This window comes from Pseudophryne corroboree, assembly GCF_028390025.1.
Source record: "Pseudophryne corroboree isolate aPseCor3 chromosome 3 unlocalized genomic scaffold, aPseCor3.hap2 SUPER_3_unloc_35, whole genome shotgun sequence".
Taxonomy (NCBI): Eukaryota; Metazoa; Chordata; class Amphibia; order Anura; family Myobatrachidae; genus Pseudophryne; species Pseudophryne corroboree.
The window spans coordinates 382,435-504,330 of NW_026967525.1; the positions used below are offsets into that span (position 1 = coordinate 382,435).

The 121,896-nt window shown below is 46.1% G+C and overlaps 2 protein-coding genes across 3 annotated transcripts; one reads left to right on the forward strand and one right to left on the reverse strand.

Moving 5' to 3' along the window:
- Nucleotides 1-34,333: 34,333 nt before the first annotated feature.
- Nucleotides 34,334-77,923, reverse strand: LOC134984094 (oocyte zinc finger protein XlCOF29-like). Of its 2 annotated transcripts, none has more exons than XM_063949727.1 (7): nt 77,854-77,923; nt 48,821-48,962; nt 48,208-48,404; nt 47,149-47,227; nt 46,933-47,030; nt 46,109-46,649; nt 34,334-35,351 (listed from the first exon to the last, which is right to left on the reverse strand). In XM_063949727.1, exons 3-7 carry the CDS (start codon nt 48,361-48,363, stop codon nt 34,744-34,746), a joined length of 1,482 nt encoding a protein of 493 aa, XP_063805797.1. In that variant the 5' UTR covers nt 48,364-48,404; nt 48,821-48,962; nt 77,854-77,923; the 3' UTR covers nt 34,334-34,743. The 2 variants fall into 2 exon arrangements, with proteins under 2 accessions (XP_063805797.1, XP_063805796.1); XM_063949726.1 differs by having other exon boundaries at nt 34,334-35,354.
- A 626-nt stretch (nt 77,924-78,549) lies between these two features.
- Nucleotides 78,550-120,540, forward strand: LOC134984091 (oocyte zinc finger protein XlCOF6-like). The gene is made up of 7 exons (XM_063949723.1): nt 78,550-78,640; nt 92,708-92,856; nt 93,402-93,593; nt 95,104-95,182; nt 95,288-95,385; nt 95,646-96,126; nt 117,878-120,540. The coding sequence occupies exons 2-7, from the start codon at nt 92,779-92,781 to the stop codon at nt 119,374-119,376; spliced, it is 2,427 nt and encodes an 808-aa protein (XP_063805793.1). The 5' UTR covers nt 78,550-78,640; nt 92,708-92,778; the 3' UTR covers nt 119,377-120,540.
- The last annotated feature ends 1,356 nt before the right edge of the window (nt 120,541-121,896 follow it).

Consider the following 121,896-nt stretch of genomic DNA (forward strand, 5'->3'; position numbering starts at 1 on the left):
TTACGGTGTGTAATGTGTAATGGGTATTACGGTGTGTAATAATGTGTAATGGGCATTACGGTGTGTAATGTGCATTACAGTGTGTAATAATGTGTAATGGGCATTACAGTGTGTAATAATGTGTAATGGGTATTACAGTGTGTAATAATGTGTAATGGGCATTACGCTGTTTAATAATGTGTAATGGAAATAACGCTGTGTAATAATGTGTAATGGGCATTACGCTGTGTAATAATGTGTAATGGGTATAACGGTGTGTAATAATGTGTAATGGGCATAATGCTGTGTAATAATGTGTAATGGGTATAACGCTGTGTAATAATGTGTAATGGGTATAATGGTGTGTAATAATGTGTAATGGGCATAATGCTGTGTAATAATGTGTAATGGGTATAACGGTGTGTAATAATGTGTATTGGGTATTACGGTGTGTAATAATGTGTAATGGGTATAACGGTGTGTAATAATGTGTAATGGGCATTACGGTGTGTAATAATGTGTAATGGGCATTACAGTGTGTAATAATGTGTAATGGGCATTACAGTGTGTAATAATGTGTAATGGGTATAACGCTGTGTAATAATGTGTAATGGGCATTACAGTGTGTAATAATGTGTAATGGGCATTACAGTGTGTAATAATGTGTAATGGGCATTACAGTGTGTAATAATGTGTAATGGGCATTACAGTGTGTAATAATGTGTAATGGGCATTACAGTGTGTAATAATGTGTAATGGGCATTACAGTGTGTAATAATGTGTAATGGGTATAACGCTGTGTAATAATGTGTAATGGGCATTACAGTGTGTAATAATGTGTAATGGGTATAGCGCTGTGTAATAATGTGTAATGGGCATAATGCTGTGTAATAATGTGTAATGGGTATAACGCTGTGTAATAATGTGTAATGGGTATAACGGTGTGTAATAATGTGTAATCGGTATTATGGTGTGTAATAATGTGTAATGGGCATTACGGTGTGTAATGATGTGTAATGGGCATTACGGTGTGTAATAATGTGTATTGGGTATTACGGTGTGTAATAATGTGTAATGGGTATAACGATGTGTAATAATGTGTAATGGGCATTACGGTGTGTAATAATGTGTAATGGGCATTACGGTGTGTAATAATGTGCATTGGGTATTGCAGTGTGTAATAATGTGTAATGGGTATTACGGTGTGTAATAATGTGTAATGGGCATTACGGTGTGTAATAATGTGTAATGGGCATTACAGTGTGTAATAATGTGTAATGGGTATAACGCTGTGAAATAATGTGTAATGGGCATTACAGTGTGTAATAATGTGTAATGGGCATTACGGTGTGTAATAATGTGTAATGGGTATAACGGTGTGTAATAATGTGCAATGGGCATTACGGTGTGTAATAATGTGTAATGGGTATAACGGTGTGTAATAATGTGTAATGGGCATTACAGTGTGTAATAATGTGTAATGGGTATAACGCTGTGTAATAATGTGTAATGGGCATTACAGTGTGTAATAATGTGTAATGGGTATTACGGCGTGTAATAATGTGTAATGGGCATTACAGTGTGTAATAATGTGTAATGGGCATTACGGTTTGTAAAGTGTAATAATGTGTAATGGGTATTATGGTGTGTAATATTGTGTAATGGGTATTACGGTGTGTAATAATGTGTAATGGGCATTACGGTGTGTAATGGGCATTACAGTGTGTAATAATGTGTAATGGGCATTACGGTGTGTAATAATGTGCAATGGGCATTACGGTGTGTAATAATGTGTAATGTGTATTACGGTGTGTAATAATGTGTAATGGGCATTACGGTGTATAATAATGTGTAATGGGCATTACGGTGTGTAATGTGTAATGGGTATTACGGTGTGTAATAATGTGTAATGGGCATTACGGTGTGTAATGTGCATTACAGTGTGTAATAATGTGTAATGGGCATTACAGTGTGTAATAATGTGTAATGGGTATTACAGTGTGTAATAATGTGTAATGGGCATTACGCTGTGTAATAATGTGTAATGGATATAACGCTGTGTAATAATGTGTAATGGGCATTACGCTGTGTAATAATGTGTAATGGGTATAACGCTGTGTAATAATGTGTAATGGGTATAATGGTGTGTAATAATGTGTAATGGGCATAATGCTGTGTAATAATGTGTAATGGGTATAACGGTGTGTAATAATGTGTATTGGGTATTACGGTGTGTAATAATGTGTAATGGGTATAACGGTGTGTAATAATGTGTAATGGGCATTACGGTGTGCAATAATGTGTAATGGGCATTACAGTGTGTAATAATGTGTAATGGGCATTACAGTGTGTAATAATGTGTAATGGGCATTACAGTGTGTAATAATGTGTAATGGGTATAACGCTGTGTAATAATGTGTAATGGGCATTACAGTGTGTAATAATGTGTAATGGGTATTACGGTGTGTAATAATGTGTAATGGGTATTACGGTGTGTAATAATGTGTAATGGGCATTACGCTGTGTAATAATGTGTAATGGGTATAACGCTGTGTAATAATGTGTAATGAGCATTACGGTGTGTAATGGGCATTACAGTGTTTAATAATGTGTAATGGGCATTACGCTGTGTAATAATGTATAATGGGTATAACGGTGTGAAATAATGTGTAATGGGCATTACGCTGTGTAATAATGTATAATGGGTATAACGGTGTGTAATAATGTGTAATGGGCATAATGCTGTGTAATAATGTGTAATGGGTATAACGCTGTGTAATGGGTATAACGGTGTGTAATAATGTGTAATGGGCATAATGCTGTGTAATAATGTGTAATGGGTATAACGCTGTGTAATAATGTGTAATGGGTATTACGGTGTGTAATAATGTGTAATCGGTATTACGGTGTGTAATAATGTGTAATGGGCATTATGCTGTGTAATAATGTGTATTGGGTATTACGGTGTGTAATAATGTGTAATGGGTATAACAGTGTGTAATAATGTGTAATGGGTATAACGGTGAGTAATAATGTGTAATGGGTATTACAGTGTGTAATAATGTGTAATGGGCATTACGCTGTGTAATAATGTGTAATGGGTATAACGCTGTGTAATAATGTGTAATGGGCATTACGCTGTGTAATAATGTGTAATGGGTATAACGGTGTGTAATAATGTGTAATGGGCATAATGCTGTGTAATAATGTGTAATTGGGTATTGCAGTGTGTAATAATGTGTAATGGGTATTACGGTGTGTAATAATGTGTAATGGGCATTACGGTGTGTAATAATGTGTAATGGGCATTACAGTGTGTAATAATGTGTAATGGGTATAACGCTGTGAAATAATGTGTAATGGGCATTACAGTGTGTAATAATGTGTAATGGGCATTACGGTGTGTAATAATGTGTAATGGGTATAACGGTGTGTAATAATGTGCAATGGGCATTACGGTGTGTAATAATGTGTAATGGGTATAATGGTGTGTAATAATGTGTAATGGGCATTACAGTGTGTAATAATGTGTAATGGGTATAACGCTGTGTAATAATGTATAATGGGCATTACAGTGTGTAATAATGTGTAATGGGTATTACGGTGTGTAATAATGTGTAATGGGCATTACAGTGTGTAATAATGTGTAATGGGCATTACGGTTTGTAAAGTGTAATAATGTGTAATGGGTATTATGGTGTGTAATATTGTGTAATGGGTATTACGGTGTGTAATAATGTGTAATGGGCATTACGGTGTGTAATGGGCATTACAGTGTGTAATAATGTGTAATGGGCATTACGGTGTGTAATAATGTGCAATGGGCATTACGGTGTGTAATAATGTGTAATGTGTATTACGGTGTGTAATAATGTGTAATGGGCATTACGGTGTATAATAATGTGTAATGGGCATTACGGTGTGTAATGTGTAATGGGTATTACGGTGTGTAATAATCATTACAGTGTGTAATAATGTGTAATGGGTATAACGCTGTGTAATAATGTGTAATGGGCATTACAGTGTGTAATAATGTGTAATGGGTATTACGGTGTGTAATAATGTGTAATGGGTATTACGGTGTGTAATAATGTGTAATCGGTATTATGGTGTGTAATAATGTGTAATGGGCATTACGGTGTGTAATAATGTGTAATGGGCATTACGGTGTGTAATAATGTGTATTGGGTATTACGGTGTGTAATAATGTGTAATGGGCATAACGATGTGTAATAATGTGTAATGGGCATTACGGTGTGTAATAACGTGTAATGGGCATTACGGTGTGTAATAACGTGTAATGGGCATTACGGTGTGTAATAATGTGTATTGGGTATTACGGTATGTAATAATGTGTAATGGGCATTACGGTGTGTAATAATGTGTAATGGGCATTACGGTGTGTAATAACGTGTAATGGGCATTACGGTGTGTAATAACGTGTAATGGGCATTACGGTGTGTAATAATGTGTAATGGGCATTACAGTGTGTAGTAATGGGTATAACGCTGTGAAATAATGTGTAATGGACATTACAGTGTGTAATAATGTGTAATGGGCATTACGGTGTGTAATAATGTGTAATGGGTATAACGGTGTGTAATAATGTGCATTGGGCATTACGGTGTGTAATAATGTGTAATGGGTATAACGGTGTGTAATAATGTGTAATGGGCATTACAGTGTGTAATAATGTGTAATGGGTATAACGCTGTGTAATAATGTGTAATGGGCATTACAGTGTGTAATAATGTGTAATGGGTATTACGGTGTGTAATAATGTGTAATGGGCATTACAGTGTGTAATAATGTGTAATGGGCATTACGGTTTGTAAAGTGTAATAATGTGTAATGGGTATTATGGTGTGTAATATTGTGTAATGGGTATTACGGTGTGTAATAATGTGTAATGGGCATTACGGTGTGTAATGGGCATTACAGTGTGTAATAATGTGTAATGGGCATTACGGTGTGTAATAATGTGCAATGGGCATTACGGTGTGTAATAATGTGTAATGGGCATTACGGTGTGTAATAATGTGCAATGGGCATTACGGTGTGTAATGTGTAATGGGTATTACGGTGTATAATAATGTGTAATGGGCATTTCGGTGTGTAATGTGCATTACAGTGTGTAATAATGTGTAATGGGCATTTCAGTGTGTAATAATGTGTAATGGGTATTACGGTGTGTAATAATGTGTAATGGGTATTACAGTGTGTAATAATGTGTAATGGGTATTACGGTGTGTAATAATGTGTAATGGGTATAACGGTGCGTAATGGGCATTACGCTGTGTAATAATGTGTAATGGGTATAATGCTGTGTAATAATGTGTAATGGGTATAACGCTGTGTAATAATGTGTAATGGGCATTACGGTGTGTAATGGGCATTACAGTGTGTAATAATGTGTAATGGGCATTACGCTGTGTAATAATGTATAATGGGTATAACGGTGTGTAATAATGTGTAATGGGCATAATGCTGTGTAATAATGTATAATGGGTATAACGGTGTGTAATAATGTGTAATGGGCATAATGCTGTGTAATAATGTGTAATGGGTATAACGCTGTGTAATGATGTGTAATGGGTATAACGGTGTGTAATAATGTGTAATGGGCATAATGCTGTGTAATAATGTGTAATGGGTATAACTTATGGGCATAATGCTGTGTAATAATGTGTAATGGGTATAACGCTGTGTAATAATGTGTAATGGGTATAATGGTGTGTAATAATGTGTAATGGGCATAATGCTGTGTAATAATGTGTAATGGGTATAACGGTGTGTAATAATGTGTATTGGGTATTACGGTGTGTAATAATGTGTAATGGGTATAACGGTGTGTAATAATGTGTAATGGGCATTACGGTGTGTAATAATGTGTAATGGGCATTACAGTGTGTAATAATGTGTAATGGGCATTACAGTATGTAATAATGTGTAATGGGTATAACGCTGTGTAATAATGTGTAATGGGCATTACAGTGTGTAATAATGTGTAATGGGTATAACGCTGTGTAATAATGTGTAATGGGCATAATGCTGTGTAATAATGTGTAATGGGTATAACGCTGTGTAATAATGTGTAATGGGTATAACGGTGTGTAATAATGTGTAATGGGTATTACGGTGTGTAATAATGTGTAATCGGTATTATGGTGTGTAATAATGTGTAATGGGCATTACGGTGTGTAATAATGTGTAATGGGCATTACGGTGTGTAATAATGTGTAATGGGTATAACGCTGTGAAATAATGTGTAATGGGCATTACAGTGTGTAATAATGTGTAATGGGCATTATGGTGTGTAATAATGTGTAATGGGTATAATGGTGTGTAATAATGTGCAATGGGCATTACGGTGTGTAATAATGTTTAATGGGTATAACGGTGTGTAATGGGCATTACAGTGTGTAATAATGTGTAATGGGTATAACGCTGTGTAATAATGTGTAATGGGCATTACAGTGTGTAATAATGTGTAATGGGTATAACGCTGTGTAATAATGTGTAATGGGCATTACAGTGTGTAATAATGTGTAATGGGTATAACGCTGTGAAATAATGTGTAATGGGCATTACAGTGTGTAATAATGTGTAATGGGCATTACGGTGTGTAATAATGTGTAATGGGTATAACGGTGTGTAATAATGTGCAATGGGCATTACGGTGTGTAATAATGTGTAATGGGTATAACGGTGTGTAATGGGCATTACAGTGTGTAATAATGTGTAATGGGTATAACGCTGTGTAATAATGTGTAATGGGCATTACAGTGTGTAATAATGTGTAATGGGTATTACGGTGTGTAATAATGTGTAATGGGCATTACGGTTTGTAAAGTGTAATAATGTGTAATGGGTATTATGGTGTGTAATATTGTGTAATGGGTATTACGGTGTGTAATAATGTGTAATGGGCATTACGGTGTGTAATGGGCATTACAGTGTGTAATAATGTGTAATGGGCATTACGGTGTGTAATAATGTGCAATGGGCATTACGGTGTGTAATAATGTGCAATGGGCATTACGGTGTGTAATAATGTGTAATGTGTATTACGGTGTGTAATAATGTGTAATGGGCATTACGGTGTGTAATAATGTGCAATGGGCATTACGGTGTGTAATGGGTATTACGGTGTATAATAATGTGTAATGGGCATTATGGTGTGTAATGTGTAATGGGTATTACGGTGTGTAATAATGTGTAATGGGCATTACGGTGTGTAATGTGCATTACAGTGTGTAATAATGTGTAATGGGTATTACGGTGTGTAATAATGTGTAATGGGTATTACAGTGTGTAATAATGTGTAATGGGTATTACGGTGTGTAATAATGTGTAATGGGTATAACGGTGCGTAATAATGTGTAATGGGTATTACGGTGTGTAATAATGTGTAATGGGCATTACGCTGTGTAATAATGTGTAATGGGTATAACGCTGTGTAATAATGTGTAATGGGCATTACGGTGTGTAATGGGCATTACAGTGTTTAATAATGTGTAATGGGCATTACGCTGTGTAATAATGTATAATGGTTATAACGGTGTGTAATAATGTGTAATGGGCATTACGCTGTGTAATAATGTATAATGGGTATAACGGTGTGTAATAATGTGTAATGGGCATAATGCTGTGTAATAATGTGTAATGGGTATAACGCTGTGTAATGGGTATAACGGTGAGTAATAATGTGTAATGGGCATAATGCTGTGTAATAATGTGTAATGGGTATAACGCTGTGTAATAATGTGTAATGGGTATTACGGTGTGTAATAATGTGTAATCGGTATTACGGTGTGTAATAATGTGTAATGGGCATTACGCTGTGTAATAATGTGTATTGGGTATAACGGTGAGTAATAATGTGTAATGGGTATTACAGTGTGTAATAATGTGTAATGGGCATTACGCTGTGTAATAATGTGTAATGGGTATAACGCTGTGTAATAATGTGTAATGGGCATTACGCTGTGTAATAATGTGTAATGGGTATAACGGTGTGTAATTATGTGTAATGGGCATAATGCTGTGTAATAATGTGTAATGGGTATTATGGTGTGTAATATTGTGTAATGGGTATTATGGTGTGTAATAATGTGCAATGGGCATTACGGTGTGTAATAATGTGTAATGTGTATTACGGTGTGTAATAATGTGTAATGGGCATTACGGTGTATAATAATGTGTAATGGGCATTACGGTGTGTAATGTGTAATGGGTATTACGGTGTGTAATAATGTGTAATGGGCATTACGGTGTGTAATGTGCATTACAGTGTGTAATAATGTGTAATGGGCATTACAGTGTGTAATAATGTGTAATGGGTATTACAGTGTGTAATAATGTGTAATGGGCATTACGCTGTGTAATAATGTGTAATGGATATAACGCTGTGTAATAATGTGTAATGGGCATTACGCTGTGTAATAATGTGTAATGGGTATAACGGTGTGTAATAATGTGTAATGGGCATAATGCTGTGTAATAATGTGTAATGGGTATAACGCTGTGTAATAATGTGTAATGGGTATAATGGTGTGTAATAATGTGTAATGGGCATAATGCTGTGTAATAATGTGTAATGGGTATAACGGTGTGTAATAATGTGTATTGGGTATTACGGTGTGTAATAATGTGTAATGGGTATAACGGTGTGTAATAATGTGTAATGGGCATTACGGTGTGTAATAATGTGTAATGGGCATTACAGTGTGTAATAATGTGTAATGGGCATTACAGTGTGTAATAATGTGTAATGGGCATTACAGTGTGTAATAATGTGTAATGGGCATTACAGTGTGTAATAATGTGTAATGGGCATTACAGTGTGTAATAATGTGTAATGGGTATAACGCTGTGTAATAATGTGTAATGGGCATTACAGTGTGTAATAATGTGTAATGGGTATAGCGCTGTGTAATAATGTGTAATGGGCATAATGCTGTGTAATAATGTGTAATGGGTATAACGCTGTGTAATAATGTGTAATGGGTATAACGGTGTGTAATAATGTGTAATGGGTATTATGGTGTGTAATAATGTGTAATCGGTATTATGGTGTGTAATAATGTGTAATGGGCATTACGGTGTGTAATGATGTGTAATGGGCATTACGGTGTGTAATAATGTGTATTGGGTATTACGGTGTGTAATAATGTGTAATGGGTATAACGATGTGTAATAATGTGTAATGGGCATTACGGTGTGTAATAATGTGTAATGGGCATTACGGTGTGTAATAATGTGCATTGGGTATTGCAGTGTGTAATAATGTGTAATGGGTATTACGGTGTGTAATAATGTGTAATGGGCATTACGGTGTGTAATAATGTGTAATGGGCATTACAGTGTGTAATAATGTGTAATGGGTATAACGCTGTGAAATAATGTGTAATGGGCATTACAGTGTGTAATAATGTGCAATGGGCATTACGGTGTGTAATAATGTGTAATGGGTATAACGCTGTGTAATAATGTGTAATGGGCATTACAGTGTGTAATAATGTGTAATGGGTATTACGGCGTGTAATAATGTGTAATGGGCATTACAGTGTGTAATAATGTGTAATGGGCATTACGGTTTGTAAAGTGTAATAATGTGTAATGGGTATTATGGTGTGTAATATTGTGTAATGGGTATTACGGTGTGTAATAATGTGTAATAGGCATTACGGTGTGTAATGGACATTACAGTGTGTAATAATGTGTAATGGGCATTACGGTGTGTAATAATGTGCAATGGGCATTACGGTGTGTAATAATGTGTATTACGGTGTGTAATAATGTGTAATGGGCATTACGGTGTATAATAATGTGTAATGGGCATTACGGTGTGTAATGTGTAATGGGTATTACGGTGTGTAATAATGTGTAATGGGCATTACGGTGTGTAATGTGCATTACAGTGTGTAATAATGTGTAATGGGCATTACAGTGTGTAATAATGTGTAATGGGTATTACAGTGTGTAATAATGTGTAATGGGCATTACGCTGTGTAATAATGTGTAATGGATATAACGCTGTGTAATAATGTGTAATGGGCATTACGCTGTGTAATAATGTGTAATGGGTATAACGGTGTGTAATAATGTGTAATGGGCATAATGCTGTGTAATAATGTGTAATGGGTATAACGCTGTGTAATAATGTGTAATGGGTATAATGGTGTGTAATAATGTGTAATGGGCATAATGCTGTGTAATAATGTGTAATGGGTATAACGGTGTGTAATAATGTGTATTGGGTATTACGGTGTGTAATAATGTGTAATGGGTATAACGGTGTGTAATAATGTGTAATGGGCATTACGGTGTGCAATAATGTGTAATGGGCATTACAGTGTGTAATAATGTGTAATGGGCATTACAGTGTGTAATAATGTGTAATGGGTATAACGCTGTGTAATAATGTGTAATGGGCATTACAGTGTGTAATAATGTGTAATGGGTATTACGGTGTGTAATAATGTGTAATGGGTATTACGGTGTGTAATAATGTGTAATGGGCATTACGCTGTGTAATAATGTGTAATGGGTATAACGCTGTGTAATAATGTGTAATGAGCATTACGGTGTGTAATGGGCATTACAGTGTTTAATAATGTGTAATGGGCATTACGCTGTGTAATAATGTATAATGGGTATAACGGTGTGTAATAATGTGTAATGGGCATTACGCTGTGTAATAATGTATAATGGGTATAACGGTGTGTAATAATGTGTAATGGGCATAATGCTGTGTAATAATGTGTGATGGGTATAACGCTGTGTAATGGGTATAACGGTGTGTAATAATGTGTAATGGGCATAATGCTGTGTAATAATGTGTAATGGGTATAACGCTGTGTAATAATGTGTAATGGGTATTACGGTGTGTAATAATGTGTAATCGGTATTACGGTGTGTAATAATGTGTAATGGGCATTATGCTGTGTAATAATGTGTATTGGGTATTACGGGGTGTAATAATGTGTAATGGGTATAACAGTGTGTAATAATGTGTAATGGGTATAACGGTGAGTAATAATGTGTAATGGGTATTACAGTGTGTAATAATGTGTAATGGGCATTACGCTGTGTAATAATGTGTAATGGGTATAACGCTGTGTAATAATGTGTAATGGGCATTACGCTGTGTAATAATGTGTAATGGGCATAATGCTGTGTAATAATGTGTAATGGGTATAACGCTGTGTAATAATGTGTAATGGGTATAATGGTGTGTAATAATGTGTAATGGGCATAATGCTGTGTAATAATGTGTAATGGGTATAACGGTGTGTAATAATGTGTATTGGGTATTACGGTGTGTAATAATGTGTAATGGGTATAACGGTGTGTAATAATGAGTAATGGGCATTACGGTGTGTAATAATGTGTAATGGGCATTACAGTGTGTAATAATGTGTAATGGGCATTACAGTGTGTAATAATGTGTAATGGGCATTACAGTGTGTAATAATGTGTAATGGGTATAACGCTGTGTAATAATGTGTAATGGGCATTACAGTGTGTAATAATGTGTAATGGGCATAATGCTGTGTAATAATGTGTAATGGGCATTACGCTGTGTAATAATGTGTAATGGGTATAACGGTGTGTAATAATGTGTAATGGGCATAATGCTGTGTAATAATGTGTAATGGGTATAACGCTGTGTAATAATGTGTAATGGGTATAATGGTGTGTAATAATGTGTAATGGGCATAATGCTGTGTAATAATGTGTAATGGGTATAACGGTGTGTAATAATGTGTATTGGGTATTACGGTGTGTAATAATGTGTAATGGGTATAACGGTGTGTAATAATGTGTAATGGGCATTACGGTGTGTAATAATGTGTAATGGGCATAATGCTGTGTAATAATGTGTAATGGGTATAACGCTGTGTAATAATGTGTAATGGGTATAACGGTGTGTAATAATGTGTAATGGGTATTATGGTGTGTAATAATGTGTAATCGGTATTATAGTGTGTAATAATGTGTAATGGGCATTACGGTGTGTAATGATGTGTAATGGGCATTACGGTGTGTAATAATGTGTATTGGGTATTACGGTGTGTAATAATGTGTAATGGGTATAACGATGTGTAATAATGTGTAATGGGCATTACGGTGTGTAATAATGTGTAATGGGCATTACGGTGTGTAATAATGTGCATTGGGTATTGCAGTGTGTAATAATGTGTAATGGGTATTACGGTGTGTAATAATGTGTAATGGGTATAACGGTGTGTAATGGGCATTACGGTGTGTAATAATGTGTAATGGGCATTACAGTGTGTAATAATGTGTAATGGGCATTACAGTGTGTAATAATGTGTAATGGGTATAACGCTGTGTAATAATGTGTAATGGGCATTACAGTGTGTAATAATGTGTAATGGGCATTACAGTGTGTAATAATGTGTAATGGGTATAACGCTGTGAAATAATGTGTAATGGGCATTACAGTGTGTAATAATGTGTAATGGGCATTACGGTGTGTAATAATGTGTAATGGGTATAATGGTGTGTAATAATGTGTAATGGGCATTACAGTGTGTAATAATGTGTAATGGGTATAACGCTGTGTAATAATGTATAATGGGCATTACAGTGTGTAATAATGTGTAATGGGTATTACGGTGTGTAATAATGTGTAATGGGCCTTACAGTGTGTAATAATGTGTAATGGGCATTACGGTTTGTAAAGTGTAATAATGTGTAATGGGTATTATGGTGTGTAATATTGTGTAATGGGTATTACGGTGTGTAATAATGTGTAATGGGCATTACGGTGTGTAATGGGCATTACAGTGTGTAATAATGTGTAATGGGCATTACGGTGTGTAATAATGTGCAATGGGCATTACGGTGTGTAATAATGTGTAATGTGTATTACGGTGTGTAATAATGTGTAATGGGCATTACGGTGTATAATAATGTGTAATGGGCATTACGGTGTGTAATGTGTAATGGGTATTACGGTGTGTAATAATGTGTAATGGGCATTACGGTGTGTAATGTGCATTACAGTGTGTAATAATGTGTAATGGGCATTACAGTGTGTAATAATGTGTAATGGGTATTACAGTGTGTAATAATGTGTAATGGGCATTACGCTGTGTAATAATGTGTAATGGATATAACGCTGTGTAATAATGTGTAATGGGCATTACGCTGTGTAATAATGTGTAATGGGTATAACGGTGTGTAATAATGTGTAATGGGCATAATGCTGTGTAATAATGTGTAATGGGTATAACGCTGTGTAATAATGTGTAATGGGTATAATGGTGTGTAATAATGTGTAATGGGCATAATGCTGTGTAATAATGTGTAATGGGTATAACGGTGTGTAATAATGTGTATTGGGTATTACGGTGTGTAATAATGTGTAATGGGTATAACGGTGTGTAATGGGCATTACGGTGTGTAATAATGTGTAATGGGCATTACAGTGTGTAATAATGTGTAATGGGCATTACAGTGTGTAATAATGTGTAATGGGTATAACGCTGTGTAATAATGTGTAATGGGCATTACAGTGTGTAATAATGTGTAATGGGTATTACGGTGTGTAATAATGTGTAATGGGCATTACGGTGTGTAATAATGTGTAATGGGCATTACGGTGTGTAATAATGTGTATTGGGTATTATGGTGTGTAATAATGTGTAATGGGTATAACGCTGTGTAATAATGTGTAATGGGCATTACGGTGTGTAATAATGTGTAATGGGCATTACAGTGTGTAATAATGTGTAATGGACATTACAGTGTGTAATAATGTGTAATGGGTATTACGGTGTGTAATAATGTGTAAAGGGCATTACAGTGTGTAATAATGTGTAATGGGTATAACGGTGTGTAATAATGTGCAATGGGCATTACGGTGTGTAATAATGTGTAATGGGTATAACGCTGTGTAATAATGTGTAATGGGTATAACGCTGTGTAATAATGTGTAATGGGCATTACGGATGTGTAATAATGTGTAATGGGTATTACAGATGTGTAATGGACATAACGGTGTGTAATGACGCTGGAGATAGGTTTCAATTTTCAGCTGGGTGCTCATAAATGAAGTTGCTGTTTGTGTTATACTATACAGGTTGTATGACATAGGTATGTACATTATACTTGTACTTTGTAGTTAAATTGTGTTTAATATTTTTCCACACGTGTCAGCAGAGGCAAATTGCAAATTCTGGTCTGGATTCATTGAATTGTATCACGAGAATGAGTGCCTGTGGCATGTAAAAAGCGCGGACTATGCCAACAGGACACAGAGTTATCAGGTATAAGAACAGATTATCGGATACAGTAGAGCCAGGAACTATTTAAAAAAAACAATATTAAAAGTTACGTTTTAAAATAATAATCATATCAATTTGAACATATTTATTCAAATTTAAAAGAGTGCTCCAAAAAGGCAATCCCTGTCTTTTCCCGGCCACTGTCGGCTTGTGTATGTTTATCAGAGCCAGGAACAGTGCTGCAGATCTAAATTGGGTAAAGAAGAGGATCGCAAATTTCCAAACAGTGTTTTTGTAGGAGCACAAGAAGTACATGAAATCGCAACGTTCTGGAGCTGGGATGGATGAGGTTTACAAGCCAACACTGTGGTATTATGACCTCATGAAATTCACTTTGGAGCAAGAGCCAAGGATAAGGTCATGCTGTAATCTGGTTGTGTATTGTCCCACTCTTGTGGAAGAGGAGGCATCGGAGAGTCTGGATCTGGTAAGTACACACACATTTGTATTGTATTGTACACACACATTTTTACATGGAGATCAGTTTTGTTTTATATTGCAGGATATTACACTGGACCAGGATGTGGAGCCTTCCATGAGCGAGGCAACTGAAGTGGACGACCCAATTCCACAGCCACAACCCCCGAAACAGCGAAGGTCGTCCAGAAACCCACTTCTGCCCCGTCCAGCTCACAAAAGTTTTTTTACTCCCGCCGAGGAGGTTCTTAATAGGCCCCTGGACTTGGCACAAACTTTTGGCAATTACATTGTGGCGGAGATGTGACTGATGAAGGATGATCAAAAGAATATCTACAAGTGTCTGGTTCCTAATGCTACCTCATGCACAAAAACAAATCTCTTGTCAAGGCATGTGAGATAACACCACCTGCCAGAAGCTGTCTCCCAAATGTGCCCCCACCCACATAACCAGCCCATGCAGTATGCGCCGGGAAACCCTCCTCAACAATCGAGTTTTCTGCCAGGACCCATACAGCCCACCCCCTCCTCCCATTCCAGTGTCTCCTCCAGTGGTGTGTACTGTCAAAGTCGAAAAAATCTCATAATTCTCATGCCTTGTACTAACCCCAATGCTCATGCCTGCTGCTCGTGCACCCACTCCCCCGTGCGTACGCATCCCGCAGGTTGCGTAAGGGACGCTCCAATGTCTCGTGCGCATGGAGATGTGTATTTACGGCGGAGTTTGTGAGCGTCTAGCGAGCGACTCGATCGCAACATATTTGACCCATATAGTGTTTTATAGTCAATATTCCCCTAGACAATGTCCGCAAGTATGTTTAGTTTAAACGGTTCCTGTACAGAGAGATTCCTCTTTGCATGATAGGAAGGGTCAGATAAAGGTTGAAAGGTGGTATCTAGTATCCAGCTGTAGAGTATTTTAATGATAACATTTCGGTGTTGGTTAGGAAAAGATCGCTCGCTCCTGCGTATAGTTATGTACAAAAGTAGTTTATGGACATTTACTGTATCTGCTGTTTATTACACATGCGGCTGGAATCCTGAGGATACCTCCCACCTGAGAAGTTGGAGAAAGACACAGCCTACCTGTTCAAATCCACCTATGACCTTTTGTTATAATGCAGAGACACATTCCTGTGTCCAATGAACAATGAGATTATAGGGACCATTGTATTGTGAATGTATGCTGTGTATATAAGGACCACCATTGCTGGGCCAGTCACTCACTCTCTCTCAAAAGGCTTTCTCTTTGAATGCTAAGGGCTGGATCCAGCATGCGCTTGCGAATCATCCCCACGTATGTATTATTCTCTGTAGCCATTTTGTTATCCATTGTGTTTGCCATTTATGTTCTCATTTGTTCGCTCTTGTTTACAATTGTCTGCCATTGTTCATCTTATTCTTCCGTTAGTGTGTTAGATTTTGATGTTAGTTTGTAGTGTATAATCTGTACTGTTTTCCCCTTTTTACTCTAAATCATCCACAAAGGTGTTAGAGCCGGAGTGGTTTTTAAATCCAAACCAGGTCTTGCGTTTTCACTAGTTACTACAAAGGGCTTTTCTTAGCGTCTCAATCGCTCAAACAGCTTACACATTATCAAGGTTAATAAGCATTACATCATTGTAGTATTACATTACTAAGGTTTAGAGTATAAGCATATCCTTACTGTATCTTGTTAATAAGGTTTACTGTGTATCATTCTGTGAGCGTCTGCGCCGCTCGTGTCTCACTCTCACGGCGCAGCGTCCGCTACGCCAATAGCGTAGCATTACGGTACTCGGAACGCCTATAGCGTGCTCGATACGAAGCGTGAGTCCGTGAGCGTACAGGTCGCTCGTGCGTCGCGCCCACGGCCTAGCGTCTGCTACGCTATGTGCGTACCCTTACGGTACTCAGTGCGCCAATAGCGTACTTAGTCCGTAATAGTATATAGCTTATGTTTAAAGGTAATATTTGACATTATCAGTACTTAGACATGCTGAGTACATAGTCCTCTGTACTGGACCATCCTCATTTTTGAAATTTATTCATTTTTTGAAATAGTTTTTTTTTTTTGGTTGTGTTTAAAATATTGTTGTTGCCCTTACCCTAGTCTCTTGCTCCAAGTGACCTGTATTGAGGTCCTTCATACCACAGCGTTGGTTTCTTGACCTCATTGTCCTGGACTTCTGATCATTGTGATCTATGCACTTCTTGTGTTCCTTCTAAAAGCACTGTTCAGAAATCTGCACTTTATCTTCTCTCCCCAATGTATGGTGGCAGCACTGATATTCTGTGAGATACGCCTGATTCCTCTACTGGTTACTGGTGGCATAATCCTTGCTAAAAAGGCTCTCGTGATAGAGTCAATGGGGTAAATTATCTAAGATGGGAGTTCTGTTTAAGCTGGGAAGTTGCCCATAGCAACCAATCAGATTTCAGGCATTATCTTCTAGAAGGGTCTAGATAAATGAGAAGTAGAATCTGATTGGTTGCTATGGGCAACATCCCATCTTAAATAGAACTCCCATCTTAGTAAATTTACCCCAATGAGTCCAGACCAGAATTGGCGATTTTCTTCTGTTTTCTTTCCATAAAGTTTTTTGGAAAAAAAAAATGTGTTGTGTTTTTCTTGTTTAATTAATGGTTGTTAATGCAAATGTCATTTTGTGTAACATATGTTTTGTAAAAATCAGAGGGTCAGCGAGATGTTCTGGAGCCAATGTATCTTTTAATATTTGCTGCTAATTTCCCCCAAACAACAGTACCTCCCAAATGTAAGTAGAGGGGACTGCAGCAGGTATCTCCCATACCTTCATACATGTACATCTCCAGGCAAGGGTCAGGTAAGTTTTTTTTTTTTTTTTAAATACAACCCTAATTCACCTACAAGTAAAAAAAAAAAACAGAACCTTTGAACAGACATAACTTATTTAAAACAAATAAAAAATAATAATATATACACACACACACACACACACACACACACACACACACAGAATATGGAAATCAGAGGAAATCACATGATGTAATTGCAGCTTCCTGACAGGCCACTGCTCCCACTCCGCATAAATGCACTGATATAAAATGTCTGCCACTATTTATTTACACAGATAAAAAAATCACAAGTACATATAGTCATTATTGGTGGTTCTAGGCTCCGGCCAGTTCAAGGGAAATCGCACAGTCACAATGGCAGCGTGTGTACCCACCTTTACACACCAGATGGGATATTTATACACAGCAACACTGATATTATGTGGACACAAAACTAACAATACAATGACACATTAACAGGAAATTGTTTCTGTCACCATAGCGACAATTATCTGATAATAAGATAATACAGACAAATAAAAAGACTCAACGGAAATCTTTTGGTTTTAAACGACTTCATTTCATATCTTTAATATACACATTTTTGTCCATCTACATTTTAAACTTAAAAAATACTTTACTCTGCACAACATGGATAAAATAGCCTTTAAAGCACAGAAACAATTCAAGTTATGTATTAGTATTGCAGGTAAGTAAAACAGATACATATCAGAAGAGCCAAAAGCCTATGGGGGTCATTCAGACCCAGCTGCAATAGCGGCCCGCAGCAATTTGCTGGTGGTGGCAAAATGCACATGCGCCGCAGCCACGCAAACACATTGTGGTCGCATCCCTGAGGGGTGTACGCGGGCGGGCCGGGACTATTTTCCGGGGGCTGCATGATGTCACATCTGCATTCATCTCTGATTAACCCCCTATAAGCTTCCAGAGTGCACCTCATATCTAATCTTTTCCAAGTTACTACAAATGATATGAGATCGGTAGCAGCACTACTTTCAGGATTATTACACAGGACACACATAAAGGCTGACACAGCAAATAACAATAAATTATCACATACAAGGGATTAATGAGAAATAAGGAAGCATAATTATCATTAAGTCTAATTATCAATTGGTTCTGTGCGGGACCCATACACCTCTTTACTGCCTCCAGCAGCCCCTGGTACTGCACTGTGGACAACCGCCCTGTCTCCCCCTCTAGCACCTCAGCACTGCTTGGGGACATTACCCACTTTCACACTACCTCAAGCAGCCCCCACTACTGTCACTCGTCCTGTCTGCCACCTCAGCACTGCTTGGGGACATTACCCACTTACACACTGCCTCCAGCAGGCCCCACTACTGCCACTCGTCCTGTCTGCCACCTCAGCGCTGATTGGGGACAATATTACCCACTTACACACTACCTCCAGCAGGCCCCACTACTGCCACTCGCCCTGTCTGTCACCTCAGCGCTGATTGGGGACAATATTACCCACTTACACACTGCCTCCAGCAGCCCCCACTACTGCCACTCGTCCTGTCTGCCACCTCAGCGCTGATAGGGGACAATATTACCCACTTACACACTGCCTCCAGCAGCCCCCACTACTGCCACTCGTCCTGTCTGCCACCTCAGCGCTGATTGGGGACAATATTACCCACTTACACACTGCCTCCAGCAGCCCCCACTACTGCCACTCGTCCTGTCTGCCACCTCAGCGCTGATTGGGGACAATATTACCCACTTACACACTGCCTCCAGCAGCCCCGCTACTGCCACTCGTCCTGTCTGCCACCTCAGCGCTGATTGGGGACAATATTACCCACTTACACACTGCCTCCAGCAGCCCCCACTACTGCCACTCGTCCTGTCTGCCACCTCAGCGCTGATTGGGGACATTACCCACTTACACACTGCCTCCAGCAGCCCCCACTACTGCCACTCGTCCTGTCTGCCACCTCAACGCTGATTGGGGACAATATTACCCACTTACACACTACCTCCAGCAGCCCCCACTACTGCCACTCGTCCTGTCTGCCACCTCAGCGCTGATTGGGGACAATATTACCCACTTATACACTGCCTCCAGCAGCCCCCACTACTGCCACTCGTCCTGTCTGCCACCTCAGCGCTGATTGGGGACAATATTACCCACTTACACACTGCCTCCAGCAGCACCCACTACTGCCACTCGTCCTGTCTGCCACCTCAGCGCTGATTGGGGACAATATTACCCACTTACACACTGCCTCCAGCAGCCCCCACTAGTGCCACTCGTCCTGTCTGCCACCTCAGCGCTGATTGGGGACAATATTACCCACTTACACACTGCCTCCAGCAGCCCCCACTACGGTCACTCATCCTGTCTGCCACCTCAGCGCTGATTGGGGACAATATTACCCACTTACACACTACCTCCAGCAGGCCCCACTACTGCCACTCGCCCTGTCTGCCACCTCAGCGCTGATTGGGGACAATATTACCCACTTACACACTGCCTCCAGCAGCCCCCACTACTGCCACTCGTCCTGTCTGCCACCTCAGCGCTGATTGGGGACATTACCCACTTACACACCGCCTCCAGCAGCCCCCACTACTGCCACTCGTCCTGTCTGCCACCTCAGCGCTCATTGGGGACAATATTACCCACTTACACACTGCCTCCAGCAGCCCCCACTACTGTCACTCGCCCTGTCTGCCACCTCAGCACTGATTGGGGACAACATTACCCACTTACACACTGCCTCCAGCAGCCCCCACTACTGCCACTCGTCCTGTCTGCCACCTCAGCGCTGATTGGGGACAATATTACCCATTTACACACTGCCTCCAGCAGCCCCGCTACTGCACTACTGCTACCCACCCTGTCTCCCCCTGACATCTAAGCACTGCTTGGGCATTTATTGTACTGCTAACAGTCCTTCATCAACAGATGGATGTAACCAGGGCAGTAAGGAGGCAGAAGCTGCTTCTGGTACCATGGACCCTGGTCATGTAGGGCTCGGAGAGTCAGTAAGATTCTGTAATAGAGTGCTGCTAATTAGCAGCGTTTGCAATCCTTTTCCTAGCATGCTGACTGCCGCCTCCCCCCTTGATGAAGCAGAAATTGCAATCGCCTCACAATTTCTGCTTCATCATAGAAATTAGTGAAGCCTCCTGCTGGCTCAGCTTAGCTGCGACCGCAGGAGGCACGTCATGTTCTTCTCGATCGTGGCAGCTACATGATGTCACGCAGGCGCCATGATCATGCCCCCATTTGTCCTACAATGCCCGTCTACTCCCTGGTAATGGAGCGTTGTCCGACCCCCGGCGACTGCCTCTGCCTGATTGACAAGTAGAGGCAATCGCATTTTCTGTGCCCCCCCCCATAGAAAATGAGGATGCATGCGCAGGACGGGTGATGGGCATGCGCCCGAAACGTTTTCTTAATAATTCTGGTTGGATCGCACACTACGAACCAACCTGAATTAGGCCCAGAGTCACCATCTTACAGGCAGCCGCTGAGGGAGCAGAGAATGGGCTGGTTAGGTAACAGTCTGGCTGCTGCATTCTGTACAAGCTACAAGTGGTGCAATTCTTGTGCTGGGAGACCCAGGTAGAGGATATTACAGTGTTCTGTGTGTGATGATACAAATACATGTATGACTGTCTGTCTGGCTATGTTCCTCAGATGAGGATCTGATTGTGGCTGATACCTGATGTCTAAGTGTCACTCCACCATCCAGGACACCAAGATTCCACACAGGATAAGCATTTTGTAACTCTGAACCCCCAAGTGTAAGTCTGGTTGGTAGGCAAAGCGGAGCTGTAGCCCTGCCCTTTGTTGGTGACCTTCTATCATAAGGACCTGTTTCACCAGCACTGAGTCACAGCCAACTGGCATCACCCACACCTGGAGCTCAGCTAGACATTTAGGATTGGTATTGGGTTCTCAGTAACGGAGCAAAAGACAGGTCATTGGCATAGCAATGGTAAACGAGGACATGACGTCTGACTGTTTCACTTAGTGGTAGCACGTGTATTGCAAGAAGCATGGGAGATAGGATAAGAACCTTGAAGAACCTTACATGGCAATGATAAGTATACTCCAGAAGAAAAGAATGGTTCCTCACCTGAGTGATATCTATTGTGTGCAACAAGAGCCGGTTTATTTCTCAGAACATGGAAATGGCCTCACACCTGTGTGACTTCTCTGATGTGTAACAAGTTGTGATTTCTGGGTAAAACATTTCCCACACTCAGAGCAAGAAAATGGATTCTCACCTGTGTGAATTATCTGATGTCTAACAAGAGCTGATTTGTATGCAAAACATTTCCCACACTCAGAACATAGAAATGGATTCTCACCTGTGTGAATTATCTGATGTGTAACAAGAGCTGATTTGAATGCAAAACATTTCCCACACTCAGAACATGGAAATGGATACTCACCTGTGTGAATTCTCTGATGTGTAACAAGAGCTGATTTGTATGCAAAACATTTCCCACACTCAGAACATGGAAATGGCTTCTCACCTGTGTGACTTCTCTGATGTTTAACAAGATCTGATTTGTATGGAAAACATTTCCCACACTCATAGCAAGAAAATGGATTCTCACCTGTGTGACTTCTCTGATGTGTAACTGTCAAAGTCAGAAAAATGTCTCAATGCACGTTGCCATATTTGCACCGCACACTGGTCCGCGCTGCGCGTGCGTGCGCTCTCCCGTGGATGCGCATACCCGCAATAACGTGCACTCGCAGGCGCGGTATGCGTATTTACGGTAGAGTTTATGTAGTCGTAGCGTGCGACTCATTCGTTACAAATGTTCACAATTAATGTAGTTTATAGATCATGGTCCCTTTGATAGATTCTGAAAGTTTGGTTAAAATACAATGTCCCAGAGCTGAGGAATCCCTCTTTATATCGTACGAAGGGTCTAACAGGAATCATACAGCAGTGTTTGGTACCCATCGGAAGAGTATTTAATTAGCAATATTCCGGTGTTGGTTTGGAGCGTATTAATCGCTCGTGCGAATAGTTATGGACATAAGAAGTTTATGTCCATTTCTATTAATTACACATACTCAGGTATGCGGCGGGAAACCCAGTTTCCCACCCACCTGAGCTGTTGGAAATCGTCACAGCCCACCTGTATGAATCACCCTATGACCTTTTATTATGATACAGGGCCGAATTCCTTCGGCCAATGGACAATGGGATTGTAGGACCAGGAGATTGCATTGTGTGTGGGGCATAAATAGGCAGGCCGACCACATCCAGCTCTCACTCTCTCATCAACGGTTATCTGCTGATAGCCGGGAGCTGGATATCGAGGCGCAGGCGATCATACCCTTTGTGCGTAAGTTTCTCTCCGTTATCATTGTCTCTCTGTGAGCCAATTTCTCTCATCTCATCTCTCTCTCTCTCTCTCTCTCTGTTCTGTTCTCTCATATCTCCCCTAGACTAGGCTAGTATTGTATTGTATTAGATAGTATTGTATTGTATTGCATTTAGGTCAGTGTAGTATTGTCTTTTTGTATTTATTATTTAGTTCTGTGGTTAGGAAGTCTCTGTTATATTGTAGTGTATCATATGTACTGTTATCCCCTTTTACAAGTATATTAGACATAATACAGTTAATAGGCCTTGGAACCTAAACCAGTATCTGTGTATTTTCTATAGTGATAAGTGTTCACTTGAGCGTCGGTGACGCTCAAGCAGCTTTGTAGATAGTCAGGTTACACAAGGTTGCACTTACACCCTGTACTCACATTAAGGTATTCAGTGTATTTCATTGGTATAAGGTTTTAACATAAAGGTATAGTGTTGTGAGCGTCTGCATCGCTGGTGACCTCCTCGTGGTCTCGAGCGTACGCTACGCTACAGCGAATCATTCCCCTAGACATAGCCAATAACGTGTTCTGTGATCACTGGGCCGTGAGCGAACGTGACGCTTGAGCGTCTCGCCTACGGCTGAGCGATCGCTACGCCAATAGCGTACCATTACGGTACTTCTTAAGTAAACAGCGTACAGTGTTCTTAGCTTCATACAGGGTTGTTTATACGACAAGGAATTTAGCATTGTCAATTGGGGGCTCATCCTATACTTCTCACATCTGCACTAGGTAGATCAGCAGACATTATCCCCCAGCAAAGGGTGGGAGATTGTCTCATAGTGCTGGCGGGATAAGCGTCTGCTTCGCTTAGACAAAGAGTGCTGAAGGAACCCGGTAACCGGAAGTAAGAACAAAACACTTGTGTCTTTTAAAACTGTTTATTTTTCTTTTGTCTTGCGTACGCATACATTTATCTGCATTTCTTTTTCAAATTTCGTATATCACTATTCCTGTTTGCCAATTTTTATAGTTGATAGAAAGTGCTAAAAAGAGATTTGCTGTTATTGCATAGTAGAGGTAATAGTTAAAGTATAGAACAAACACACGGTTTGTCTGAGATACAAGGCAGTCAGTGTGGATTGCGGTAGATGATCAGGGATCATTTACATTGATAAAAGTATATATATTGTGTTACGGTGGATCTTTGCATTTCGTACACGTGTCGCTAACAAAGACTAGCGTACGCAATCCAAAGGCAGACGCACGCAGCGTACATTACGCAACGTAGCGTCTGGTTACGCCCACGTAGCTCGTCACGAAAAGTTGAATTAGCGCAAAGCGATAATTAACGCAAAGGCGATAAGTAACGCACAGCGGTAGATAACGCGAAGCGGAAAATAACGCAAATCTATTTTTGGAAAAATCTGAAATTTAGTTTAACAGATCCTGCTCCTAATTGGTAACACTTTTGGCCTAAAGACAATTTCTGTGCAGAAATAGATATAGAAACAAAGTGTACATGTGTTGAGTGAGTGTGTTTTGTATACAAAAGTTTATATAACTTTAAGGTGGAACCAAAAGGAAAGCCGGGTACTCGTCAAGGGACATACGTGTAAGTGACATATACGGTGGCCAGGGAGGCATCCCTGGTTAAATAATATTTGAGCATTAGAGTATAGCGGACCATAAGGTAACAAGACCAGGAGGTCATAAGGAACAAGACCAGGAGGTCATAAGGAACAAGACCAGGAGGTCGTAAGGTAAAAGGTCCGCTATAAAAGTCCAGTGGCACAACGCCTGGGGTGTTGGTGCAGAACCCATATAGGCCATAAGCTCTTGCTGAAGGAATCGCGGCCGGAAACATCGATTCCATTGGTCTTTCAGTACATGACAAGTAGTGCTCGTGTACTGAACGATTGGACCGCACGTAATTGTGTGCAGTAGTTAGTGATCTGACCTAATACCATTAGAGTAAAGTGGTCACAAACGCTATTTGTACATTCTGACGTGATTTGTGTAATTTTTTATTTTTGGAAGGGAAGTTCGCTGGTCACTCAGGAACTATCTAACAACCCCACCTTTACTGGAAAGAGTAAGTGTCCTGCGGGTAACCCTCATATGTTCCAGTAAACTGAAGGTTCCATAGGGGCCCTGTATCGAGTACGCCAGCACCACGTCGGTGTGATCAGGTCGTATTGGTCGAGGTGGGCGAGTGAGTGGGGTACTCGGTAAACCGCCACCGCCGGCCTACTGTGGAGTAATTTGGTTGTCTGAAAAGGCTTGCTGAAAACCTTGATACAGAGATCCAAGGAGGACTAAGCAACACCTGCAGACTATGGGGGCCAGTTGCTCAGGTAGGGGGCGATCAACCCTGGTTCAGGTTGATTCTGTGAACCGACCAGTTGGGTCGGCACGATATGTAATGTGTGAAAAATATGGAATTCACACCGAATCTTTATGTGATGAATGGGAGAGAATGACTGTACAAGACAGGGACAAATTCCCAAGAATAGGTAGCTTTAGTCCAGAAGTGTTACAAAATTTAAGGAGGAGGATATGTCTCGTAAAATCAGCAAAGAGACGAATTCAGCATCATGATTATTTACAGTTATGGCACCAGGAAGGTGAGATACAGAGAGGTTTGGCTCTGGCGGCAGGATCTGGGGCAGTCAGGAAGTTGATTGCCACAGCTCCTCCTCCACCATACATTGCAGGAGAGAAGTTGATTGCGGAGAGAAACGCACTGGGTTGTAAAACACAAACTCTTAGTAACACTGTAAATGTTAATGATGTTAACCAAATAACTCATGCAAGTATTAACCCGTGCAAGATGTACCCTGTTTTGAACCTTCCTCAGGAGTGTGATCAAGAAGACGATTCAGCAACAATTTCAGCTCTCTCTCTTGCAGCCACCATAGCAGAGACCACAGTAGGCACAGCGACACCCACGAGATTAGTGAAAGCCCCTAGCGGAGGGATAGGTGAGGTCGTGTCAACGGGTAAGTACGGCACCATGCACTACACTGAAACAATTGTACCACAACAAGCAGTAGAATCTACACAGGAAGAGGCTGTTAGAATTGCTCCTGTAAGGGTAATAGCAGTTCCCAATGGAAAAACAGATGTGTCTGGAGCCACTCCCATAAGGAACATTGCCATGTACACTCCATTTTCCAGAATGGAATTAAGAACAATAGTGTCCGAATTTCCTGACCCCAGGAAGGATTTAGTTGCTAGCCAAAAATACATCAGGGATTTAGGTAACACGGTAGAACCCAACAACAAGGATTGGCAGATACTGCTAAGAGCTTGTTTACCTTCCAATGTTGATGCAACTCAGTTTTTAGCTGATTGTGCATTGGATAAAGATGTACCGCTTACAGACGTGTACAACAAGGATAATGTAAAAAGGATAAATTTACAGCTAAAAGAGTATTTCCCTGCCGTTGTTAAATGGAATAAAATATTTTCCATTAAGCAAAAGGAGTCCGAAACGGCAACAGAATATTTTCACCGGGCACTATTAGAAATGGCAAAGTACACTGGTATAGAAGACATTAAGACCAACCCAAACCATCGAGAAGTAGCAGTATCTGTACTGATGGATGGTTTGAAAGAAACATTAAAAGCTAGGGTACAGACCACGCAGCCATGTTGGCGAGGTCTGTCAGTGTCCACCTTGAGAGAGGCTGCTATTGATCACGACAGAAATATCACTAGGCACAGGGAGTCGCAAAGTGATAAGTTGATGTCCGTAAGTATACAGGCGCTGACCACAAGGCAGCCTGCGTATGTACCACCGAATCCTGTGGGTAAGGCAAGTGTAATAACATGTTTTTCTTGTAACAGACCGGGACACTTTGCACGAGAATGTAGAACAAAGAATGTACAAAGATCTTTTCAACCCCCTAGACAACAACACAACACACGACATTGGGAGCAGGGTCCACAGAGGCGGAGTTTTGAGCCACATACAGGGGAAACAAAAAGATATCCCCCGAACAGAGATTGGCATGCCTCTGGTAGTTCCCAGCTAACTCCCTCACAAGTAGTTGCTGCCAGCGGGATTCAGGGAGGTCAGCATACCCAATAGGGGTGTGGCCATACCTGTAATCTGCAGCCAGTTAAGTTGATTGCCAGTCTTGGAAGCGAACCAGAGATTGCAATCAATGTAGCTGGTAAAACTTTAAACTTTCTTGTAGACACAGGGGCGGCCAAGTCAGTGATAAATTCGACAGTGGGCATGAGAACCACTGGTAGGACAATTCCAGCCATGGGAGTAACAGGAGTAGTCCAGCACTACCCTGTTAGCAAACCAGCCGAGATTACAATAGGGCCTTTGCATACCAAGCATTCCTTTTTGCTGGCTGCATCTGCACCAACTAATCTCCTGGGTAGAGACTTACTATGTAAAATGGGTTGCGTCATTTATTGTACTCCTGAAGGTGTATTCTTGGACATCCCTGAGAATCACGCTCAGGAAGTACGAGACATGTTAGACTCCCCATCAAAATTAATGTCACATTCCATTATGACAAATAGGAATCCATCCCAAGTAGAAGAGATGACATCTCAGATACCAGAGTCGCTTTGGACAAAAGATGGACAGGACACTGGATTAATGGCAAATGTAGCTCCAGTAGTTGTGCAAGTAAAAGATGGTAGGATAGCTCCAAAAATCCCACAGTATCCTCTGAAGCCAGAGGTGGAGTTAGGAGTTTTTCCCGTAATAGAGCGCTTGCTACAACAGGGCATTCTAGTAAGAACGTCCAGCACAGCAAATAGTCCCATCTTCCCTGTTAAAAAGAGTGGGGGGAGGGGTTACAGGCTAGTGCAGGATCTAAGGGGGATTAACAAAATAGTTGAGAGTCAGTTCCCCGTAGTGCCTAATCCAGCTGTCATCCTAATGCAAATTCCTCCCACTGCCAAATTTTTCACTGTTATTGACCTCTGCTCCGCTTTCTTTTCGGTACCTCTGCACCCTGACAGCCAATATTTGTTTGCATTCACATACAGAGGAGTCCAATACACGTGGACTCGGTTACCCCAAGGTTTCATAGATAGTCCAAGTATATTTTCTCAGGCTTTGCATGATTGTTTACAGTCTTTCCAACCGGAAAGTGGATCAGTGTTGATACAGTACGTGGATGATCTACTACTGTGTTCTGATTCATTGGAGGCATCCCTGAAGGATACGAAACAGCTCCTGTTTCATCTTTCAGACACAGGTCACAAGGTCTCCAAAGACAAGTTGCAATTATGCCAAGCTAAGGTAAAATACTTGGGACACTGTCTAACACAAGGACTGAGACACCTGACCGCTGATAGAATCCAAGCCATTAGAGACATGACACTGCCACAAACCCAGCAACAGATCAGGACGTTTTTAGGAATGTGTGGGTATTGCCGTAATTGGATCCCAGGGTTTTCCATATTGGCGCTACCTTTGCAGGAAATGGTCTCTTCAAACAAACCTGATCGGATTTCGCATACAGACGAATCCGAAACAGCATTTGAGAGACTCAAACAGTGCCTAACGCAGGCACCAGCACTAGGTATGCCAGACTATGGGAAACCCTTTGAACTATACGGAACAGAAAGTGCTGGGTGCGCAGCAGGTGTACTAACACAAAAACACGGTGATGCCAGCAGGCCAATTGCATACTACAGCGCTCAGCTAGACACGGTAGCGCGATCCCTCCCCACATGCTTGCGTAGCGTTGCGGCGATAGCATTGCTAGTGACAAAAAGCGAAGATGTCGTGCTAGGCCACAACCTCACAATCCATACACCGCATGCGGTATCTGCCTTATTGAATTCTGCCCAAACCAGACACGTCTCATCAGCAAGGTTTACAAGATGGGAATTGGCATTAATGGCCCCCGTAAACATCACCATAAGGAGATGCAGTGCATTAAACCCTGCAACATTTCTCCCAGGTGTGCCTGGTCAGACACAAAGGGTGGGAGGTGAGAGTGATGGGGAAGGAGGATTTAATGCAAAGGAAGATGCACATGATTGTATGGAATATTTGACCCAAAATTTTACCGCAAGGCCTGACATCAGTGACAATCCACTAGAAAATGCAGAACTCACGTTCTACACGGACGGTAGTTGTCACAGACAGTCAGACTCGGGAGACTTGTGTACTGGATACGCAGTCGTAGATGACCAAGACACCATAGAAGCGGAACCGCTAGGCCCACCTCACTCAGCCCAGGTTGCTGAACTGGTCGCCCTAACCAGAGCATGTGAATTGGCTAAGGGCAAGTCTGCCAATATCTACACCGATTCTAGATACGCGTTCGGGGTAGTACATGATTTCGGAGCGCTATGGCGTCTCAGAAATTTAATGACGGCAGCTGGTACACCGATAGCGCATGCAGCTCACATAAAAAGGCTTCTAACAGCGATACAGGAACCCGACAGAGTGGCTGTTATCAAATGTAAAGCACATACATATAGCCAAGACCCAGTATCCCTTGGTAACAGCCGAGCAGACGAAGCCGCAAAGCTTGCAGCTGCTACCCCCACACGGACAGACACCACACAGTTGATGGTATTTAATACCATCAACACACAGAAGTTGTGTGAGATGCAGAATCTGTGTTCCACACAGGAAAGAGCAGTCTGGAAGGCAAAGGGATATGGCCAGGAGTCCTCAGGGCTCTGGACGGATGGACATGGTAAACCAGTGGCCCCCAGGGCATACCTTCCATGTCTGGCTGAAGCAGCTCACGGGCTGACTCATCTAGGCAGGGAGGGGATGTGCAAATTGGTAAGAGCATACTGGTGCGCCCCAGGATTCTCCTCTCATGCGAGTAAAAGAGCAATGTCATGCCTTACCTGTCTGAGAAAGAATATTGGAAAAGCAATACCTACAGAACCATCCCATATCCCACCTGCCGGCGGCCCTTTCCAAGTAATACAAATTGACTTCATTCAATTACCCCCATGTCGAAATTTGAAATATGTACTTGTTTGTATAGATGTTTTCTCGAATTGGGTCGAAGCTTTTCCAGCAGCTACAAATACCGCTATGTTTACAGCTAAGAAAATTGTGCAGGAATTTGTATGTAGATATGGTATCCCTAGAATCATTGAAAGTGATAGGGGTACCCATTTTACAGGTGATGTCTTTCAAGGAATGTGTAAGTTGATGGGAATTGATAGCAAGCTGCACACTCCGTACCGTCCACAGGCGAGTGCGAAGGTCGAAAGAGTGAACAGCACTATTAAAAATAAATTGAGTAAAGTAATGGCAGAGACAGGATTGACGTGGCCAGAAGCTTTACCCATTGTTTTGTATAGCATCAGAACCACTCCCAGGTCCCCTCTTAATCTGTCTCCTTTTGAAATCTTGTTTGGTCGACAACCGCATGTCATGATTAACCCTCAGGATGATTTGAAATGTAACAATGAAGTAACTGTAAAATACTTGATTAACATGAGTAAGCAGTTGAGGAATCAAAATGATAATCTGAAGTTGGTGATTCCTGATTTACCAGATAGTAATTGTCATGACATTGAACCTGGGGATTATGTAATGATACGAAATTTTCTACGCTCAGGTTGTCTTATTGATAGATGGGAAGGACCATACCAGGTCTTATTGACTAGCACCACAGCATTGAAGGTTGCTGAGAGAGAGACTTGGGTCCATTCATCCCACTGCAAGAAGGTTGCTGATCCAGAGAAGTCCCGTGATAAGGAACAAACGGTAGAGGTTGTATCACTAGAGTGTCTGTTCCAGGAGGACTGAGGCGGCACCTGAGCCTTGAAGATCGAAAGCAGCTGTCGACTCCCCTCTCCCTTTTATTGTTTTCTCCACTCCCCATCCCCTCTCCCTTAAAATTTCTTTTTCCCCCTTCTCATTCTTCTCTATTTCCTCCTCAAAGATGGACTTGCCCCAAGAGACTGTGATCCGGATTTTGATGTTAACCATGATGTTGACCAGAGCAGTCTGTTCCGGCGAGAGTACCATAGAGGTCGAGAGAGGTTCTGGAATGGGTTCCGATTATGATGATGGAGGCGTAGTTTTCCAAGATCAACCAAACCAACAAGCAAAGGCGAGTATCAGAAAACGATCCGATAGAAGAAATTGTGATGGATTGTTAGCTGAAGAAAATTGTATCTGTAGGCTCTGTGATAATCTGGTTGAAGATGGATGCATAAAGAAATGCCAATCTAGTTTTAATATCCATATGGACCGGCATCCATTGAGTGACTATCACTCTCTAGTGGGTAACGTGTTAAACCAAACAGATTGTTGGGTATGCTCTCAAGTACCTCAGGGTCACAGTAAATCAGGGCTAGTACCATTTCCTTTAACGTTAGGGGAGGTACTTGAGCTAAGTGGTGGGAGACCGGTGGATCGGAGGTTTAACATCTCCAGCCCTCCTAGTTTGAAGCTCCACCAATACCATGTGGATAGGTCCCTCATATGTTTTAACATCTCCAATCCCAGAAAACCGGGAAATTGGGAAGTGTCATGGAGCAACCTTACCATGACCTTTTCACACAGAGCAGATAGAATGCCTACAGATACAGAGCTCGTACGCCACATAGCCAGTAGAGGAAAATCTTTCCGGTATCGATATACCTTAGGAAATAGGATTACTAGAGTTGGAGAGGTATCACCAGGATACTGTGCACATATCGTACAAACCGATACGTGCATTAGGCAGATGGAAGAATTAGGGTCAGGAGATTTCACCTGGAAGGTTTGTAACATGGTCATGTCCTTCTCCGTCCCATATGTTCTCCCCGATGATGCATATTTCATATGCGGGAGAAAGGCGTACAAGTGGCTTGCCCCAAACTCTGAAGGATTGTGTTATATTGGAAAAGTATTGCCTGAAGTGATGACTGTTACACATGACAAAATGAAGGACATACACCGTGGTGCCCAAGCTCCTTATACTCACACTCATTACGAGCACCGAGTTAAAAGACAACTGTCAGAAAGGTTAGAGCATCCGGCCTCTGATCTTATCCATGAATCCACCGGGATTTAGGTTCTGGTAGCGTTAGATTTCACTCGTACCGCTCGAGGAGTGATGAATTATAAATACATTTCCGCACTCGCCAATTTGTTAGATAATATCACTGAAATGTATGATGACACGTTTAGATACACTGGAAGAGAACTTCAAGCTTACAAAACAGAACTAGTTCAGCATAGGATGGTTCTTAATTATCTTACAGCAGTAACAGGCGGATATTGTGTTACATTGGCAACACAGTACGGCATAAAGTGTTGCACGTATATCACAAATAGCACCGAGGATCCGGTAGAGGTCATAGACCAAAAGATGGACGATATTCTCCAACTAAAGTGGGAATTTCGTCGAAAACACAATCTCACCCTTGCTGCTGTAGGTAATGAGCTGACTGGTTGGGTGTCATGGTTGAACCCGCGAAATTGGTTCTCCGGTTTAGGAGACTGGGCTCAAGGAGTCATAATGGATGTTGGAAAGTTTCTACTATGTATCTTGGGTGTCGTTATATCGATTGGATTGATATTTAGATGCGGGCAGGCTTTAATGAGGTGCAAACAAAGTACAAAAGTGATGAGCTTGAGGAGTGAGGAAACTGTAATTAACCTGGATTTGATTTATGACCCAATGATAGAAACCAGAATGTGATGAAAATGCGATTATACGGTCCGTTTCTTTCACCTGTTTTTCTGCTTTTCTCCAAGATACAAAGACCCCCTTGGACGAGGAAGCTGACGAGACGAGATGTATACAGACAACGGATTGACCAAAGAAGAAGATTTGACAACTTTAAATATGGACACTTGATGAACTTTGCCATGGATCCCCAGTTTCCCTAGTATCTTTAAACTCACGCTAGCCCAACATTTTTGTAAATCTGATGGCTCAGACAAAGCTATTTGCTCATGCCTAAGGAGCAATACAGCGCAAAGAAGACGACTCTCAACAGATACCGAAAACAACTTCGACGACAGATGTACATTTCCCTGACATAGAATATCATTGCATTTTTCGTAAGTGTTCTTTATCTTCATCTCTGCAACCCCCAGGTAACGACACACATAGTCGATAGGGAATACAGGCACAGATAGCAGCAACCACATACCTCCCCCATTCATGTATCATCAACTAAAATGTGCATCCCCATTTTGTTACAACCACAGCCGAAATGAGCTCGGTAGAGTTTGACAGCCCATCCACAGACCTGTACCACAGGACAAGAAGGAATTCAAATGTATACTTCGCAATACCTCGAAGCCTGATTTACCACACGTACGGCACGATGATACATGACCCTCCAAACATGGATTCATACACACATGCTTCTGCTATCTCACTAGGTCATACCCTCTTCACACCTTCTCCTCTCTCCTCCCCTACCCAACCATGGAAATCAATTAACCCCTGACTTACATTTTTCTCCTTAAATGTTTTGTGGCAGTTATTATTGACTGCCAAAGGGTGGACTGTCAAAGTCAGAAAAATGTCTCAATGCACGTTGCCATATTTGCACCGCACACTGGTCCGCGCTGCGCGTGCGTGCGCTCTCCCGTGGATGCGCATACCCGCAATAACGTGCACTCGCAGGCGCGGTATGCGTATTTACGGTAGAGTTTATGTAGTCGTAGCGTGCGACTCATTCGTTACAAATGTTCACAATTAATGTAGTTTATAGATCATGGTCCCTTTGATAGATTCTGAAAGTTTGGTTAAAATACAATGTCCCAGAGCTGAGGAATCCCTCTTTATATCGTACGAAGGGTCTAACAGGAATCATACAGCAGTGTTTGGTACCCATCGGAAGAGTATTTAATTAGCAATATTCCGGTGTTGGTTTGGAGCGTATTAATCGCTCGTGCGAATAGTTATGGACATAAGAAGTTTATGTCCATTTCTATTAATTACACATACTCAGGTATGCGGCGGGAAACCCAGTTTCCCACCCACCTGAGCTGTTGGAAATCGTCACAGCCCACCTGTATGAATCACCCTATGACCTTTTATTATGATACAGGGCCGAATTCCTTCGGCCAATGGACAATGGGATTGTAGGACCAGGAGATTGCATTGTGTGTGGGGCATAAATAGGCAGGCCGACCACATCCAGCTCTCACTCTCTCATCAACGGTTATCTGCTGATAGCCGGGAGCTGGATATCGAGGCGCAGGCGATCATACCCTTTGTGCGTAAGTTTCTCTCCGTTATCATTGTCTCTCTGTGAGCCAATTTCTCTCATCTCATCTCTCTCTCTCTCTCTGTTCTGTTCTCTCATATCTCCCCTAGACTAGGCTAGTATTGTATTGTATTAGATAGTATTGTATTGTATTGCATTTAGGTCAGTGTAGTATTGTCTTTTTGTATTTATTATTTAGTTCTGTGGTTAGGAAGTCTCTGTTATATTGTAGTGTATCATATGTACTGTTATCCCCTTTTACAAGTATATTAGACATAATACAGTTAATAGGCCTTGGAACCTAAACCAGTATCTGTGTATTTTCTATAGTGATAAGTGTTCACTTGAGCGTCGGTGACGCTCAAGCAGCTTTGTAGATAGTCAGGTTACACAAGGTTGCACTTACACCCTGTACTCACATTAAGGTATTCAGTGTATTTCATTGGTATAAGGTTTTAACATAAAGGTATAGTGTTGTGAGCGTCTGCATCGCTGGTGACCTCCTCGTGGTCTCGAGCGTACGCTACGCTACAGCGAATCATTCCCCTAGACATAGCCAATAACGTGTTCTGTGATCACTGGGCCGTGAGCGAACGTGACGCTTGAGCGTCTCGCCTACGGCTGAGCGATCGCTACGCCAATAGCGTACCATTACGGTACTTCTTAAGTAAACAGCGTACAGTGTTCTTAGCTTCATACAGGGTTGTTTATACGACAAGGAATTTAGCATTGTCAAACAAGAAATGATTTCCGTGTAAAACATTTTCCACACTTAGAGCAAGAAAATGGCTTCTCACCTGTGTGACTTCTCTGATGTTTAACAAGATCTGATTTCTGTATAAAACATTTCCCACACTCAGAGCAAGAAAATGGCTTCTCACCTGTGTGACTTCTCTGATGTGTAACAAGAGTTGATTTGTGTATAAAACATTTCCCACACTCAGAACAGGAATATGGTTTCTCACCTGTATGTATTCTCTTATGTATTACAAGATGTGATTTGTATGTAAAACTTTTCCCACACTCAGAACATGGAAATGGCCTCCCACCTGCATTAGCTGGTTGATGGGTAATAAGGTTTGTGCTCTGTGTAAAACATTTGGCATCTATAGAACAGGGAAACACTGTATCTACTGTCAGAGCTGTAACAGATGCTCCAATATCAGAGTGATCAGGAGAACATTTCCCAGGATCAGAGGGACCAGATGATAGAGCTGGATGTATAATTGGGGTAATGGGGTTAGCTCCTGGAGAATCCGGTCTACTGTCATTATCTTTTATTTCACAATCCGGGGATAACATTAGATGTCCTTCTGCGATGTTCCTGCTTGTGTGTCCATCTGCTGGAAATAAACACATTATGGAAATGAGACATTTTCTGTAACAATATTAATCTTGTAAACAATAGGAGAAGACGACTTTCTGGGACACTTAATTGTAGATGTGTGTGTATAATAAAACATTACTTTTAATGAAGGCTTTATAATATTGTGTCTCAGACTATCATTGTGTCCACCCTCCTGAGAACACTCACAATAACAAATGTAATATTATAAGAAGACATATATATCTCTCTCTTGTAGTGGTAACTAACCATGAAGTATAAATGGAGATGTAGTCACTCGCCAAGTCCTATGTCAGCACCAATGTAAAACAATGGATGGGGAACATATCGTATGAATTGGAGATTCTAGATGAACAATAACATCAGTCATATGAGCTGATGGATCAGAGAAATGTCTCCTAACGTTACTCCTGGAAGCATTGGTAAGGTAGCATTCCTTTATGGGTGTGCTCATACGCTGGTAAGTCTGTATATGTGTTACCCTTATTTCTCTTACATCCTAGAGGATGCTGGGGTTCCATTTAGTACCATGGGGTATAGACGGGTCCCTTGGGAGCCATGGGCACTTTAAGAGTTTAATAGTGTGGGCTAGCTCCTCCCTCTATGCCCCTCCTACCAGACAGTTTAGAAAATGTGCCCGGAGGAGCCGGTCACAGCTAGGGGAGCTCCTAGGAGTTTTTTTTAGTTTTTCTAACAGATTAGGTTACAGGAAGGCTGCTGGCAACAGCCTCCCTGATTCTTGGGACTTATGGGGGGGGGGGGGGGGGGAGTAGGAAACAACTCTTGAAGCTAATGGTTCTCTATCTCCGCTGACAGGACACAGAGCTCCTGAGGGTGCGGATCACAAGCCCACGAGGCGACCGCTCGCTCCCGCAGCATGGCCGCCACCCCCTAACAGAGCTAGAAGAATGAAGAGTGGCAAGTACAGCGCCGGCGGCCCAGGGAGTGGATCGCCGGCGGGAATGGCAGGCTGTGCTCCGGAAGGCTCGGCGGCACACTGTGTATGGTGCTGTGAGGGGCGTCCTGGGCCAGCGCAATCACCCTACACTGGTCAACTATAGCTATCAGGGGCTATTCCCGCTGTTAGTTGATTATACTGGCCTGAGGTATTTTATAGCTAAGTGCGGGAGAACGCACCATTACAGGGGGCTGGACTTCTCCTCAGAGTGGATCCAGCACTCACCCGTGCCATTTTCTCCCTGCAGATCACAGCATCAGAACACTGACAGGGAGCACTGACCTCCACATAACTCCAGCTATCCTCTGCGGTACCAGGGTGTTATAGACAAGGGGGGAGTGTGTTTATATGTAGTTTATCCTATTGTTACTCAGTCAGCGCCAGCAGTTTGTATTAATAACTGCCTACTGGGGCGCTGTGTGGCTGGCTCCTTATACTGGCTCCTTATACTCTGTGTCTCTCTGAAGGTACTCTGTGGGAAACTGTGTCTGACATTTTCCTGTGTGTGTGTGTGGCTGTATATCTCACATTAACATGTCTAAGGACTCTGTATCTTGTGCTGCAGAGTGTGTATCTTCTCCTGAAGAGTCTATCCCATGTACTCAGGACTGCAATGTAATTTCCCAGCCCTCTGAATCTGAACCCCCATGGGTGGATTCTATAAGGGGCACGACATCACAGATTTAATCTAGGATGTAATATAATGAGAAACAAACGCAGGTTTTGAGGAACTCTGTAGAGGTATTGCAGTGTTCAACTCCCACTACCTCATCTGGGACCCCTACTACATATCCAAAAAAGCGTGATCTTGCCCAGATAATGCAAGCTGACATGGATACCAACTCTGGTATAGGGGACAGTGACGGGGATATGCGGGGGGGGAGGTGATGCATCCCTTGCTAAGGGGGTGCAATTAATGATTGAGGCCATTAGGGACATTCTGCATATTACTGAGAAAGCACCTGAGCAGGTGGAGGCTTACTTTACTGACAATAAGAAATCCTCCCTTACCTTCCCTGCTTCAAAGGAGTAAAACTCCTTGTTTGAAAAATCCTGGGAAAACCCAGAGAAAAAATATCAGATTCCAAAGAGGGTTCTAGTTGCTTTTCCTTTCCCCGAAGAGGACAGGAAAAAGTGGGAAAACCCACCGATAGTAGATGCTTCTGTATCTCAGTTGTCTAAAAGGGTGGTTTTACCTGTCCCTGGGTCGACCGCTTTAAAAGAACCGGCTGACCGCAAGATTGAGACTACACTCAAATCACTATACACAGCTACAGACGTGGCTTTAAGGCCCACTACTGCTTGTGCATGGATTTCTAAAGCCATAGTAAAGTGGTCAGGCACATAACTAGAGGAATTAGATGCTATGGACAGGAGTGACATTGAATTGTTTTTATATCACATACAGGATTCTGCAGGTTTCATGGTGGAGGCCATGAAGGACCATGGCCTGCTTAATGCAAGGGCTTCTTCCATGGCCGTCTCGGCACGCAGGGGACTCTGGCTGCGCCAATGGTCTGCCGATGCAGAATCCAAGAAAAGTGTGGAGAACCTACCCTTCACAGGTCAGGCTCTGTTTGGGGACGCATTGGATGCGTGGATCTGCAAGGCAACTGCGGGTAAGTCAACCTTCCTTCCCTCAGCCACACCGCCGACTAGGAAATCTTATCCTATGTCCACACTGCAGTCCTTTCGGACCGCAAAAGTCAAAAAGTCTAAACCCCCTTCCACTTTCTTTAGAGGAAGTCGGGGAAAATCCAGAAAACCTGCACCAACAGGTTCCCAGGAACAGAAACCAGGTTCTGCTTCCTCCAAGTCTTCAGCATGACGGTGGACCTCCCAGCCTGGTGATCGGGCAGGTGGAAGCGAGGCTAAAAGATTTCAGTCATATCTGGGCGTCCTCTTGCCTAGACCCCTGGGTCAAAGATATTGTTACCCAGGGGTACAAACTGGAATTTCAAGACTTCACAGATTCTTCAAATCAGGATTACCAGCTTCGCTAATAGAAAGTGCTATCCTACAGGAAGCCATTCAAAGATTGGTTCAAACAAATGTTATTGTTCCAGTTCCACCTGATCTAATGCACAAAGGTTATTACTCAAACCTTTTTGTGGTACCGAAACCGGACGGTTCGGTAAGACCGATGTTAAACCTAAAGTCATTGAACCCGTACTTGAGGGAATTCAATTCAAGATGGAGTCTCTGAGAGCAGTGATCTCAGGTCTGGAGGAGGGGGAATTCCTAGGATCCCTGGATATCAAGGTTGCGTACCTTCACATTCTGATCTGGCCGCCTCACCAGGCTTATCTCAGATTTGCGCTGCTGGACTGTCACTATCAGTTCCAGGCACTGCCATTTGGCCTATCCACAGCACCGAGGGTGTTTACCAAGGTCAAGGCAGAAATGATGCTACTCCTCCACAGGCAGGGAGTGAACATAATTCCATATCTGGACGATCTGCTGATAAAGGCGTCTTCCAGGGAAAGGTTGTTGTAGAGTATAGCTCTCTCAACTCGACTACTCCAGGATCACGGGTGGATCCTGAACCTTCCAAAGTCACATTTGGAACAGACATGGAGACTGCCCTTCCTGGGAATGATGCTCGACACGGAAGAGCAGAGGGTGTTTCTACCGGCAGAGAAAGCGTTGGTGATCCAATCACTGGTATGGGATGTCCTGAAGCCAACCCAGGTATCGGATCATCAGTGCATTCGCCTTCTGAGGAAGATGGTAGCCTCCTATGAGGCTCTACTATACGGAAGATTCCATGCAAGGTCATTCCAACTGGATCTCCTAGACAAATGGTCGGGATCCCATCTTCACATGCATCAGTGGACACGCCTGTCGCCGAAAGCCAGAATTTCACTCCTCTGGTGGCTGCAAACTTCTCACCTACTCGAAGGCTGCAGGTTCGGGATTCAGAATTGGATCCTTCTAACCATGGATGCAAGTCTCAGAGGTTGGGGGCAGTCACCCTAGGGGAAAACTTCAAAGGAAAGTGGTCAAGTTTGGAATCCATCCTTTCCGATAAACATTCTGGAACTAAGGGCCATATACAATGGCCTTCTACAAGCGGCACATCTCCTGCAAGATCGGGCCATTCAGGTTCAGTTGGACAATGTAACGGCGGTGTCCTACATAAACAGACAGGGCGGAACGAAGAGCAAAGCAGCGATGTCAGAGGTAAGAAGAATCCTCCTCTGGACAGAAAAGCACGCAATGGCGCTGTCAGCAATCTTCATTCCGGGAGTGGACAACTGGGAAGCGGACTTCCTCAGCAGACACTATCTCCATCCAGGAAAATGGGGTCTCCACCCAGAGGTGTTCGCAGATGTATCAAGTCAATGGGGTGTACCTCAGATAGACATGATGGCCTCCCACCTCAACAAGAAGCTTCGGAAGTACTGTTCCAGGTTGAGAGACCCACAAGCAGTGGACGCCCTGGTAACTCCGTGGGTGTTCCAATCGGTATATGTGTTCCCTCCACTTCAACTCATCCCAAGGATTATCAAACTAATAAAAAGAACAAGAGTTCAGGCGATCCTCTTTGCTCCGGACTGGTCAAGACGGCTTGGTATGCGGATCTACTGGAATTACTGCTGGAGGATCCGAGGCCTTTTCCTCTTTGCGAGGGCCTTCTACTACAGGGGCCGTTCACCTATCACCTATTATTTGAAAGCAGCGCAGTGTTTGAACCCTCGTTTGAGCAAGGTGGGCTTTATTCTTCTCTCATTTTAATTTTAAGTTACAGTTTCGCCCTGGTTCTCAGAATGTTAAGGCAGATGCCTTGTCACGCTCCATGAGTTCCATGGGGGAATCTTCTGAACAAGAATATCATCCAGTTCTCGATCCTGTAGTGTTTGCTTCCACAGAAGTGTCTCCTGTTCCGCCTCCCGGCAAGATGTTTGTTTCTCCTGAGCTTCACCCGAATCTGCTGTCGTGGGCTCATATTTCTAAGTTTACCAGACATCCTGGGGTCCTAAAGACTTATACGTTTTTGTCTCAATCCTATTGGTGGCCTCATATGAAAGCTGATATTCAGGATTTCGTGGCTTCGTGTCCCAAGTGTGCCCAGCACAAAGTTCCTTGTCAGTCTTCTGCTGGTCAACTGTTACCTAATTCTATACCAAGTCGTCCCTGGTCTCACCTGTCAATGGATTTCATCTCGGACTTACCTCCCTCCAAAGGGTATGATACCATCTGGGTAGTAGTTGACAGGTTCTCAAAGACGGCCCATTTTGATCCAGTCATTGGGTTGCCTTCTGCTCCAAAGCTCGCACAAATATTCCTACTTGAAATCTTCAGGTTACATGGACTCCCAACGGAAATCATATCTGACCATGGTGTTCAGTTTGTGGCAAGATTTTGGAAGGCATTATGCTCTGCATTACAAGTCAAACTCAAATTCTCTACAGCAGATCACCCTCAAACGAATGGGCAGACCAAAAGGGTAAACCAAGAGCTTGAAACCTTTTTGAGACTTTATATTTCTTCATCACAGGAGGACTGGGTAGATTTATTGCCTTGGGCAGAGTTTGCTCACAACTTCTGCTACCATACAGCCACCAATACTACTCCTTAGTTTGCGGTCAACATCCCAGAGTTCCAGATTTCCAAGAGCTTCCAGTTGTCAATGTGCCTGCGGCCACTTCAGCAGTTCTCTCAGGTTTGGGCAAAGATTCATCTTTCTCTCAAGAAAGCCTCTCGGCAGTACAAGGTATTTGCTGGTCGGAAAAAACAAGCAGTTCCCAATTTAAAGCCAGGTGATAAAGTTTTGTTATCTACTCGTAATCTCAGTTTTAGAGTTCCCTCTATGAAGTTTGCTCCGCGGTTTATTGGTCCGTTTCCAGTTGAACGAGTGATTAATCCAGTGGCTTATAAACTGAAATTGCCTCCTTATTTGAAAATTCCAAACTCATTTCATATTTCACTCCTTAGACCCTTGATTCTTAACAGTTTTAAGAAAGCTCTTCCAGCAGCTCCAAGAATCCAAACTCATCGGGGTGTTGAGTACGAGGTTGAAAAGATCCTGGACCCACGTTGTCGGTATGGTCATCTACAGTACCCGATTTACTGGTTCGGGTATGGTCCTGAGGAGAGGAGTTGAGTTAACGCCACTGATGTCCATGCTCCACGGTTAGTTCAAGCTTTCCACAGACTGTTTCCTTCCAAGCCTTGTGGGTGTTCAGTGCCCACACATAAAAGGGGGGGTACTGTCAGGAATCAGAATTCAGTGATGTCTCACTTTCTGGCTCGCTGGTGTGCAGGCCTCCGGAGGTCACGGCCCCAGTCTGCGGCTGTATGGGTGTCCCGTCTGCAGAGCGCAGTATCGACTATCGTGGTGAACCCCTGAAGTCCATTCTGCGGGTGTCCTCCTGTGTACCGGCCATCTGTACAGCATCTGCACAATATTAGATAGATCCACACGTCACTTTAGGCACCTGAGACCTGCATACCCTAAGGAATTTGGATCTTCTTTCTCTAATTCAGATACGGATCTATCGGATGCCTCATGTGGTAATCATAGTGTTTTAGATCCTGGCACAGCTTTCATCAGTCTACCTCCACCCTCAGGAGACCCAAGGGCAATAGACCACACCCACGGCGGGGTGGATACAAAGAGAAGAGGGCGAAGGAAACGCACATAAACTCAGTCTTTAACCTATCTAGCCAAGATCTCACCAAAGCTGAATTAACACTTTTGGCTAAGGGGTTATCATTTGTACCCACGTTTCATCATCAGAAATTTAGAGGGAATGTTGATCAATATAAGTTTGGGCGCAAACTTCGTCTTAAGAAATTCTTCTCTGTTCAATCTCGGCACTCTCACCAGATACTACTATTTAAAAAGGCGTCCAAATGTGACCCACCCTCGAATAATGCCAGCATTAGAACTTTTCTGCACATGGTCCATAAGGACATACGGACGTATACCCCTCCACCACTCTTTGATAATCTATCTAGTGATGAAAGAACAGCCCTTAATAGATTAAAGAACGACACTTCATTAGTAATACACCCGGCGGATAAGGGTGGGGCGGTGGTTATACAGGATTGGACTGACTGACACAGAGATCTGCCGTCAACGTGCTGATCAAGGCACTTATATGTGAGTAGCTGTGAACCCGATTCCGTCTATTAAGAAGAAAGTTTATGCAAGCCTTAAGATGGGTCTAGATCAGGCATTCCCAACCACGGTCCTCAAGGCACACCAACAGTGCAGGTTTTAGTGATATCCAGGCTGCAGCACAGATGGTTAAATCAAAATAACTGAGCTACTAATTAAGTCACCTGTGCTGAAGCCTGGATATCACAAAAACCTGCACTGTTAGTGTGCCTTGAGGACCGAGGTTGGGAAACACTGGTCTAGATCATTCATGGATTGATCATGAGCTTTTTGAATTTCTTTCCATGGATTCACCGAGATGTCCCATCATGTATACACTCCCTAAAGTGCACAAAACCTTAGTTAGGCCCCCCCGGAAGGCCAATCATAGCTGCCGAGGGATCATTGTTGCAACCACTTGCTGAATTTGTAGATCACATTCTCCAGCCATATGTCACTAAGAGTTCCAGCTATATCCGTGACACCAGTGATTTTTCTTCATCAGCTTCAGCAATTCATACGCTTTGAGAATTCATCCTTGTTGGCTACGATGGATGTACAATCGCTGTACACGGTAATACCGCACAGTGATGGCACTGCACCTCTTAGAGAAACATTATCAGCTGAACCATGTCCATGGATTCCGACAGAGTACGTTCTAGATCTCGTCCATCTGGTGCTTAGCCAAAATCACTTCAAGTATAAAGAAGCGTATTATATACAGCAGTCTGGTACCGCCATGGGTTCTAACCTGGCACCGTCATATGCCAACTTATACACAACACATTTTTCCTGAATTCGGCTCGCAGATTCTTTTCTATAAACGCTTCATAGACGATGTCTTCCTCTTATGGAGTGGCACCAGGGAATTCTTTATCTCTATGGTGGAAAAGATTAATCTCCTTAACACCCCCATCAAGTTCACATTTGATCTCTCGCATGGTAGTATTCATTTCATGGATGTGACTTGTCAACATCAGCAACGGTCGAGTAACTACATCACTCTATAGGAAATCTACAGATCGTAATACCACACTACTTGCCAGCAGTTTCCATCCCCCTGGCCTGAAGGACAACTTACCTGTTTCGCAGTACCTGAGGGTCATGCTTATGGACACTGAAGCGTCCGTTAGAGAATAACAACTAGAAGAAATGACACAAAGGTTCCGTGACCATGGATATCGGCACAAAACCCTAAAGAGATGTTTGCAAAAGGCCAGAATAATTTTCAATGGTGAAGGCAAAATTATGTGAAGGTGTTACATATATATAAAACAAATTAAGTGCCATGGAGTGATGAAATAGTGTTAAATTGCGATGCCCCAGGGACACCCAGCCACGGCAGGCACAGGGAGCCCCGCACCCCAGAGAACTCCCCCCATTATGGACTGCCATATTAAACAAAATGTAGGAGTCTTACCTCAGTGTGCTCATTCCAAATGTAAAGGCTAGAGTGTTGGACTATTTAAAATCAGAGGGGTGGGTGGGGCAGGGTGCTAAATTAGGGTGCAGGCGTCTCCTACCTTCAAAAATGCATCAGTTACAGAGGGAAAAGGGCCCTAATTTGCACACCTTAATTAGGTAGTGAGGTGCTACTCTGCTTGAGATTTAGTAAAGTGTACAGAGGGAAAAGGTAGCAGGTGCACTATCTCACACTAGCTCAACCTTTAGTAACCAGAGGCACTAAGCATATTCCTGGCCAGGGCTATGAGCTTACCCACCGCATCAAGGTAGCCTCTCATTGGGTAAGTCCCTAACACTAACTATAGGGGTTCATATATATATGTAACACCTTCACATAATTTTATTTTACTCCTCACATTATTCACACATGCAGCAGCAGCTGCTCCTACCTCTTTAACCCTATATTTTTATCACTCCTGCGATGCCCTGGGGTTGTCTGGCTGGGTGGCTCTGGGGTGTCCTGCCCCCCGGACCTGAACCCCTATAGTTAGTGTTAGGGACTTACCCAATGAGAGGCTACCTTGATGCAGTGGGTAAGCTCATAGCCCTGGCCAGGAATATGCTAAGTGCCTCTGGTTACTACAGGTTGAGCTAGTGTGAGATAGTGCACCTGCTACCTTTTCCCTCTGTACACTCATTTGTACTGGGAAAGATCTTGAAACACGATTCCCCCACCTTTATCCGCTGAGCGAATAGCGATGTCTTGGAATGAGCCAAGATCTTTTAAAGCTGTAAATTCATCCTTAGTCAGATTAGAAGGAGCAGTATGTTTCATTGGAGTGTTCTCATCTATCAAAGTTTCAATGCATCCTTTAAATGCTTTAATGCTTTTATTCGATACAACTGGGTCAAAGTTCGATTTTCTGAAAACAGGTAGAATGTTTGCTTGTGGTGTAGAATTTTTTTAAAATTCTCGTAGTCTGATTCGTTTTCTAAACTTCTGAAGATCTACCTGATTAGTGAAAACATCCGGGGTATGGGTAGGGACAAAAGACAACCTTTTGTTGAGCACTGTAAGTTCCTCAGATGTTAGTTGCCGAGAAGACAAGTTAAACACTATGTTTTCTTTGCGCCCAGTTTTTCTTGCTTCCCTTGCGAGTTGGCTGCTCCTCCTGGTGCGTGGCCTTTCGCGGTGTCGTTTTTTGAACAAGTCGAGATGCCTGTAGGTGGTTTGTTGGCCACCTGGGAGATGAACGGACCAGCACATTCAGCGTCAGTGGAAGAACCCGCTCCACTCGAGTTGTCAGTCTCTAATGGATATTTCTTGAAACGTCTGCGTGGATTAACAGGCCTCTGTTGTCTTGGCTTTTGTGATAAGCCCAACTATAGACACGGTGCTGTTCATAATCTTTCTTGACAATTTCTAGTTTATTTTTCTTGAATTTGATTACATTTGTGCGGTATTTACCCACTTGCTGTGTCAGCTTACTTAACCAATCCTCAGGTGCTTCGTGATTAATTCTTTCCAAGTTAACATTTTCAAAGGCTGAAATTTTTGCTTCAGTATTATTCAATTCTCTTCTTGATTCCTCTATAACTAGAAGAATCAAGTCAAACGAGCACTTGTTAAGAATTGCTGCCCACTTTCGGCAGAAATCCTGATTGTGTCTCCCTATGGTAGGGATGTTCCCAATACGGAATCCTCGTGGAATAAGTTTTTCTCTGAAACAATCAGAGAGGGAGACTCCATGCAAAAAGAAGTCCACTTCTCTTTTTCTCAGTTTTAATAGTTGTGCAATCAGATGTTCAATCGGTTCTGTCCCGTTGGTGTCAGAAATTTTCTCTGAGAAGAGAATGGATTAAGCCTCTGAATCAGTGAATGTAAGTTGTTTTCCTATTGGTAAAATGAAATCGCTGAACCCTGGAACCGGTTCCTGAGATGTTATCACATAGCCACTCCACCACTACAGTGAGATGACATCTCAGGAACCTCATGAAGGATATCTTGTATAATGTTGTGGAGGGGGCCCCGGCTATTGGGTTCCCATGGAATCACCCCAATGTATATGTGCAGGTGCCTGGCTCTCCCTTCCAGTAGGTAGCAGCCTCCCGGGTGCCTCTCCTAACCTCTGGTAGGTAAATGTGGATAGAACAAACGGATGGCACTCCTTGGATAAATAAAACTCAGAACACGTTCTGGGGGTCAGCGATTTCATTTTAACAATAGGAGAACCACTTACATAATAATATAAAAACATACACGTAATAAGTGTTTATTACTCACCTGTGCTGATATCTGTAGGAATTTCCTCCTCCTTACACTGCTGATCACCCCTCACATACGTCTCTTCTTCTCCTTCCATATCTTCTGCCTTCATATCAGTCACACACGTCTCTTCTTCTCCCTCTATATCTTCTGCCTTCATATCAGTCACATACGTCTCTTCTTCTCCCTCTATATCTTCTGCCTTTATATCAGTCACATACGTCTCTTCTTCTCCCTCTATATCTTCTACCTTCATATCAGTCACATACGTCTCTTCTTCTCCCTCTATATCTTCTGCCTTTATATCAGTCACATACGTCTCTTCTTCTCCCTCTGTATCTTCTGCCTTCATATCAGTCACATACGTCTCTTCTTCTCCTTCTGTATCTTCTGCCTTCATATCAGCCACATACGTCTCTTCTGCTCCCTCTATATCTTCTGTCGTTATATCCGTCACATACGTCTCTTCTTCTCCATCTATATCTTCTGCCTTCATATCAGTCACATACGTCTCTTCTTCTTCTATATCTTCTGCCTTCATATCAGAGAGACGTTCTTCCTAAAAAATAAACAAACAAAAAAACACTCTGACATTTGCATACAGTCAGATTAAAGTTTGGTGAAACAGTATAATATCAGTGTATAAGACACAGCAACTCTACAGATCATATATTGACAGTCCACAACACCCATAGAGGGAGATAATAACTTGTGGCGAGCCCGAATGGGGCTTTCTAGCGCTCTCACCGCTGCTGGCATACTGGTGGCAAGGATGCAGCTGTCAGTATACTGACGGCCAGCGTCCCGGCCGCATTTAAATCGTACGTATTCCACCCACCTACCTGATCCTCCTGTGGGATCCTGTGATTCTCCTCTGTACAATCCTGGGAATACAGAGGACAGAGACATCTCTCTGGGGTATCTCTGTTACTGGGCCCATCTGTAGGAGACACACAGTGACTGAATACAGTGTATATATGTGATTATCAGGTGATGTGTGTATATAGGGGCCCCCATACCTGCTCTCCCCTGTACAATACATGACAGTCTCCTCTTACCCAGTGATGTGAGGGGCCGGTGATTCTCCATCATCACGTCCTTGTACGGACCCCTGTGTTCCTCTATATACTCCCACTCCTGCATGGAGAGATAGACAGTGACATCCTGACACCTTACATAAACCTGACACACAGTAATACAGTCGTCACCCAGACACGTCCCCTGGTGTTACTGTATAATGTCCCATTCCCAGCAGTCACCTCTCCAGTCATCACCCAGACACATCCCCTGGTGTTACTGTATAATGTCCCATTCCCAGCAGTCACCTCTCCAGTCATCACCAAGACACATCCCCTGGTGTTACTGTATAATGCCCCATTCCCAGCAGTCACCTCTCCAGTCATCACCCGGACACATCCCCTGGTGTTACTGTTTAATGTCCCATTCCCAGCAGTCACCTCTCCAGCCATCACCCAGACACGTCCCCTGGTGTTACTGTATAATGTCCCATTCCCAGCAGTCACCTCTCCAATCATCACCCAGACATATCCCCTGGTGTTACTGTATAATGTCCCATTCCCAGCAGTCACCTCTCCAGTCATCACCCAGACACGTCCCCTGGTGTTACTGTATAATGCCCCATTGCCAGCAGTCACCTCTCCAGTCATCACCCAGACACGTCCCCTGGTGTTACTGTATAATGCCCCATTCCCAGCAGTCACCTCTCCAGTCATCACCCAGACACGTCCCCTGGTGTTACTGTATAATGCCCCATTCCCAGCAGTCACCTCTCCAGTCATCACCCAGACACGTCCCCTGGTGTTACTGTATAATGTCCCATTTCCAGCAGTCACCTCTACAGTCATCACCCAGACACATCCCCTAGTGTTACTGTATAATGTCTCATTCCCAGCAGTCACCTCTCCAGTCATCACCCAGACACATTCCCTGGTGTTACTGTATAATGCCCCATTCCCAGCAGTCACCTCTCCAGTATTCACCCAGACACATTTCCTGGTGTTACTGTATAATGTCCCATTCCCAGCAGTCATCTCCCCAGTCATCACCCAGACACATCCCCTGGTGTTACTGTATAATGCCCCATTCCCAGCAGTCACCTCTCCAGTCAGCAGCTGAATAATCTTGTTGGCGAGTTCCAGGATCTTCTGGTCATTGGATCTTCTGGTCTTCTGGTCAGTGAGTAAGGTTGAGGAACCGTGATGGAGCTCCGGTTCCTGTTCAGTCCTCCTGACACACGGGGACGGCTGCTGCATGTCTCAAAATCACTGGATGTCTTCTTCACTACTGTGTAATCCTGTGTATTGGGAAAGACACCAACTATGAATACATATACTCCAAGATCTCCTCACTTCCCCAGTCATGTGTCTGTATTATTACTATAGATATGTGATGTCCCTATGACACTCCCAGATCCCCTCACCTCCCCAGTCATGTCCCTGTAATATTACTATAGATATAAGTGATGCCACTGTGACACTCCCAATCCCCTCACCTTCCCAGTCATGTCCCTGTATTATTAGTATAGATATAAGTGATGTCACTGTGACACTCCCAATCCCCTCACCTTCCCAGTCATGTCCCTGTATTATTAGTATAGATATAAGTGATGTCACTGTGACACTCCCAGAACCCTTCACCTTCCCAGTCATGTCCCTGTATTATTAGTAGAGATATAAGTGATGTCACTGTGACACTCCCAGATCCCATCACCTCTCCAGTCAGCACGTAGATGATCTCCATGGTGATATTTATTATCCTCTCAGTCCTGTGACTCCTGTCCGTGTCCATGCTTAGTGATGGATGAGAACATGTGACATGTAATAGAGACTCTGGTTCCTCACTGCTGGAATGTCTAGAAATAAATATAATACATATAAGACACATCACAGAAAACACATGTAACACAGACACATGACACTCTGTGACCAGTAAGACCCCCCCCCCCAGCTTCCTGGTCAGCGTCTGTCAGAGGTTCCTGTGCCCCATAAGGCTCCTCAGAGTCACACAGCGCTGTACTGTATAATGTTACCCCAATGCTCCTCCCATGGCCGGGGTCTTATTCCTCCCAGACACGTACTTGGTGCCAGTTGCTGCACAGGAATCAGTTACAGACACATGAATTAGGGATGTTGGGATTTTGTATTACATTTATTACAGAACCTGACAGGATTTGGGACTGTACCCAGGTCACACAGATAGGGGGCAGGTGAGGGGAGAGGGGATCCGGATGGTAGATCGACAGTCAATAAGTCCACCATGATTGGTCGACATGGGAAAAAAGGTTGACACAGGAAAAGGTCGACTTGACATTTTGATATTTTTTTTAAACTTTTTTATACTTTACGATCTACATGGACTATGATTGGGAATAGTGACCTGGGAAGCGCAGCGAGTCATGCAAGGGGACGTGGTGCAATAATTGGGGTCCTGGTGATGTTACAGAGAAAATGACACCAAATTTTTTTTTCAATGTTTCATGTGTTGACCTGTCCCGTGTTGGCCTTCTTCATTGTGTTGGCTTTTTCCGCATGTCGACCAATAGATGTCAACCTATTGATTGTCGACCTTAAACAGGTCGACCCTTTCATTCGTAACCAGGGGAGAGTACACAGGAGAGCAGAATGGGTGTAGATGTGGGGAGAGGGGAACTAAAGTAGGAAATCTGGGTGTACAGCGGAGGGTGACCACTCATTACTGTTATTATTACTCTGCTGCTATAGTAACAGGACACCACAGGCTGCTCCCCTGTATAATAATACTAACAGGACACCACAGGCTGCTCCCCCTGTATAATAATACTAACAGGACACCACAGGCTGTTCCCCCTGTATAATAATACTAACAGGACACCACAGGATGCTCCCCCTGTATAATAATACTAACAACAACAACAGGACACCAAAGGCCACTCCCCATGTATAATAACAACAACAACAACAACAACAGGACACCACAGGCTGCTCCCCCTGTATAATAATAATAACAGGACACCACAGGCTGCTCCCCCTGTATAAGAATAATAATAATAGTAATAATAAGACACCACAGGCTGCTCCCCCTGAATAATAATAATAATAATAATATAACAACAACAACAACAACACAGGCTGCTTCTCAGGTATAATAATAACAGGACACCACAGGCTGCTCCCTCTGTATAATGATAATAATAATACTACACCACAGGCTGCTCCCCCTGTATAATAATAATAATAATAGAACACCATAGGCTGCTCCACCTGGATAATAATTATAACAGGAACCAGAGGCTACTCCCCCTGTATAACAACAACAACAACAACAACACACTACAGGCTGCTCACCTTTTACCGTATCTGCTATGGGTGCTCCTCGGGTAACGCCAAGAACCATGGAATAATATTTACTTACATTAAGACATCTCAAATATAGATTTACCAAATTATCAACACTCATTTATATGTACAACCATGAAGATCAGAAACTCCCGTGTGAAGAACGGGTAGAACAGCCAGTAACTTATAAATATCATCTTTGTGTTATTCTAATTACTTTTAAAGTCAGAACTCACCACTAAATCATATATGCAGTGCCCACAGTGTGGGAGGAGCTGTGAGGTCATGTGGGAGGAGCTACAGTGGAGGACCTTGGTAAGAATAGAGAATTTTCCTTTGTAATAATTAAGAATTTGCGCCCGCCTACCCAAAAAGGGGGCGTGGTCTAGATGACCCCAGTTTTGCAACTTGCACGCCCAGACATTGGCCACCACAGGGGAAAAAAATCCTTATTCATTCCCCTTACATTATTTGTCATGTTTGCTCCTTACAGTAATACCCATTATGCCACACAACGTAATGCCTATCACACATAATGCCACACACCATAATGTCCCTTATACATTATGCCCACATAAGTGCCAGTTACACATAATTCACCCAGTATAGTGCCAGATACACATAATGCACCCAGTATAATGCCAGATACACATAATGCACCCAGTATAATGCCAGACACACATAATGCACCCAGTATAATGCCAGTTACACATAATTCACCCAGTATAGTGCCAGATACACATAATGCACCCAGTATAATGCCAGACACACATAATGCACCCAGTATAATGCCAGATACACATAATGCACCCAGTAGAGTGCCAGATACACATAATGCACCCAGTATAATGCCAGATACACATAATGCACCCAGTATAACGCCAGATACACATAATGCACCCAGTATAATGCCAGATACACATAACGCACCCAGTATGCCAGATACACATAATGCACCCAGTATAATGCCAGACACACATAATGCACCCAGTATAATGCCAGTTACACATAATGCACCCAGTATAATGCCAGTTACACATAATGCACCCAGTATAGTGCCAGATACACATAATGCACCCAGTATAGTGCCAGATACACATAATGCACCCAGTATAGTGCCAGATACACATAATGCACCCAGTATAACGCCAGATACACATAATGCACCCAGTATAACGCCAGATACACATAATGCACCCAGTATAAATGCCAGATACACATAATGCACCCAGTATAGTGCCAGATACACATAATGCACCCAGTATAGTGCAAGTTACACATAATGCACATTAGTATAGTGAAAGTTATATATAATATTTCCAGTATAGTGCCAAATACACATAATGCACCTAGTATAATGCCAGATACGATACACATAATGCACTCAGTGTAATGCCAGATACACATAATGCCCACAGTATAATGCCAGTTACACATAATGCACATAGTACCAGTTACATATATTCCCTGTATTGTGCCAGATACACATAATGCTCCCAGTATAATGCCAGTTACACATAAAGCACCCAGTATAATGCCAGATACACATAATGCACCCAGTATAATGTCAGTTACACATAATGCACCCAGTATAGTGTGTTACACATAATGCACATTAGTATAGTGACAGTAACATATAATATTCCCAGTATAGTGCCAGATACACATAATGCACCCAGTATGTAAGATACACATAATGCACCCAGTATAATGCCAGATACACATAATATCCCCAGTATAGTGCCAGATTCACATAATGCACCCAGTATAGTGCCAGTTACACATAAAGCACCCAGTATAATGCCAGATACACATAATGCACCCAGTATAGTGCCAGTTACACATAAAGCACCCAGTATAATGCCAGATACACATAATGCACCCAGTATAATGCCAGTTACACATAAAGCACCCAGTATAATGCCAGATACACATAATGCACCCAGTATAATGTCAGTTACACATAATGCACCCAGTATAGTGTGTTACACATAATGCACATTAGTATAGTGACAGTTACATATAATATTCCCAGTATAGTGCCAGATACACATAATGCACCCAGTATGTAAGATACACATAATGCACCCAGTATAATGCCAGATACACATAATATCCCCAGTATAGTGCCAGATTCACGTAATGTACCCAGTATAGTGCCAGATTCTCATAATCAGTGGTGCAAGTATAGCAGTAAGGTCAGGTACGGTGTATTGTTATAAGACTGGCAGCTGGTACACCATACAACCCAACCACTTTGCAGTTGCCCACTATTAGTACTGCTCTGCCGAGTGCTGTACTCTGTGATGTGGAAGTTACAACAGAGCGAGGGCTGCTGGGAGCTGTGATGATTCTCCCTGTTCTGCAGCTGCCATCCCCGAAGAGGTGCATGCTATCGCTGTGCAGTATATACATATGTGGCACAGAGATGAGAGTGGCTGGCTGCTAGGGAGCAGGCTGACATGAGAGACACAGTGAAGGGGGGTGGGGGCTCTAAGCCTAGAGACACAGGGGGTAATTCTGCTGTGATAACGAGATTTATGGTAAGTTCTTACCGTCGTTAAATCTCTTTCTGAGAGGTACACTGGGCTCCACAAGGAATGGACAATGGGGTGTAGAGTAGGATCTTGATCCGAGGCACCAACAGGCTCAAAAGCTTTGACTGTTCCCAAGAAGCACAGCGCCGCCTCCTCTATAACCCTGCCCCTCCGCACAGGAGCTCAGTTTTCAGTTAACCAGCCCAATGCAGTAGCAGGATAAGAGACGACATCAGTTAGTAGCCACATAAACCACACTCTCACGACAGGAGAAGTGTCAGCGGCTAATGCCATACCAACCCAAAGAAGCTAAGTGCGTCAGGGTGGGCGCCATGTGGAGCCCAGTGTACCTCGCAGAAAGAGATTTAACTAAGGTAAGTTCTTACCATAAATCTCATTTTCTGCTGCACGGTACACTGGGCTCCACAAGGAATGGACAATGGGGATGTCCTAAAGCAGTTCCTTATGGGAGGGGACGAACTGTAGCGGGCACAAGAACCCGGCGTCCAAAGGAAGCATCCTGGGAAGCGGCAGTATTGAAGGCATAGAACCTTATGAACGTGTTCACTAAGGACCACGTAGCCGCCTTGCACAATTGTTCAAGGGTCGCACCACGGGCCAGTAGAATGAGAAGTAATGTGAGCAGGAGCTGACAGACCAGCCTTCACCTAAGCATGTGCAATCACCATTCTAATCCAGCTGGCCAAAGTCTGCTTGTGAGCAGGCCAGCTACGTTTGTGAAATCCAAACAAAACAAAGAGAGAATCAGATTTCCTAATGGAAGCAGTTCTCTTCACATAGATACGGAGAGCCCGTACCACATCCAAAGACCGTTCTTTGGGAGACAAGTCAGGAGAGACAAGGGCCGGAACCACAATCTCCTGATTAAGGTGGAATGAAGAAACCACCTTAGGTAAATATCCGGGACAAGTTCTAAGGACCGCCCGGTCATGGTGAAATATCAGATGAGGTAAGCTACAAGACAGAGCACCCAAATCCGACACTCGTCTAGCTGAGGCAATAGCCAGCAGAAACACCACCTTAAGGGAAAGCCACTTAAGGTCAGCTGAACCAAGAGGCTCAAATGGAGGTTCTTGCAACGCTTCCAAAACCACCAACAAGTCCCAAGGAGCCACAGGCGGGACATAGGGAGGTTGGATACGCAACACACCCTGAGTAAAGGTATGAACATCAGGTAAGGTTGCAATTTTTCTCTGAAACCACACCGACAAGGCAGAAATATGAATCTTGAGGGAGGCCAGCCGCAAGCCTAAGTCTAGGCCCTGCTGAAGAAAAGCTAAAAGCTTTGCAGTACTAAATTTGGAAGCGTCATGATTGTTAGATGCGCACCAAACAAAGTAAGAATGCCAGACCCTATGGTAAATCCGAGCAGAAGCCGGTTTCCGGGCCCGTAACATAATTTTAATGACCGCCTCAGAAAAACCTTTAGACCTCAAGATGGGAGCTTCAAGAGCCATGCAGTGAAAAACAGCCGGGCCAGGTCCTGTAAGACACAAGGGCCCTGAACGAGGAGGTCTGGGCGTTGTGGAAGTAGTATTGGATGCTCTGACGAAAGGCCCTGTAGGTCTGAGAACCAGTGCCGTCTGGGCAACGCTGAAGCTATAAGAAGCAGGATTCCTCCTTCCTGCTTGAACTTCCGAATCACCCTGGGCAGAAATGAAACTGGAGGGAACACGTACGGCAGCCGAAACTTCCATGGCACCGCCAGCGCATCCATGAATGCTGCTTGAGGATCCTTTGTCCTTGCTCCGAAGACCGGAACCTTGTGATTGTGTTTCGAGACGCCATCAGATCCACGTCTGGAAGGCCCCACCTCTCCACTAGAAGTTGAAACACTTCTGGATGAAGGCCCCACTCTCCGGCGTGTACGTCGTGACGACTGAGAAAGTCCGCTTCCCAATTCAGGATTCCCGGAATGAATATTGCCGATATCGCCAGTAGATGGCGTTCCGCCCATTGAAGAATCCGTTATACTTCCTTCATTGCCATGCGGCTTTGAGTGCCGCCTTGATGATTTATGTAAGCCACTGTGGTGGCGTTGTCCGACTGTATCTGAACAGGACGGTTCTGTATTAACTGCTGGGCTAGGTTCAACGAGTTGAAGACCGCCCGCAATTCCAGAATGTTGATCGGGAGGAGAGACTCCTCCTTTGTCCACCGTCCCTGAAGGGAGTGTTGCTCCAACACCGCGCCCCAACCCCTCAGACTGGCATCTGTTGTCAACAGTACCCAGTTGAGTATCCAGAAGGGACGGCCCCTGCACAGTTGTTGGTCCTGGAGCCACCAGCACAGCGACAGACGGACCTCCGGAGTAAAGGAGATCATGTGAGATCTGATCAGGTGAGGCAGGCCGTCCCACTTGGCCAGAATCAGCCTCTGAAGGGGGCGCAAATGAAATTGAGCATACTCCACTATGTTGAATGCTGACACCATGAGGCCCAGCACCTGCATTGCCGAATGAATCGACACTTGCGGACGAGAGAGGAAGCAACGAATCCTGTCCTGAAGTTTCAGGACCTTCTCCTGAGATGAGAACAACCGCTGGTTGTGAGTGTCCAATAGCGCTCCCAGATGCACCATGCACTGAGCAGGGATCAGGGAGGATTTCTTCCAGTTGATTAGCCACCCGTGGGCTTGCATAAACTGGATCGTCAGATCTAGGTGACGTAGGAGAATTTCTGAGGAATTTGCCAGGATCAACAAGTCGTCTAGATACGGAAGGATCCTGACCCTTTGACGATGGAGTACCGCAGTCATAACCGCTATAACCTTGGTGAAGACTCGCGGAGCCGTTGTTAAACCAAAGGGTAGCACCAGAAACTGGTAGTGGAGGTTGCCAACCGCAAACCTCAGGTATTGCTGATGTGACACTGCTATAGGAACATGCAGGTAAGCATCCTGTATATCCAGGGAGACCATATAATCCCCAGGCTCCAAGGCCAGAACTATAGAGCGAAGGGTTTCCATACGGAACTTGGAGACTCTCACAAACTTGTTCAGGGTCTTGAGGTTGAGAATGGGTCGGGAGGACCCATTCAGTTTCGAGACTAAAAACAGCGGAGAATAGTACCCCTGGCCTCTCTGAGCAAGAGGCACCTGTACTACGACTTCTGTGTCCAGGAGGGTCTGTACCACCGAATGTAGAGTCTTTGCCTTTATCTGGTCTGAAGGGACGTCTGTCAGGCAAAATCGATGAGGGGGACGGATTTTGAAGGCTATGGCGTAACCTTGAGTAACGACTTCCCGTACCCAGGCATCTGTAGTGGTCCTCAACCATTCCTGGGTATACCCTAGAAGCCGGCCCCCCACCCTGGGGTCCCCCCAGGGGGAGGCCCGCCCCATCATGTGGCAGGCTTATCGGTCTTGGAAGCTGGCTGACGGGCAGCACAGGCTCTTTTGGGCTTTGGCTTACCAGGTTTGGAAGTGCGGGCCCGTTTGTGGTACGCCTGAACTTTTGCTTTACCTGAAGGATGGAAGGGACGAAAGGAAGTACTTTTAGCCTTCGACGCAGAAGGAGCAGTACTTGGTAGACACGCAGTTTTGGCAGTAGCCAAATCAGCCACTATCTTATTTAGGTCAGGAAATTTCCCTTGAAAGCGAGCACCTCCAGGGTTTTTCTAGAATCCAGATCCACAGACCAGGATCTCAGCCACAAAATCCGGCGAGCCAGGACTGATGTAGTAGAAGCCTTGGCCACCAGAATACCGGTATCGGAAGCCGCCTCTTTGATATAGTGAGAAGCTGTGACAATATAGGGCAAGCATTGTCTAGCATGGTCAGAGGAGACTGCAGCTTCTAACTCCTGGGCCCACGCTACAATGACCTCTGCAGCCCATGTTGCTGCAATAGTGGGCCTGTGTGCAGCACCCGTGAGGGTGTAAATTGCTTTCAGACAACCCTCCACACATTTATCCGTAGGCTCCTTAAGAGAGGTGACGGTAGTGACAGGTAGAGCTGAGGAGACCACCATCCGCGCCACATGCGAGTCCACTGGAGGAGAGGTCTCCCAATTTTTAGTCAGCTCTGGCGCGAGGGGATAGCGAGCAAGCAGCTTCTTGTGAGGCACAAACTTCTTGCCTGGATTTTCCCAGGATTCCTGACGTATATCAACCAGGTGATCAGAGTGAGGTAAAACTTGTTTAACCACCTTCTGACGCTTAAACCTATCTGGTTTCTTAGGAGGGACAGATGGCTCGGGATCATCCGTAATCTGTAAAATTAGCTTAATGGCCTCCAAGAGATCAGGAACATCCACTTGTGAGCCACTATCCCCATCAGTATTGTCAGTATCAGAATATGAGGGGTCAGTGTAAATGCCATCTTCATCAGACGAGGTGTCAGGTACAGCAGTGGATTGTGAGGAAGTAATGGCCCGCTTAGAGGAACCCTTTGGTCTTAGGCGGGCGAGGGATAGACTTAGTAGTCAGTGACTGGTTCAATTTCTGTAACTGCGTGGACAAGGTACCTGCCCACGGAGGGTTAGCTGCGGGGACCATGTCTGGTTGGACCGGCATAGGAGGTCCCATAGGGGGCGTTAGTTTAGTAACTAGCATAGTCAGCAGTGTGGAGAAGGTAGCCCACGGCGGGTCATTCTGGACCCCCATTGCCACAGTTCCACTGGGGGGCAAGGAACCCCCAGAACCAGAGCCCTTGGCTGCTATATTTTCCTCAAAGGTATCTGTGGCTTCAGCACCACTGGCAGTGTGTTCCGCCACAGAACTGTTACCCTCATCAGCAGACATGTTATATAACGTGCAGTATAAGGTAACACAGTCCAATATATCAGCAGCACAATACCTAACCCAAGCCCCTGCGCAGTGTAGTCAGCACCGACAGGGATTCAGGAGAGATATGGTGACTAGAATCACAGAGAGAAAAAACAACTAAAGTATATCTTGTGAATATCCTATATTACAATATAATAACCTGACGCAACTAGCCCCCACAGGTTACAGAATACAGGGATAGAATTTAGAGATCTTCGTTACACATATTTGCACAAATGTGTGAATAAGCCCCAAAGCCGCATCAAGGCGTCTCTGTATATTTGGGGTCCCTAGCGCTATATCTAGGTGCAGGGTGTGGCACCCCAAAACACCAGCATAAGCCAGAAAGCCCAGCGTAGCATACCAGTGAAAAAACTATAGTGTAAATAAATTAGTATTTAGGTAGCCGAAGCTATAGTGAAGGTGATACAAAAATGAAATGCAATTAAAATAGAGAAATAGTGTTAAAAAAAATAATAAGTGAAAAGTGTTAATAGAATGTAAAGGTATGCCACACTAAGGCCATCCAGCTCAGCCAGTCCAGAGGCACCACACCTCACACCTCCATTACCCCAATCTGGATCTAAGATTAACCAGCAAGCAGCCACATGATAATGGCTCCTTACTACAATATGTCTAAGCTAAGAGCTACCTACCTTGAAGCAACCCCATAATGCTCCATGTGGCATGTCAGGGCCTGCACCACCTCCTAATGCAGGAACCTCTCTGCCTCTCACAACAAACATATATTGGTAGATGCTCAATTAGCTTAGTGATATCATTCAGGTGCTCGAAAGGGAGGGGTATTTCTAAGCAAGAACATTCTCACAACAGGTAATTTAAACAATGCTCAGAGCAAGGAAACCTTCCTCAACTCGCATTTATCACCGACTATGGCAAACCTATATTCATTGGTGCAGTGAAGGAAAGGTGGATCTTATATCGTTCAGCGTTTCCAGGGTCTTGGCATTCCTTCAGGCAGGAATGGATAAAGGTTTGAAGGTGGCTTCCTTGAGAGTGCAAGTATCAGCATTGACTGTATGGTTCCAAAAGAAAATTGCCAATTTACAGGATGTGCGTACTTTTTTCCAGGGAATGCTGCGCATTCAACCTCCTTTTGTTCCTCCTACAGTGCCTTGGGACTTAAGTCTAGTCCTGAAAGCCCTTCAAGTTGCCCCATTTGAACCACTTAAAAAAGTGGATCTTAAATGGTTGACAGCTAAAGTTCTCTTTCTACTGGCTATGGCGTCAGCAAGAAGAGTATCAGATTTTAGCGGCATTATCATGTCATTCCCCATTTCTGATTTTTTATCTTTTTTTCTTGCTTAGAAATACCCCTCCCTTTCGAGCACCTGAATGATATCACTAAGCTAATTGAGCATCTACCAATATATATGTTTGTTGTGAGAGGCAGAGAGGTTCCTGCATTAGGAAGAGGTGCAGGCCCTGACATGCCACATGGAGCATTATGGGGTTGCTCCAAGGTAGGTAGCTCTTAGCTTAGACATATTGTAGTAAGGAGCCATTATCATGTGGCTCCTTGCTGGTTAATCTTAGACCCAGATTGGGGTAATGGAGGTGTGAGGTGTGGTGCCTCTGGACTGGCTGTGCTGGATAGCCTTAGTGTGGCATACCTTTACAATCTATTAACACTTTTCACTTATTAATTTTTTAACACTATTTCTCTATTTTAATTGCATTTCATTTTTGTATCACTTTCTCTATAGCTTCGGCTTCCTAAATACTAATTTATTAACACTATAGTTTTTTCACTGGTATGCTACGCTGGGCTTTCTGGCTTATGCTGGTGTTTTGGGGTGCCACACCCTGCACCTAGATATAGCGCTAGGGACCCCAAATATACAGAGACGCCTTGATGCGGCTTTGGGGCTTATTCACACATTTGCGCAAATATGTGTAACGAAGATCTCTGAATTCTATTATTATGTGGAATTTATATCTGGTTATGGTTATCATTCAGGGTGCTGGGGGAAACAAATGCCTTTTTTTCTTGCTTAAAAATACCCCACCCTTTCGAGCACCTGAATGATATCACTAAGCTAATTGAGCATCTACCAATATATAAAAGACTATAGGGATAGCAAGCTGAGTGAAAGACACGAAGTGGACGTCACCCAGCAGGACAATGCACACACATATAGTCAGAGTTTGTACAATGCAGTGGTTATTACAAACAATAATACTGCACTGGACTAGCTTATACATATATATAGCTATGTAATCAATAGATATAACACTGCACAGTAAGAACTGAAAAGTATATCACAGGGTACTTGTACTAAATAACCCTGACCAAATGCACTTTTTCTTAACTATCACTGTCTAAACGACATGTAGAATACTTAAGTGCCTTGTAAAGTCACAGCACTGACTGTCAGACGGCTTTACATAGGAGGATTTGCCCAAGCAGCACCAGGAACAGTGTAGCTGAGAGAAATGGCGCCCAAACACTGACAGGGAGTGAGGGAGAGACAGATATGCAGCTCCAGGGCGGGAACATTTACTGCAAATGGCACCCTGGGGCTGGGGGAGGGGCTACTGGTCTAAGCCTTATCCCCATGCTGGACTTAACCACCGGTACTGTGGGCCTAAAGAAAAAATAGGATTTTAATACCTACCGGTAAATCCTTTTCTCTGAGTCCGTAGAGGCTGCTGGGGTCATCAATAGAACCATGGGGTATAGACGGGGTCCGCAGGAGACATGGGCACTTTAAGACTTTTAAGGGGCGTGACCTGGCTCCTCCCTCTATATGCCTCCTCTAGACTCAGTATAGGAACTGTGCCCAGGGAGACGGACATTACGAGGAAAGCAATTATGAATTTAATTTAAGGTGAGCAGCAAACCAGCTCACGCCACAGTGTGCCGTACAACATGGCATTCCATAGAACACGAGCTAACGGCACCAACAAAGTCAGCAAAGGCTGAACAAAAAACGGAACACAACATGTGTTCGACCAAATTAACAATGTCAGCAACAGGCTGACAACATAAATAACCACACCACAAGTGTGCAACCAGAACGAGCAACTGCAGATACAGTACGCACTGGGACGGACGCCCAGCATCCTCAACAGACTCATAGAAAAGGATTTACCGGTAGGTATTAAAATCCTATTTTCTCTTTCGTCCTAGAGGATACTGGGGTCATCAATACAACCATGGGGTTATACCAAAGCTCTAGAATGGGCGGGAGAGTGCGGATGACACTGCAGCACCGATTGACCAAATTGGAGGTCATCATCGGCCAAGGTATCAAACTTATAAAACTTAGCAAAAGTGTTTGACCCCGACCAAGTAGCAGCTCGGCAAAGTTGCAATGCCAAGACACCCGGGCAGCCGCCCAGGATGAGCCCACCTTCCTAGTGGAATGGGCTTTCACCAATTTTGGTAACGGCAATCCAGCCGTGGAATGAGCCTGCTGATCCGTCTGACAGATCCAGCGGTCAATGGTCTGCTTGGAAGCAGGACACCCAATCTTATTGGGAGCATACAGGACAAACAGAGACTCTGTTTTTCTAATCTGAGTCGTTCTGGCGACATAAATTTTCAAAGCTCTGACCACATCCAGAGACTTTGATTCAGCCAAAGCGCCAGTAGCCACTGGTACCACAATAGGTTGGTTAATATGAAAAGAGGAAACCACCTTCCACAGAAACTGTTGCCGAGTTCTCAACTCAGCTCTATCTTCATGGAAGATCAAATAAAGGCTCTTGTGAGACAAGGCCGCCAACTCGGACAACCGCCTTGCGGATGCCATGGCCAACAAAATGACCACTTTCCAAGTGAGGAATTTAAATTCTACCTTACGTAAAGGTTCAAACCAATGGGATTGAAGGAACTGTAACACCACGATAAGGTCCCAAGGTGCCACAGGGGGCACAAAAGGAGGTTGGATGTGTAACACCCCTTTTACAAACGTCTGCACCTCAGGAAGTGGGGCCAATTGTTTCTGAAAGAAAACCGACAAAGCAGAAATCTGTACTTTAATGGAGCCCAATTTAAGGCCCGCATCCACTCCAGCTTGTAAAAAAGTGGAGAAAGCGTCCAAGGTTAAACTTCTCCGCAGGAGCCTTCTTGGATTCGCACCAGGAAATATATTTCCTCCAAATACGGTGGTAGTGCTTTGACGTCACTCCCTTTACCTTTCTAGCCTGAATAAGAGTGGGGATGACTTCACTGGGAATACCCATTCGGGCTAAGATTAGGCGTTCAACCGTCATGCCGTCAAACATAGCCGCGGTAAATCCTGATACAGACACGGCCAGGGATTTTCCACTAGTAAATCCTGAAGATCCGGATACCAAGCCCTTCTTGGCCAGTCTGGAACAATGAGGATCGTCTGAACCTTTGTTCTTCTTATGATCTTTAAAACCCTCAGAATGAGGGAAAGTGGAGGGAAAACTTACACCGACTGAAACACCCAAGGTGTCACCAGAGCGCTATGGTTTGAGGGTCCCTTGACCTGGCACAATAGCTCTGGAGCTTCTTGTTGAGACGAGATGCCATCATGTCCACTTGGGGAACTCCCCAATGATTTGTTACTTCTGTGAAGACCTCTGGATGAAGCCTCCACTCTCCTGCTGAGGAAATCTGCTTCCCAGTTGTCTACTCCTGGAATGAAGACCGCTGACAGAGCGCTTACCCGTTTCTCCGCCCAACAGAGAATCTTTGTGGCTTTTGCCATTGCTGCTCTGCTTCTTGTTCCGCCCTGGCGGTTTATGTAAGCTACTGCTGTTACATTGTCCGACTGGATGAGGACGGGGAGACTTCGAAGGAGGTGCTCCGCCTGGAGGAGGCCGTTGTAAATGGCCCTCAACTCCAGCACATTTATGTGGAGACAGGATTCCTGAGTCGACCACCTTCCCTGGAAGTTTTCCCCCCGTGTGAATGCACCCCAACCCCAGAGACTGGCGTCCGTGGTCACTAGAATCCAATCCTGGATCCCGAACCTGCGTCCTTCGAGGAGGTGAGAAATGTGCAGCCACCACAGAAGTGATATCCTCGTCTGGGGAGGCAGGATTATTTTCCGTTGCATGTGTAGATGGGAACCGGACCATTTCCCACTGGAACACTCTGGCATGGAATCTGCCAAACTGAATGGCCTCGTAGGCCGCCACCATCTTTCCCAGCAATCGAGTGCATTGATGGATCGACACTCTGGTTGGTTTTAGAATTAACTTGACCACAGCCTGAATTTCCCGGGCCTTTTCCACCGGGAGAAAAACTCTCTGTAGTTCTGTATCCAGAATCATTCCCAGAAATGACAGCCGGGTCGTCGGGATCTACTGATATTTTGGCAGGTTGAGGAGCCAACCATGTTGCTGCAACACCGTCAGGGACAGTGCAATGTGTTGCATCAATCTGTCCCTGCATCTCGCTTTTGTTAGGAGATCGTCCAAGTACGGGATAATCATGACACCTTGCTTCCGCAGAAGAAGCATCATCTCCGCCATCACTTTGGTGAAAATCCTCGGAGCCATGGACAGACCAAACGGCAACGTCTGAAATTGGTAATGACAATCTTGAACTGCAAAGCGCAGGAAAGCCTGATGTGGAGGATAAATGGGAACATGCAGGTAAGCATCCTTTATGTCCAAAGAGACCATAAAGTCCCCTTTCTCCAGACTGGAGATCACTGCTCGGAGAGACTCCATCTTGAACTTGAATTTCTGTAGAAAGAAATTTAGGTCTTTTAGGTTTAGGATCGGTCTGCCGAGCCGTCCGGCTTCGGGGCCACGAATAGGCTGGAATAAAAGCCTGCTCCCTGCTGCGCAGGAGGAACCTTGATAATGACCTGGTTTTGAGACAACTTTTGTATTGGGTCGCACACTAGCTCCCTGCTGCGCAGAGAAGCTGGCAAGGCTGATTTGAAAAAACGGCGAGGGGGAACATCTTGAAACTCCAGCTTGTACCATTGTGACACAATTTTGAAAATCTAAGGGTCCAGACCTGAGCGAACCCAGACCTGACTGAAGAGCTTTAGACGTGCCCCCACAGGTGCGGACTCGCGCAGAGCAGTCCCGGCGTCATGCGGTGGACTTGGCAGAAGCCGGGGAGGACTTCTGCTCCTGGGAAGCAGGGGGGCCTGGGTTTCTTTTACCCCGCCCCCTGCCTCTAGTAGCAAGGAAGGCAGAGCCTCGACCATTTTGGTATCTATTGGGCCGAAAGGAATGCATTTGATAATGATGCGTTTTCTTATGTTTAGGGGGGACATAAGGCAAAAAGGACGATTTACCAGCGGTAGCCGTAGATACTAGGTCTGTAAGACCGTCCCCAAACAACGCACCTCCTTTATATGGCAGAGAGTCCATGTTTCTTTTAGAATCAGAATCCGCATTCCACTGGTGTATCCATATTGCTCGCCTAGCAGCTACCGCCATAGCATTGGCTTTTGCTACCAAAAGACCAATATCCCTTTGTGATTCCTTAAGGTACGCCGCAGCGTCCTTGATGTAACCCAGCGTCAGCATTATGCTGTCTCTGTCTAGTGTATCTAAATCTGATAACAAAGAATCAGCCCATTTTTCATTAGCACTACTGACCCACGCAGAAGCAATGACCGGTCTGAGTGGAGTACCCGTGTTTGCATAAATGGATTTTAGAGTAGCTTCTTGCTTACGATCCGCAGGGTCTTTAAGGGCTGCCGTACCGGAGGACGGTAAAGCCACCTGTTTTGACAAACGTGACAGGGCCTTATCCACTACGGGGACGAACTCCCATTTTTCCCTATCAGCAGTGGGGAATGGATACGCCACTGGAATTCTCTTGGGAATTTGGAACTTCTTGTCAGGAGTGTCCCACATCTTTTCAAACAGAGCATTCAGTTCATGAGAAGAGGGAAACGTTACCTCAGGTTTCTTCCCCTTGTACATACAGACCCTAGTGTCAGGAACGGTAGGGTCATCCTGGATGTGTAAAACGTCCCTAACAGCAATAATCATGTACTGAATGCTCTTGGCTAATTTAGGATCTAATCTAGAACCAGCATAATCGACACTGGAATCCGTATCCGTGTCGGTATTAGTGACAGCCAACTGGTCAAAAGTACGCTTTTGTGACCCCGCAGAGTCCTGGACCAGAGACAACATCATCCACTGATATCTTATACGCCTGGGTCTGAGCCTCATCTCTCTCCAGCCTTTTATTAATACGAGCCATATTAATATTTAAAGCATTTAACACAGTAGCCCAATCAGGAGTCGGCGGTGCCGACGGGGCCACCCTACTGCATGCTGTGCTCCCATTACAGGCTCTTCAGCACTCCACCTCAGACATTGTCCACCACACGTGTACAAACACACCGGACTATAGGGGACAGACCTATAGAAGTCAGAGAGAGACACAGAAGGAGTATGCCAGCTCACAGCCCAACGCTGCTGTACAGGTCTGAGACAGCTAGAAACTGCCCCAGACAGCAGCGTTTGTACACAAGATATAAATGTATATACTATCAATCACAGTGCACCCCCCCCCCCCTGTTTTGCACCGTGATACTTGTATGCAGCGGTGTGGAGGAGCAGCGTCCTGCAGCCAGAGGAGAGGAAATGGCGCCAGGCCGATTGTGAGCTGAGGAGAAGAAGCTCCGCCCCCTGAATGGCGTGCTTCTTCCTGCACTTTTTTAAGAAATTCTTTATACTGGCGGGGGTTAAGTGGACATAAATGTCTTATAATCACCATTTTTTTAAGAGGTCAATGCTGCCCAGGGCGCTACCCCGCAAGCGCCCAGCACCCGTAGTGCCGCCTGTGTGTGGGAGCATGGCGCGCTGCGCTGAGCCGTGCGGTACCTCTACAATGCCGTCACCCGAAGTGAAGTCTTCTTTTCTTCGGTTACTCACCTGTCTTCTGACTTCTGGCTCTGAAAGGGGGTGACGGCAGGCTGTGGGAGCGAGCATCCGAGCGTACCCGGCGATCATCTCTCCTCAGGTGCGGAGCGTCCTGTCAGCAGAAGCGGAGCCCTGGAACTCACAGAAGTGGGTCACGCTTCTCTCCCCTCAGTCCCACAAAGCAGGGAGGATGTTGCCAGCAGCCTCCCTGAAAATAAAAAACCTAACATAAGTCTTTTTCCAGAGAGCTCAGGAGAGCTCCCCAGATACGTGACCAGTCTCCATGGTCACATTTCTAAACTGAGTCTGGAGGAGGGATATAGAGGGAGGAGCCAGGTCACGCCCCTTAAAAGTCTTAAAGTGCCCATGTCTCCTGCGGATCCCGTCTATACCCCATGGTTCTATTGATGACCCCAGCATCCTCTAGGACGAAAGAGAAACATTTTTTAAGAGAAAACCGACCTGTGCCCTTGCCCTGGTGGCCTAGTGGGGTCGCCTGTACTGCCACAGTGTCCACCGCCAGCGCGCGTGGCCCGCCTCCCACTGACCACGCCGGATCGCGATAATGACTCGATCCCGCAAGTGGGACCCACTTACCACCTCCCGAAGCATGGCCACGCGATCCCGGAGAGTCCCCGTCGTGTGTGCCTGACAAGAAGAAAACCGGAGCCTCCTGCTGTAGTTACCCAGCAACCAGGGCTCGGGACTGTACAGCGCCACTGGGGAGAGCCGGAGCTGCAGCCGTGAATGTCCACTGACATGTAACACTGCTGCTGCCCTTGAAGTCTTCACCTTTTTCCTCAGAAAAAAAGCTCTTCTTAGGGCTGCCTAGAGCAGCCCCTCTGTTAAGTGCCTGCTATCTGCAGCACCAACTACAAAACTGAGCACCTGTGCAGGGAGGTGGGGTGATATAGGAGGCGGCGCTATGCATTCTGGGAACATTCAAAGTTTTGAGCCTGTTGGTGCCTCGGATCAAGATCCTACTCTACACCCCATTGTCCATTCCTTGTGGAGCCCAGTGTACCCCGCAGTAGAAAAGATAATCGCCGCCTACAGCGGGGATTGTATTTTAGCTGCGCAAGTGTGCGATCGCATGTGTAGCAGAGCGGTACAAACAGATTTTGTGCAGTCTCTGCGCAGCCCAGAACTTACTCAGCCGCTGCGATCGCTTCAGCCTGTCCGAGACCGGAATTGATGTTAGACACCCGCCCTGCAAACGCCTTGACACGTCTACGTTTTTCCAAACTCCTTGAAAACGGTCAATTGACACCCACAACCGCCCTCTTCCTGTCGGATCCTTCGCACAAAACCATCGCTGAGCGGCGATCCGCTTTGTACCCGCGCGGCGCACCTGTGCATTGTGGTGTATACGCATGCACAGTTTGTGTCTGATCACTTGCGAAAATGCACAGCAGTGATCAGGCCTGAATTACCCCCACAGAGTGAAGGGGGGTGGGGGTCCAGGATGAGAGACACAGAGTGAAGGGGGGTGGGGGTTGTCAAAGTCAAAAATATTACATAAAGAGAACATAGAAACTACACACATAATAAGTCGCTATACTTGCAAATACGCGCAGCGAGCACAGCAATATATGGTAACACACGCATTAACACGGACATGCCACAGAGATGGATTCGACACTTCTTTCATACAGTACATAACTATAATAATATTAAGCGCCAGACATCATGATGATTTAAAATTATCTAATGAATTAATGTCATGAATGTGTATTATTTGAACGAAGCAAGATAGACCTGTCATATTTACTATTGAAACAACCAGCTTAATGTGTAGATTCATTTGATACTTGTTATCAAGTTGTAGGACATTGCAGCGGATAATTATGATTGAATGTATAAAAGCTAAAATCACTTTTTTTTTTAACAATAGAAGTTCCAAACAGGAAACTCAGGCCAGCCCCTTTGGACGTCCCCAAGGGCTGAGCATGTTCAGCACATACAAAGAAACTAGTGACTCAATCATGAATGAGAGAGAGAGTCCCCTCCCCCAGAAACTAGATAATACTCTGCTGACCACACAGGAAGTGACTTGCTTTTTGGTCTCAGAGGACGATGATGGACTTGCTAGCAGATCCTGTATTTATTTACAGAGAGAGGGAGACATAAGCTACATTGGAGGGAATGGTAATTGTATCGCTGTAATTGTAAATGTTATTGTATGTAAATGTATGTTTTTAACTGCTTAGTGTGTGAGTTGTAACCATGTAACTATAGGTATACTGTACTTTGTAATATATATTGAATCCATGTACTTTTTAATAACAAATATATACATCAATGAGCTTTGGAACTCAGATAATGTGTGGGTGTATTGTTTTCTCTTATGGGATACAGTGTTTTGCGATGTACAGCACACTTTTATCGTATATGGTAATAAGATGTGCCTGGCGTCTGCAATATATATTAGAGCGGGCATTTTAAATATTTGTGAGAAAATAAGAATTTACTCACCGGTAATTCTATTTCTCGTAGTCCGTAGTGGATGCTGGGAACTCCGTAAGGACCATGGGGATAGCGGGCTCCGAAGGAGGCTGGGCACTCTAGAAAGATTTATGACTACCTGGTGTGCACTGGCTCCTCCCACTATGACCCTCCTCCAAGCCTCAGTTAGGACACCGTGCCCGGACGAGCAGACATAATAAGGAAGGATTTAGAATCCCGGGTAAGACTCTTACCAGCCACACCAATCACACCGTACAACTCGTGATACTATATCCAGTTTGACAGTATGAAAACAACTGAGCCTCTCAACAGATGGCTCAACAATAACCCTTTAGTTAACAATAACTATTTACAAGTATTGCAGACAATCCGCACTTGGGATGGGCGCCCAGCATCCACTACGGACTACGAGAAATAGAATTACCGGTGAGTAAATTCTTATTTTCTCTGACGTCCTAGTGGATGCTGGGAACTCCGTAAGGACCATGGGGATTATACCAAAGCTCCCAAACGGGCGGGAGAGTGCGGATGACTCTGCAGCACCGAATGAGAGAACTCCAGGTCCTCCTCAGCCAGGGTATCAAATTTGTAGAATTTAGCAAACAAGTTTGCCCCTGACCAAGTAGCAGCTCGGCAAAGTTGTAAAGCCGAGACCCCTCGGGCAGCCGCCCAAGATGAGCCCACCTTCCTTGTGGAATGGGCATTCACAGATTTTGGCTGTGGCAGGCCTGCCACAGAATGTGCAAGCTGAATTGTACTACAAATCCAGCGAGCAATAGACTGCTTAGAAGCAGGAGCACCCAGCTTGTTGGGTGCATACAGGATAAACAGCGAGTCAGATTTTCTGACTCCAGCCGTCCTGGAAACATATATTTTCAGGGCCCTGACAACGTCTAGCAACTTGGAGTCCTCCAAATCCTTAGTAGCCGCAGGCACCACAATAGGCTGGTTCAGGTGAAACGCTGACACCACCTTAGGGAGAAATTGGGGACGAGTCCTCAATTCTGCCCTATCCATATGGAAAATCAGATAAGGGCTTTTACATGATAAAGCCGCCAATTCTGACACTCGCCTGGCTGAAGCCAAGGCCAATAAAATGACCACTTTCCACGTGAGATATTTCAGATCCACGGTTTTTAGTGGCTCAAACCAATGTGATTTTAAGAAGCTCAACATCACGTTGAGATCCCAAGGTGCCACAGGAGGCACAAATGGGGGCTGAATATGCAGCACTCCTTTCACAAATGTCTGAACTTCAGGTACTGAAGCTAGTTCTTTTTGAAAGAAAATCGACAGAGCCGAGATCTGTACTTTAATGGAGCCTAGTTTTAGGCCCATATTCACTCCTGCTTGCAGGAAATGCAGAAATCGACCTAGTTGAAATTCCTCTGTTGGGGCCTTTTTGGCCTCGCACCATGCAACATATTTCCGCCATATGCGGTGATAATGCTTTGCCGTAACATCTTTCCTGGCCTTAATAAGCGTAGGAATGACTTCTTCCGGAATACCCTTTTCCTTTAGGATCCGGTGTTCAACCGCCATGCCGTCAAACGCAGCCGCGGTAAGTCTTGGAACAGACAGGGCCCCTGCTGTAGCAGGTCCTGTCTGAGCGGTAGAGGCCACGGGTACTCTGAGAGCATCTCTTGAAGTTCCGGGTACCACGCTCGTCTTGGCCAATCCGGAACCACGAGAATGGTGTTTACTCCTCTCTTTCTTATTATTCTCAATACCTTTGGTATGAGAGGCAGAGGAGGGATTACATAAACCGACTGGTACACCCACGGTGTCACTAGAGCGTCCACAGCTACCGCCTGAGGGTCCCTTGACCTGGCGCAATATCTTTTTAACTTTTTGTTGAGGCGGGACGCCATCATGTCCACCTGTGGTTTTTCCCAACGGTTTACCAGCATCTGAAAGACTTCTGGATGAAGTCCCCACTCTCCCGGGTGGAGGTCGTGTCTGCTGAGGAAGTCTGCTTCCCAGTTGTCCACTCCCGGAATGAACACTGCTGACAGTGCTAGTACATGATTCTCCGCCCATCGGAGAATTTTTGTGGCTTCTGCCATCGCCATCCTGCTTCTTGTGCCGCCCTGTCGATTTACATGGGCGACTGCCGTAATGTTGTCTGACTGGATCAGCACCGGCTGGTGTAGAATCAGGGATTTTGCTTGACTTAGGGCATTGTAGATGGCCCTTAGTTCCAGAATATTTATGTGAAGGGAAGTCTCCTGACTCGACCATAGTCCTTGGAAGTTTCTTCCCTGTGTGACTGCCCCCCAGCCTCGAAGGCTGGCATCCGTGGTCACCAGGACCCAGTCCTGTATGCCGAATCTGCGGCCCTCTAGAAGATGGGCACTCTGCAGCCACCACAGTAGAGACACCCTGGTTCTTGGAGACAGGGTTATCAAGCGATGCATCTGAAGATGCGATCCGGACCACTGGTCCAACAGGTCCCACTGAAAGATTCTGGCATGGAACCTGCCGAAGGGAATTGCTTCGTAAGAAGCCACCATCTTTCCCAGGACCCGCGTGCAGCGATGCACTGATACCTGTTTTGGTTTCAGGAGGTCTCTGACTAGAGATGACAACTCCCTGGCTTTCTCCTCCGGGAGAAACACTTTCTTCTGGACTGTATCCAGAATCATACCCAGGAACAGTAGCCATGTCGTCGGAACCAGCTGTGACTTTGGGATATTCAGAATCCAGCCGTGCTGGTGCAGCACCTCCTGAGATAGTGCTACTCCCACCAACAACTGTTCCTTGGACCTCGCTTTTATTAGGAGATCGTCCAAGTACGGGATAATTAAAACACCCTTTCTTCGAAGGAGTATCATCATTTCCGCCATAACCTTGGTGAATACCCTCGGTGCCGTGGACAGTCCAAACGGCAGCGTCTGGAATTGGTAATGGCAATCCTGTACCACAAATCTGAGGTACTCCTGGTGAGGATGGTAAATGGGGACATGCAAGTAAGCATCCTTGATGTCCAGGGATACCATGTAATCCCCCTCGTCCAGGCTTGCAATAACCGCCCTGAGCGATTCCATCTTGAACTTGAATTTCTTTATGTACGTGTTCAAGGATTTCAAATTTAGAATGGGTCTCACCGAACCGTCCGGTTTCGGTACCACAAATAGTGTGGAATAATAACCCCGGCCTTGTTGAAGTAGGGGTACCTTGATTATCACCTGCTGGGAATACAGCTTGTGAATTGCCGCTAGCACCGCCTCCCTGTCTGAGGGAGCAATCGGCAAGGCAGATTTTAGGAACCGGTGGGGTGGGGACGCCTCGAATTCCAGCTTGTACCCCTGAGATACTATTTGCAGGATCCAGGGATCCACCTGTGAGCGAACCCACTGATCGCTGACATTTTTGAGGCGACCCCCCACCGTACCAGGCTCCGCCTGTGGAGCCCCACCGTCATGCGGCGGACTTGGACGAAGAAGCGGGGGAGGACTTTTGCTCCTGGGAACCTGCTGTTTGTTGCAGCCTTTTTCCCCTACCTCTGCCTCTGGACAGAAAGGACCCGCCTTTTCCACGCCTGTTTTTCTGGGTCCGAAAGGACTGAACCTGATAAAACGGCGCCTTCTTAGGCTGTGAGGGGACATGGGGTAAAAATGCTGACTTCCCAGACGTTGCTGTGGAAACTAGGTCCGAGAGACCATCCCCAAATAATTCCTCACCCTTATATGGTAACACTTCCATGTGCTTTTTTGAATCTGCATCTCCTGTCCACTGGCGAGTCCATAAGCCTCTCCTAGCAGAAATGGACAATGCACTTACTTTAGATGCCAGTCGGCAGATTTCCCTTTGTGCATCTCTCATATATAAGACTGAGTCTTTTATATGGTCTATGGTTAATAGGATCGTGTCTCTGTCTAATGTGTCAATATTTTCTGACAGTTTATCTGACCATGCAGCGGCAGCACTGCACATCCAAGCTGACGCAATAGCTGGCCTGAGTATAATGCCTGTGTGTGTATATACAGACTTCAGGATCGCCTCCTGCTTTCTATCAGCAGGTTCCTTGAGGGCGGCCGTATCCGGAGACGGTAGTGCCACCTTTTTAGACAAACGTGTGAGCGCTTTATCCACCCTAGGAGGTGTTTCCCAACGTGACCTATCCTCTGGCGGGAAAGGGAACGCCATTAGTACCTTCTTAGGAATTACCAATTTTTTATCAGGGAAAGCCCACGCTTCTTCACACACTTCATTTAATTCATCTGACGGGGGAAAAACTACGGGTAGTTTTTTCTCCCCAAACATAATACCCTTTTTAGTGGTACCTGTATTTATATCAGAAATGTGTAACACCTCTTTCATTGCCTCAATCATGCAGTGAATGGCCTTAGTGGGCATCAGGTTAGACTCATCGTCGTCGACACTGGTGTCAGTATCAGTGTCGACATCTGGGTCTGCTTGAGGTAGCGGGCGTTTTAGAGCCCCTGACGACCCATGCGACGCCTGGGCAGGCACGAGCTGAGAAGTCGGCTGTCCCACATTTGGCATGTCGTCGATTTTCTTATATAAGGAGTCTATACGTGCACTCATTACTTTCCATAAGCCCATCCACTCAGGTGTCTGCCCCGCAGGGGGTGACATCCCTTCTAAAGGCATCTGCTCTGCCTCCACATCATTATCCTCATCAAACATGTCGACACAGCCGTACCGACACACCGCACACACACAAGGAATGCTCCGAATGAGGACAGGACCCACAAAAGCCCTTTGGGGGGACAGAGTGAGAGTATGCCAGCACACACCAGAGCGCTATATAATGCAGGGACTAACTGAGTTATGTCCCCTATAGCTGCTTTTTATATTATATATATATATATATTGCGCCTAAATTTAGTGCCCCCCCCTCTCTGTTTTTACCCTGTTCTGAAGTGTAGACTGCAGGGGAGAGCCAGGGAGCTTCCTTCCAGCGGATCTGTGAAGGAGAAATGGCGCCAGTGTGTCTGAGGGAGATAGCTCCGCCCCTTTTCCGCGGCCTATTCTCCCGCTTTTTCCTGGATTCTGGCAGGGGTATTTACCACATATATAGCCTCTGGGGCTATATATTGTGGTATTTTTGCCAGCCAAGGTGTTTTTTATTGCTGCTCAGGGCGCCCCCCCCAAGCGCCCTGCACCCTCAGTGACCGGAGTGTGAAGTGTGCATGAGGAGCAATGGCGCACAGCTGCAGTGCTGTGCGCTACCTTGGTGAAGACTGATGTCTTCTGCCGCCGTTTTTCCGAACCTCTTCTTGCTTCTGGCTCTGTAAGGGGGACGGCGGCACGGCTCCGGGACCGAACACCAAGGACTGGGCCTGCGGTCGATCCCTCTGGAGCTAATGGTGTCCAGTAGCCTAAGAAGCCCAATCCGGCTGCAAGCAGGCGAGTTCGCTTCTTCTCCCCTTAGTCCCTCGCTGCAGTGAGCCTGTTGCCAGCAGGTCTCACTGAAAATAAAAAACCTAAACTATACTTTCTTTCTAAGGGCTCAGGAGAGCCCCTAGTGTGCATCCAACCTCGGCCGGGCACGAAATCTAACTGAGGCTTGGAGGAGGGTCATAGTGGGAGGAGCCAGTGCACAGCAGGTAGTCATAAATCTTTCTAGAGTGCCCAGCCTCCTTCGGAGCCCGCTATCCCCATGGTCCTTACGGAGTTCCCAGCATCCACTAGGACGTCAGAGAAATCAATTTGGCATTCTTAGGGTCCAGGCCTAGAGACACATAGTGAAGGGGGTGGGGGTCCAGGATGAGAGACACAGAGTGAAGGGAGTCCAGGATGAGAGACACAGAGTGAAGGGGGTGGGGGTCCAGGCCTAGAGACACATAGTGAAGGGGGTGGGGGTCCAGGCCTAGAGACACATAGTGAAGGGGGTGGGGGTCCAGGCTGAGAGACACAGAGTGAAGGGACTGGGGGTCCAGGCTGAGAGACACAGAGTGAAGGGGGTGGGCAGGCTGAGAGACACAGAGTGAAGGGGGGGGGGGGGGCAGGCTGAGAGACAGAGTGAACGGGGTGACAGCAGGCTGAGAGACACAGTATAGGTAGCAGGCAGAGAGACAGAGAGTGAACGGGGTGACAGCAGGCTGAGAGACACAGTAAAGGGAGCAGGCAGAGAGACACAGAGTGAAGGGAGGAGGGGTGCAGACAGAGAATTAAAGGGGACAGGCTGGGTGACACAGTGAGGATGATGCAGGCTGAAAGACACAGAGTGAACGGGGTGACAGCAGGCTGAGAGACACAGTAAAGGGAGCAGGCAGAGAGACAGAGTGAACGGGGTGACAGCAGGCAGAGAGACACAGAGTGAACGGGGTGACAGCAGGCTGAGAGACACAGTAAAGGGGGCAGGCTGAAAGACACAGAGTGAACGGGGGTGACAGCAGGCTGAGAGACACAGATATAAAGGGGACAGGCTGATAGTAGCATGAGGGAGATGACGTATATGGCAGGCGTGATACGACGGTGTGGGTGAGAGACTCAGGGAGGGGAGATGGTGTGATGAGAGAGGCAGGGGAGAAGATAATGGTGTTGCTGGGAGACGCAGGGGGTAGAAGGTGACACAGGTGGCATGAATCTGGTTGAATCTCCGTTATATAACGATGACTTTGGTTATATTCCTACACAAACAAGCATCTTCCGTACCATGAGATTACCTACATGAATAGTGAATACCAACCGAAGATGCTGTCTGACCAGGAAGGATACATTTGTTCAGAGATTCCCCATTGCGAGAAACCACCATATATGTGCTCAGAGTGACTAAAAATGGGGGAGTGTCATCTTGATATGCCACCATTATCTGTGGCCACGCCTCATTGGGGAGTGGGGCGCGCCACACAGTACCACTAAGAATTATTTTCTGCTTGCACCACTCCACATAATGCCCCCCACTAATGACAGATACACATAATGCCCCAGTATAGTGCCAGTCACACATAATTACCCTAGTAGTCCCAGATACACATAATAACCCCAGTAGTGCCATGTACACCTAATTCCCCTAGTAGTGCCAGGTACACATAAATCCCCTAGTAGCGCCAGATACACATAATTCCCCTAGCAGTGCCAGGTACACATAATGTCCCTAGCAGTGCCAGGTACACATAATGTCCCTAGCAGTGCCAGGTACACATAATGTCCCTAGCAGTGCCAGGTACACATAATTCCCCTAGTAGTGCCATGTACACATAATTCCCCTAGTAGTGCCATGTACACATAATTCCCCTAGTAGTGCCAGATACACATAATTCCCCTAGTAGTGCCAGATACACATAATTCCCCTAGTAGTGCCAGATACACATAATTCCCCTAGTAGTGCAAGATACACATAATTCCCCTAGTAGTGCCATGTACACCTAATTCCCCTAGTAGTGCCATGTACACATAATTCCACTTGTAGTGCCATGTACACATAATTCCACTAGTAGTGCCATGTACACATAATTCCCCTAGTAGTGCCATGTACACATAATTCCCCTAGTAGTGCCATGTACACTTAATACCCCTAGTAGTGCCATGTACACTTAATACCCCTAGTAGTGCCAAATACACATAATTCTGCAAGTAGTGTCAGATACACATAATTCTGCAAGTAGTGTCAGATACACATAATTCTGCAAGTAGTGTCAGATACACATAATTCCTCTAGTAGTGTCAGGTACACATAATACCCCTCATAGTGCCAAATACACATAATACCCCTCATAGTAACACATACACATAATACCCCTAGCAGTGCCAGGTACACATAATTCCTCTAGTAGTGCCAGGTACACATAATTCCCCTAGTAGTGCCAGGTACACATAATTCCCCTAGTAGTGTCAGGTACACATAATACCCCTCATAGTGCCAAATACACATAATACCCCTCATAGTAACACATACACATAATACCCCTAGCAGTGCCAGGTACACATAATTCCTCTAGTAGTGCCAGGTACACATAATTCCCCTAGTAGTGCCAGGTACACATAATTCCCCTAGTAGTGCCAGATACACATAATACCCCTAGTAGTGCCAGGTACACATAATTCCCCTAGTAGTGCCAGGTACACATAATGTCCTTAGTAGTGCCAGGTACACATAATTCCCCTAGTAGTGCCAGGTACACATAATGCCCCTAGTAGTGGCAGATACACATAATGCCCCTAGTAGTGCCAGGTACACATAATTCCCCTAGTAGTGCCAGGTACACATAATTCCCCTAGTAGTGCCAGGTACACATAATGCCCCTAGTAGTGGCAGATAAACATAATGCCCCGAATACTGCAAGGTACACATAATTCCCCAAGTAGTGCCTGATACACATAATGCCCCCAGTATAGTGCCAGTTACATATAATGTCCCTAGTAGTGCCAGGTACACATAATTCCCCTAGTAGTGCCAGATACACATAATTTCTCTATTAGTGCCAGATACACATTATAAGTATTAATAAGTGTAATAAGCGACAGAGGACAGAGCGCGCTGTTTCCGGATAAGTGACTTTCTGTGTATAATACACACTAGATACTGAGACTTTTATTCCCCATTATAAGGGTGAGAGGCTGACTATCCGGTGACCCCTGGCCCCCGGCGAGATTCCCCAATAACTTGAAACCACAACGATCTTGGGCAAACTTGGTCACAGCTTTATTGAAAACACACCAATACAGAATAAAATCGCAGGGCAAGGAAAGAATGAGTGAGCAAGGCTCCTATAACCATGTTCGTAAAAATGGGTAGAGGCGTGCCCGGCCCAACCGCGTGGGCGCGCCACATCCCCCCGGATACCTATGCGTGGAGGCGTGCTCAGCTCAACCTTGTGGGCACGCCGCATCCCGCCCCCCCGCCTACCAGTGTATGTGGGTGCGTTCGGACAAACCTAGTAGGCACGCAACATCTGCCACACCTGAGGACCCCGACCCCATGTGCATACCACCTTGAACTGGCACGCAGCCCGTGCGACCCAACTGTCCCAAGTCGGAGCCATGCGTGCGGCCTGGTGAATATGACTGGCCGTCTGCCATCCCCTTACGTAACATTCCATACCATGCCTTGCTCACCACTTTCCCCACGCCGCTCACAAAGACTGTGACCATTTTTCGTTCACCGCACTGATTGTACCCACATAACATTCCAGTAATAACGCGTTACCCAATAACAGCTCTTGCATTTACCTCTTATTTAATGGTTTTTTTTTTTTTTTTAAACGTGACCTCAACCACAACATTTTAAACACACATCACAATAAATTACCCCTCACCTGCTTACACCGCAATATGGTTCTACGCACAAGTAAGGCTTGGTATAGCCTCCGGCTGGGTAGGTGGGCAACCTTACCGGTAAGAAGTGCCTCCTCTCCCTCCTGCTGCTCCTTAAGAACGCTGCACCAGTATTGCCCCCCTGCCCACGACCACTCTGCCCCACTGGCCCGCTGGCTACCCCAGGTGCCAAAACGGGGACAAGCTCACTTGCCCGCCCCCTGCCTTTCCCGCCACCAGCAACGCGCCCCCTCGCGGCCCTCCACCTTAACCGGCATCGGTCGCCATTTTGGCATCCTTTGCCCCTATTACACAGAGTATAAATGTCACCATCACTCTCCTCCCTATACACATACATATTACACACATAGCTCCCATTCATACATACATATATACTCACAGAGGGGTGTGCTGCCCTATATCCTCACCCCTGCTATACAGCCCATGCTGCACCACAGGCTGCTCCAGCTGCACTATAACAAGGCGCCAGAGGCTGCTCTCCCTGTAATGCAGAACCTGACACCAGAGCTTCTCAGCCTACAGAATAATAATAATAATATCATTACCTGCTTCCAGACACAGCAATGGCTGCTCTCTGCTCTTGCTGCCTTGTGGGAATGATAGAAAGAGGAGCTCAGACCAGGAGAAAATGGGCGCCGCTCCTTACGTCACTACACGGCCCGTGAACCTATTGCTGCTGCCGGATTGGTCTACAAGAAAATGGCCGCCGGGCTCCTCCACTGTGGACATCTTTGTCTATTCAAATTACAGAGGGCGGTGTGGCCGGGGTGTTGGACGGGAGGGGCCAGTCACCAGGAAGCAGCCTGTGCCAATCACTATTTCCGGCCAGTGCGTTCCACTGTATGTGTGTTCCACCTTACTTCCGGCCTTTGCGGTCCAACTGTCGGCCCGTGCGTTCCACACACAGGAAGTGAGTTTTTTCAGGTCCCTTAGGCCACTTGGTTCTAGCATCTACCCGGCCAGTGTCCGTCAACGTGAGGGAATGGCAGAAGGAAGGCGGAGCTCAGACCAGGGGAAAATGGCCGCCGCTCCTGACGTCACTACACGGACAGGGAACCTATTGCTGCTGCAGCTGCCGGACTAGTCTACAAGAACATGGCCGCCGGCCTCCTGCACTGAGGACATGTATGGTAATAGTCATTAAGGAGGGCGGTGCTGTGGCCGGGAAGTAGGAGGGGAGTGGCCAGTCATCAGGAAGTAGCCTGTGCCAATCATACCCTACTTCCGGCCAGTGCGTTCCACCTGAACACGTGCGTTCCGGTCTTTGCGTTCCACACACAGGAAGTGAGTTTTCATCGGTTGCTGCAGCCTCCCAGTGTCCGTCGAGATCAGGTAATGGCGTCTTACTATACAAGTGGAGCAGCCTGTGTTGTCCTGTTGTAGTTATTATTATTATTTATTATTATACAGGCAGAGCGGCCTTTGGTGCCCTGTTATTATTATTATTATTATTATTATACAGGAGGAGCAGCCTGTGGTGTCCTGTTGTAGTTATTATTATTTTCTCTGACGTCCTAGTGGATGCTGGGTACTCCGTAAGGACCATGGGGAAAAGACGGGCTCCGCAGGAGACTGGGCACTCTTAAAAGAAAGATTAGATACTATATCTGGTGTGCACTGGTTCCTCCCTCTATGCCCCTCCTCCAGACCTCAGCATCTGTGCCGGCCAGAGCTGGATGCACACTAGGGGCTCTCCTGAGCTTACTAGAAAAAGAAAGTATTTGTTAGGTTTTTTATTTTCAGTGAGATCTGCTGGCAACAGACTCACTGCTTCGTGGGACTGAGGGGAGAGAAGCGAACCTACCTGCTTGCAGCTAGCTTGTGCTTCTAAGGCTACTGGACACCATTAGCTCCAGAGAGATCGAACACAGGGCCCGACCTCGATCGTCCGGAGCCGCGCCGCCGTCCCCCTTGCAGAGCCAGAAGACAGAAGAAAAAAGACGAAAAACGGCAGCTGAAGACTCCTGTCTTCATTAAGGTAGCGCACAGCACTGCAGCTGTGCGCCATTGCTCCCATAGCACACCACACACTCCGGTCACTGTTGGGTGCAGGGCGCTGGGGGGGGCGCCCTGGGCAGCAATTAGATTACCTTATGGCACAAATAGCACATAATACAGTGTAAAAACTGTATATGTGCAAAAAACCCCGCCATTAACATTATAAAAAGCGGGACAGAAGCCTGCCGATGAGGGGGCGGGGCTATCTTCCTCAGCACACCAGCGCCATTTTCTCTTCACAGCTCCGCTGGAAGGACGCTCCCCAGGCTCTCCCCTGCAGTATACAGTACAACAAGGGTAAAAAAGAGAGGGGGGGGGGGGCACATAAATTTAGGCGCAATATTGTGTTAATAAGCAGCTATTGGGAAAAATCACTCAGTATAGTGTAAATCCCTGTGGTATATAGCGCTGTGGTGTGTGCTGGCATACTCTCTCTCTGTCTCCCCAAAGGACTTTGTGGGGTCCTGTCCTCAGTCAGAGCATTCCCTGTGTGTGTGTGTGTGTGTGTGGTGTGTCGGTACGGCTGTGTCGACATGTTTGATGAGGAGGGTTACGTGGAGGCGGAGCAGGAGCCAATAAGTGTGATGTCGCCCCCTACGGGGCCGACACCGGAGTGGATGGATATGTGGAAGGTATTAACCGACAGTGTCAACTCCTTACATAAAAGGTTCAATGACGTAACAGCCTTGGGACAGCCGGCATCTCAGCCCGCGCCTGCCCAGGCGTCTCAGAGGCCATCAGGGGCTCAAAAACGCCCGCTACCTCAGATGGCAGACACAGATGTCGACACGGAGTCTGACTCCAGTGTAGACGAGGATGAGACAAATGTACAGTCCACAAGGGCCATCCGATGCATGATTACGGCAATGAAAAATGTATTGCACATTTCTGACATTAACCCGGTTACCACTAAAAAGGGTATTATGTTTGGGGAGAAAAAGCAGCCAGTGACTTTTCCCCCATCTGATGAGTTAAATGAATTGTGTGAAGAAGCGTGGTGTTCCCCTGATAAGAAACTAGTAATTTCTAAGAGGTTACTGATGGCGTACCCTTTCCCGCCAACGGATAGGTTACGTTGGGAAACATCCCCTAGGGTGGACAAAGCGCTCACACGCTTATCTAAAAGGGTGGCACTGCCGTCTCAGGATACGGCCGCCCTAAAGGAGCCTGCAGATAGAAAGCAAGAGGCTATCCTGAAGTCTGTATATACACACTCAGGTACTATACTGTGGTATAGTACGGGTGACCGTCGGTCTCCTGACCGCCGGTCACCTTACCGACGCTGGGATCCCGGCCGCATACCGACGCCGGGATCCCGGCGGGGAGGGGCGAGTGCAGCAAGCCCCTTGCGGGCTCGCTGCGCTCGCCACGCTGCGGGCTCGGTGGCGACCTGCGGTCGCCACAGGTTCTATTCCCACTCTATGGGTGTCGTGCACACCCACGAGTGGAAATAGTCCCTGTTGGTCGGCATGCCGACCATCGGGATAGTGAGCCGTCGGGCTCACCGAGGAGGTCATGTGACTGTCGGTCAGCTGACCGGCGGTCACATGAAGACCACCCCTATACTGAAACCTGCAATTGCTTCAGCATGGATGTGTAGTGCTGCAGCAGCATGGTCTGATACCCTGTCAGACAACATTGATACCCTCGACAGGGATACTATTTTGCTAACCATAGAGCATATAAAGGACGTAGTCTTATATATGAGGGATGCACAGAGGGACATTTGCCGGCTGGCATCTAGAATTAATGCGATGTCCATTTCTGCCAGGAGAGTATTATGGACTCGGCAGTGGACAGGTGATGCTGATTCTAAAAGGCACATGGAGGTTTTGCCTTATAAGGGTGAGGAATTGTTTGGGGACGGTCTCTCGGACCTCGTATCCACAGCAACAGCTGGGAAGTCGACTTTTTTACCTCAGGTTCCCTCACAGCCTAAGAAAGCACCGTATTATCAAGTACAGTCTTTTCGGCCTCAGAAAGGCAAGCGTGTCAGAGGTGCATCCTTTCTGCCCAGAGGCAGGGGTAGAGGAAAGAAGCTGCATCAGACAGCCAGTTCCCAGGAACAAAAATCCTCCCCTGCTTCCACTAAGTCCACCGCATGACGCTGGGGCTCCACAGGTGGAGCCAGGTGCGGTGGGGGCGCGTCTCCGGAACTTCAGCGACCAGTGGGTTCGCTCACAGGTGTATCTCTGGGTCCTACAAGTGGTATCTCAGGGATACAAGCTGGAGTTCGAGGCGACTCCCCCTCGCCGTTACCTCAAATTAGCCTTGCCAGCTGCTCCCAGGGAAAGGGAGGTAGTACTGGCGGCTATTCACAAGCTGTACCTCCAGCAGGTGATAATCAAGGTTCCCCTCCTTCAGCAGGGACGGGGTTACTATTCCACAATGTTTTTGGTACCGAAACCAGACGGTTCGGTGAGACCCATTCTAAATTTAAAATCCTTGAACACTTATATAAGGAAGTTCAAGTTCAAAATGGAATCGCTCAGGGCGGTTATTGTGAGCCTGGAAGAGGGGGATTTTATAGTGTCGCTGGACATCAAGGATGCTTACCTACATGTCCCCATTTACCCACCTCACCAGGAGTACCTCAGGTTTGTGGTACAGGATTGTCATTACCAATTCCAGACGTTGCCGTTTGGTCTGTCCACGGCACCGAGGGTATTTACCAAGGTAATGGCCGAAATGATGATACTCCTTCGGAAGAAGGGAGTTATAATTATCCCGTACTTGGACGATCTCCTTACAAAGGCGAGGTCCAAGGAGCAGTTGTTAGTCAGCGTAGCACTATCTCGGGAAGTGCTGCAACAGCACGGCTGGATTCTGAATATCCCAAAGTCGCAGCTGATTCCTGCGACGCGTCTGCTGTTCTTGGGCATGATTCTGGACACAGAACAGAAGAAATTGTTTCTCCCGGTGGAGAAGGCCCAGGAATTGTCATCTCTGGTCAGGGACCTCCTGAAACCAAAACAGGTGTCGATGCATCACTGCACGCGAGTCCTGGGAAAGATGGTGGCTTCTTACGAAGCAATTCCCTTCGGCAGGTTCCATGCAAGGATCTTTCAGTGGGATCTGTTAGACAAGTGGTCCGGATCGCATCTTCAGATGCATCGGTTGATCACCCTGTCCCCGAGGGCCAGGGTGTCTCTGCTGTGGTGGCTGCAGAGTGCTCATCTTCTCGAGGGCCGCAGATTCGGCATACAGGACTGGGTCCTGGTGACCACGGATGCAAGCCTCCGAGGTTGGGGGGCAGTCACTCAGGGAAGGAACTTCCAAGGACAGTGGTCAAGTCAGGAGACTTCCCTACACATAAATATTCTGGAACTAAGGGCCATTTACAACGCCCTGAGTCAGGCAGAACCCCTGCTTCAAAACCAACCGGTGCTGATTCAGTCAGACAACATCACGGCGGTCGCCCATGTAAACCGCCAGGGCGGCACAAGAAGCAGGATGGCGATGGCAGAAGCCACAAGGATTCTTCGATGAGCGGAGAATCACGTGTTAGCACTGTCAGCAGTGTTCATTCCGGGGGTGGACAACTGGGAAGCAGACTTCCTCAGCAGACACGACCTCCACCCGGGAGAGTGGGGACTTCATCCAGAAGTCTTCACGCTGGTTGTAAATCGTTGGGAAAGGCCACAGGTGGACATGATGGCGTCCCGAATCAACAAAAAGCTAAAAAGATATTGCGCCAGGTCAAGGGACCCTCAGGCGATAGCTGTGGACGCCCTGGTGACACCGTGGGTGTACCAGTCGGTTTATATGTTCCCTCCTCTTCCTCTCATACCCAAGGTACTGAGGTTAATAAGAAGGAGAGGAGTAAGAACTATACTCATCGTTCCGGATTGGCCAAGAAGAACTTGGTACCCAGAACTACAAGAAATGATCTCAGAGGACCCATGGCCTCTGCCGCTCCAACAGGACCTGCTACAGCAGGGGCCCTGTCTGTTCCAAGACTTACCGCGGCTACGTTTGACGGCATGGCGGTTGAACGCCGGATCCTAACGGAAAAGGGCATTCCAGATGAAGTGATTCCTACGCTGATAAAAGCTAGGAAGGATGTGACAGCAAAACATTATCACCGCATATGGCGAAAATATGTTGCTTGGTGTGAGGCCAGGAAGGCCCCAACAGAGGAATTCCTGCTGGGTCGATTTCTGCACTTCCTACAGTCAGGAGTGACTATGGGCCTAAAATTGGGATCCATAAAAGTTCAGATTTCGGCCCTGTCTATTTTCTTTCAAAAAGAACTGGCTTCACTGCCTGAAGTTCAGACGTTTGTTAAGGGAGTGCTGCATATTCAGCCCCCTTTTGTGCCTCCAGTGGCACCTTGGGATCTCAACGTTGTGTTGGATTTCCTGAAATGACATTGGTTTGAGCCACTTAAGACCGTGGAGTTAAAGTATCTCACGTGGAAGGTAGTCATGCTGTTGGCCTCAGCTAGGCGTTTGTCAGAATTGGCGGCTTTGTCATGTAAAAGCCCATATCTGATTTTCCATATGGACAGGGCAGAATTGAGGACTCGTCCCCAATTTCTCCCAAAGGTGGTATCAGCGTTTCATTTGAACCAACCTATTGTGGTGCCAGCGGCTACTCGGGACTTGGAGGATTCCAAGTTGCTGGATGTAGTCCGGGCCCTGAAAATCTAAGTTTCCAGGACGGCTAGAGTCAGAAAAACTGACTTGCTATTTATCCTGCATGCACCCAACAAGCTGGGTGCTCCTGCTTCAAAGCAGACTATTGCTCGCTGGATCTGTAGCATGATTCAGCTGGCACATTCTGCAGCAGGACTGCCGCATCCTAAATCAGTAAAAGCCCATTCCACGAGGAAGGTGGGCTCTTCTTGGGCGGCTGCCCGAGGGGTCTCGGCTTTACAACTTTGCCGAGCTGCTACTTGGTCGGGTTCAAACACTTTTGCAAAATTCTACAAGTTTGATACCCTGGCTGAGGAGGACCTTGAGTTTGCTCATTCGGTGCTGCAGAGTCATCCGCACTCTCCCGCCCGTTTGGGAGCTTTGGTATAATCCCCATGGTCCTTACGGAGTACCCAGCATCCACTAGGACGTCAGAGGAAATAAGAATTTACTCACCGGTAATTCTATTTCTCGTAGTCCGTAGTGGATGCTGGGAGCCCGTCCCAAGTGCGGACTCTCTGCAATACATGTATATAGTTATTGCTTAACTAAAGGGTTATTGTTATGAGCCATCTGTTGAATGAGGCTCAGTTGTTATTCATACTGTTAACTGGGTATAGTTATCACAAGTTGTACGGTGTGGCTGGTATGAGTCTTACCCTGGATTCCAAATCCTTTCCTAGTAATGTCAGCTCTTCTGGGCACAGTTCCCCTAACTGAGGTCTGGAGGAGGGGCATAGAGGGAGGAGCCAGTGCACACCAGATATAGTACCTAATCTTTCTTTTAAGAGTGCCCAGTCTCCTGCGGAGCCCGTCTATTCCCCATGGTCCTTACGGAGTACCCAGCATCCACTACGTACTACGAGAAATAGAATTACCGGTGAGTAAATAATTCTTCTTCTTCTTCTTCTTCTTCTTCTTCTTCTTCTTCTTCTTCTTCTTCTTCTTCTTCTTCTTCTTCTTCTTCTTCTTCTTCTTCTTCTTCTTCTTCTTCTTCTTCTTCTTCTTCTTCTTCTTCTTCTTCTTCTTCTTCTTCTTCTTCTTCTTCTTCTTCTTCTTCTTCTTCTTCTTCTTCTTCTTCTTCTTCTTCTTCTTCTTCTTCTTCTTCTTCTTCTTCTTCTTCTTCTTCTTCTTCTTCTTCTTCTTCTTCTTCTTCTTCTTCCTCTTCCTCTTCTTCCTCCTCTTCCTCTTCCTCTTCCTCTTCCTCTTCCTCTTCCTCTTCCTCTTCCTCTTCCTCTTCCTCTTCCTCTTCCTCTTCCTCTTCCTCTTCCTCTTCCTCTTCCTCTTCCTCTTCCTCTTCCTCTTCCTCTTCCTCTTCCTCTTCCTCTTCCTCTTCCTCTTCCTCTTCCTCTTCCTCTTCCTCTTCCTCTTCCTCTTCTTCTTCTTCTTCTTCTTCTTCCTCACGTCCTAGTGGATGCTGGGGACTCCGTAAGGACCATGGGGAATAGCGGGCTCCGGGATTCCAAATCCTTTCCTTATTGTGTCAGCTCTTCCGGGCACAGTTTCCTAACTGAGGTCTGGAGGAGGGGCATAGAGGGAGGAGCCAGTGCACACCAGGTAGTCCTAAATCTTTCTTTAGTTGTGCCCAGTCTCCTGCGGAGCCCGCTATTCCCCATGGTCTTTACGGAGTTCCCAGCATCCACTACGGACTACGAGAAATAGATTTACCGGTGAGTAAAATCTTATTTTCTCGAACGTCCTAGTGGATGCTGGGGACTCCGTAAGGACCATGGGGGATAGACGGGCTCCGCAGGAGACTGGGCACTCTAAGAAAGAATTAGTACTACTGGTGTGCACTGGCTCCTCCCTCTATGCCCCTCCTGCAGACCTCAGTTAGAATCTGTGCCCGGCCACAGCTGGGCGCTTTTAGTGAGCTCTCCTGAGCTTACTAATAAGAAAGTATTTTAGTTAGGTTTTTTTTATTTTCAGAGAGATCTGCTGGCAACAGGCTCTCTGCTACGTGGGACTGAGGGGAGAGAAGCAGACCTACTAACTGCGGCTAGGTTGCGCTTCTTAGGCTACTGGACACCATTAGCTCCAGAGGGATCGAACACAGGAACCTAACCTTGGTCGTCCGTTCCCGGAGCCGCGCCGCCGTCCCCCTCGCAGAGCCAGAAGACAGAAGCCGGCGGGTTGAAGCAAGAAGACGTCAAAATCGGCGGCAGAAGACTCCTGTCTTCATATGAGGTAGCGCACAGCACTGCAGCTGTGCGCCATTGCGCCCACACTAACCCACACACTCCGGTCACTGTAGGGTGCAGGGGGGGGCGCCCTGGGCAGCAATTGATTACCTCCTGGCAAAAAGCAGCATATATACAGCTGGGCACTGTAATATGCATGAGCCCCCGCCATTAATTTTACACAAAATCGCGGGACAGAAGCCCGCCGCTGAGGGGGCGGTGCCTTCTTCCTCAGCACTCACCAGCGCCATTTTCTCTCCACAGCTCCGCTGAGAGGAAGCGCCCCAGGCTCTCCCCTGCGGAAGCACGATAGAGATGGTGAAAAAGAGAGGGGGGGGGCACATAAATTTGGCGTAAAAACAATACAGCAGCTACTGGGTTAACACTACGTTACTGTGTGATTCCTGGGTCATATAGCGCTGGGGTGTGTGCTGGCATACTCTCTCTCTGTCTCTCCAAAAGGCCTTGTGGGGGAACTGTCTTCAAATAGAGCATCCCCTGTGTGTGTGGTGTGTCGGTACGTGTGTGTCGACATGTCTGAGGTAAAAGGCTCCCCTAAGGAGGAGATAGAGCAAATATGTGTGTGAGAGGGTGTCTCCGTCGACCACGCCGACACCTGTTTGGATATGTGTAAGTGATAAGGTGAATTTATTGCACAAAAGATTAGAGAACAGACAGGAAATCTACCCATGTCTGTCCCTATGGCACAGAGACCTTCAGAGTCTCACAATGCTCACTATCCAAAATAATAAACACTGATATCGACACGGAGTTTGACTCCAGTGTCGACTACGATAATGCAAAGTTACAGCCAAATTGGCAGAAAAGTATTCAATATATGATTATTGTAATAAAGATGATTTGCATATCACTGATGACTCATCTGTCCCTGACACAAGGGTACACATGTTTAAGGGGAAGAAAGCTGAGGTAAATTTCCTTCCTCTCATGAGGAAAAAGAGCGGGAATCTCCAGACAAGAGACTGCAGCTTCCCACAAAGAATTCTCAGGCAGTATCCTTTCCCCGCTAGGGCCAGGATACGATGGGAATCTTCCCCTAGGGTGTCACGTTTGCCCAAAAGGTAACCTGTCGTAACAGCTATTCTCAGGGATCCTGCAGATAGCGTGCACATTCTGGTACACGACTCAGACCGGCGATTGTGTCGGCATGGGTTTATAGCGCTGGGGCAGCGTGGACAGGTACCTTATCAGCAGAAATTGAGACCCTAGTATGTAGATATATATATATATATATATATATATATATAGATAGATATATATATATAGATATATATATATATATAGAGAGAGATATATGTATATATATATCAAAGATGCTGTCTTAAGAGATATATATAATCAAACATGCCCAAAGAGACATGAGTATACTGGGTCCTAGAGTCAAAGCTATGTCGATTTCTGCTTGACGTGTCCTGTAGAATATGCAATGGACAGATGATGCCGACTTAAGAGGCATATGGAAGGCTGAGGATTGTGTGGAGAAGGGTTCTCGGACCTGGTCTCCACGGCTATAGCTGGTAATTCGGATATTTTGCCTTATATTCCTGCACAGCCTAGGAAAGCACATCATTATCAAATGCAGCTTTTCGAACAAAGAAACAAAAAAGGTCGAGATGCGTCCTTTCTTGCCAGAGGCGGGGCCAGAGGAAAGAAGCTGCACAACACAGCTAGTTCCCAGGAACAGAAGTCCTCCCCGGCCTCTATGAAAATCCACTGCATGTCGCTGGGGCTCCACAGACGGAGCTAGGCCCGGTGGGGGCACACTTTTGTAAGTTCTGCAACAAGTGGGTTCACTCCCTGTTAGATCCCTGGGCAATAGATATTGTATCTCAGGGATACAAGCTGGACTTTGAGAAGATGCTTCCCCACACGAGAGGGAAACAGGATTAACTGCAATTCACAAATTGTACCTTCAACAGGTGGTGGTCAAGGTTCCCCTCCTTCGACAAGGAGGGGGTTATTATTCGACCATGTGGTAGTCCTGAAACCAGATGGTTCGGTCAGACCCATATTGAATTAAAATCTCTGAACATATACCTGAAAAGGATCAAGTTCAAGATGGAATCGCTAAGAGCGGTCGTTACAAGCCTGAAAGGGGGAGATTTATCGTGACTCGGGACATAAAGGAGGCATACCTTCATGTCCTCATTTATCCACCTCATCAGGCGTACCTCAGAATTGCGGTACGGGATTGTCATTACCAATTTCAGACGTTGCCGTTTGGTCTCTCCATGGCCTTGAGAATATTCACCAAGGTAATGGCGGAAATGATGGTGCTCCTGCGGAAGCAAGGTGTCACTATTAATACATACTTGGACGATCTCCTCATAAAAGCGAGATCAAGAGAGCAGTGGCTGAACAGCGTATCACTTTCTCTGGAAGTGTAACAGCAACACGGCTGGATTCTATATATTCCAAAGTCGCAGTTGGTTCCTACAGCTCATCTGCCTGTCCTAGGCATGATCCTTGACACAGACCAGAAAAGGGTTTATCTCCCGATAGAGAGAGCTCAGGAGCTCGTGACACTGGTCAGGAATCTATTAAAACCAAAACAGGTGTCAGTGCATCACTGCACTCGAGTCCTGGGAAGGATGGTGGCATCATACGAGGCCATTCCTTTCGGCAGGTTCCATGAGAGGACCTTCTAATGGGTCTTACTGGACAAAGTGGTCCGGATCACATCTTTAGATGCATCGGTTAATCACCCTATCCCCCGGGGCCAGGGTGTCTCTCCAGTGGTGGCTGCAGAGTACTCACCTTGTCGAGGGCCGCAGGTTCGGCATTCAGGACTGGGTCCTGGTGACCACGGATGCAAGCCTCCGAGGGTGGGGGGCAGTCACTCAGGGAAGAAGTTTCCAAGGGCTGTGGTCAAGTCAGGAGACTTGCCTTCACATCAATATCCTGGAACTAAGGGCCATATACAACGCCCTAAGTAAAGCGGAGACCCTGCTTCCCAACTAATCGGTGCTGATCCAATCAGACAACATCACCGCAGTGGCTCATTTAAACCGCCAAGGCGGCACAAGGAGCAGGGTGGCGATGGCGGAAGCCACCAGAACTCTTCGATGGGCGGAGAATCACGTACGAGCACTGTCAGCAGTGTTCATTCCGGGAGTGGACAACTGGGAAGCAGACTTCCTCAGCAGGCACGACCTCCACCCGGGAGAGGGGGGACTTCATCAAGAAGTCTTTGCGCAGATTGTAGGTCGGTGGGAACTGTCACAGGTGGACATGATGGCATCCCACCTCAACAAAAAGCTACAGAGGTATTGCGCCAGGTCAAGAGACTCTCAGGCGATAGCTGTAGACGCACTGGTGACACCGTGGATGTTCCAGTCGGTTTATGTGTTTCCTCCTCTTCCTCTTACCCAAGGTGCTGAGAATCATAAGGAAAAGAAGAGTGAGAACAATACTCATTGTTCCGGATTGGCCAAGAAGGACTTGGTATCCAGAGCTGCAAGAAATGCTCACAGAGGACCCATGGCCTCTGCCTCTAGGGCAAGATCTGTTGCAGCAGGGACCTTGTATTTTCCAAGACTTACCGCAGCTGCGTTTGACGGCATGGCAGTTGGAAGCCGGATCCTAGTAGAAAAAAGGGATTCCAGATGAGGTTATTCCTACGCTGATAAAGGCTAGGAAGGACGTGACGGCTAAACATTATCACCGTATACGGTGGAAATATGTTGCTGGGTGTGAGGCCAGGAATGCCTCTACAGAGGAATTCCAGCTGGGCCGTTTCCTTCACTTCTTACAGTCGGGAGTGACTTTGGGCCTAGAATTGGGGTCCATAAAGGTCCAGATTTCGGCCCTATCCATTTTCTTTCATAAAAAAATAGCTTCTCTACCTGAAGTTCAGACGTTGTGAAGGGAGTGCTGCATATTCAGCCCCCTTTTGTGCCACCAGTGGCACCTTGGGATCTTAACGTGGTGTTGAGTTTCCTGAAATCTCACTGGTTTGAGCCGCTTAAGACCGTGGAGTTAAAATATCTCAGGTGGAAAGTGGTCACGCTTTTGGCCTTAGCTTCGGCTAGGCGTGTGTCAGAATTGGCGGCTTTGTCATGTAAAATCCCGTATCTGGTTTTCCATATGGACAGGGCAGAATTACGGACTCGTCCGCAATTTCTGCCAAAGGTGGTGTCCTCTTTTTATTTGAACCAACCTATTGTGGTGCCTGCGGCTACTCGTGACTTGGAGGATTCCAAGTTACTAGATGTAGTCAGGGCTTTGACGATTTATGTAGCCAGAACGGCTGGAGTCAGGAAAACTGACTCGCTGTTTATCCTGTATGCATCCAACAAGCTGGGTGCTCCTGCTTCAAAGCAATCTATTGCTCGCTGGATCTGTAACACAATTCAGCAGGTTCATTCTGCGGCTGGCTTGCCGCCTCCAAAATCAGTAAAAGCCCATTCCACAAGGAAGGTGAGCTCTTCTTGGGCAGCTGCCCGAGGGGTCTCGGCATTACCTCTTTGCCGAGCAGCTACTTGGTCGGGTTGCAAAGTTCTACAAGATACCCTGGCTGAGGAGGACCTTGTGTTTGCTCATTTGGTGCTGCAGAGTCATCCGCACTCTCCCGCCCGTTTGGGAGCTTTGGTATAATCCCCATGGTCCTTACGGAGTCCCCAGCACCCACTAGGACGTTAGAGAAAATAAGATTTTACTTACCGGTAAATCTATTTCTCGTAGTCCGTAGTGGATGCTGGGCGCCCGTCCCAAGTGCGGACTTCTTCTGCAATGCTTGTATATAGTTATTGCTTAAATAAGGGTTATGTTATGGTTGCATCAGGGTTATCTGATGCCCTGTTGTTGTTCATGCTGTTAACTGGGTAAGTGTATCACGAGTTATGCGGTGTGATTGGTGTGGCTGGTATGAGTCTTACCCTGGATTCCAAAATTCTTTCCTTGTAATGTCAGCTCTTCCGGGCACAGTTTCCTTAACTGAGGTCTGGAGGAGGGGCATAGAGGGAGGAGCCAGTGCACACCAGTAGACCTAATTCTTTTTTAGAGTGCCCTATCTCCTGCGGAGCCCGTCTATTCCCCATGGTCCTTACGGAGTCCCCAGCATCCACTACGGACTACGAGAAATAGATTTACCGGTGAGTAAAATCTTATTATTATACAGGGGTGAGCAGCCTGTGGTGTCCTGTTAGTATTATTATACATGGGGAGCAGCCTGTGGTGTCCTGTTAGTATTATTATACAGGGGGAGCAGCCTGTGGTGTCCTGTTGTAGTTATTATTATTATACAGGGGTGAGCAGCGTGTGGTGTCTTGTTAGTATTATTATACATGGGGAGCAGCCTGTGGTGTCCTGTTAGTATTATACAGGGGGAGCAGCCTGTGGTGTCCTGTTGTAGTTATTATTATTATACAGGGGTGGTGGCATTTGGTGTCCTGTTGTTGTTGTTGTTATTATTATACAGGTGGAGCGGCCTTTGGTGTCCTGTTGTTGTTTTTATTATGATTATTATTATTATACAGGGGTGAGCAGCGTGTGGTGTCCTGTTGTAGTTATTATTATTATACAGGGGTGGTGGCATTTGGTGTCCTGTTGTTGTTGTTGTTGTTGTTGTTGTTATTATACAGGTGGATCGGCCTTTGGTGTCCTGTTGTTGTTTTTATTATGATTATTATTATTATACAGGGGTGAGCAGCGTGTGGTGTCCTGTTAGTATTATTTTACAGGGGGAGCAGCCTGTGGTGTCTTGTTAGTTTTATACAGGCGGAGCAGCCTGTGGTGTCCTGTAACTATAGCAGCAGAGTAATAATAACAGTAATGAGTGGTCACCCTCCGCTGTACACCCAGATTTCCTACTTTAGTTCCCCTCTCCCCACATCTACACCCCGTCTGCTCTCCTGTGTACTCTCCCCTGGTTATGAATCAAAGGGTCGCCCTGCATAAGGTCGTCAGTCAATAGGTTGACAGCTATTGGTCGACATGCGGAAAAGGCCGACACAGTGAAAAAGGCCAACACGGGACAGGTCAACACATGAAACATTTTCTTCGTCACATGACCAGGAACCCCAATTATTGCACCGCGTCCCCTTGCATGGCTCGCTGCGCTTCCCAGGTTACTATTCCCAATCATAGTCCACGGGGGTCGTAAAGTATGAAAAAGATAAAAATAAACTATAAAAATGTGAAGTCGACCATTTCCTGTGTCAACCTTTTTTTATCATTTCCCAATAGTGGTGGACATATTGACTGTCGCCCTACCATCCGGATCCCCTCTCCCCTCACCTCCCCCCCTGTCTGTGTGACCTGGGTACAGTCACAAATCCTCCCTAATCCATGTGTCTGTAACTGATTCCTGTGCAGCAACTGGCACCAAGTACGTGTCTGGGAGGAATAAGACCCCGGCCATGGGAGGAGCATTGGGGTAACATTATACAGTACAGCGCTGTGTGACTCTGAGGAACCTTATGGGGCACAGGAACCTCTGACAGATGCTGACCAGGGATCTGTGGCTGTGGGGGGGGGGGGTTCTTTCTGGTCACAGAGTGTCATGTGTCTGTGTTACATGTGTTTTCTGTGATGTGTGTTATATGTATTACATTTATTTCTAGACATTCCAGCAGTGAGGAACCAGAGTCTTTGTTACACATCACATGTTCTGTATTCTCATCCATCACTAAGCATGGACACGGACAGGAGTCACAGGACTGAGAGGATAATAAATATCACCCTGGAGATCATCTGCCTGCTGACTGGAGAGGTGATGGGATCTGGGAGTGTCACAGCGACATCACTTATATCTATCGTAATAATATAAGGACGTGACTAGGGAGGTGAGGGGATCTGGGAGTGTCACAGTGACATTACATATCTATAGTAATAATACAGAGACATGACTGGGGAGGTGAGGGGATCTGGGAGCATCACAGTGACATCACTTATATCTATAGTAATAATACAGGTACATGACTGGGGAGGTGAGGGGATCTGGGAGCGTCACAGCGACATCACTTATATCTATAGTAATAATACAGGGACATGACTGGGGAGGTGAGGGGATCTGGGGGAATCACATTGATATCACTTATATCTATAGTAATAATACAGGGACATGACTGGGGAGATGAGGGGATCTGGGAGCGTCACAGTGACATCACTTATATCTATAGTAATAATACAGAGAAATGACTGTGGAGGTGAGGGGATCTGGGGGAATCACAGTGACATCACATATCTATAGTAATAATACAGGGACATGACTGAGGAGTTTGTCAACTTTTTATTGATGTCTCTCCCAATACACAGGGTTACACAGTAGTGAAGAAGACATCCAGTGAGTGTGAGGCACCCATCAGCCATTCCCGTGTGTCAGGAGGACTGAGCAGGACCCAGAGCCCCATCACGGTGCCTCCACCTCACTCGCTTATACGTGAGAGGCACAATGACCAGATGATCCTGGAACTCACCAACAAGATCATTCAGCTGCTGACTGGAGAGGTGACTGCTGGGAATGGGGCATTATACAGTAACACCAGGGGACGTGTCTGGGTGATGACTGGAGAGGTGACTGCTGGGAATGGGGCATTATACAGTAACACCAGGGGACGTGTCTGGGTGATGACTGGAGAGGTGACTGCTGGGAATGGGACATTATACAGTAACACCAGGGGACGTGTTTGGGTGATGACTGGAGAGGTGACTGCTGGGAATGGGGCATTATACAGTAACACCAGGGGACGTGTCTGGGTGATGACTGGAGAGGTGACTGCTGGGAATGGGGCATTATACAGTAACACCAGGGGACGTGTCTGGGTGGTGTCTGGAGAGGTGACTGCTGGGAATGGGACATTATAAAGTAACACCAGGGGACGTGTTTGGGTGATGACTGGAAAGGTGACTGCTGGGAATGGGGCATTATACAGTAACACCAGGGGACGTGTTTGGGTGATGACTGGAGAGGTGACTGCTGGGAATGGGACATTATACAGTAACACAAGGGGACGTGTCTGGGTGATGACTGGAGAGGTGACTGCTGGGAATGGGGCATTATACAGTAACACCAGGGGACGTGTCTGGGTGATGACCGGAGAGGTGACTGCTGGGAATGGGGCATTATTCAGTAACACCAGGGGACGTGTCTGGGTGATGACTGGAGAGGTGACTGCTGGGAATGGGACATTATACAGTAACACCAGGGGACGTGTCTGGGTGATGACTGGAGAGGTGACTGCTGGGAATGGGACATTATACAGTAACACCAGGGGACGTGTCTGGGTGATGACTGGAGAGGTGACTGCTGGGAATGGGGCATTATACAGTAACACCAGGGGACGTGTCTGGGTGATGACCGGAGAGGTGACTGCTGGGAATGGGGCATTATACAGTAACACCAGGGGATGTCTCTGGGTGATGACTGGAGAGGTGACTGCTGGGGATGGGACATTATACAGTAACACCAGGTGATGTGTCTGTGTGATGTCTGGAGAGGTGACTGCTGGGAATGGAGCATTATAGAGTAACACCAGGGGACGTGTCTGGGTGATGACTGGAGAGGTGATTGCTGGGAATGGGGCATTATACAGTAACACCAGGGGACGTGTCTGGGTGATGACTGGAGAGGTGACTGCAGGGAATGGGACATTATACAGTAACACCATGGGACGTGTTTGGGTGATGACTGGAGAGGTGACTGCTGGGAATGGGGCATTATACAGTAACACTAGGGGACGTGTCTGGGTGATGTCTGGAGAGGTGACTGCTGGGAATGGGGCATTATACAGTAACACCAGGGGACGTGTCTGGGTGATGACTGGAAAGGTGACTGCTGGGAATGGGGCATTATACAGTAACACCAGGGGACGTGTTTGGGTGATGACTGGAGAGGTGACTGCTGGGAATGGGACATTATACAGTAACACCAGGGGTTGTGTCTGGGTGATGACTGTATCATTGTGTGTGTCAGGTGTCTATAAGGTGTCAGGATGTCACTGTCTATCTCTCCATGTAGGAGGAGGAATATATAGAGGAACACAGGGGTCTGTACAAGGACGTGATGATGGAAAATCACCGGCCCCTCACATCACTGGGTAAGAGGAGACTGTCATGTATTGTACAGGGGAGAGCAGGTATGGGGGCCCCTATATACACACATCATCTGATAATCACATATATACACTGTGCGTCTCCTACAGATGGACCCAGTAACAGAGATACCCCAGAGAGATGTCCCCGTCCTCTGTATTCCCAGGATTGTACAGAGGAGAATCACAGGATCCCACAGGAGGATCAGGTAGGTGGGAGGAATACATATGATTTACATGCGGCCGGGACACCGGACGCCAGTATACCGACAGCGGCATCCTGGCCACTAATATGCCAGCAGCGGGGAGAGCGCTAGAAAGCCTCATGCGGGCTCGGTAGCTAGCTACGCTCGCCACAAGTTATATCCCTTTATGGGTGTTGTGGACTTTCAGTATATGTAGCTATAGTAGAGTAGCTGTGTCTTATGCAGTCATATTATACTGTCATAGTGTTTTGATTTTATTTTAGGTAGAACGTCTGTCTGATATTAAAACAGAAGATACAGAGGGAGAAGAAGAGACGTATGTGACTGATATGAAGGCAGAAGATATAGAGGGAGTAGAAGAGACTTATGTGACTGATATGAAGGCAGAAGATATAGAGGGAGATGAAGAGACGTATGTGACTGATATGGAGGCAGAAGATACAGAGGGAGAAGATGAGACATATGTGACTGATATGAAGACAGAAGATATAGAGGGAGAAGAAGAGACGTATGTGACTGATAGGGAGGCAGAAGATAAAAATGGAGAAGAAGAGACGTATGTGACTGATATGAAGGCAGAAGATATAGAGGGCGAAGAAGAGACGTATGTGACTGATATGAAGGGAGAAGATGAGACGTATGTGACTGATATGAAGGCAGTAGATATAGAGGGAGAAGAAGAGACGTATATGAGGTGTCATCAGCAGTGTAAGGAGGAGGAAATCCCTACAGATATCAGCAAAGGTGAGTAATAATCACTTTTCTGTGACGTCCTAGTGGATGCTGGGAACTCCGTAAGGACCATGGGGAATAGCGGGCTCCGCAGGAGACTGGGCACAACTAAAGAAAGATTTAGGACTACCTGGTGTGCACTGGCTCCTCCCTCTATGCCCCTCCTCCAGACCTCAGTTAGAATTTTGTGCCCGGCCGAGCTGGATGCACACTAGGGGCTCTCCTGAGCTCCTAGAAAAGAAAGTATAATTTTAGGTTTTTTATTTTCAGTGAGATCTGCTGGCAACAGACTCACTGCTACGAGAGACTTAGGGAGAGAAGCGAACCTACCTGCTTGCAGCTAGCTTGGGCTTCTAGGCTTCTGGACACCATTAGCTCCAGAGGGATCGAACACTGGGCCCGTCCATGATCGTCCGGTCCCGGAGCCGCGCCGCCGTCCCCCTTGCAGAGCCAGAAGCAAGAAGATCTTCATCAAAATCGGCGGCTGAAGACTCCTGTCTTCATTAAGTTAGCCATTGCTCCCTGTGCACACCACATACTCCGGTCACTGATGGGTGCAGGGCGCTGGGGGGGGGGCGCCCTGGGCAGCAATTAGAGTACCTTACAGTGGCTAATCACACATAATATAGCCTATTAGGCTATATATGTGTAAAATACCCCTGCCACATTGATTTTATAAAAGCGGGAGAAGTCTGCCGAAAAAGGGGCGGGGCTATCTCCCTCAGCACACTGGCGCCATTTCCTCTCACAGCTCCGCTGGAAGGACGCTCCCCAGGCTCTCCCCTGCAGTTTTCAGACTCCATAGGGTAAAAAAGAGAGGGGGGGCACTAAATTAGGCGCTAATAACATACATATAGCTGCTATAGGGGAAAAGCACTTGTGTAGTGTGTATCCCTGCATTATATAGCGCCCTGGTGTGTGCTGGCATACTCTCTCTCTCTGTCTCCCCAAAGGACTTTGAGGGGTCCTGTCCTCAGTCAGAGCATTCCCTGTGTGTATGCGGTGTGTCGGTACGGCTGTGTCGACATGTTTGATGAGGAGGCTTATGTGGAGGCGGAGCAGGTGCCTGTAAATGTGATGTCACCCCCTGCGGGGTCGACACCTGAGTGGATGGATATGTGGAAGGAAGTACGTGACAGTGTCAACTCCTTACATAAAAGGTTTGACGACATAGCAGATGTGGGACAGCCGGCTTCTCAGCCCGTGCCTGCCCAAGCGTCTCAAAAGCCATCAGGGGCCCTAAAACGCCCACTACCTCATATGGCAGACACAGACGTCGACACGGATACTGACTCCAGTGTCGACGACGGTGAGACCACGGTACATTCCAATAGGGCCATCCGTTATATGATTATGGCAATGAAAGATGTGTTGCACATTTCTGATATTTACCCAGGTACCACAAAAAAAAAAAATGGTATTATGTTTGGGGAGAAAAAACAACCGGTGGTTTTTCTCCCATCTGATGAATTGAATGAAGTGTGTGATGAAGCGTGGGCTTCCCCTGATAAGAAACTGGTGATTTCTAAAAGATTACTAATGGCGTACCCTTTCCCGCCAGAGGATAGGTCACGTTGGGAGACATCCCCTAGGGTGGATAAAGCGCTCACACGCTTGTCAAAAAAGGTAGCACTACCGTCTCTGGAGACGGCCGCCCTAAAGGAGCCTGCAGATAGAAAGCAGGAGGCTATCCTGAAGTCTGTGTATACACACTCAGGTTTTATACTGAGACCGGCTATTGCTTCTGCATGGATATGCAGTGCTGCAGCCGCGTGGTCAGATTCCCTGTCTGATAACATCGATACCCTTGACAGGGACACTATATTGCTAACCATAGAGCATATTAAAGACGCCCTTTTATACATGAGCGATGCACAGAGGGATATTTGCCGACTGGCATCTAGAGTAAATGCAATGTCCATTTCTACCAGGAGGGTATTGTGGACCCGGCAATGGACAGGTGATGCAGATTCTAAAAGGCACATGGAGGTTTTGCCTTACAAGGGTGAGGAATTGTTTGGGGATGGTCTCTCGGACCTTGTTTCCACAGCAACATATGGGAAGTCGACATTTTTACCCCATGTTCCCTCACAGCCGAAGAAAGCACCGTATTATCAGGTGCAGTCCTTTCGGCCACAGAAAGGCAAGCGGGTTAAAGGCGCGTCCTTTCTGCCCAGAGGCAGAGGGAAAAAGCTGCACCATACAGCTAGTTCCCAGGAACAAAAGTCCTCTCCCGCTTCCTCCACAGGCGGAGCCAGGTACGGTGGAAGCCCGTCTCCGGAACTTCAGCGACCAGTGGGCTCGCTCACAGGTGGATCCCTGGATTCTACAAGTGGTATCTCAGGGTTACAAGCTGGAATTTGAGACGTCTCCCCCTCGCCGTTTCCTCAAATCAGCTTTGCCAACAACTCCCCTAGACAGGGAGGCAGTGCTGGAGGCAATTCACAAGCTGTACTCTCAGCAGGTGATAATCAAGGTACCCCTCCTTCAACAAGAACTGGGTTACTATTCCACATTGTTTGTGGTACCGAAACCGGACGGTTCGGTGAGACCCATTTTAAATCTAAAATCCTTGAACACTTATATAAGAAGGTTCAAGTTCAAAATGGAATCGCTCAGAGCGGTTATTGCGAGCCTGGACGAAGGGGATTACATGGTATCACTGGACATCAAGGATGCTTACCTGCATGTCCCCATTTACCCTCCTCACCAGGAGTACCTCAGATTTGTGGTACAGGACTGTCATTACCAATTCCAGACGTTGCCGTTTGGTCTGTCCACGGCACCGAGGGTATTTACCAAGGTAATGGCAGAGATGATGATACTCCTTCGAAAGAAGGGAGTTATAATTATCCCATACTTGGACGATCTCCTTATAAAGGCGAGGTCCAGGGAACAGTTGTTGATTGGAGTAGCACTAGCTCGGGCAGTGCTGCAACAGCACGGCTGGATCCTGAACATTCCGAAGTTGCAGCTGGTTCCTACAACGCGTCTACTGTTCCTGGGGATGGTTCTCGACACAGAACAGAAAAAAATGTTTCTCCCGGAGGAGAAGGCCAAGGAGTTGTCATCTCTAGTCAGAAACCTCCTAAAACCAAAACAGGTGTCTGTGCATCACTGCACGCGAGTTCTGGGAAAGATGGTAGCTTCTTACGAAGCAATTCCATTTGGCAGGTTCCATGCAAGGATCTTTCAGTGGGATCTGTTGGACAAGTGGTCCGGATCGCATCTTCAGATGCATCGGCTGATAACCCTGTCTCCAAGGGCCAGGGTGTCTCTGCTGTGGTGGCTGCAGAGTGCTCATCTTCTAGAGGGCCGCAGATTCGGCATACAGGACTGGGTCCTGGTGACCACGGATGCCAGCCTTCGAGGCTGGGGGGCAGTCACACAGGGAAGAAACTTCCAAGGACTATGGTCGAGTCAGGAGACTTCCCTTCACATAAATATTCTGGAACGAAGGGCCATTTACAATGCCCTAAGTCAGGCAAGACCCCTGCTTCAACACCAGCCGGTGCTGATTCAGTCAGACAACATCACGGCGGTCGCCCATGTAAACCGACAGGGCGGCACAAGAAGCAGGATGGCGATGGCAGAAGCCACAAGGATTCTCCGATGGGCGGAAAATCACGTGTTAGCACTGACAGCAGTGTTCATTCCGGGAGTGGACAACTGGGAAGCAGACTTCCTCAGCAGGCACGACCTCCACCCGGGAGAGTGGGGACTTCATCCAGAAGTCTTCCAAATGATTGTACACCAGTGGGAAAGGCCACAGGTGGACATGATGGCGTCCCGCCTCAACAAAAATCTAAAAAGATATTGCGCCAGGTCAAGGGATCCTCAGGCGATAGCTGTGGACGCTCTGGTAACACCGTGGGTGTACCAGTCGGTGTATGTGTTCCCTCCTCTGCCTCTCATACCCAAGGTACTGAGAATAATAAAGAGGAGAGGAGTAAGAACTATACTCGTGGTTTTGGATTGGCCAAGAAGATCTTGGTACCCAGAACTTCAAGAAATGATCTCAGAGGACCCATGGCCTCTGCCGCTCACACAGGACCTGCTGCAACAGGGGCCCTGTCTGTTCCAAGACTTACCGCGGCTGCGTTTGACGGCATGGCGGTTGAACACCGGATCCTAAAGGAAAGGCCATTCTGGAGGAAGTCATTCCTACGCTGATTAAGGCTAGGAAAGATGTGACCGCAAAACATTATCACCGCATTGGGCGAAAATATGTTGCTTGGTGTGAGGCCAGGAAGGCCCCAACGGAGGAATTTCAACTGGGTCGATTTCTGTACTTCCAACAGTCAGGAGTGACTATGGGCCTAAAATTGGGTTCCATTAAGGTCCAGATTTCGGCTCTGTCCATTTTCTTCCAAAAAGAACTGGCTTCACTGCCTGAAGTTCAGACTTTTGTTAAGGGAGTGCTGCATATTCAGCCCCCTTTTCTGCCCCCAGTGGCACCGTGGGATCTCAACGTGGTGTTGGATTTCCTGAAGTCACATTGGTTTGAGCCACTTAAAACCGTGGAGCTAAAATACCTCACGTGGAAAGTGGTCATGCTGTTGGCCTTGGCGTCGGCCAGGCGTGTATCAGAATTGGCGGCTTTGTCATGCAAAAGCCCTTATCTGATTTTTCATATGGATAGGGCAGAATTGAGGACTCGTCCCCAGTTTCTCCCTAAGGTGGTATCAGCTTTTCATGTGAACCAACCTATTGTGGTGCCTGCGGCTACTCGGGACTTGGAGGACTCCAAGTGGCTGGATGTAGTCAGGGCCCTGAAAATATGTTTCCAGGACGGCTGGAGTCAGAAAAACTGACTCGCTGTTTATCCTGTATGCACCCAACAAGCTGGGTTCTCCTGCTTCTAAGCAGACTATTGCTCGCTGGATCTGTAGCACGATTCAACTTGCACATTCTGCGGCTGGACTGCCGCATCCTAAATCTGTAAAAGCCCACTCCACGAGGAAAGTGGGCTCTTCTTGGGCGGCTGCCCGAGGGGTCTCGGCTTTACAACTTTGCCGAGCTGCTACTTGGTCGGGTTCAAACACTTTTGCGAGATTCTACAAGTTTGATACCCTGGCTGAGGAGGACCTTGAGTTTGCTCATTCGGTGCTGCAGAGTCATCCGCACTCTCCCGCCCGTTTGGGAGCTTTGGCATAATCCCCATGGTCCTTACGGAGTTCCCAGCATCCACTAGGACGTCAGAGAAAATAAGATTTTACTCACCGGTAAATCTATTATCACCGTATTTGGCGAAAATATGTTGCGTGGTGCGAGGCCAGGAAGGCCCCTACAGAGGAATTTCAACTGGGTCGATTCCTGCATTTCCTGCAAACAGGAGTGTCTATGGGCCTAAAATTGGGGTCCATTAAGGTTCAAATTTCGGCCCTGTCAATATTCTTCCAAAAAGAACTAGCTTCTGTTCCTGAAGTTCAGACGTTTGTCAAGGGAGTACTGCATATACAGCCTCCTTTTGTGCCTCCAGTGGCACCTTGGGATCCCAATGTTTTGGGATTCCTAAAATCACATTGGTTTGAACCACTCACCACTGTGGACTTAAAATATCTCACATGGAAAGTGGTAATGCTGTTAGCCCTGGCTTCAGCCAGGCGTGTTTCAGAATTGGCGGCTTTATCCTATAAAAGCCCTTACCTAATTTTTCATACGGACATGGCAGAATTGAGGACTCGTCCTCAATTTCTCCCTAAGGTGGTTTCAGCATTTCACTTAAACCAGCCTATTGTGGTGCCTGCGGCTACTAGGGACTTGGAGGATTCCAAGTTGCTGGACGTAGTCAGGGCCCTGAAAATATAAGTTTCCAGGACGGCTGGAGTCAGAAAATCTGACTCGCTGTTTATCCTGTATGCACCCAACAAGCTGGGTGCTCCTGCTTCTAAGCAGACGATTGCTCGTTGGATTTGTAGTACAATTCAGCTTGCACATTCTGTGGCAGGCCTGCCACAGCCAAAATCTGTAAAAGCCCATTCCACACGGAAAGTGGGCTCATCTTGGGCGGCTGCCCGAGGGGTCTCGGCTTTACAACTTTGCCGAGCTGCTACTTGGTCAGGGGCAAACTTGTTTGCTAAATTCTACAAATTTGATACCCTGGCTGAGGAGGACCTGGAGTTCTCTCATTCGGTGCTGCAGAGTCATCCGTACTCTCCCGCCCGTTTGGGAGCTTTGGTATAATCCCCATGGTCCTTTCGGAGTCCCCAGCATCCACTAGGACGTTAGAGAAAATAAGAATTTACTTACCGATAATTCTATTTCTCATAGTCCGTAGTGGATGCTGGGCGCCCATCCCAAGTGTGGATTGTCTGCATTACTTGTACATAGTTATTGTTACAAAAATCGGGTTTTTTGTTGTTGTGAGCCATCTTTTTTTAGAGGCTCCTTCTGTTATCATGCTGTTAACTGGGTTCAGATCACAGGTTGTACGGTGTGATTGGTGTGGCTGGTAAGAGTCTTACCCGGGATTCAAGATCCTTCCTTATTGTGTACGCTCGTCCGGGCACAGTATCCTAACTGAGGCTTGGAGGAGGGTCATAGGGGGAGGAGCCAGTGCACACCAGGTAGTCCTAAAGCTTTTTACTTTTGTGCCCAGTCTCCTGCGGAGCCGCTATTCCCCATGGTCCTTTCGGAGTCCCCAGCATCCACTACGGACTATGAGAAATAGAATTATCGGTAAGTAAATTCTTATTTTTCTCTAACGTCCTAGTGGATGCTGGGGACTCCGTAAGGACCATGGGGGATAGACGGGCTCCGCAGGAGACTGGGCACTCTAATAAAGATTTAGTACTACTGGTGTGCACTGGCTCCTCCCTCTATGCCCCTCCTGCAGACCTCAGTTAGAATCTGTGCCCGGCCAGAGCTGGGTGCTTTTAGTGAGCTCTCCTGAGCTTGCTAATAAGAAAGTATTTTAGTTAGGTTTTTTATTTTCAGAGAGCTTCTGCTGGCAACAGACTCTCTGCTACGTGGGACTGAGGGGAGAGAAGCAAACCTACTAACTGCAGCTAGGTTGCGCTTCTTAGGCTACTGGACACCATTAGCTCCAGAGGGATCGAACACAGGACCTGACCTTGTCGTCCGTTCCCGGAGCCGCGCCGCCGTCCCCCTCGCAGAGCCAGAAGACAGAAGCCAGCGGGTTGAAGCAAGAAGACGTCAAAATCGGCGGCAGAAGACTCCTGTCTTCATATGAGGTAGCGCACAGCACTGCAGCTGTGCGCCATTGCGCCCACACTAACTCACACACTCCGGTCACTGTAGGGTGCAGGGCGCAGGGGGGGGGGGGGGGGGGGGGCGGCGCCCTGGGCACCAAGGGCACCAATTAAGTACCTTCAGGCAAAAACAGCATATATACAGTTGGACACTGTTATATGCATGAGCCCCCGCCATTATTTTTACACAAAATCGCGGGACAGAAGCCCGCCGATGAGGGGGCGGGGCCTTCTTCCTCAGCACTCACCAGCGCCATTTTCTCTCCACAGCTCCGCTGAGAGGAAGCTCCCCAGGCTCTCCCCTGCAGAAACACGGTAGAGAGGGTGAAAAAGAGAGGGGGGGGGGTACATAAAATTGGCGTAAAAACAATATATACAGCAGCTACTGGGTTAACACTAAGTTACTGTGTGATTCCTGGGTTATATAGTGCTGGGGTGTGTGCTGGCATACTCTCTCTCTGTCTCTCCAAAGGGCCTTGTGGGGGAACTGTCTTCAAATAGAGCATCCCCTGTGTGTGTGGTGTGTCGGTACGTGTGTGTCGACATGTCTGAGGTAAAAGGCTCCCCTAAGGAGGAGATAGAGCAAATATGTATATAAGAGGGTGTCTCCGTCGACAATGCCGACACCTGTTTGGATATGTGTAAGTGCTAAGGTGGATTATTGCACAAAAGATTAGAGAACAGACAGGAAATCTACCCATGTCTGTCCCTATGTAGCAGAGACCTTCAGAGTCTCACAATGCTCACTATCCAAAATAATAAACACTGATATCGACACGGAGTTTGACTCCAGTGTCGACTACGTTAATGCAAAGTTACAGCCAAAATGGCAGAAAAGTATTCAATATATGATTATTGTAATAAAAGATGATTTGCATATCACTGATGACTCATTTGTCCCTGACACAAGGGTACACATGTTAAGGGGAAGAAAGCTGAGGTAAATTTCCCTCCTCTCATGAGGTAAAAGAGCGGGAATCTCCAGACAAGAGACTGCAGCTTCCCACAAAGAATTCTCAGGCAGTATCCTTTCCCCACTAGGGCCAGGATGTGATGGGAATCTTCCCCTAGGGTGTCACGTTTGCCCAGAAGGTAGCCCTAGCTGTTCTCAGGGATCCTGCAGATAGCGTGTACATTCTGCTACACTACTCAGACCGGCGATTGTGTCGGCATGGGTTTATAGCGCTGTGGCAGCGTGGACAGGTACCTTTTCAGCAGAGATTGAGACTCTAGTATACATATATATATGTATATATATATAGATAAGATGCTGTCTTAAGAGATATGTATATATAAAACATGCCCAAAGAGACATGAGTATACTGGGTCCTAGAGTCAAAGCTATGTCGATTTCTGCTTGACGTGTCCTGTAGAATATGCAATGGACAGATGATGCCGACTTAAGAGGCATATGGAAGGCTGAGGATTGTGTGGAGAAGGGTTCTCGGACCAGGTCTCCACAGCTATAGCTGGTAATTCTGATATTTTGCCTTATATTCCTGCACAGCCTAGGAAAGCATGACATTATCAAATGCAGCCTTTCGAATAAAAAAACAAGAAAGTCCGAGGTGCGTCCTTTCTTGCCAGAGGCGGTGGCAGAGGAAAGAAGCTGCACAACACAGCTAGTTCCCAGGAACAGAAGTTCTCCCCGGCCTCTACAAAAATCCACTGCATGTCGCTGGGGCTCCACAGGCGGAGCTAGGCCCGGTGGGGGCACGCCTTTGTAAGTTCAGCCACAAGTGGGTTCACTCCCTGTTAGATCCCTGGGCAATAGATATTGTGTCTCAGGGATACAAGCTGGACTTTGAGAAGATGCCCCCTCACTGTCGGCCCTGCCGGCTTCCCCCCACGAGAGGGAAACAGCGTTAACTGCAATTCACAAATTGTATCTTCAACAGGTGGTGGTCAAGGTTCCCCTCCTTCAACAAGGAGGGGGTTATTATTCGACCATGTTGTAGTCCCGAAACCAGACGGTTCGGCCAGACCCATATTGAATTTAAAATCCCTGAACATATACCTGAATAGGTTCAAGTTCAAGATGGAATCGCTAAGAGCGGTCATTGCAAGCCTGAAAGGGGGAGATTTTATGGTGACTTGGGACATAAAGGATGCATACCTTCATGTCCCCATTTATCCACCTCATCAGGCGTACCTCAGAATTGCGGTACGGGATTGTCATTACCAATTTCAAACGTTGCCGTTTGGTCTCTCCACGGCCTTGAGAATATTCACCAAGGTAATGGCGGAAATGATGGTGCTCCTGCGGAAGCAAGGTGTCACTATTATCCCGTACTTGGACAATCTCATAAAAGCGAGATCAAGAGAGCAGTTGCTGAACAGCGTATCACTTTCTCTGGAAGTGTAACGGCAACACGGCTGGATTCTATATATTCCAAAGTCGCAGTTGGTTCTTACAGCTCATCTGCCTGTCCTAGGCATGATCCTAGACACAGACCAGGAAAGGGTTTATCTCCCGATAGAGGAAGCTCAGGAGCTCGTGACACTGGTCAGGAATCTATTAAAACCAAAACAGGTATCAGTGCATCACTGCACTCGAGTCCTGGGAAGGAGGGTGGCATCATACGAGGCCATTCCCTTCTGCAGGTTCCATACGAGGACCTTCCAATGGGACTTACTGGACAAGTGGTCCAGATCACATCTTCAGATGCATCGGTTAATCACCCTATCCCCCAGAGCCAGGGTGTCTCTCCTGTGGTGGCTGCAGAGTGCTCACCTTCTCGAAGGTCGCAGTTTCGGCATTCAGGACTGGGTCCTGGTGACCACGGATGTAAGCCTCCGAGGGTGGGGGGGGGCAGTCACACAGGGAAGAAATTTCCAAGGGCTGTGGTCAAGGCAGGAGACTTGCCTTCACATCAATATCCTGGAACTAAGGGCCATATACAACGCCCTAAGTCAAGCGGAGACCCTGCTTCGCGACCAACCGGTTCTGATTCAGTCAGACAATATCACCGCATTGGCTCATGTAAACCGCCAAGGCGGCACAAGGAGCACAGTGGCGATGGTAGAAGCCACCAGAATTCTTCTCTGGGCGGAGAATCACGTAAGCGCACTGTCAGCAGTGTTCATTCTGGGAGTGGACAACTGGGAAGCAGACTTCCTCAGCAGGCACGACCTCCACCCGGGAGAGTGGGGACTTCATCAAGAAGTCTTTGCGCAGATTGTAGGTCGGTGGGAACTGCCACAGGTTTACATGATGGCATCCCGCCTCAACAAAAAGCTACAGAGGTATTGCGCCAGGTCAAGAGACTCTCAGGCGATATCTGTAGACGCACTGGTGACACCGTGGATGTTCCAGTCGGTTTATGTGTTTCCTCCTCTTCCTCTCTTACCCAAGGTGCTGAGAATCATAAGTAAAAGAGGAGTGAGAACAATACTCATTGTTCCGGATTGGCCAAGAAGGACTTGGTATCCAGAGCTGCAAGAAATGCTCACAGAGGACCCATGGCCTCTGCCTCTAGGGCAGGATCTGTTGCAGCAGGGACCTTGTATGTTCCAAGACTTACCGCAGCTGCGTTTGACGGCATGGCGGTTGGACACCGGATCCTAGTAGAAAAAAGGGATTCCGGATGAGGTTATTCCTACGCTGATAAAGGCTAGGAAGGACGTGACGGCTAAACATTATCACCATATACGGCGAAAATATGTTGCTGGGTGTGAGGCCAGGAAAGCCTCTACAGAGAAATTCCAGCTGGGCAGTTTCCTTAACTTCCTACAGTCGGGAGTGACTTTGGGCCTAGAATTGGGGTCCATTAAGGTCCAGATTTCGTCCCTATCCATTTTCTTTCATAAAAAACTAGCTTCTCTACCTGAAGTTCAGACGTTTGTAAAGGGAGTGCTGCATATTCAGCCCCCCTTTTGTGCCACCAGTGGCACCTTGGGATCTTAACGTGGTGTTGAGTTTCCTGAAATCTCACTGGTTTGAGCCGCTTAAGACCGTGGAGTTAAAATATCTCACGTGGAAAGTGGTCATGCTTCGGCTAGGCGTGTGTCAGAATTGGCGGCATGTAAAAGCCCCTATCTGGTTTTCCATATGGACAGGGCAAAATTACGGACTCGTCTGCAATTTCTGCCAAAGGTGGTGTCATCTTTTCATTTGAACCAACCTATTGTGGTGCCTGCGGCTACTCGGGACTTGGAGGATTCCAAGTTACTAGATGTAGTCAGGGCTTTGAAGATTTATGTAGCCAGAACGGCTGGAGTCAGGAAAACTGACTCGCTGTTTATCCTGTATGCATCCAACAAGCTGGGTGCTCCTGCTTCAAAGCAGTCTATTGCTCGCTGGATCTGTAACACGATTCAGCAGGCTCATTCTGCGGCTGGCTTGCCGCCTCCAAAATCAGTAAAAGCCCATTCCACAAGGAAGGTGGGCTCTTCTTGGGCGGCTGCCCGAGGGGTCTCGACATTACAGCTTTGCCGAGCAGCTACTTGGTCGTGTTCAAAAACTTTAGTAGAGTTCTGCAGGTTTGATACCCTGGCTGAGGAGGACCTTGTGTTTGCTCATTCGGTGCTGCAGAGTCATCCGCACTCTCCCGCCCGTTTGGGAGCTTTGGTATAATCCCCATGGTCCTTACGGAGTACCCAGCATCCACTAGGACGTTAGAGAAAATAAGATTTTACTTACCGGTAAATCTATTTCTCGTAGTCCGTAGTGGATGCTGGGCACCCTGGAGTATCTGAATTTTTTTCGCGGCACCCCTAGGCCAAAAATTTCTTATTGAGATATGTAGAAATAAGTATTAAGTTAAGTAAATTGTGTTTATATGTCATCCTTAGGTTCAGTTATGTGGTGAGGGACAAGATCTGTTTCTGTTTGTCCCCATAGTTTATGACTGACAGCCACCAGCACTAGTTTGGCCTATTATATTGACCATAAATAATTTGAATTGGTCCTGGACCACCAATCCAAGGCACCCTGCATGTGTCCCGAGGCACCCCAGAGAGCCACGGTACACAGTTTGGGAACCACTGATAATACGGATCGAAAAATAGATGGTTTTCTAAAAACAGTTTCTTCCTCGTCAGGGGCAGTTGTTAGGCCGGCCATGGCTTCAGCCTGGATGGCGAAAGCAGTGATGGCCTGGGCTGATGCATTAGAACATGCCTGGCCAACCTGTGGTTCTCCAGCTGTTGTGAGATTACACATCCCAGCGTGCCCTGCCACCGTTTTAGCATTCCCTAATAGCAAAAGTGTGGCAGGGCATGATGGGACTTGTAGTTTCACAACAGCTGGAGAACCACAGGTTGGCCAGGCCTGCATTAGAAGATGATCTGTCATTGGCGTCTAGAGAACAAAAGTCCCATATTGCTCATATTAAACAATCAGATGTCTTTATGGAAGAAGCAGCCTTGGATATGGGTACTATAGCTTCTCAAGCATCAGCCTCCGCAGTAGCAGCATGCAGAGCTGTCTGGCTACGTACATGGAAGGCATACTCAGAGTCCAAAAAAGGACTAGAGATTTTGCCTTTTATTGGAGATATTCTTTTTGGTAAAGAGTTAAACAATATTCTGGCGTCAGAAGCAGACTCTAAGAAAGTGACGTTTCCTTCTACCTACAAGTCTAAACCTAGGTTTCCAGCTTTTCAGTCCTTTTGGACCCAAGGAAAAGCGAAAGGAAAGGTTTACGGTAAACAGTCCCGATCGGATAAGTCTGTAAAGACTAAAAAGCATTGGGCTACCAGAGGGCCTGCTTCCAAACCAGAAGATAAGCCATCAGCCTCTGTACATTGCTGCATTCATCTTTCCCTACTTTCCGTGGGCACTGTACATTTGGGTGCCTCGTTTTCATATGGAGACTTTACGTTCCATTATCTTGGACGTGGAGCCGGGGGATTTTATGGCACCCCTAGATATCCAGGATGCTTACCTGCGTGTACCTATAGCAGGGATGGGGAACTTTGGGCCCTCCAGCTGTTGTTGAACTACACATCCCATCATGCCCTGCATCAGTTTTTGCATGGCCAAATATCAAAAACTGTCGCAAGGCATGCTGGTATGTGTAGTTCAACAACAGCTGGAAGGCCGAAGGTTCACCATCCCTGACCTATAGCACCGTTCCATCAGTGCTATCTCAGGTTTGCTATCCTCAGGCAACATTTTCAGTTTCAGGCCCTACCATTTGGACTGGCTACAGCTCCAAGAGTGTTTACCAAAATTATGGTGGTGATGGCGGCTTATCTCCGTCGTCAGGGGACAAGAATTTTCCCATACCTGGGTGACCTGTTAATCCTGGCTCATTCCCAGGAAACTCTCCAGGGCCATCTGCAATTGACAATAGCCACGGCTGGCTCATAAATTGAGCGGTCATCCCTGGTTCCGTCTCAACGCATGATTCACCTGGAGGCTGTATTGGATTCCAGGCTTCAGAGACTTTTTCTACCTCTAAACAAAATATCCACAATACAGACAAGGATTCAGTAGCTACTACACAATCAAAGAGTATCCATTCAGGCAGCAATGTGAGTGATGGAATCTATGGTGTCAACATTCGACATGGTGGAATATGCTCAATTCCACTCGAGGCCCCTTCAACGTCTGATTCTTTCCAGATGGAATGGGCTACATCAGACGATAAAACTCAGACTATGGTCTTTCCTCAGGAAGTAGGGAGGTCGTTGGCCTGATGGCTATAGACATCCCATCTGGACAAAGGGCAACCCTTTTGGATCTTTGAGTGGGAGGTTCTGACAACGGACGCCAGTCTTCAGGGTTGGGGAGCCGTGTCAAAAAAAGTGCTGCTTCCAGGGGCAGTGGACCAAGAAGAAAGTTGCCTGCCGATAAATATATTGGAACGTCGGGCCATATACTGTATATGGCATTCACTCAGGCAAAGGACATTCTTCAAGGAAAACCGGTTCAGATTCTCTTGAACAATGCGATGGCAGTAGCGTACCTCAATCATCATGGAGGAACTCGCAACCAAAAGGCAATGAAGGAGGTTAGCCGCACGTTAAGGTGGGCAGAACTTCATTATCCGGCCTTGTCCGCAGTGTTTGTTCCGGGAATCCTAAACCGGGAAGCGGATTTTCTCTGTCGACATGCCATTCCTGCAAACGAATTGGCCTTACACCCAGAGGTCTTCCAGATTCTGGTAAACAAGTGGGGGCTGCCAGAGATGGACCTCATGGCTTCTCGGCAGAACAACTAAAGTTCCTGCATATGGGTCAAGGACAAAGGATCCCAAAGCGATCTTCGTGGATTCTTTGTCAGTGAAATGGGACTTTCATCTGGCCTATGTGTTTTCACTAATCAACCTGTTGCCCAGGGTTATTCGGAAAGTCAAACAAGGAAAGGGCGCCGTGATACTTATAGCTCCGGCATGGCCCAGAAGACATTGGTACACAGATCTGCAGAGGCTGTCTGTGGATACTCTGTTTCTACTGACTCAACGTCCAGATCTACTGTCTCAGGGTCCTTCTAATTACAAGCACCTGGATTGGCTGCCTTTGACGGCGTGGCTCTTGAGACATCCATTCTGAAAGCAAAAGGATTTTCACAACAGGTAATTCATACAATGCTTAGAGCAAGGAAACCATCCTCTGCTCACATTTATTACCGGGTAAGCATATATTCAGTGGTGCAGTGCCAGGAAATTTGAACTTAGGTCTTTCAGAGTTTCCAGAGTCCTAGCATTCCTTCAAGCAGTTATGGACAAAGGTCTCCAGGTCGCTTCCTTGAGAGTTCATTGACTGTATGGTTTCAAAAGAAAGTTGCTAACCTACAGGATATTTGCACTTTTTTCCAAGGAATACTTCACACCCAACCTCCTTTTGTTCCTCCTACAGCTCCTTGGGATCTAAATGTAGTCCTAAAGATGCTTCAAGTTGCCCCATTTGAAACACTGAGTCAAGTGAATCTTAAATGGTTGACAGCTAAGGGTCTCTTTCTACTGGCTATTGCTTCAGCTAGAAAAGTTTCAGATTAAGGGGCATTGTTATGTCGTCCTCCTTTTTTGATTTTTTTCATCCAGATAGAGCAGTTCTCAGAACCAAATCTGGATATCTTTCTAAGGTGGTCTCTAAGTTCCACCTTAACGAAGAAATTGTAGTTCCGGCTTTCCAAGGGCTGGACCTTTATGTGGGAGATGCACCTTTAGACGTAGTCCGGGCTTTAAGGATCTACATGATTCGTACCAGTGCCATCCGAAAGACAGACACTCTCTTCATTCTCTGTGGGTTCCATAAGCGAGGATGGCCTGCTGACAAGCAAACACCGGCGAGTTGGCTCGGATGACTATCTCGGAAGCTTATTCTCAAGCTGATCTCCCTGTTCCAGCTAATGTCTCTGCTCATTATACTCGTAAGGTAGGTCAATCTTGGGCAGCACGCCGTGGTGCCTCAGCTGAATGGATATGTAAGGCTGCCACATGGTCTTCCATTAACACATTCATATGATATTATGTCTTTGCCTCTCAGGACACTGCATTCAGGCGAAGGATTCTCCTGTCCAATCGGGAGCATCCCCTCCACTAAATTTGCTTTGGGACATCCCAGTGTATATCCTGTGGATACTACTTTGGACCCTGCAGGAGAAATAAGTAGTTATGGTAGACTTACCGTTGATAACTTTATTTCTCTGAAGTCCACAGTATCCACAGGGATTCCACCCTGATGCACCTGATTTGAGGATCCTTACACTTACTAACCTCTTCCTTCTTGTATGGAAGTGTGTGTGTGTGTGTGCGTGCGCGTTCTTCTCGCCTGATAAGGGCTCTCTATGATGCTCCTGCCTTGAGCTTTGGAAAATAACCAGGAGGCGGGGATAAAGGATACTGGCCCGTTGCATTCTGGGAGGCCGAATGCTGTGATCGTTGGTGCCATTCCACTGACGCTACCTCATATCACAATGTATATCCTGTGGATACTGTGGTTTTCGGAGAAATAGAGTTATCGACGGTAAGTCTACCATAACTACTTATTTTTCAGAATAGCAGGGCCATATTTGGGTGAATATCACTGCTAAGGCGCCGTTTCGCATCACAATAAGCTTAGTAGGTAAGCCCCATTTGCATTGCACATTTCCTTTGCGTAAAGCTGTAGCCATTGAGTGGAATAGACGCCTCTTGGCCAGCTTCGCAGGAGAAATATCTGCAGATTATCCAGGCACTCAGCTGTGGAAGAGGAAGACAAAGTAGCACGTAGAATGCGTTCTGTAATATGAAAAAGTGGACCCTGTCCCTTGGTGCTTGGATAGGGGTCTGTTTGGACTTTGTGAGTCTATGGATCCTATCAATAAGAAGGTCCGCAGCAGAAGCCTTCGGTGAAAGTTTCTGAATGAGGTCCGTGGCATAGTCATAAAGCTCAGCATTTGTAACAGAATCCGGAATGCCCATTAGTCTGATATTATTTCTCTGAGAGTAGTCTTCTAAATCAATGACTTTATCACGAATAAAGACCATGTCTTCCTGAAGGGTGTCATGTGCTGAAATCAGGTCTTTCTGAGACGCATCAATCTCTTTCATCTCAGTCTGTACGAATGCCAATCTCACTAATATCGGACCTCAAAGCCTGAATATTAGAGTTAAGTTCTGAGGTTATTTCAGTCCTTAAATGTAGATAACATAGAATGTATGGAGCGTAGAGTAACAGGACCACCTAGAGTGTCTTAAGACGTCTTCAGCCATTACAGCTGGGATGTGCGACTAACAAGAAGAAGCAGATGATGTTGTAGCGGTCTCAGAAGGACCACCTGAATTCGAGGTACCAAAGAGATGGACAGGTGGGGCCGATTTGGTACCTTTTAACCTTTTTTGTGAGGCATGGTAAGCCGGCTACAAAGAGACTGATCTTTCAGAGATAGGAAAATACAAACGCTCTATAAATAAAAGGAGCTGTAGTATGCTGTCAGGAGGATACATCAAGATGACTCCATTGAAAATGACATTCTTAGTCGGGGTGATGGGAGTATCCAAGGCAAAATATCAAGTAAACAGGATGTAATGCAACTCAAATAACACAGTAATGAGCGAGAAATTCCACTAGAGGTCAGCGTGATCACAGACGTGAAGTACTCAGCACAGAGAGACACAAATGGCAAAATATATTCAGTGAATAAATCCACAAAATAATATACTGTGAGGTTGTAATCAGAGTGTAATGAGCTGTACTCAGACGATACTTGATACTGGGCTCTGCATGTAGACTGAGAGGAAGTAGATTATAGTGGTACCATATAAATAGAAGGTAGTTCCACCTCCAGGCAAATGCTTCAATTTAGTGTAGTGGCCACAGTGCAGCCGTCGGGACACTTATTTAGCAGCTTATATCAATTTTATTGAAGGCAGAAGGCAAAGCATGTGATGGCCGTGCACCAGGATCCAAAATGGCAGCCACCTCACTTCCCAATATCGCCGCCGGGCTCCGGTGACTGTGGGCAGCCCGTTCTGTCCCCAGCAGTAGCGGGAGCTGTGCACCTGTGTGAGCGGGAGAGCAAGTGCTCCTGCCTGAGCAAAAGCACCTCCAAGTCAAGTGTCCAGAGCGTGCAGGAAAGACTGGGCGCACTTAGCCCCAGAATACAGCCCGAGGCTTCAGCGGCGTCACTAGCCTGCGGCAGTGAACAATGCCCAGAGGGAGAGGAGCGAGCTGCTTTAGGGCAGGAAGAGTGGGGGACTTAATAGATTGGGTCTTGGTCCCAGCGGCGGCTGAGAGCTATCAGGTAGGCTAGATAAGAAGCCACTTAGTGAGGACAACTCCAGAAAGCACATATGGATGGACTCAGGCCACGCCCCTCTTATTTATTATTTTATATACTTACAGGGTGACGGGTTTGGTACATCCCTGCAAAGGCAGATCCAATCTCTTTCTCATCAGACTCTGCTGTGTTCCCTGCACTCTCAGATGTTCACTGCTGTCAGAAGCACACACATGAGAAGCAGAAGTATGGCGGCAGCTGTATAGATTCTGATATGTAATGCTCTGTATCGTACCGTACACACATCATCCTTATTACTAATGAGAGTATAGAGGTAAGACACTGATGATGGGGGTGTAAGAGTGGACTGTAACCTAGCAGATGTATGATGATTGCAGGGTATTATATGGTGTATTGCATGTAAAGTACCTTGTTCCACACCTGCTCTGCTGTAGCAATATACCTTATAATAGGATTTTAATTACCTACCAGTAAGTCATTTTCTCGTAGTCCGTAGAGGATGCTGGGGTTCCATTTAGTACCATGGGGTATAGACGGGTCCCTTGGGAGCCATGGGCACTTTAAGAGTTTAATAGTGTGGGCTGGCTCCTCCCTACACAGATAGTGGTGAGATTCACACCAGCTCACACGTACGCAAAGAAAAGCCAAGCCAACTAGCTTGAAACGATTCAGCAACGGCTGTACAACAATACTTAACCAAGTAACAATGCAGGAAAACGAAGCACTGGGTGGGCGCCCAGCATCCTCTACGGACTACGAGAAAAGGATTTACCCGTAGGTAATTAAAATCCTATTTTCTCTTACGTCCTAGAGGATGCTGGGGTTCCATTTAGTACCATGTGGATGTACCAAAGCTCCCAGTATGGGAGGGAGAGTGCTGAGGTTCCTGCAGAACAGATTGACCAAACTTTAGGTCCTCAGAGACCAAAGTATCGAACTTGTAGAACTTAGCAAACGTGTTCGACCCTAACCAAGTAACAATGCAGTACTTAACCAAATAACAATGCAGGAAAACGAAGCACTGGGCGGGCGCCCAGCATCCTCTACGGACTACGAGAAAAGGATTTACCGGTAGGTAATTAAAATCCTATTTTCTCTTACGTCCTAGAGGAGGCTGGGGTTCCATTTAGTACCATGGGGATGTACCAAAGCTCCCAGTACGGGAGGGAGAGTGCTGAGGTTCTTGCAGAACAGATTGACCAAACTTTAGGTCCTCAGAGGCCAAAGTATCGAACTTGTAGAACTTAACAAACGTGTTCGACCCTGACCAAGTAGCCGCTCGGTAAAAAGTTGTAAAGCCGAGACACCCCGGGCAGCCGCCCAGGAAGAACCCACTTTACGAGTAGAGTGGGCCTTAACAGATTTTGGACACTACAGGCCTGCCGTAGAATAAGCATGCTGAATAGTAAACCTGATCCAGCGAGAAATCGTCTGCTTAGAAGCAGGACACCCAATCTTGTTGGGATCATAAAGGACAAATAGAGCGTCTGACTTCCTGTGACGAGAAGTTCTCTTCACATAAATTTTCAAAGCCCTCACAAGATCCAAGTACTTTGAGGTGATTGAGGAGTCAGTAGCCACTGGCACCACAATAGGTTGGTTGATATGAAAAGCTGATACAACCTTTGGAAGAAATTGCTGATGCTTTCTGAGCTCCGCTCTATCCTCATGGAAAATAAAGTAGGGGCTCTTGCATGACAATTCCCCCAATTCTGACACACGTCGAGCAGATGCCAATGCCAACGGTGTGACCGCCTTCCAAGTAAGAAACTTGACGTCCACCTCCTGTAAAGGCTCGAACCAATCCGATTGCAGTAACTGCAGCACCACATTAAGATCACAAGGTGCCGTAGGAGGCACAAAGGGTGGTTGGATGTGCACAACCCCTTTTAAGAAAGTCTGAACCTCACGGAGGGCATCCAATTGTTTCTGGAAGAAAATGGACAAGGTCAAAATCTGTACCTTTATGGAGACCAAGCGTAGGTCCACAGTCACGCCTGCTTGCAGAAAGAGGAGAAACCGTCCCAGTTGAAACTCCACTGTAGGAAATTTCTTGGATTCACACCAAGACACATACTTTTTCCAAATCCGATGGTAATGTTTAGACGTTACTCCCTTTACTGGCCTGTATCAAGGTAAGAATTACCTTTTTCGGAATGCCCTTCCGAGCTATGGTCTGGCGTTCCACCTCCATGCGTAGCTGCGGTAAGTCTTGATAGGCGAATGACCCCTGTAGTAGAAGGTCCTCGCGAAGAGGAAGAGGCCTCGGATCCTCCAGCAGTAATACCAGAAGATCCGTGTACCAACCCTGTCTTGGCCAGTCCGGAGCAATGAGGATCGCCTGAACTCTTGTTCTATTTATTAGTTTGAGAATCCTTGGGATGAGTGGAAGTGGAGGGAACACATACACCGATTGGAACACCCACGGAGTTACTAGGGCGTCCACCGCCACTGCTTGTGGTATCTCGACCTGGAACAGTACCTCCAAAGCTTCTTGTTGAGGCGGGAGGCCATCATGTCTATCTGAGGTACACCTCATCGACTTGTTACCTCTGCGAACACCTCTGGGTGGAGGACCCATTCTCCTGGATGGAGATCGTGTCTGCTGAAGAAGTCCGCTTCCCAGTTGTTCACTCCCGGTATGAAGAGAGGTATGCAGTGAGAAAATGACGCTGGTGAGTGCTGGATCCACTCTGAGGAGAAGTCCCGCCCCCTATAATGGCGCGTTCTCCCGCACTTAGTTGATTATACTGGCCTGAGGTATTTTATAGCTAACCGCGGGATTAGCCCCTGATAGCTATAGTTGACCAGTGTAGGGTGATTGTGCTGGCCCAGGACAACCCTCACAGCATCGTACACAGTGTGCCACTGAGCCTTCCGGAGCGCAGCCTGTCAGAGCTGCGCTCCCACTCTTGTGCCGCCATTCCCGCCGGCGACCTGCTTCCCGGGCCGCTGGCGCTGTACTCCCCACTCTTCATTCTTCTGGCTCTGTTGGGGGTGGCGGTCGTGCTGCTGGAGTGAGCGGTCGCCTCGTGGGCTTGAGATCAGCACCCTCAGTAGCTCAGTGTCCTGTCAGCGAAGATAGAGAACCATTAACTTCTATATTTGGTTTCTACCCCCCCCCCCCCCCCCTAAGTCCAACGAAGCAGGAAGGCTGTTGCCAGCAGCCTTCCTGTATCCTAATCTCTTAGAATAACAATAAAACTAGAAAAACTCCTAGGAGCTCCCCTAGCTGTGACCGGCTCCTCCAGGCACATTTTCTGAATGGAGTCTGGTAGGAGGGGCATAGAGGGAGGAGCCAGCCCACACTGTGAAACTCTTAAAGTGGCCATGGCTCCCAAGGTACTAAATAACCCCAGCATCCTCTCGGACGTGAGAGAAATAAGGGTGAGTAACACATGTACAGGCTTACCAGCGTATGAGCACACACATAAAGGAATGTTACCTTACCAATACTTCCAGGAGTAACTTTAGGAGACATTTCTCTGATCCATCAGCTCATATGACTGATGTTAATGTTCATCTAGAATCTCCAATTCATACGATATATTCCCCATCCATAGTTTTACATTGGTGCTGACATAGGACTTGGCGAGTGACTACATCTCCATTTATACTTCATGGTTAGTTACCAGTACAAGAGAGATATATCTAAGTCTTGTTATAATATCACATTTGTTATTGTGAGTGTTCTCAGGAGGGTGGACACAATGATAGCCTGAGACACAATATTATAAAGCCTTCATTAAAAGTTATGTTTTATTATACATACACATTTACAATTAAGTGTCCCAGAAAGTCGTCTTCTCCTATTGTTTACAAGATTAATATTGTTACAGAAAATGTCACATTTCCATAATGTATTTTATTTCCAGCAGATGGACACACAAGCAGGAACATCTCAGAAGGACATCTAATGTTATCCCCGGATTGTGAAAAAAAAGATAATGACAGTAGACCGGATTCTCCAGGAGATGATCCTATTACCTCAATTATACATCCAGCTCTATCATCTGGTCCCTCTGATCCTGGGAAATGTTCTCCTGATCACTCTGATATTGGTGCATCTGTTACAGCTCTGATAGTAGATACAGTGTTTTCCTGTTCTATAGATGCCAAATGTTTTACACAGAACACAAACCTTATTACCCATCAATCAGCTAAGGCAGGTGAGAGACTATTACCATGTTCTGAGTGTGGTAAGTGTTTTCCATACAAATCAGATATTGTTAAACATCAGGGAAGTCACACAGGTGAGAAGCCATTTTCTTGCTCTGAGTGTGGGAAATGTTTTACCCTGAAATCAAATCTTGTTAGACATCAGAGAAGTCACACAGGTGAGAATCCATTTACATGTTCTGAGTGTGGGAAAAGTTTTCCATACATATCAGATCTTGTTAATCATCAGAAATGTCACACAGGTGAGAAGCCATTTTCTTGCTCTGAGTGTGGGAAATGTTTTACATACAAATCAGCTCTTGTTAGACATCAGAGAAGACACACAGGTGAGAAGCCAATGATATGTTCTGAGTGTGGGAAATGTTTTGCATCCAAAACAGCTCTTGTTAGACATCAGAGAAGTCACACAGGTGAGAATCCATTTTCTTGCTCTGAGTGTGGAAAATGTTTTACACGGAAATCAGGTCTTGTTACACATCAACGAAGTCACACAGGTGAGAAGCCATTTTCCTGTTCTGAATGTGGGAAATGTTTTATAAGTAAATTATATCTTGTTAGACATCAGATAATTCACATAGGTGAGAATCCATTTTCTTGCTCTGAGTGCGGGAAATGTTTTACCCTGAAACATAATCTTGTTATACATCAGAGAAGTCACACAGGTGAGAATCCATTTTCTTGCTCTGAGTGCGGGAAATGTTTTACCCTGAAATATAATCTTGTTATACATCAGAGAAGTCACACAGGTGAGAAGCCATTTTCTTGCTCTGAGTGTGGAAAATGTTTTACACGGAAATCAGGTCTTGTTACACATCAACGAAGTCACACAGGTGAGAAGCCATTTTCCTGTTCTGAATGTGGAAAATGTTTTATAAGTAAATTATATCTTGTTAGACATCAGATAATTCACATAGGTGAGAATCCATTTTCTTGCTCTGAGTGTGGGAAATGTTTTACCCTGAATTCAAATCTTGTTACACATCAGAGAAGTCACACAGGTGAGAGGCCATTTTCCTGTTCTGAATGTGGGAAATGTTTTATTAATAAATTACATCTTGTTAGACATCAGAGAAGTCACACATGTGAGAAGCCATTTCCATGTTCTGAGTGTGGGAAATGTTTTACCCAGAAATCACAACTTGTTACACATCAGAGAAGTCACACAGGTGAGAGGCCATTTCCATGTTCTGAGAAATAAATCCGCTCTTGTCGCACACAATAGACAGAACCATTCTTTTCTTCTGGAGTATACTTATCATTGCCATGTAACGTTCTTCAAGGTTCTTATCCTATCTCCCATACTTTTTGCAATACACGTGCTACCACTGGGTGAAACAGACGTCATGTCCTCGTTTACCACTGCTATGCCGATGACCGGTCTTTTGTTCTGGGTACTGAGAACCCAATACCAATCCTAAATGTCTAGCTGAGCTCCAGGTGTGGGTAACGCCAGTTGGCTTTGACTCCGTCCTAGTGAAACAGTTCCATGTGATAGAAGCTCACGACAAAGGGCAGGGCTACAGCTCAGCTTTGCTTACCAACCAGACTTACACTTGTGGGTTCAGAGTTACAAAATGCTGATCATGTTCGGAATCTTGGTGTCTTGGATGGTGGAGTGACACTTAGACATCAGGTATCAGCCACAATCAGATCCTCATCTGAGGAACATAGCCAGACTCCAGAACTTATTACCCTCAGAAGACCTACAGTCATGCATGCATTTGTATCATCACACATAGAACACTGTAATGCCCTCTACCTGGGTCTCCCAGCAAAAGATCATCAAGTGGGGAGGCGGCAGTCAGCATGCTAGGAAAAGGATTGCAAACGCTGCTAATTAGCAGCCTCCTATTACAGAATCTTACGGACTCTCCGAGCCCTACATGACCAGGGTCCATGGTACCAGAAGCAGCTTCTGACTCCTTACTGCCCTGGTTACATCAATCTGTTGATGAAGGACTGTTAGCAGTACCATAAATGCCCAAGCAGTGCTTGGATGTCGGGGAAACAGGGTGGGTGGCAGTAGTGCAGTAGCGGGGCTGCTGGAGGCAGTGTGTAAGTGGGTAATATTGTCCCCAATCAGCTCTGAGGTGGCAGACAGGGCGAGTGACAGTAGTGGGGGCTGCTGGAGGCAGTGTGTAAGTGGGTAATATTGTCCCCAATCAGCGCTGAGGTGGCAGACAGGACGAGTGGCAGTAGTGGGGGCTGCTGGAGGCAGTGTGTAAGTGGGTAATATTGTCCCCAATCAGTGCTGAGGGCAGACAGGACGAGTGGCAGTAGTGGGGGCTGCTGGAGGCAGTGTGTAAGTGGGTAATATTGTCCCCAATCAGCTCTGAGGTGGCAGACAGGGCGAGTGACAGTAGTGGGGGCTGCTGGAGGCAGTGTGTAAGTGGGTAATATTGTCCCCAATCAGCGCTGGGGTGGCAAACAGGACGAGTGGCAGTAGTGGGGCTGCTGGCGGCAGTGTGTAAGTGGGTAATATTGTCCCCAATCAGTGCTGAGGTGTCAGAGGGGGAGACAGGGCGGTTGTCCGCAGTGCAGTACCAGGGGTTGCTGGAGGCAGTAAAGAGGTGTATGGGTCCCGCACAGAACCAAATGATAATTAGACTTAATGATAATTATGCTTCCTTATTTCTAATTAATCCCTTGTATGTAATAATTTATTGTTATTTGCTGTGTCAGCCTTTATGTGTGTTCTGTGTAATAATCCTGAAAGTAGTGGTGCTACTGACCTTATCATTTGTAGTAACTTGGAAAAGATGAGATATGAGGTGCACTCTGGAAGTTTGTAGGGGGTTAATCAGAGATAGACGCAGATGTGACATCACTCAGCCCCCTGGAAAATGGTCCCGGCCCGCGTTCACCCCTCAGGGATGCAACCGCAATGTGTGTGTCCGTGCGGCCGCTGCGCATGTGAATTTTGCCACCACCAGCAAACTGCTGCTGGCAGCTATTGCGGCTGGGTCTGAATGTCCCCCCCTAATACTTTTGGCTCTCCTGATATGTATCTGTTTTACTTAACTGCAATACTAAAACATAACTTGAATTGTTTCTGTGCTTTAAAGGATATTTCTCATACGTCCTAGAGGATGCTGGGGTCCACTTTTAGTACCATGGGGTATAGACTGTTCTGCAGGAGCCATGGGCACTTTAAGACTTTTTCAGAGTGTGAACTGGCTCCTCCCTCTATGCCCCTCCTCCAGACCTCGGTATAGGAACTGTGCCCAGGGAGACGGACATTTTGAGGAAAGGTTTTATTTTAAAGTGAACGGTGAGATTCATACCAGCTCACACTTCAACCATGCCGTACAACAGGGCATTCAACATAAAACATGTCAACGGCAGAACAAATTTACAGCAACATGCTGAAAAGAAGCGTAACACAACTCTTGTGTAATTACAGCTAACAACTGCAGGTAAAGTACGCACTGGGTCGGGTGCCCAGCATCCTCTATGGACAAGGAGAAAAGGATTTACTGGTAGGTATTAAAATCCTGTTTTCTCTAACGTCCTAGTGGATGCTGGGGACTCCGTAAGGACCATGGGGAATAGACGGGCTCCGCAGGAGACTGGGTACTCTAAAGAAAGATTTAGTACTATCTGGTGTGCACTGGCTCCTCCCTCTATGCCCCTCATCCAGACCTAAGTTAGAATCTGTGCCCGGCCAGAGCTGGGTGCTCCTAGGAGGCTCTCCTGAGCTTACTAAGAAAGAAAGTAT

What these genes read in the sequence shown, in the direction of transcription:
- LOC134984094 (XM_063949726.1), bottom strand. Translation starts at nt 48,363, where the DNA reads ATGCAGCAGCCGTCCCCGTGTGTCAGGAGGACTGAACAGGAACCGGAG. An exon ending in TTCAGCTGCTGACTGGAGAG is followed by an intron (nt 47,228 to 48,207) that starts GTGACTGCTGGG and finishes CTCTCCATGCAG; the next exon opens with GAGTGGGAGTATATAGAGGA. An exon ending in GGATCCCACAGGAGGATCAG is followed by an intron (nt 46,650 to 46,932) that starts GTAGGTGGGTGG and finishes TTTATTTTTTAG; the next exon opens with GAAGAACGTCTCTCTGATAT.
- LOC134984091 (XM_063949723.1), top strand. Translation starts at nt 92,779, where the DNA reads ATGGACACGGACAGGAGTCACAGGACTGAGAGGATAATAAATATCACC. An exon ending in TTCAGCTGCTGACTGGAGAG is followed by an intron (nt 93,594 to 95,103) that starts GTGACTGCTGGG and finishes CTCTCCATGTAG; the next exon opens with GAGGAGGAATATATAGAGGA. An exon ending in CCGGCCCCTCACATCACTGG is followed by an intron (nt 95,183 to 95,287) that starts GTAAGAGGAGAC and finishes CGTCTCCTACAG; the next exon opens with ATGGACCCAGTAACAGAGAT.